General features: G+C 41.7%; 2 protein-coding genes and 1 long non-coding RNA gene across 3 annotated transcripts in view; all 3 read left to right on the top strand.

Annotated features, from left to right (window-relative positions):
- LOC132889380 (aquaporin-4-like) overlaps positions 1-2,427 on the top strand; it is an 8,412-nt gene extending 5,985 nt beyond the window's left edge. The window contains exon 4 of the mRNA XM_060925805.1: positions 2,155-2,427. Within this exon, the coding sequence (XP_060781788.1) occupies positions 2,155-2,427 (273 nt within the window). The remainder of the gene's footprint in view (positions 1-2,154) is intronic.
- A 48,357-nt stretch (positions 2,428-50,784) lies between these two features.
- On the top strand, positions 50,785-54,681 carry LOC132889376 (uncharacterized). Its single transcript, XR_009655061.1, has 3 exons — positions 50,785-50,809; positions 51,742-51,875; positions 54,488-54,681. It is a non-coding gene; the product is annotated as an uncharacterized LOC132889376 (long non-coding RNA).
- Positions 54,682-56,407: 1,726 nt separating this feature from the next.
- LOC132889372 (BTB/POZ domain-containing protein KCTD1) lies at positions 56,408-123,809 on the top strand. Its single transcript, XM_060925782.1, has 5 exons — positions 56,408-56,916; positions 98,438-98,616; positions 106,798-106,942; positions 111,900-112,205; positions 123,135-123,809. Exons 1-5 carry the CDS (start codon positions 56,908-56,910, stop codon positions 123,291-123,293), a joined length of 798 nt encoding a protein of 265 aa, XP_060781765.1. The 5' UTR covers positions 56,408-56,907; the 3' UTR covers positions 123,294-123,809.
- The last annotated feature ends 20,370 nt before the right edge of the window (positions 123,810-144,179 follow it).

Here is a 144,179-nt window from a genome sequence, read left to right as displayed (position 1 = left end):
AACCACGGCCGGCACACGTGGTAAAGACGTGCAACACACGTGAAAAACACGTGATAATCAGTGTCCCGGCCGTTATTAAAACTTGGGGAGACGTGGTAAGACGCGAAAGTTTGGCGGTCTATCACGGGCAGAGCACGGTCATCGGACGGGTGTTACGCGTTGGTATCACGGGATATAGCGTGTGTTTAGCGGCTTATCACTGAGAAATGGATTTTTCCGCGTACATACCACTGTCTAAGCCCGTTAAACGACGTCTCAAACAAGTTCTAAATTCGATTGATCACTGTCTAATCACTTCTGCATCACTTCTGATTTGCGGCATGTAAATACCGTAATTTTCTGAGACCTCGGCACTTGCAGTCTAGATGTCAAGGGGTGAACATGAACCCTCAACGCTGTGATGTCCTCATCTTAATGCTCCAGCACCAACAGAACCAACTGATACAGGCTCAACATATCCTACCGCTTTTATATGCGCAGCAAGCCGCTCTTCCAACGATGCTGAGCCGCGGTTACCCGTGATTTGACAGTGCTGCAGCAGTGAAACAGCCGCCGACGGCCATACCCCGTACAAAGCACGGCAAAGCCAAAAATTGACCAAAAATTACCACTTACGACCACGTCCACCAGATTTTTGTATCTTTTTGTACGTGATATAGACGCGGAGTGCTGTGTGACCGGGCCTTTAGCTGCTATGGTCAGATGCAACCTAGGTGCAAAAAACAGAGCAGATTATTATGTGTGCTGCTATAATTAAGAATTGTGTCAAATTACCCATATGTTCCCAGTGACAGATCGAACTTAGCAGCATTACTTGGACCTAGCCTGCTACACAAGACTGTGTCAAACACTGTGCAGAATGTGCTGAGGCTTGCAAAATCCATTCGTAGCCCTGTGTGGCATTCTGTGAGTAAGTAGAGTGTGGCAGGACACAAGTGCATAAACTCAGTACTATCATAATAAGAGTCTATAGCAAAGCAAAGGACAGGTTCGGCAGACTTTATACAGAGTAATCTTTAAAAAAGAATTGAGGAATGGGAGCTAGGGCCAAATCCAGGAAGTATTATGAAACACAGAACAAGCCTCAGGCAACAAACCAATGACAGGACTGGGGTGATGACAAGACTAGACCAGAAACCAAAGCAAACATGAGTACATGGTCTTTGTCACCACTTGGAGCAATGGAACGAATGGAAAATTTTATACTAGTACGTATAGAGGAAATATGAGCATGCTCTCTTAGAAACAAGAGATCCTGAAGTTTTTTGGAGAGTTAAGGTTCTTCCTCAAGGAGTTTAACTTGGAACTGTCTTTGAAACCACACTGTTGTAGGGTTCGTATATACCGTAGGTTTCAGGGGTTGCTCTAGAGACTCAAGACAAAGAATCCTTTTGTAGTAGTATATTTATGGCGTTTAGCAGATGCTCTTATCCAGAGTGATGTGCAACATGCCTAGCAGTTGGGGGTTAAGTGCCTTGCTCAAGGGTACTTCAACCATTCCTGCTGGTCCTTTTGGTCCCAAAGCTGCTTCTCTAACAATTAGGCCACGGTTCCCCTAGTAGTTACAGTTACTACTAACTACTAGTTTAGTGTTCTAGATTTAACCATTTGTTTGTATTATAAGTACTGATTCTTATAAGTATTGATTCTTACAGGATGAGGGGTGAAGGCATGTGACAACTGTACAGGGAATCTACCATAGAGTTTTAAAATATGGATCAACATTGAAACTCATAATAAAGAAAAATGGGTTCCTTAAGGATTATTTTGAATAATTAAAAAATTTCACTTCCAAAAGGGATTATGTTATAGAATTCCCCAAAGAACCTTTTAGTGTTCTCCTCTGGGAACAAGTTGAAGAACAATTTAATGTTCTAGATGTAACCTTTTTTTCTTCAAAAGAATGTTGTACAAGTGATTTCACTGCATCCCGCTATCCATGTTAACAGACCCAATGGTTCATGCATTGGTAACGTTCTTTGGATGGTCAATGGTTCTAATTCAGTATTGTACACTCATAGGTAAATTGGTTCTCATGGGTTCTTTGGATGGATACTGTTTCTAGTTGTGTAACCAAGTTCTACTTGGGATAAACTGAGGACCCCATTAAGGTGCTAGATTTAAACTTGTGTACTTGTTCTACTTTTCCTGTAGGTGTATTGGGTTGGCCCCATTCTAGGCGGCATTCTGGCAGCTGCAATGTACGAGTACCTGTACTGTCCAGACCTGGAACTGAAGAAATACTGCAAAGAGACGTTGATCAAAGATTCTTCAGGAAAATATAAAGAGGTGGAGTGTCCCATCAACCAGCAAGTTGGAGAGCAAGATGATATTACGATCAGCCCTGGTTCTTCTTCATATACGGAGAAAGGGGAGAAGAAGGAGGCTTTACAGGATATATCGGGTGATGGGTTGACCCCTGTATGACTATCAGTCATGCTGGTGAAGGAGACCAATGTGTAACATGTCTCCATCATCAGTATGCCAAGGGATCCTGCATTTTATCCAATGCTAACATGGCTAACAATGAATGAACTCATGCTGGCTAATGATAACTAAAAGCATGCGGGAACCACTTTTTCTAAATACTAAATTTATCTTCATTAATAACACAGTTAGGATTTTTTGCTTCAATTAAGTCCTAAGCCTTGTCCCCAGGAGAACTTGTCCTTCCAGCACATCCAACAAAGTGTATTTGCGATGATGAGTGTCCTATCTGTGTTCTGTTTAATGCAACAAGAACTCTACAAATGTCTTCTCGGGGCAATCCCACTATCTGTGTCTGTTTAATGCTTCAAATATTTGTATCTGTTTTCGATTTAAACCTAAAGTTTTTGTTTTGTTTTTAATTAAAGATGAACGCTATCACTCTATGTGGGGTGGCACGGTGGTGGAGTGGTTAGCGCTGTCACCTCACAGCAAGAAGGTCCTAGGTTCAAGCCCAGCGGCCGGTAAGGGCCTTTCTGTGCGGAGTTTGCATGTTCTCCCCGTGTCTGCATGGGTTTCCTCCGGGTGCTCCGGTTTCCCCCACAGTCCAAAGACATGCAGGTTAGGTTAACTGGTGACTCTAAATTGACCGTAGGTGTGAATGTGAGTGTGAATGGTTGTTTGTCTCTATGTGTCAGCCCTGTGATGACCTGGCAACTTGTCCAAGGTGTACCCCGCCTTTCACCCATGGTCAGCTGGGATAGGCTCCAGCTTGCCTGCAACCCTGCACCGGATAAGCGATTATGAATAATGGATGGATGGATGGATCGCTCTACCCCTTGAAAACCTTGAAATGCCAACAATGTCAGCATGTTCTTTGAATTCTAACAGTTGTTCAACCTCAGATACATCGCTCAAGTTCATAACTGGTCTCAAGTCAAGATGTGCATGAGACATTTTTTTTTAAATAATGCTCACACAGTTATGATTTTTATTTATCTGCCTGCAATATTTTCTCATAGTCAAGTCAAATCAAGTTTATTTGTATAGCGCTTTTAACAATAGATATTGTCGCAAAGCAGCTTTACAGAATTTCATCATCTCTAGTCGCTTTATCCTGTTCTACAGGGTCGCAGGCAAGCTGGAGCCTATCCCAGCTGACTACGGGCAAAAGGCGGGGTACACCCTGGACAAGTCACCAGGTCATCACAGGGCTGACACATAGACACAGACAACCATTCACACTCACGGTCAATTTAGAGTCACCAGTTAACCTAACCTGCATGTCTTTGGACTGTGGGGGAAACCAGAGCACCCGGAGGAAACCCACGCGGACACGGGGAGAACATGCAAACTCCGCACAGAAAGGCCCTCGCCGGCCACGGGGCTCGAACCCAGGACCTTCTTGCTGTGAGGCGACAGCGCTAACCACTACACCACCGTGCCGCCATACATTGGTTATGTTTCCCAAAATAAAAACAAAGCAGTAGCCTAATTTAAACCACATCAACTCTGACCAGGCAGTTACTAAGGATGAACAAATGAATGCTGCATGTTCATGTTAATGAATGTTATGTTTGTTTGTCGACCATCACACCCATGTAGGATTGATGTTATTCCAAGCAGTCATCTCAAAATTATTTTTCTTTTTGTTTTTGCTTCTCAAACAAGTAGTTTGACAACACAAATCTATACTCACTGGCCACTTTAATCAAAACTTGTTCTCGATTTTAAGATTCCTGTTCTTGGCTGCAGGGGTGGAACCCAATGTGGTCTTCTGCTGTTGTAGAAGATGCTTTTCTGCTCACCACAGTTGTAAAGAGTGATTATATAAGTTGCTATATCCTTCCTGGCAAAAAAGTTAAAACCAATCTGGCCATTTTCCTCTGACCTCTTTTATCAACAATGTGTTTGTTTCCACCCACAGAACTGTCATGCACTTGATGTTTTTTTTGTTTTTCGCACCATTCTGTGTAAACTCTAGACTGCTGTGTGTGAAAACCCCAGGAGATCAGCAGTTTCTGAAATATTTGAACCAGTCCATCTGGCTCAAACCAACACCCATGCCACAGTGAAAGTCACAATTTGAGATCACAAGTTTTCCCATTCTGATGTTTGATGTGAGTGAACATTAACTGAAGCTGTTGATTTGTATCTGCATGATTTGATGCATTGTGCTGCTGTCAAGAGATCGGCTGATTAGGTAACTGCATCAAACAGCAGGTGTATGGGTGTTCTTAATAAAGTGGCCAGTGAGTGTATATAGCCAGTGCACCATGCCTCACTTTCACTAACCCAAGCTCTCAACACTTAAAAATAAATCGAAACTGGCGGGAATCATTGGCCAAAATTATGAATCCTACCTCCATAATCTGTCATAAATAACTAATAGAACTCACAATATTGGAACTCATAAGATTTACTGATTTCTAATAAGTACTGAATGAATTATTAACCAGCGGCATGGTGGTGTAGTGGTTAGCGCTGTCACCTCACAGCAAGAAGGTCCGGGTTCGAGCCCCGTGGCCGGTGAGGGCCTTTCTGTGCGGAGTTTGCATGTTCTCCCCGTGTCCGCGTGGGTTTCCTCCAGGTGCTCCGGTTTCCCCCACAGTCCAAAGACATGCAGGTTAGGTTAACTGGTGACTCTAAATTGACCGTAGGTGTGAATGTGAGTGTGAATGGTTGTCTGTGTCTATGTGTCAGCCCTGTGATGACCTGGCGACTTGTCCAGGGTGTACCCCGCCTTTCGCCCGTAGTCAGCTGGGATAGGCTCCAGCTTGCCTGCGACCCTGTAGAACAGGATAAAGTGGCTAGAGGTAATGAGATGAAATGAGATGAATTATTAACCATCAATCAATTAGCACCTATATTCTATGCTGATTCGTATGCTGTATATTGTTCAGATTTGTATTAATGTTGTTCTAGAGTAGCATTAGCTTTCAATTTTGTTCTCAGTGTTTTAACTTAAATATTGTGAAAGTTATGTAAATACTCTATTAGTAAATATTACAGGAAATATGACTTCAATAGAGAAAATGTACACTACCGTTCAAAAGTTTGGGGTCACTTTGAAATGTCCTTATTTTTGAAAGAAAAGCACTGTTCTTTTCAATGAAGATCACTTTAAACTAATCAGAAATCCACTCTATACATTGCTAATGTGGTAAATGACTATTCTAGCTGCAAATGTCTGGTTTTTGGTGCAATATCTCCATAGGTGTATAGAGGCCCATTTCCAGCAACTATCACTCCAGTGTTCTAATGGTACAATGTGTTTGCTCATTGCCTCAGAAGGCTAATGGATGATTAGAAAACCCTTGTACAATCATGTTAGCACAGCTGAAAACAGTTGAGCTCTTTAGAGAAGCTATAAAACTGACCTTCCTTTGAGCAGATTGAGTTTCTGGAGCATCACATTTGTGGGGTCGATTAAATGCTCAAAATGGCCAGAAAAATGTCTCGACTATATTTTCTATTCATTTTACAACTTATGGTGGGAAATAAAAGTGTGACTTTTCATGGAAAACACAAAATTGTCTGGGTGACCCCAAACTTTTGAACAGCAGTGTATGTAACTCATAGATACATTTATTAATTTATTAATTCCATGATTTCTTTGTCATGTGCTTTGTTGTTACAAAATTAATTTAAGATCTCTTATCATAGGCATGGTAGATTTCTCTCTGTTTATGGACTGCAAGACCAAATACAGATAACTACATTAATGTATGTAGTGTTATATAGTGTTATAACATGCTCCTGTGGAATATAATGTTGTACAGATGATTATGCACACCTCTATAAACTACTGATGTACATTTTGATGATAGTCAGAGGTTTATCATCATCACTGTGTTGTTTTGGCTTAAATTTATGTCAAACTGAATTAAAATGGTTGATGTTTGTCAAGACAAGGTGTCAATTCTTTACAAAATTCTTGCAAGCCCACAATTTGGGGCAGCACAGTGGTGTCATGGTTAGCACTGTTGCTTGTAGCAAGAAGGTTCTGGGTTCAAGCCTAATGGTGGACAGGGGCCTTTCTGTGTGGAGTTTGCATGTTGTCTGTGTGGGTGCTCTGGTTTCCTGCACAGTCCAAAGACATGCAGGTTAGGTAAAAATACCCAACCACTATGGTTGTACAAGACAGTGCATGCTTAGTGCTGGTCCCAAACCCAGATAGATAGAAAGCTGAGTGTCAGATTAGCATGAGTTAAACTGGTTATTAACCTTCTGGAAAATAAATAAAGTCTCAAACCCAAAGAAAATGCAGCAGCTCCTTTTTTTTTTAATGGCAAAAAGAATGATCAATGTCTTAATTTACTGGTTCTCTGATCTTCACCCCATCTGAGCCAACCCTAAAGAAATGAGACGTCACATTGTGTACTGGTGAACATCTCAAAAATAGACATATTGTTCATTTCAGTTGCATTGCAACATTGGAATCTTGGCCATGAAATATGTTGTAAATCTCTTCATGGTCTGTCAATCTGGGTTGGATTTTGGTTTGTTACAGAAATCCAGTACAAGGCACATCAGTTTGAAAGGACACATATTATCAGATTGTTAATTTTAAAAATTAAAAACAAATAAACAGTGAGTAAAATGTGTGTCAGTGAAATAACACTGAATTTACTGAAATCTCTTCTTGGTAATACATACTACTGACAAACTTTCAGCCACGGTTTCACTGTCTGCTAGCCTCTCCAGATGCTTCCAGATGTATGCATCTCTTTCTCCTGTAGCCTACATATTTTTCCTTGTGGGTTCCAGCTAAGAGCTTGTCTGAGGATGATGATGCTTACTGGCTACTTTTGAGTACAACCAAACCATCTCCACTTTTTGTTCTTGATCTCCATGGGTTGCTGGTTTGTTTTTCTCCACTGGTCATCATTGGAGATTTTTCCTGGCCATGTTTCGTGTCTTATTGATGAAAACTTGGAGTTTGCTCAAGAGGCCATTTGCTACATCATAAATGGCATTTAGCAGATGCTCTTATCGAAAGCAACTTACAATATACCCAGTGCAGCAGTTGGGGGTTAGGTGCCTTGCTCAAGGGCACTTCAGCCATTTCTGCTGGTCCAGGGAATCAAATCAGCAACCTTTTGGTCCCAAAGCTGCTTCTCTCACCTTTAGGCCATGGCTTCCCCCATGGCCTAACAGTTAGAGAAGTTGTCTTCCAGCTGCATACAGTCTTGACATTGGTGTTAAAAAGGCATACTTTGGTTTTTAGGAATGTCCTTCCCTCCTCCAGGTTCTATGGGTTCTGTCATGTTGAATGCTGTTCTTGCTTTCCCTATTCTGACTACTACATCTGTTTCATTCTATACTCCACAGGTCAGTGAATGATTCCACTTCCTCAATGAGGTTATCCCTTATGAGATAACAGAGATGAGTCAAATAAGTTAATATATACAATACAATGGACCAGGGGTTCTCAAAGCATTTCCAGGGGTTATGTTATTCATCTCATCTCATCTCATTTATTTATTTATTTTGGAAATCGCAACCAACCATTATTACTATTTAATTCCAATAGTTTTAAGCATGACTTAATTGAACAGCCAAAACAGCAAGAAAATTCTGGGTTCAGACCTCACAGCCTACTGGAGCCTTTCTGTTTCGAGTTTGCATGTTTTCCTCATGCCTGCATGGGTTTCCTCTGGGTTCTCCAGTTTCCTCCAACAGTCCAAAGACATATGGATGAGGTTACTGGCTACTCTAAATTGAGGAGGCAATCCAGGATGAACCCCACATCTTCTCACCTGAAGTCAGTTGGGATTGGCTCAAGCTTCCCCAGTGACCCCGATGGATAAGTGGTGTAGATAATGTATGGATGGATATTAGAAGTAATAATGCAAAATATTATTGCTAGTAGTCAAGTCAAGTCAAGTTTATTTGTTATTTGCTTTTAACAACAGACATTGTCACAAAGCGGCTTTACAGAAAATTAAAGACTTTAAACATTAGCGAATTTTATCCCTAATTTATCCCTGATGAGCAAGCCTTTGGCGATGGTGGCAAGGAAAAACTCCCTCAGACGACATGAGGAAGAAACCTCGAGAGGAACCAGACTCAAAAGGGAACCCATCCTCATTTGTGTGATAACAGATAGCATGATTATAAATAACTCATTTCTATAACTGTGTCCTATAGAGTCACAAAGTATAACTGTGTAACCAGGAAATTCAATATAGTTTTAACATGAAGTCTGTTTTGTTGAAGTAATAAACTGTTCATTGATGGAAACTTGATGCAAAACTGTTCATGACAATTGCAGTCCTAAAGTTAGCAAGTCAACTGTAGTCCTCAGGCAAAAAAAGCACTACTGTAAGTATCCAGAGCCATCTTCCAAGTGCGACTTTCGACTGTCCATATGGGACCGTACTCCACAGGAGCAATGTCATGAGACTCCAGCCAGACGTAGGGCAACAGGATGGATCAGGTGAGTTTGAGGAGCAGAAGAGGTCAGCATCTTACTGGTGTCTCAGGATCGACATGTAACTCAGAGAGGGACAGACAGAGGGAAGAGATGGGAGGTAGAGAAATCCCTGGTTGTTAGGTATGCCCAGTGTCACCTAAAGCATAAGAATAGTAGATATTTTGTGCTGAGTGCAAGCAGGGACTCTGGCAAGACTAACTATGACAGCATAACTAAGAGGGGAGAGCCAGAAGGTAACACAGACATGAGGGCACCCTGGGACATAAAGCAGTAGCCACTACATCATCAACAAACCCGAGTGAACGAATGAGAGTGGGGGACTGACAGCATCCATACATCCCAGTTTACCAAAACACTCTATATCTGAGGACCCTCCAGATCTACTCCTTTACCTAATAAACTATTAACAAGAAGCTTGACTAAACAGATATGTTTTCAGCCTAGACATAAACACTGAGATTGTGTCTGAGTCCCGAACACTACTTGGAAGGCTGTTCCATAACTGTGGGGCTTTGTAAGAAAAGGCTCTGCCCCCTGATGTAGCCTTCACTATATGAGGTACCAGTAGATAGCCTGCACCTTTTGATCTACTAGTAATATTACTATTACTAAATAATGTATCTGAAAGAAATGTGAGATTTCAAGGAATTTATTTTACAGCTGAACAGATCCCTGGCGACAAGTGAGTTTGAGAAAAAACTGCACTACAGGACCATACTGTCCTAAAATTCTGTTTGACACAGGGTGGATGAGATGTGCGGGCTGATAACTGGAGCTCCTGGCGATGCCATGACTGGATTATTCTGGAGTTGAAAGTCTTGCACTACACAATTCATTGAGGGAATTGGAGACATTGTCTTTGATGAGCAATAGATTTTTAACCAGCCTGTCCTGCACAAGTGATTATGGGGAGTCCAGGTTGATCCAAACATACGTAGAACATACGTCGCATTTTTAATCTTATTTCAAATACGCTCTGTATTTCAATTGTTATTGATCACTGGGAGAAAGCGTTCCATGAAAAAAACCCCACAAAGATAGAATGAACCACCAGGTGGCAGTGTAGACCACATGCTGCTCTCATTGGGTCATCGTGTGTGTGCAAGTGTGTGAGTTTAGTGTTGTCCAGCAGAGGACACTGCAGGGTTTTAAACTAACATGCCACTATGATTATCCTTCATTGTTCTATTACATCAGTGTCACAGACCTCCTGGTAAGTCTATTTCTTTCACATCGTCCCTTTTCTACGTATAAATGACCCACGATGCATTGCAGCCCTCTACCCTCTCACCTCTCCGCAAGCCCCTGCAACCAGGTTTTCACTCCACTTCAAGTCCATCATCTTTATTAAGCTTGTAAATAAAGACATCAATCTGAGAAGGTGTCAATATTCCTCATTGTGTATACAACACCGGGGGTGGGGGGTTGGAGTCGGGGTGGAGAGGGGGTTTAACCTCACAGCACATTTATCAAACAAGGACGATGCAGACTTCTCACTGTGCCACACATTTCAGCATAAGCCACTAATCATACAATCCACCATTAGCACAACTAGGAAAATTAATGAACAGCCAAACTAAGTTTAAGGAAGTGTGTGCGAGTGCAGTGGTTAAGATTCTAATAACAATGAAGGGTGTGGTTTCAGATGAACTCTTGAACCAGGGTTTTAGCCAGCGGTGGTGAAAGTACTCAATAGGGTGCATTAGTTGCCCCCTAAAAATGAAAAGTTCCTCCGATCATGATGCATTTTTGTTTTTATGTTCCTTTTGGTAAGAAAACACACTGGGTGAAATATTTTGACAAAATTCAAAAGTTTAATGGTGGCACCAGGAGCTCAAAGTTATGGAAAAAGTTGCTGTTTTATGACTTTTATGACAAAATTTCGATCACTTTTCATGAAACATTATGGCACCTTATAGAGTATACCAAATATCTTAGATGCACATTTTTAGTGCATATTCTAAATATATTATCAAGCACAGTTTGAGTTTTAGCTGTTCATTGAATCATTGTTCAACTACTTTTAAACAATACAAATGTATTATGAATCACATTAATGCTTCTCAATCCCTTGCAAAGGTTCTTAACATGATCTCTGGCTCACAAGAAATCAATGAATGGAGTCCAACATTATGATTCAAACCTTACGCGAAAGCATAAAATAAGCGTTTTTTGGCAAAAAATGAACCTCATGGTGCCACCATTAGACTTTTGAATATGGTCAAAACATTTTACAGGATGTCTTTATTGGTGAAAAGGAACACCCAAACAAAAATGCATCAGATTTTATGAAAGTGAGGGCAACTGATGCACTCTAGTACTCAAGTAAGAGTGCAATTAATCATTTAAAATATATCCTCCGGTAAAAAAAAAAAAACATGGAAGTATTCAGCTTCAAATTCAAGTTAACTTAAAATAGAAATGTGTTAACTTTTAAAAGTGACGTATGAATGCAAAAGTACAATAAAAATTTACAAAAGAAAAGATTTATCAAGGAACTGAGGAATTGCTGAGTTTATTTCTCATCTCTCAAATGCTAATATGATAATAACGCAGATCACACGAACTAGCTGAATGCTAATTGCTAGCAGTTTGTTAGGAATTCAGATGTAAATGATGAAACATCACTGTAGGACTTTAAAGATATATGACTGTAAAGAAAATGTAGTGGGTGGCACAGTGGTGTAGTGGTTGTAACTGTCGCCTCACAGCCAGAAGGTTCTGAGTTTGAGCCCAGTGGCCAATGGGGTTCTTTCTGCATGGAGTTTGTATGTTCTCCCTGTGTCTGGGTGGGTTTGCTCCAGTTTCCCCCACAGCCCAAAGACATGCAGGTTAGGTTAATTGGCGGCTCTAAATTGACTGAGTGTGAATGGTTGTGTGTCTCTACCGTATGTGTCAGCCCTGCAATGACCTGGCACCTTGTCCAGGGTGTACCCTGCCTCTTGCCCATAGTCAGCTGGGATAGGCTCCAGCTTGCCCACGACCCTGGACAGGATAAGCGGTTACAGATAATGGATGGATGAGAATGTAGAGTTTTTTCATTAGGAACTAAATGAGAAACTAAACTACAGATATGCAAAAGTGAAGCACAATAACAAAGTAATAGTACTTTCAACCTCTGTCCTTAACCTTTAACTTTATACTCCTGAACTAGAAAGGTACTTGGTAGAGTGCATATCTCTGCCAAGCCACATATTATCAACATCAAAATGAAATCACTTGAACCTAGGATAATACTAAAGCTGTCCACCAAATTTCATCCAAATCCATTCACTACTTTTTGATTTATGTTGGGGAAAAAAGAAAAAAATCCTGGATCCATATACAGTGCCTTGCAAAAGTATTCATCCCCTTGGTGTTTGTCCTGTTTTGTTGCATTACAAGCTGGAATTAAAATGGATTTTTTGGGGGGTTAGCACCATTTGATTTACACAACATGCCTACCACTTTACATTTTTATTGTGACACAAACAATAATTAAGATGAAAAAACAGAAATTTGGAGTGTGCATAAGTATTCACCCCCTGTCATATGAAACCCCTAAATAAGAGCTGGTCCAACCAATTCACTTCATAAGTCAAATAATTAGTTGATTAAGATCCACCTGTGTGCAATCAAAGTATCACATGATCTGTCACATGATGTCTGGATAAATCAACCTGTTCTGGAAGGATCCTGACTTTGCTTCACTACTAAGCAAGCAACATGAAAACCAAGGAGCACTCCAAACAGGTCAGAGACAAAGTTGTGGAGAAGTATAGATCAGGGTTGGGTCATAAAAATATATCCCAAACTTTGAATATTCCAGGGAGCACCATTAAATCCATTATAGCAAAATGGAAAGAATATGGCACCACTACAAACCTGACAAGAGACGGCTGCCCACCAAAACTCACAGACCGTGCAAGGATGGCATTAATCAGAGGATGGTGCAACAAAGACACCAATGATAACACTGAAGGAGCTGCAAAGATCCACAGCGGAGATGGGAGTATCTGTCCATAGGACCACTTTAAGCCATACACTCCACAGAGTAGGAGGGGCTTTATAGAAGAGTGGCCAGAAAAAAAGTCATTGCTTAAAAAATTACATTTGGAGTTTGCCCAACAGCATGTGGCAGACTCCCCAATCACATGGAAAAAGATTCTCTGGTCAAATGAGAGAAAAATTGAACTTTATGGCCATCATGGGAAACACCATGTTTGGCGCAAACCCAACACCCTGAAAACACCATCCCTTCAATGAAGCATGGTGGTGGCAGCATTATGCCGTGGGGATGTTTTTCATCTGCAGGGACAGGAAAGCTGGTCAGGACTGAAGGAAAGATGGATGGCACTAAATACAGGACAATTCTGGAGGAAAACCTGTTTGAGTCAGCCAGAGGTTTGAGACCGGGATGAAGGTTCATGGTCTAGCAGGATAATGACCCTAAATAGCTAAAGCTACACTGGAGTGGTTTAAAGGGAAACATTTAAAATGTGTTGGAATGGCCTAGTCAAAGCCCAGACCTCAATCCAATTGAGAATCTGTGGGATAACTTGAAGATTGCTGTACACCAACACAACCCATCTAACTTGAAGGAGTTGGAGCAGTTTAGCCTTGAGGAATGGTAAAAAAAAAAGTTGAATCTAAAGCTCTTAATGTTTGTCTTTCAGAAAGGGTTGCAAATAAATCTGTTACAGGAAGCTAAGCACCTTCATTTACTGATTGTATGCTTGGATTAGATTGTGCCAAATCCAAATATGGAAATGTCATAAAGATGGCTGGAAAAGCTATCAATGTTGAAATGCATATTGAGGAACATACTTCTGCACTATTGCTCATTCTCTGTAGATCAGCATTATTTTGATGCAGAACCTTTTTTTTTTTACTGTCGTGTTTTCTTCACGTCACTGTGTGTATTTGAGTCTTCATGGCATGTAGGACGTCTGACAAGCACACGCTCAAAGAGAATTCACAACGATCGCAGACCCGACTTCAAACATGTCACTGCTGTTCCACTGACAATCAAAGAAAGGAGGAGAGCAAAAGCATGCCACCATTGTGCAAAATAGAACACACTGTTGGGAAAATGAAAAATGTCCCACATAAAATGTTATTCAGTTTGAAACCTATCAAGGTTTCCAAGTAGAACATCTTTAGCAACTGATAAACCAAAGAACAGAATAAAATTGAATAATTCTTCATTAGAACAGAATGGAAGAGAGTAGACTAGAATATAATAGCATAGGTTAGAGTAGAAATTAAAAGAATAATTCTTCATTAGAATTGAAGTAGAATAAAATACAACAGAATATCACTTCAGCAGAATAGAATAGAGTAGAATATAACAGAGTAGACTGGAATAGAAAAGAAGAAAATAATGTTTGATGATACAATACAATAAACGTTTATTCATTACAATGGACTTCAATAGAATGATACTTTGTTAGAATAGAATAGAGTATAATAGTGCTCTATGTGAACTGAATAGAATAGAGCAGAAAAGAATGAAAAGGAATAGAATAATACTTCTTTTGAATAGAATAGAAGAGAGTAAAACAATTTTTCATTGGAATAGAGTAGAAATTGAATCAAATATAATATAATACCCTAAAATGAATGTTCATTAAAATAGAGTAGAATAGAAAGAAATGTATTGTAAAAGAATAATTCATTAGAATAGAATATAGTATAATAGAATAATGCTTTATTTGAATGGAATGGAATAGAATAGAATAGAATAGAATAGAATGATGCTTATTTCGAATAGTAGAGAAGAGCATACAGTAATACAATTTTTCATTAGAATAGAGTAGAAATTGAATCAAGTATAATAGAATAATACTTCATTCCAATAGAATGGAATTGAATAGAATATAATCAAAATAGGCTTCATTAGTATAGAATAATACTTCATTGCAATAGACTAGAATAGAGTAGAATAGATTAGAATAAATAGTGCTTCATTGAAATAAAATGGAGCAAAATAATGCTTCATTAAAATAGACTAGAATAATGCTTCATTAGAATATAATATAATGCAATAGAATAAATTCTTCAATAGAATAGAATGATACTTCATTAGAATAGAATAGAATAGAATAGAATAGCACTTCATTGAAATAAAATGGAGCAAAATAATGCTTCATTAAAATAGAATAGAATAATGCTTCATTCAAATGTAATAGAATAGAATAGAACAAATTCTCCACTAGAATAGAATAGAATGATACTTCATTAGAATAGAATAGAATAGAATAGAATAGAATAGAATAGAATAGAATAGAATAGAATAGTTCTTCATTGAAATAAAATGGAGCAATAATAATGCTTCATTAGAATGGAATAGAATCAAACAGAATAGAATAATGTTTTATTGGAATAGAATAGAATAGAATAGAATAGAATAAAGTAATGCTTCAGTAGAACATAATACAGTAGAATAGAATAATGCTTCATGAGAATATAATAAATGTAATGAATAAATTCTCCACTATAATAGAATAGAATAATACTTCATTAGAATAGAATAGAATAGAATAGAATAGAATAGAATAGTGCTTCATTGAAATAAAAGGGAGCAAAAATAATGCTTCATAAGAACAGAATGGAATAGAATAGAGTAATTCTCCACTAGAATAGAAGGGAATAATAGTTCTTTGGAATAAATAGTTTTGGTTTCGGTCGGGCACCACCCAAACTGATGATCACATCATCAGCTTTTCTTTGGCTAATCAGACACAAAGTACACCACCACTCTTGCCGGAGCAGTTGGGGGTTAGGTGCCTTGCTCAAGGGCACTTTAGCTAGTCCTGCTAGTCCAGAGAATCAAACCAGTGACCTTTTAGCTCCAAAGCTGCTTTTCTAACCATTAAGCCATGGCTTCCCCAATAGAATAGAATAGAATAGAATAGCTTCATTGGAATGTATCTACATTTTCTACACTAAATATTCTTCATAAAAATACGCCCCACTAGTACACTTATAAAACATTGTTTATTCTGAGTGCATTTCTTCTCCCATCACAAGCCTCTTGATGTTTCATTTTTTCACCCTCACATTCCCAATTCCACTTCATTTGTATTGTTGCTGCTGCATGTCATTATTTTTACAGCACCTGAGAATTAATTGTTAGATCTCTTCTTTTTAGGCTATAGAGATATGGCTGTTTGAATTATATGGCCACTGAAGTCATGTGCATCTGCTCACTAGGTATGAAAACAAAAATAGACCAGAAAAAAATGGTAACAGCTTCCTCTTTAGCTTTATTTCCTGTGAGTTTAAGCCCAACAACAGCAAGAAAATCCCAAGGTTTTGTTGTCTTCAGGATTTTGAGGACTTTGTGATGGCTTGAAAAGGAAAACAGCAAAGACATACAACGCAGACCATAGAAATCATTAGCAATTAATATTTGAGGGAATGGTGGAGAAATAGTGTCGTTAAACACCGGTTTAATAATTCATTCTATAAACAAGAAAGTCTCCGACTTCCTTAATAATTTAGACGTAAGCTAATGTTGATTTATTCAGGAAGCTCAGTGCCACCAGGTCTGCCTCGAGTCCTCACATTTGAATTAAAGTAGGACAGTAGCAAGCGAGGCTGTAATAACATTTGTATAATTTTATTATTGCTCTGGGCTCAGTTCATTTCCTCCTCCAGTAGCAGCGTGAAATTGTTTGATTCTCCAAAGCGCCTTGAGTCGCCCACTCTGGGCTCGCCTCATGCTACAGGAACAGGAAGGAACGCGACATTCTCACACTCTCATATGCACACATGCACGCACACACACGCACACGTACAACATCATGCAGGCAGTGCCAGGAGACAATCCTGAAAGATTGATACACACAAACAAATATGAGCGCTAATGAAAGGTTTTACACACACACACACACACACACACACACACACACACACACACACACACACACACTATTGTGAGACCTGGTAATGTTTCTACATTCACTCACTCACTGAGTAACTTCGAGAAATGTCAAGACAAGACACTTGTGAAGAGAATGACACTGAGATCCTGTCGCCTGCTGTGCTGGTAAATATTTTAGTGTAGCCTATCAGAACACAGCAAGCAGGAAATAGTTATTCTAACCTGGAAGAGTCCCAGAAGTTGTGGTGAAATAAGTGCCAGATATGAATAAATACCACAAGTAAGGAATAAAAGGCTTCAGAGCATGCTATTATAGGAAAATAATCAACGACGTGATGGTGTTATATGGCTTGGTGCGAAGTCTTGAAGTGTTTAATCCAGCAATTTGCCAACACAACAGCCAATCAGAATTGAGCATTCATCAGGACTGTGGTGTAACCAAGAGTGAAACTCAAAGATTATTATCCACAGGGGCGCCGCCAGAAATTTTGGGCCCCATGAAAGATTAGAATTTTGGGCCCCCCAACTTTGCCCACCCTCGTCACAATTGCACTATTGTCATTATTTGACTTTTGATAGCCCATGGACCTTGAGTTTGTGACTTTGTTATTACATTTTATGTATTAACCTACCAGGGACTAGATGAAAACTGGCCAGTGACTAATTCTGGTGCATTTACAATCACAAATGAAAAAATGGAAAAAATGTCACTGTACAAACTGTAAAAGTGTTCTCTTGATAGGCTAATCCAACCACGTTCATACTGTTCATTTACCATTCGCTAATATTTTGAACACACATGTGAGCGATAGCTACCTTTCTTTGGGAAAAACTGAGTGACCAGTTGCCTGCCTCTCCGGTCCCTCTCAGCTTTCAGCTGCCTTTCTTTATGTTTTTGACAGCCGCTCTTCATATTTAGCGATCATAGACTGTACGCACTCCACTGCTGGCTGGCTGGCTGCTGCACCGCGACACAGCAGTAAGTAGCGTTGCACTGATCAGCACACAGATTTAACGCATCGCGTTTCTACCAGAACTGGACCGTACCATTTCGCAAAAGGGGGAGGGTTAAATGACAATATGTTGAAGAACTCAAGAAATAGACAACCTTGTTCAATTAGCTCATTTTACCAGATGGAATATTGCATTGTTGTTATTTCAAAAGTCTTATTAAAATCATTAAAAGCATATTATCAGCCCCTTAAAGGGCCCCATGGCAGTGCTGGGCCCCTAGAATTGTTCTAACCTTTACCCCCCTGGCAGTGCCCATGATTATCCATTTCAAATATCTGGATGTAGTATATATTACTTAAGTTTACTTTTACAATAAAATAGGTTTCACTTCACTGGTTCTCTATAATCATCATCTGACATCTGCCAGGGCTGTGACTTGCAAAGATATCTTTGCCCAGTCCTACCTGTTGGCCATAGCCACCTTAAGGTGGTTACCTGGTAGTCCTGTGTCCCTTTCAAGTCCCATCTTCAGAGTAGTACACAGTCGGCCAACCTTGCACTTTGCATCAGGCTCCCAGAGCAACTCTTGCGCTGCAAGTTGGTCATGCCACATAACGTGAATGCAAAGAGCATTTCCTGATGATAAAGGAGATGCAGGGTAAGTTGTCACAGAGCTGATCGTTAGACTAGTGCTGTTGGTAACACCCTATGCTGTTGGTGTGTAAACAACTTTTACATCTCTACACTTGGCACTACAACCAGGTATTGGCAGTGTTAGTGGACATAGTGAAAAGGCAATGCAAAAACATCAATGAGAATCCTATGCAGAAAACATCTCTTAAAATGACATTCTGCCAAGAAGCTCAACGTTCAGTAGGTTATGGGAAAACAACTAAACAAACAAGGTTACTTGTGGGTGCTCGGGACTGGCAAGTCATTGTCAATTTGGGTGAGAACCTAAACTTTCCAACACATATTGCCATAACTAATGCGTGACCAGCTGTGATCGTGTGGTCTGAATCAGTAAGACGTGTATATCTCATAGAACTGACTGTCCCCTGGGAGGACAATATGGAGGAGGCATTCAAATGTAAGAGAACGCAGTATCAGCAGTTGCGTATTAGTTGTGAGGGCAATGGGTGGGCGTGCTCAGCATAGCCAGTAGAGGTTGGCTGTCATGGATTCCTGGGGAGGTCCATGACAGCCTTCCTATCTAAACTTGGACTTGGCACACGTGCCAAAACATCTGCCTCCAAGCAGCTTCGTGCAGCAGCTGAAAAATTATCAAGGTGGATCTGGTTCAAAGCACGTAACCTGTCATCATGATGGTCGCTTTCTGCTGCTGGTGGCACCAGCAATGGCAGTACCGTCTTAGCCACCAAAACTGTGTATTCATCCCTGGTTGGCAGCTGATGAGGGGGGTGTCAAGCAGCTGTAGGCTGTATGGGGGTTTTTTTCTGTTTTTTTCTTTTAGGACTCTTTGCAGCATATGAGTATACAGTGGTGCTTGAAAGTTTGTGAACCTTTTAGAATTTTCTATATTTCTGCATAAATAGGACCTAAAACATAATCATATTTTCACACAAGTCCTAAAAGTAGATAAAGAGAACCCAGTTTAACAAATGAGACAAAAATATCATACTTGGTCATTTATTTCTTGAGGAAAATGATCCAGTATTACATATCTGTGAGTGGCAAAAGTATGTGAACCTTTGCTTTCAGTATCTGGTGTGACCCCCTTGTGCAGCAATAACTGCAACTAAACGTTTGCGGTAACTGTTGATCAGTCCTGCACACCGGCTTGGAGGAATTTTAGCCCATTCCTCTGTACAGAACAGCTTCAACCCTGGGATGTTGGTGGGTTTCTTCACATGAACTGTTTGCTTCAGGTCCTTCCACAACATTTCGATTGGATTAAGGTCAGGACGTTGACTTGGCCATTCCAAAACATTAACTTTATTCTTCTTTAACCATTCTTTGGTAGAACAACTTGTGTGCTTAGGGTTGTTGTCTTGCTGCATGACCCACCTTCTCTTGAGATTCAGTTCATGGACAGATGTCCTGACATTTTCCTTTAGAATTCGCTGGTATAATTCAGAATTCATTGTTCCATCAATGATGGCAAGCTGTCCTGGCCCAGAAGCAGCAAAACAGGCCCAAACCATGATACTACCACCACCATGTTTCACAGATGGGATAAGGTTCTTATGCTGGAATGCAGTGTTTTATTTTCTCCAAACATAATGCTTCTCATTTAAACCAAAAAGTTCTATTTTGGCCTCATCTGTCCACAAAACATTTTTCTAATAGCCGTCTGGCTTGTCCACGTGATCTTTAGTAAACTGCAGATGAGCAGCAATGTTCTTTTTGGAGCAGTGGTTTTCTTCTTGCAACCCTGCCATGCACACCATTGTTGTTCAGTGTTCTCCTAATGGTGGACTCATGAACATTAACATTAGCCAATGTGAGAGAAGCCTTCAGTTGCTTAGAAGTTACCCTAGGGTCCTTTGTGACATCACTGACTATTATACGCCTTGCTCTTGGAGTGATCTTTGTTGGTCGACCACTCCTGGGGAGGGTAACAATGGTCTTGAATTTCCTCCATTCGTACCCAGTCTGTCTGACTGTGGATTGGTGGAGTCCAAACTCTTTAGAGATGGTTTTGTAACCTTTTCCATCCTGATGAGCATCAACAACGCTTTTTCTGAGGTCCTCAGAAATCTCCTTTGTTCGTGCCATGACACACTTCCACAAACATGTGTTGTGAAGATCAGACTTTGATAGATCCCTGTTCTTTAAATAAAACAGGGTGCCCACTCACACCTGATTGTCATTCCACTGATTGAAAACACCTGACTCTAACTTCACCTTCAAATTAACTGCTAATCTTAAAGGTTCACATACTTTTGCCACTCACAGATATGTAATAGTGGATCATTTTCCTCAATAAATAAATGACCAAGTATAATATTCTCATCTCATTTGTTTAATTGGGTTCTTTTTATCTACTTTTAGGACTTGTGTGAAAATCTGATGATGTTTTAGGTAGTATTTATGCAGAAATATAGAAAATTCTAAAGGGTTCACAAACTTTCAAGCACCACTGTAGGTACCATCCAGGGACTTTTCCTGAGTTTTGGTCAAGGATCAAGATTCTGAGCCATGTAAAAGTATGGACTCGACTGACACTTCAAAAACCCTGATCTCACGCATAGTTTCCCTGGTCAGAGGTGTGACCCAGACTTTGTTTAGGGCATTGAGAGCACCCTATGCTTTGGCTTTTTGATATTTGATATCATGGGGCATACTTGCCCAGCTGCCCAGGTACTTAAGGTCATTGACTTTCTCGATACTCAAGTTGTCTCGAGCATGGAGAAAGTCATTAGTCAAGCATCGCTTTGGTTTTCTGTGCATTTAGCTAGAGGCCAGCAGCCTGAGAAGTCAACTCAACGTGATGAAGAAGAGCTTCGGCAGAACTAATGGGGTGTCTTCAAGGAGTGCAGTGTCATCGGCGAAGTCAAGGTTAACAAGCTGGACTGCAGGGCTCTCTATAACTGCCTTCTAATTCAAGTACTTAAAGTTACTCTCTGATGTTGGGCTCAGACTACATGATATTTTTTGTCTTTCATGATGGTCACCATATCAAATTAGGCAATCATCATGCCATAAATTCTTGCCATGTCTTAGTCAGGAAGTTTGACCCCAAGCAATCATTGTTCCCATCCTTGCATGTTGTTGGGGAGGAGGGTCAAGAAGTTGTCAATCATGGCTATCAAGGAAACATTGTACGGGTTGTCAAACTAGGCCAGAACATCCAAAAAATTCTTTCATATAAATTCATATAATTCTTCGATTATATCACACTACAAGGCCTTTTTCATCATTCCCGACATTCATATTCTGGCCTGATGTGGTCCGATCATGGCATTAGAAATAAATGGTTAGCAAAGGGTTCTGTGGTGAGTTAGGAGTTCGATAAAAACTCTCTGAAAGGAAAGCCCTGTGTTGCAGGGTTCTGGATGGAGGGAACCAAATAAAATAACAACATCTTGAGTCACCACCATCATCCCCAATCTGGGCTTGAGGTAAACAATGTTTGGTTGACTTGACCAGAATTGTGGCAGTAGGGTGGCCACTATACCTTTCTGCACACTCACACATATAGGCAATTTAGAGTACCCAGTTCACCTAAGTGCATGCTTTTGGACTGTGGGGGAAAACAGAACACCCGGAGGAAACCCGCACAGAACATGCAAATTCCACACAGAAAAGCCCCCATCAGCCACTGGGCTTGAACTCAGAACCTTCTTGCCATGAGGTGACAGTGCTAACTACTGCACCACTATGCCACCCAATTGCTTGAGTAAGATCTTGTATAACTTTCTCAGTAATATCCCTTTTAATTTGTGAAAGGAATGAACAACATAAAGTTTCATAAAACCGGTCATCTAGAATCTTATTTCTAAGCTTTATAAAGTAAATAAACATCTACACTACCAGTCAAAAGTTTGTACACCCCTACTCATTCATGCTTGAAACTTTGTGAACCCTTTAGAATTTTCTATATTTCCATAAATATGACCTAAAACATCATCAGATTTTCACACAAGTCCTAAAAGTAGATAAAGAGAACTCAGTTAAACAAATGAGACAAAAATATTATACTTGGTCATTTATTTATTGAGGACAATGATCCAATATTACATATCTGTGAGTGGCAAAAGTATGTGAACCTTTGCTTTCAGTATCTGGTGTGACCCCCTTGTGCAGCAATAACTGCAACTAAACGTTTCCGGTAATTGTTGATCAGTCCTGCACACTGGCTTGGAGGAGTTTAGCCTATTCCTCCACACAGAACAGCTTCAACTCTGGGATGTTGGTGGGTTTCCTCACATGAATTGCTCGCTTCAGGTCCTTCCACAACATTTCGATTAGATTAAGGTCAGGACTTTGACTTGGCCATTCCAAAACATTAACTTTATTTTTCTTTAACCATTCTTTGGTAGAACAACTTGTGTGCTTAGGGTCGTTGTCTTGCTGCATGACCCACCTTCTCTTGAGATTCAGTTCATGGACAGATATCCTGACATTTTCCTTTAGAATTCGCTGGTATAATTCAGAATTCATTGTTCCATCAATGATGGCAAGCCGTCCTGGCCCAGATGCAGCAAAACAGGCCCAAACCATAATACTCCCGTCACCATGTTTCACAGATGGGATAAGGTTCTAAAGCTGGAATGCAGTGTTTTCCTTTCTCCAAACATAACACTTCTCATTTAAACCAAAAAGTTCTACTTTGGTCTCATCCGTCCACAAAACATTTTTTCAATAGCCTTCTGGCTTGTCCACATGATCTTTAGCAAACTGCAGACGAACAGCAATGCTCTTTTTGGAGAGCAGTGTCTTTCTCCTTGCAACCCTGCCATGTACACCATTGTTGTTCAGTGTTCTCCTGATGGTGGGTTCATGAACATTAACATTAGCCAATGTGAGAGAGGCCTTCAGTTGCTTAGAAGTTACCCTGGGGTCCTTTGTGACCTCGCTGACTATTACACGCCTTGCTCTTGGAGTGATCTTTGTTGGTCGACCGCTCCTGGTGAGGGTAACAATGGTCTTGAATTTCCTCCATTTGTACACAATCTGTCTGACTGTGGATTGGTGGAGTCCAAACTCTTTAGAGATGGTTTTGTAACCTTTTCCAGCCTGATAAGCATCAACAGTGCTTTTTCTGAGGTCCTCAGAAATCTCCTTTGTTCGTGCCATGATACACTTCCACAAACATGCATTGTGAAGATCAGACTTTGATAGATCCCTGTTCTTTAAATAAAACAGGGTGCCCACTCACACCTGATTGTCATCCCATTGATTGAAAACACCTGACTCTAATTTCACCTTCAAATTAACTGCTAATCCTAGAGGTTTGCAGACTTTTGCCACTCACAGATATGTAATATTGGATCATTTTCCTCAATAAATAAATGACCAAGTATAATATTTTTGTCTCATTTAATTTAACTGGGTTCTCTTTATCTACTTTTAGGACTTGTGTGAAAATCTGATGATGTTTTAGGTCATATTTATGCAGAAATATAAAAAGTTCTCAAGGATTCACAAACTTTCAAGCACCACTTTCGTTTTTTCTGTATTTTGATGGTTTTCTACATTGTAGAACAATACTGAAGACATGAAAAGTATGAACTAACATATGGAACATATATGGAATTGTATGGAAAACAAAAAACATGTGAAAAAATATGTTTGATATTTTAGATTCTTCAAAGTAGCCACCGCTTTCCTTGATGACACTTTGCACACTCCTGGCGTTATCTTAACCAGCTTCTTGAGGTAGTCACCTGGAATGCTTTTTAATTAACAGGTGTGCCTCATCAAAAGATAGGCCAACTTGGGCCTTTCTGTGTAGAGTTTTCATGTTCTCCTCATGCCTGTGTGGGTTTCCTCTGTGCTCTCCAATTTCCTCCAGCAGTTCAAAGACAACTAGTCACCCGGCTACTCTAAATTGCCCATAGGTGTGAATGTGAATGTGAATGATTGTGTGTTTCTGTGTAACCCTGCGATAGATTGGTGACCTGCCCAGAGTGAACCCCGCCTCTCACCCAGTGTCAGCTGGGATTGGCTCCAGCTTCCCCTACGACCCTGAGGGATAAGCTGTATTGAGGTATTTCACCCACGTGACCAAGTCACGTGACGCAGCCATTTTGGACGGCACGCTTAAGTCCTTCAGTGCAAGGCGGTATGAGATGGTGGAGACCTTTGCATATTTTAACAAGAAAGTAAGCTGTGATTCGTGTTAAATTGGATCTGTCTTTTATCACAAACACTGTACCCAGCCTTGGTATGGAGCCCTGTTTATTTATTTCTGTGTCCCGTTTCTTTCTAGCCTCTGTTATTGCGTTTTATGTCTGATGTCTGCTACATGCAACCCTAGACAAATTAACACTGCCTTGTTTCACTGCTCAGATGGGTTAACAAACACTGACCCATTTACTTTTTGCTATATATTTTATCAAAATTGCGTTAACTGATAAACTAACCTGAAATGAAATGATCACTGCAAAGTCTGGAGTACTCTGTTGGCTCCCAATCCTGTCTCTTCACAGCTGCAATCCATTTGGCCCTCTTGTCTGGGTCAGTAGGAAACCGGTAGTGATGTGTCGGTCGCAAACGATCCGGTTCAAAGAGCCGGCTCTTTGAAGTGAATGACGGGAGCCGGCTCTTCGGTGGGAGCCGAGTTGGGGAGCCGAATTAGTTTTTTGTCCTTAGGTGCCTCAGAGAGAGAGAGAATTTCACAAAAAAAGTTGCTGTCCGATTGTGTCTTTGTGTTGTCTATTACCATTCAAAGGAAAAAAAGTAGCATGGTGTACGCCTACTTTTTTTGGTTGGGGGGGTTGATGTCATTCACAGCTGCGAAAATACGAAAATTGGTGTAATGCTTAAAGCTGTGGAGCGCAGAGGAGAGGAGTCTGTGAGGCACCTGAGGAGGGGAAAATCAGCTGTGTATTTTATATTGGTAATATAACACAGTTTTGCATTATGTTTGTGAGAAAATTATTTATTAATTGGTAAGTAAGTTTTATTTCTATAGCTAGAACATTGTTACACTGCTATACTTTACAAAGCTTTACAATGGCTACAAAAACTAAAAAATAAAATGGAAAACATCCTATTGATAAAATATAAATAATAATGTAATTAATTAACTAGTTAATTGCAGCAATTAAATCAAAAATAAAATCTCAGGAGCCGTTTGGGAGCCGAAAGAGCCGGCTCCTTATAGTAAGAAGAGCCAAAAGAGCCGGCTCCCGAAAAAGAGCCGAAATTCCCATCACTAGAAACTGGTAAAAGGAGCGCCCACAGCACAACAAGCAAACACCATGGTTATTTATAGAGTGCTTACTGACAAATTAATCTATTCTAGGTGTCTGTAACACGTTTTTTTTCAAGCTGGTTCTCCCTCTCTGTCTGCAGCGTTAGTATGTAGCTTGACGTTCAAAATGGTGGACACCGGGGCGTCACGTGACCCTGTGACGTCAGGTGAAATACCTCAATAGATAATGAATGGATGGACATTTGTGGCAAGTGGGTGGAGCTTCATGTTTCTGCAGTTGTCACAAGTGGACAAAAACATTGAAATATACATTTTTTGGACTTTTTTATAATTTAAGAGAAAATCTACAGTATATAGATGTATTATACATGCAATTTATTCATTTCTACCTTTGGTATCTTGCCTTGACTACAACTCATGTATATGCTTTTATTTTTAAGTTCTTTCTACAACTATTTTACATGTGTTTATGGTTGGTTGGTGGAAAATAAGTTGCGCAGTCAGAGGTGGGAATAAACTAAGTACAATGACTTTATTATTGTCTTGCTATTTGTAATGTCATAAGGTGACTTTTAAGCATCAGAAAGCTACAAATATGTCTTTCACCAGTAAACGTGGATATAGTGTCCCATTAGAAACAATTAATGTACATTAATGAACCATAATTAGCTTTGAAAGTGAAGCTTGAAAGATGCACTGCATGCAGGTGTCTAGGTAAAATCTACATAATGCAGGTACAAAAGATATCTTCTTGAGGTGATAATTTAATACCCTTTTATCTGAGCGTGAATGCGCAGTTGACTATAGAATTGATTTCATTTAGTCAGAAATCTTTCCAGAGTAATGAAATTAAATTAGCCGGCATTTCTTTACCATCTGGCTCATCCTTTTTTTTTTTCTCCACTTTTTTTAACCAACTTGGCAACATCCTATCTCCAGCAACTTCTATGGGTATAATAATTCCATCTAGACAAGATCTGATTTGATTCAATTTATGATACTGACTTCTCGATTCAATTCATTTCAGATCAAAATTTGGATGAAGAAAAATTTGGACTGAAAAGACTCCTTTTTTTTTCCTGAATCATAAGCAATGCAAAGCAATGTACAATTTTTGTCTGTATAAAACTAAATAAATCAAAAATGGTGAGAGGTTTAATCCTGTAAACAAAATGCACTACAGATTGCCCATATCTTAACAATAAATTTAAAAATGTATAAATTCTCCCAAAAATTAATTGAGTAAACAACATCCCTGACCCAGGGAAAATGATTGCTTGAGACATAATGAGCAGCACCTGAGGAATCATTTTATCGAGAAAAAGAGCTCCAAAGTCAGCTAAACTGACCAGTTTCCATCAAAGTCCCTTCCACACCAGGATCTGGTCTTCCCAGGCAGTCTCCTGTCCCAGTATTAACCAGCTCTTTAAGGTGTACAGATGCGGCACTGATCTCCATTTCCATAGCCCTAGGCCTCTCGCCTATACAGCTAGGGTTACAGTGGGGGGGCTAGTCCTTTGGTAACCAGGAGAATTTGACTTCCCTGCTCGTATCTGTATTGCAGCGTGCCTTGCCAGAAGACAATAGGTATCATTTTTATGATGGTCTTTGGTATGACCTGACCGCGAGTAGAACTCCCAGTCGAGAGTTGGACACGCTAACCACTAGGCCAGCTCACAGTGTGCCGGGTTCCATGAGCACCACAAAAGAATGCTCATGTGTTCAACATGCTCTCTATATATTTTAACTCGATGAGATATGCAGAGCCCTGTGATGACCTGGCGACTTGTCCAGGGTGTACCCCGCCTTTTGCCCGTAGTCAGCTGGGATAGGCTCCAGCTTGCCTGCGACCCTATAGAAGGATAAAGCGGCTAGAGATAATGAGATGAGATGAGATGAGATGAGATGAGATGAGATATGCAGATTAGGACCTCTGGTGTTCAAAAGGTGCAAGTGCACATCATCATCATCATCATCTCCCTTATCCAGCAGTGTTGCCAGGTCGGGGTCAATGTGGACCCTATTGATCCACGTGTCATATTAATTGGAGCATAGTTTTATGCTGGATGCCCTTCCTGCTGCAACCTTCCCATTTTTATCCATCCATTATCCATAACCACTTATCCTGTGCAGGGTCACAGGCAAGCTGGAGCCTATACCAGCTGACTATGGGTGAGAGGTGGGGTACACCCTGGATAAGTCACCAGATCATTGCAGGATTGATACATAAAGACAAACAACCATTTACACTCACATTCACACCTACGGTCAATTTAGAGCCACCAATAGATAGTTTTCACTGACGTCACGGCATTCCGGGGAATGCCCCCCAGCTGCCATCTTGGAGGGCAAACAAAACGGACCATCGCCACTACCGGCTACATTATCTCGGACGAATTTATGAAGTTATATAGTCAGTTTTCTAAAATAAAGATCAATGTTGGCAAAATCAAGCAAACAGAAGTATACAGATACATTAGACGACATCTCACAACAACGGTATGCAGCCAAACTGGCCTTGATTGGGGGAATTGACCCCTACGAAGTGGACAAAGATGCATTTTCAAGTGACTATCCAGGGCTGCCAAAGCCTGAAACTGCCAAAGCCTGCTCCAAAGCCTGAAACTGACTTCATCAAACTTTAAAGGCTGTCTGATATATACAACTTTATATATTCACAGCGCACCGTTTGGCGGATGCCGCCTGAATCGCGCAGATCCGATTTTTTTTTTTTTTTTTGGGGGGGGGGGGGGGCGTTGGAGTGTCTGATTATAATTTCAAAGTAAATTCTGTATTAAAATTACTAAATAAGCAAATCCATTACAGTCCATGAAACAGGAAGTACAAGGATGAGAAAAAAGTTTAAATCGGAAAGCTGCGCACATTTGCGCAGTCCTGCACACCACTCGGGCTGCGCAAATGTGCGCAGCTTTCCAATTTAAACTGTTTTTTTCTCATCCTTATACTTCCTGTTTCATGGACTGTAATGAATTTGCTTATTTAGTAATTTTAATACAGAATTTACTTTGAAATTATAATCAGACACTCCAACGCCCCCCCTAAAAAAAAAATCGGATCTGCGCGATTCAGGCGGCATCCGCCAAAAGGCGCGCTGTTTGCATCCCAAACACAAATCAAATCATACAGAATAGACCTAAAATGTTTTTCAAAAATGACCCTTGCGTGAGTGAAGTGACAAGTTTCAAATAGAAACGTGACAAACGAGCGATATTAAGTGTACATTACAATGTAAACGTACACTCAGTGGTTCCAGTTAAGCATTCTCCAGAGATTGTTCACATGATGTTTTGGTTTCCAAAAACAAACTTAAACACAATTGATTGTTTATTTAAACAACTTACCACTTATAAAATGATCGGAGCAGACTTTGCTGTGTTTGGAAGGCTGATAATCCTTGCGGTTGATTCTCGCAAGCCATAGATTTCTCCTTTGTATGCTGAGTTTCTTTGTTTGCTCACCTTCGTGCTCCCGTACAGTGGGAACTCCATAAAAGCTCCGCTTGACGTCATCATCTGACCTATTACGACAGCCGTGAATACAACAGGTGTGCACCATTGCTAGCTTTAAATAGCCTGCTTGGGTTCTTTTGAAGACTTTGTACTCGAGCGTTACAATGTGTGCTCAGTCACCCGTACGGTAAGCTGGACCCCCAAGATGGCCGCCACTAGGGAATCCCCGACTCTGTGACGTCATGTGAAAACTATCTATTAGCCTAACCTGCATGTCTTTGGACTGTGGGGGAAACCGGAGCACCCGGAGGAAATCCACACAGACATGGGGAGAACATGCAAACTCCACACAGAAGGGCCCCCATTGGCCACTGGGCTTGAATCCAGAACCTTCTTGTGACAGTGCTAACCACTACACCACCGTGCCGCCCAAAAGATACAAGTGCACATCATCACGTTTTTGCCTTGTGATGTATCATTACACTCCTAGCAACTAGTGAATGTATTACTTGAGTAGTCTAAGTGTAATGTAAATGTTTTGATTTGGTGTAATCTAATAACCCTTGTCAATATTGCAGAAAAGGCAGATAGCATCAAATAGGGCATGTCCAGACAAGAAAATGTGACTGATGGTCAAAACCAGGATGTACTGTAGACAGAATTCAAAAACATGGCCTGGATTTAAGAGACATGATAAAACTTCGCAACAGGGTTTAACATACCGATCACAGGCCAGACATGGAGACGAGACTCAAAATCAAAACACAACGCATAAAATAAACACAAAGCCATAGCAGTTTGAAGCATGCCATATCCAGAGAGGGGGAATTCATGACGCTAAGTCAAACCCTAATCTGGACAGTTTATTTTTTACAATTATTAACTTGTCAATTGTTTTAGGGAGCACATTGTGGTTCAATATTTCTGAATTAGCCATACAGTCTTTACCAGATGTACTATGTCAATGATTTCATGGCCTAGACACAGCTATATGTTGATGAGAGAAAAAAAACCTGATTCATTAGTCCCTAAGTTTATTGCTCACTGGAGAAGTATAAGGGTTTTTTTTCATACTCAGGAACTGAATCCATCCACAAACAAGTTTAGGCATTATTAGCATGTGCATGGTGCACCTGAGTCCACCTAGGGCTCTATGGCAGGATGAGGGTGGAGACTATGTGATTGGCCTCCTCCTGAGACATACCACCACCTACTGCTTTCTCCAAATCTGACTTCCACTCCCCCCGCCTTGGTCCTTCTACCCAGGAGCCCCAAGACACATGACAAGAGAAACAATGCAGATTAGCACAACTGAAGTGTGATGAAAGACATTTGTTTTGCTTAACCATTGCTCTGTTTCTAGCAAGGACCAAAATCTGAGGTCAGAGTCAATGACTAACATCCTATTGAATATTTAATCAAATTTTCTTTCGCGAAGTCTGTAACTTAGTAAGCGAACGATTGTAGTGACAGTCAATTTTGGTTAGTTTGGTCAATCTGGTCCAATTGTGGTTCTCTAAAACATGAAGCAGAGCTCGAGAAGCTCTTGGTTATGGTTGGTGTGATATTTGATTGCCCCCTGACTCCCAGAGAAGCTAATAAGTGGCCACAGGAGGCAACCAGAAGAGAAGCTCCCCATTTGGGAATGGCCTCGTTGTGTTATTAGGAAAACGTTTGTTATCACTGCCCTCTAGGGGAAACCACATAATAGGATTACATTTTATTAGAGCCTCTGAGCTTCTCATAGCTTCCCCCCCAAATTCTCCTTCTTCGTTTTTGATTGTAGTGTCACCACATCTTGTGCTGGCGGGGGTTGAGGGCATATTGGAAAGTAATGGCATTTAAATATCCCTACTTCAGTTTACTGTGCATATCAGGGACAGCATTCATGCTAAAAGCTGAGATTTAGTTGACAGTTTAACTAGGAATGCATACAGTACATACCTTTTTTTCAGACTGAGTGTGAGTATGTTTTCAGGATGCATCAACATTGATACTGATGCCGAATTTACTTTGTCTTCATTGACTCTGCCATGAAACGTATTATTTAGCTATCATTTATCTGCATTATTTATGTTTCCACTGTTTAAATAGTGGCAACAAAACATGCACACATGCATATTTATACACTAAAGCTACTCGACTGGTTTTTTTTATACCATTAGTGAGTTGATTTTAAATGAACTGCATTAGCTAGCTACATCAGTTACCTTTGATCAAGTAAGAGTGGCTTTTGTTTCTCTTTTGAAAAGCATTTCTGTACACACTGTAACCCTTTCAGACCCTGCGTCCACTGGAATTGATATGATATATTCTTTGGTTTAAAGCAATAAAAATGCATGGGTTTTTTTTTCAATTTGAATAATGCTTGGTCACTGATTGGTTCCTGATTATCCAATCACAATGAAGTTATGACCTAGAACTTGCTATCGCAAAGTTTCAGCCATCACACAAGACAAGCATGGCTGACTATAGATAATTTTCACTGACGTCACGGCATTCCGGGGAACGCCCCCCAGCCGCCATCTTGTGGGGCAAACAAAACGGACCATTGCCATTACCGGCTACGTTATCTCGGACGAATTTATGAAGTTATATAGTCAGTTTTCTAAAATAAAGATCAATGTCGGCAAAATCAAGCAAACGGAAGTATATAGATACATTAGACGACATCTCACGACAATGGTATGCAGCCAAACTGGCCTTGATTGGGGGAATTGACCCCTACGAAGTGGACAAAGATGCATTTTCAAGTGACTATGCAGGGCTGCCATCCATATCTTACCCTGATATTGTGAATTATTTCGTGAATAGTAAAAGTGCCTACACACTTGACGACCTCAAAGCATGCAAGTCGCTGAAGTCATACAATTATTTTGGCTGTGGCTGGGTCCGTGAAGTCCACCATATAAAAACAAGTGACAGTCGTGTCCTAATTACAGCCAAGGTATGTAAACATTGGAATTTTAGCGCTCTCAACACTGCATATAAATATGTGTGTGTGTATAATATCGAGTTGATTTAAGACAAATTTTACATCCATTAGTGGTATTACAGTACCATGTCAGTGTACAATGTAAACGTACACTCAGCGGTTCCAGTTAGGCATTCTCCAGAGATTGTTTACACGATGTTTTGGTTTCCAAAAACAAACTTAAACACAATTGATTGTTTATTTAAACAACTTACCACTTATAAAATGATCGGAGCAGACTTTGCTGTGTTTGGAAGGCTGATAATCCTTGCGGTTGATTCTCGCAAGCCATAGATTTCTCCTTTGTATGCTGAGTTTCTTTGTTTGCTCGCCTTCGTGCTCCCGTACAGTGGGAATTCCATAAAAGCTCTGCTTGACGTCATCATCTGACCTATTACGACAGCCGTAAATACAACAGGTGTGCACCATTGCTAGCTTTAAATAGTAATAATGTAACTATAAATGTAAATAATATATAAATAAATGTAACTCGCGCGTTACAATGTGTGCTCAGTGACCCATACGGTAAGCTTGCCCCACAAGATGGCCGCCACTAGGGAATCCCCGACTCTGTGACGTCATGTGAAGACTATCTATATGGACAGAAGGAGGAGCAAGCACCTTTCTCACCTTTCAAATATTCATTTATGTCTATGGTAGCCTGAAAAAAAAAAAAACAGCAGAGTTGTTTCTGGTAAAACAACTGGTGGTCAAGCAAACCAAAACGACTGCCATAGCACAAACAACTCGCGATAACTTATCAGAGTATGCTCATAATCTAGAAGCCACTATTCACTTTAGATATATTCAGAAGATTGCTATGTGCAATGGAATCGACCCCTACAGTCTGGGAAAGAAGGATTTGTCATACAATCTCAAAAACTACCCTTTAGTCGAGTTCCCCGACATCTCGAACTACAGTATCTAGTGTTGCAGATGTCCTTCTACACCACAAAACAGATGAAAGTGTGGAAGAGTATGGAGGCTTACAACTTTTTTGTATGTGGCTGGGTAAAGGACCTCGCTATCAAGTCGCTGCCGAATGACTCCTGTATTGTTTTTGCTCATGTAAGTATGTTTTTTTTTTTTAAACACAGATTTTAAAACAAAGATTTTGCTCTTACTTCACACTCCTTGTCTTCCTCTGACTGCTGTTTGACTTTATCATGACCTAATTTCAGTGTTGGAGCCCAATCTATGTTGTTGTCATTGAAAAGACTGCTAGGACACCCTGTTAAAGAAAGCGAGACACACGTTGTTTTCAGTATGGCGGCCATCGTGTGAGGAGTAAACAAAGAAACAGCTGGGGACTTTAGCACTTCGTGACAAAAAAGCACCGTAAAATAACAACACATAGCAAGAATAGTACTTGGAAAACACTAAGGACATAGCTGAGAGGGATATACAAACCTTTCACCAAATGATCACTGCAAACTTGAGCATGCTTCAACTCGGCTCACTTCAATTTCACTGAGAGGTTCAAAAGCCACCTTTCTCGACATCTTTTTGTGAAATCATGTGTTCATTCACCATTTTTTATTAGTTCATGGGGGACCCTGAAAAAACTTCAGTTTCACAGTTTGATCGATTTGAACAACCTAAAACAACGCAAGCGTAAGGCATTTTTCATGCGAGCAATGTACCTTCTTCATACAAACACTTTGTCAACTGAGCTTTGGTTGACCACCAGATAAAGTTTTGAATAACTAATGAGGCGGATGTGACGTCACGTGAAACCCAAGAATACCAGGCTATGAATTTCTGTAAGCATTTCAGAGCTAACATGTAGTTTGACAATATATTAATCATCATCAAAGCATTTTATAATGTACTTTTAGAGTATAAAGTCACAAACTTTCATGAACTTCTGATAAATGGAGAACTATCCAATATTGACTGCTTGGATTCTGGAAATGACACAGATGAGACCAAGAGTAAGGTAGCGAAGTGAGTAAAAGATGTTTTATTGGTTTCAGAAAGGGACAGTGACAGAGGAGAGGTTCTATACATGACAGAAGAATTTGAGGTAGCAGCTGAGGTTGAGGTAGAAGACAGTGTAGTGACAGAGGACCATGAGGATCTGACAGTTACCAGGAAGGGAGAGATTAAATCACGTTCCGTAGGTGCTAAAGAAAGCAACTGGACTTGCTTAAAATTCTTGAAGATGTTTCGCCTCTCATCTGAAAGGCTTCTTCAGTTCTGTCTGACTAGTGGGGAGTTCCAGGTATTTATTCTCTAGTGCAGCGTTTCTCAATCACTGAGCCACGGCCCATTAGTGGGCCACGAAGTGCCATCTAGTGGCCCGCAATTTTTTTTTTCAAGCTGAAGCAAATTTTTACTTGTCGTAGGGTACAATTGCTGGGTTGCATCTGACACCACATCCACCTCATTAAGCTACAGTCACACTACAGCTCGAAATGCTTTGCAATGGGTTATCAATGAAAATGAGGCATTTTGGTGGTGATGCATGGTGATATACACGTGAGCTAAAAGTTGTGATCACACGGTAGGTGAACACTTGACTGTCACGCCTTTGCGCACTTGAGTCTGCCGCAGCTCGTGTGGCCATGCGCACTCACACAGCATGTTGTGCGTGCTCTTGGGACCCAATCATTATGGGAAACAACTGATACTGATTTGAGTGCAACTAGCATACACAGATACAGGCACTGTTTTAACAGAGGCTTTGTGAAGTATCATCATCACTGCTATGTTTGTTTCTAGCCGTGTGTTTTGCTTTCATTTGTGTTTTGCTTTTTTAAATATCACCCCTGCTAATAAACACTCTTCCTGCACTTAGAACCGTCTACCGCTATCTATCTTGTACTTTCCTGATCCCCAGATCTTTAACCCAGCCACATATAAAAAGTTGTACACCTTCATGCTCTTCCAGGTTTTCATCTGTGTGTCCGTGTAGAACAATATCTGCAGCACCAGGTAGTTTGAAATGTCAGGGAACTCAACGGATGGATAATTTTCCAACTCATAGGAGAAACTCGTCTTTGTCAGCGTGTAAGGATCTAATCCCATTGAGTGGTTTCTATATCCACTTCTTGGTTTTAATAACTTGCTGGTTTGCTGAACACAAACATGGCAATAAGTTCTTGTGTTAATGGACCAGACTCCACTTTTGGATCATTAATCCCTTTTGACTGAGAATGCCCTGCATGCATGGTTTGGCTTCTGGCACATCCATACAGTTTTAAAAACAAGACCTAGAATGAAAAATGGTTTGTTTTTATTGCACTTATTTAATTCCTGGGCCCCTGTCTGTAACAGGGAGTGATGTTGCATCCCATTAATACACTTTACAGTAGATTATTAGATTCTAATACAACCCTGATTCCAAAAAAGTTGGGACAAAGTACAAATTGTAAATAAAAACGGAATGCAATGATGTGGAAGTTTCAAAATTTCATATTTTATTCAGAATAGAACATAGATGACATATCAAATGTTTAAACTGAGAAAATATATCATTTAAAGAGAAAAATTAGGTGATTTTAAATTTCATGACAACAACACATCTCAAAAAAGTTGGGACAAGGCCATGTTTACCACTGTGAGACATCCCCTTTTCTCTTTACAACGGTCTGTAAACGTCTGAAGACTGAGGAGACAAGTTGCTCAAGTTTAGGGATAGGAATGTTAACCCATTCTTGTCTAATGTAGGATTCTAGTTGCTCAATTGGCTTAGGTCTTTTTTGTTGTATCTTCTGTTTTATGATGCACCAAATGTTTTCTATGGGTGAAAGATCTGGACTGCAGGCTGGCCAGTTCAGTACCCGGACCCTTCTTCTACGCAGCCATGATGCTGTAATTGATGCAGTATGTGGTTTGGCATTGTCACGTTGGAAAATGCAAGGTCTTCCCTGAAAGAGACGTCGTCTGGATGGGAGCATATGTTGCTCTAGAACCTGGATATACCTTTCAGCATTGATGGTGTCTTTCCAGATGTGTAAGCTGCCATGCCACATGCACTAATGCAACCCCATACCATCAGAGATGCAGGCTTCTGAACTGAGCGCTGATAACAACTTGGGTCATCCTTCTCCTCTTTAGTCCGAATGACACGGCGTCCCTGATTTCCATAAAGAACTTCAAATTTTGATTAATCTGACCACAGAACAGTTTTCCACTTTGCCACAGTCCATTTTAAATGAGCCTTGGCCCAGAGAAGATGTCTGCGCTTCTCGATCATGTTTAGATACGGCTTCTTCTTTGAACCATAGAGTTTTAGCTGGCAACGGCGGATGGCACGGTGAATTGTGTTCACAGATAATGTTCTCTGGAAATATTCCTGAGCCCATTTTGTGATTTCCAATACAGAAGCATGCCTGTATGTGATGCAGTGCCGTCTAAGGGCCTGAAGATCACGGGCACCCAGTATGGTTTTCCGGCCTTGACCCTTACGCACAGAGATTCTTCCAGATTCTCTGAATCTTTTGATGATGTTATGCACTGTAGATGATGATATGTTCAAACTCTTTGCAATTTTACAATGTTGAACTCCTTTCTGATATTGCTCCACTATTTGTCAGCGCAGAATTAGGGGGATTGGTGATTCTCTTCCCATCTTTACTTCTGAGAGCCTCTGCCACTCCAAGATGCTCTTTTTATACCCAGTCATGTTAATGACCTATTGCCAATTGACCTAATGAGTTGCAATTTGGTCCTCCAGCTGTTCCTTTTTTGTACCTTTAACTTTTCCAGCCTCTTATTGCCCCTGTCCCAACTTTTTTGAGATGTGTTGCTGTCATGAAATTTCAAATGAGCCACTATTTGGCATGAAACTTCAAAATGTCTCACTTTCGACATTTGGTATGTTGTCTATGTTCTATTGTGAATACAATATCAGTTTTTGAGATTTGTAAATTATTGCATTCCATTTCTATTTACAATTTGTACTTTGTCCCAACTTTTTTGGAATCGGGGTTGTAGAATAGATGAGCCAAAATAATTGGGGATCTTTTTTTAATGGGCCCCAACTCGTTACAATTATGAATATGTGGGCCTTACAGTAGAAAAGGTTGAGAACCCCTGCTCTCAACCTTAGGTGGACCAAAAGCAAACCTATGGAGAGTTGTTGAGGTCACATGGGTCGTTGACACTGTCAGTCATCCTGTAGGTGTTAGGGTCCCTGGAGAACCTTCACAGACATATTAAATCACGTTGTAGGCCATTCACTATCATCCTTGATCTCCTTCATTTCAAAATGAATGTGGTGGTCAAATGGCTTGTGAGAGTGGAAAAAACAGTGGGGGTGAAACTTGGAAGGTCCAGCATGTTTCCTGAGCCAGTTCATGCCCATCAGCCCAAACAAGATCAGGATACAAGACCCTGACCTGAAGTACAGTTTGACATGGTGGACCACATGCTGAATTATGATGACAAGAAAGAAGCTACCAGATGCAAGACACTCTACTGTATAGAAAAAACACGTCTTTTGTGACAAATGCAACATTCACCTGTGCTTTGTACGAAACTGAAATTTTCAAAGCAGCTCATTGGAAATGAGTTAATGAATGATAAAACACACACACACCTTTTCAAAATCTTTAGTTCATACCTGATCACTTATTGACATGACTACTAAAATAATATGGCAGTTTGTTCTGAAGGTTTCTTGATATTTTATGTCCATTTAGTCATGGCATCCATTGTAATGGACATGGAAAAAAGAATAAAAACATGAGCTGGCAAAAAAATAAATATTCAGACTTTATTGCTACATTGAAGAAGAGTAAAAATCAGCTGCATCATTTTTTTCTCAGTAGAAATAAATCAGGTCTGAAGGGGGTAAGGAAGTACGTTTCACTGTTTGCATTACATCGAAATTCCCCCTTGTTCTCAATGATCAATAGTGGCTGATCATCAAGAACAACATACTGGGTAAGACCTTTTATTTTCATTCGCCGAATGTTGTCTGTAGACACTCAGTGCGTTTATATGCACATCCAAATCGAGCTACTGTCGGTAATCGAGCTAAGCATACATGTCAACCTATACGGAATGTCCGTATTTTATATGGATTTGATTCAATAAACAAGGCGGCACGGTGGTGTAGTGGTTAGCGCTGTCGCCTCACAGCAAGAAGGTCCTGGGTTCGAGCCCCGGGGCCGGCGAGGGCCTTTCTGTGTGGAGTTTGCATGTTCTCCCCGTGTCCGCGTGGGTTTCCTCCGGGTGCTCCGGTTTCCCCCACAGTCCAAAGACATGCAGGTTAGGTTAACTGGTGACTCTAAAATTGACCGTAGGTGTGAATGTGAGTGTGAATGGTTGTGTGTCTATGTGTCAGCCCTGTGATGACCTGGCGACTTGTCCAGGGTGTACCCCGCCTTTCGCCCGTAGTCAGCTGGGATAGGCTCCAGCTTGCCTGCAACCCTGTAGAACAGGATAAAGCGGCTAGAGATAATGAGATGAGATGAGATGATTCAATAAACATAGTATACGGGCGTACAAATAAAGTTATATGGATTCTTTAAAAAAACTTCAAAATTTATTTAGAGCTATAATCAATTCCCACGATGATAAAAGAGCGCATAACATTTACAAACGTACTGTACACCACAGACAGCCAGTAAAGAGTCTTATGAAATCGCGCGTTGTCTTGTGGTAGCGAGACTTCGTTCCACTTTTGATCATGCGCACACTGCATTGCGAGAATCCTGCCAACCGGGAAGTCATAGACATATAAACATAGACGCCGCCTTCTGCGTAGAATCATACGTCATCCTTGCCGCCATATTGGATGTGGCAAAGTGGAGATTCTTCAACCGTCTCTGGTATAGCGTCTAGACAGTAGCCGAGAATAAAGAAGCCTCATTCATGTGCTGCGTTTAACTGTACCAACAGGTTTACCGTCCAAACGAGATCACATGGGATTACCTTTCACAGGTGAGACTGGAAAAATACTTTTCATTGTATTTGGTCATTATAACGTAATTTTACGAACAGATTTTCCTGACTTTGTGGCTAATATGAAGTCTCACGCATAATAGCCGCTCGGTGAAACCTGTCTCCAAACAACGAAGTATTTCCTTCGTAACTACGCTGATAACACTTTGTGTTTTTGTCAAACATTGGAGCTTTGTATTCATTCTGAAGGTTTATTGTTATTAATATTGAATAAAAAGTAACTGGGATATATCACTGTTAATTATCATTCAAATTTTAGGTAAATTATTTTAATTTGCATCTTATACGGATTTTATAAGGGAAATCCGGATTTTGGAGGTTGGTTATACAGGTTTGATTGACCAAAGGTTGACATGTATGGCTAAGGGTCCCAGCAGGGGTGCCAGAGAAATCCAATCCTACATGCACACAAGGAAATCGAGCTATTGTGTGAGGTACATTGTGCACCCGAGCCACAGGTGGCGCTACACGCCCCATCGAGTTGGTACACTTCCGGTTGTCGTCATGAAGAAGAGCTATTCAAGAGTATAAACAAAGTTATCAGTTCCGTGTTCACAAGAAGAACGACGACGAGGACAGCAACATCGAGAGAGAGAAGATGGACAACAATGAAGCAGCTCAGCACTTGCTGAACATTCTGTACACCATCGCGTTGTACTTGAACTATACGTGAAAGGGGCAGTGCTGAAGTAAGTAGCTCGACTACGTAGCTCGATAGGGTTTACATGCACTAAGTAGCTCGGCTACAATCGCATAATCTAGGTCGCAGAGCTCGATTACGAGAAATCCAGTTCGGTTCGATTTCAGCCGAGCTAAGGTGTTTACATGGCATTTAGAACTTCGATTTCAGTCGAGCTACGGCAGAAATTCGATTTTCTCTATGTGCATGTAAACGCACTGATTGTTTTCACACCAAACCAAAGTGTGCTTCAGCATTGGTTCCTGCTGCATCCTGCTAGTAATGAAGTCCTAGTGCTGAGTTTTATGTTTCAGAAGTTTTATCCGTGTGTCAGCCCTGTGATGACCTGGCAACTTGTCCAGGGTGTACCCCGCTTCTCACCCATAGTCAGCTGGGATAGGCCCGCGACCTTGCACAGGATAAGCGGTTACAGATAATGGATGGAAGTTTTGTTGTATGAAGTTATATTGTATGAAGATGCTATAGTTCTTCTTCTTGATATTTTCACAGAGAAGAGTTTTCAGTCTGCTTTGCTTTGATTCCCATCATGAATGCTGAAATATATCCAGATTGCTGTCATTTCATGTTTTCTGTTCTTTAGAATGACAACATGCACTAGGGTTATGTCATATAATATCGGAGATATTGTATCGGAGCATTTCTTATGAGTAGTAGAGTATGAGTAAATAAACAGTATCATTATCAATTATTTCTGCATTTCTAGCATATGCATGATTACGACAGACATAAATCAGCATGTTATAACAAAAGTCAAAGGACAGTTGTCGAATTCCATCAATAAACCTTTATGTTTATATACTTGACTATATTTTTCCACCAAATCTCCATTATATATACAGTACTGTGCAAAAGTCTGAGGCACCCTGTTTTTTTTCATACAAACTTTGTTATAGATTTCTATTTTATGACTCCTACATTATCGAGTCAAAACATTACAAAAACATTTTAGAGCGTTTGTTTTCCAGCACAAAATTAAATGTTACAGGAAAATAAAGTTTGTATCTGAGCAGCATATTACATAACAGATTAAAAAAGAAAATATAATGAAGGCTACTGGGTTTGGGGGCAAAATTAAGATGCTAAGTGTGATAGTCAAAGTGTCCAGAAGAACTGTGGCTGGTTCTGTAAGATGCTCAGTAAAACCTACAGCTCATTTCCACATAAAACTGCACTCATTGGACCTCAGACTACTCATCTCATCTCATTATCTCTAGCCGCTTTATCCTTCTACAGGGTCGCAGGCAAGCTGGAGCCTATCCCAGCTGACTACGGGCGAAAGGCGGGGTACACCCTGGACAAGTCGCCAGGTCATCACAGGGCTGACACATAGACACAGACAACCATTCACACTCACATTCACACCTACAGTCAATTTAGAGTCACCAGTTAACCTAACCTGCATGTCTTTGGACTGTGGGGGAAACCGGAGCACCTGGAGGAAACCCACGCGGACACGGGGAGAACATGCAAACTCCACACAGAAAGGCCCTCGCCGACCCCGGGGCTTGAACCCAGGACCTTCTTGCTGTGAGGCGACAGCGCTAACCACTACACCACCGTGCCGCCCCCTCAGACTACTATTTTTTTTTAAAAGGAAAGGGCCATCTTACACCAAATATTGACTTTGTTTCTTTTATTATGGCTTACTGATTACTGTTCATAGTATTTTTTTAATGTTGAAACATTTAATTTCATTATTTTTTAAGGCATTTTGGTCTACAGCATTTCTTTACACATGCCTAAAACTTTTGCACAGGACCGTATATATTTAACAGTTATTCCATGAAATCGAGTCATCCAGTACATGAGCTGATAGCTGATGAATCACGTAGCACCGAGTTGGCTATAAACCATGAACGATGAGATTGAGTGGAATAACTGGTTTTTTTCTATCCACATTCACTGGATTTTGAGAAACAGAGCATTTTTATTTTAATTTTTTGCAAATTCGATAAACAAAAACTTCATATAAAATATCCGACAAAATCATTTCCGCTTAGAATCTGGAAAAACTGATACATGCCTTGATCTGGAAAAACTAATACATGCCTTCATCTCTAGTAGGGTTGATTACTGCAATGGCCTTTTCACAGGCCTGCCAAAAAAGACCATCAAACGACTTCAGCTGGTTCAAAATGCAGCGGCTAGGGTTCTCACACGAACAAAAAGAACAGAGCACATTACTCCAATTCTAAGGTCCCTTCACTGGCTTCCAGTAAGCTACAGAATTGACTTTAAAGCATTGCTGCTGGTGTACAAATCTCTAAATAGTACAGGGCCCAATTACCTCTCTGATATGTTGCAGCGGCCTAACCCAATCAGATCTACCAGATCGCAGCAGCAAAATTTACTGGTTAAACCTGTTGTTAAAACAAAGTGTGGTGAAGCAGCTTTTAGCTACTATGCAGTACAGCTATGGAACCAACTCCCAGAGGACATCAAAAATGCTCCTGCTGTTGGCAGCTTCAAATCTAGGTTAAAGACCAAGCTGTTTTCAGATGCTTTCTGTTAAATAATTAATATTGTCTTCTTTACATGTTTTAAACTCTTTACTTTTACAGTCTCTGCATGTTTCAAATTTTACTTAACTTTTATTCTATTTTATTCTGCTGGTTTTTTCTCCCCCTATTTGAACTTCTACTTCATTTTATTATTTTATTTCTACTATTGTTTAATTCTTATTATATTTCTTCCCATTTATTTTATGTAATTTTATTCTCTATTGTTTACTGTTTTGCTTTTACTTCTGTAAAGCACATTGAACTGCCACTGTGTATGAAATGCGCTATATAAATAAACTTGCCTTGCCTTGCCTAGAATGTAAATAAACCGGTGAAATGACAGGAGCAATTTGTGAAAAATGCAACGATAATTCTTGAAAAATACAAAAAGATACGTTCTTACCATCAAATAATTTCATTCCATATTTTGTTGCTTTTTTTTGTATATTTTGGGATTTTGTTTTCGAGTAGTTTTTATTTCGTCCTCGCTTGGTTCACCAACACACTCCACCATTTTGTTTTTCTCTACTCATGGTATATGAGCTGATATCCTAGTAGTAGAGTAGCAAATCAGAGCACACGATTGCTCATATCCAGTGAATGTGGATAGAATAAAAGTATATAAACCAAATTCAGAATGACCACAGCTCAGGAATAATGAAGGTCTTAATCTCAATTCAGAATCAAATCCCAGAGATACTCTATAAATAATAAAATTACCCCAGCTCTCTTTCTAAAACAATTCCAATCTGAATAGGGTTTTATTTTGCAATCAACATGACAGAAAAGTTGAACAAAGTGATTCGAACAAGTTCCAACTTAGAATCCTTTCAAGTTTATTTGTTCATTTTCTGAATGAAACCCTTAAAGGTTCTGTGTAGAATCCTACAACATGAGAAATCTAGAACCTTTTGATTTTTCTAAGAGTGAATAGCAAATAACCACAGATTCTTTGTGACTGAAAATCAATCCACACCTTCTGACCAATCAAATTCAAGAATTCATCAATACCATGGTATTTAAAAAATGCTACATTTATTCACTGATTTTCTATTGTTGATCAAGCTACAATAATTCTTGTCCACAGCAAGCACACACATGCTACAGATTTGGTAAACAGCAATTAGGTTGGAAAGCATTCAAGTATTCTTTTAAGACAATGTTATGGTACAAAGCGCTAATCTGGTTCTAATTTTTCATTGCATCAGAAACAGGATTACAAGAATGGCAGTGTTTCAAGGCAGAACCATATGAACAAAAAAAATTAATCAAATATGTTAGCAGATCTCATCTCATTATCTCTAGCTGCTTTATCCTGTTCTACAGGGTCGCAGGCAAGCTGGAGCCTATCCCAGCTGACTACGGGCGAAAGGCAGGGTACACCCTGGACAAGTCGCCAGGTCATCACAGGGCTGACACATAGACACAGACAACCATTCACACTCACATTCACACCTACGCTCAATTTAGAGTCACCAGTTAACCTAACCTGCATGTCTTTGGACTGTGGGGGAAACCGGAGCACCTGGAGGAAACCCACGCAGACACGGGGAGAACATGCAAACTCCGCACAGAAAGGCCCTCGCCGGCCACGGGGCTCGAACCCGGACCCTCTTGCTGTGAGGCGACAGCGCTAACCACTACACCACCGTGCCGCCCATGTTAGCAGATGTTGAAACATATTATATAATGTTACACTACCTACCATATAACTACGATATCAGCTTCTGCTTCCTTCTTTTTAGATTTCAGCTTTTGGTTTCACTCTTTCTATGAAAAAAACAGCTGAATTTATATTCGAATGTATTCTTTAAAAAGTTCTCCTGTCTCATGTTCTGCTGTAAACCTGTTTTCATTTTTCTCCTACAGTCTGAGAATTTATAATAACATGATGGAGCATCCTCCATAATTCACCCTAATAACACCAGCAGGATTTGTCTCCATTGAGTAAGCTGAGGTCAATTATGGAGAGCTTACAGTGAGCCGATAATTTTGCCAAAAGGGCTTTAAAAGGGCTTGGTAGTTAGGAGATGCTGACTTGTCCTATTTTCAAAGATTATATCATGCTAGCAGTGGTTTAACCCCTTAAACCTCCAGGATTTTAGTGGATCCAGGCTTACATTCCAAACTCAAACTCTGAATATACATTTCCTGTTAAAGAAGTCAAAATCCCTCCCGTGCCAGGACCCGGTCTTCCCAGGCAGTCTCCCGTACGAGTACTAACCAGACACTTGAGGCGCATTGGGTGGGTTAAGAATCTCCATTTCTCTAGTCCTTGGCCTCTTACCTATTACATAGCTTGGATTACAGCGGGGGCCTGGTCATCTGAGAACCACAAGAGTTTGACTCCCTGCTCACATCTGTATTGCGGTGTGCTTCTCCAGATGGCAGTAGGTACCATTTTATGATGGTTGTGAGTGAAACTCGTGATCTCCACGGATACGCTCGTCATCAGCTGTCCATCACTAGCAATGATGACTGCTTCATTAGGATGTGCAGAAATGAGGATGGGCCATGAGGGCCACACCAGAGCGACAGAGCCGTCCACAGGGGCAGCACAAACAGCCTGGCCAAGCCGCCATGGAGTGACTGTGCCTTGTGAGCTCTTGTATACTATTCTCCTCTCCTACTGAAGCACCTTGCACAGTAAGGTAAGACAAATGATGTCATCCCACCATCTTTTATTGAGATTTGCCACAATAAATACATAAATAGCAAAAGTGGCAGGAGAAGAACACAGGGCAAAGCCCCAATTAACATTCAACCCCTTAACAAAATACAAAACATTACAAAACATATTTAAATGATTAAAAACAAGAAAAACAATAAATATAAAAAATAATTATCAATTGACTAAGTAACAAAAAATATCCAAGTTAAATAAATATAGGGCGGCACGGTGGTGTAGTGGTTAGCGCTGTCGCCTCACAGCAAGAAGGTCCTGGGTTCGAGCCCCGGGGCCGGCGAGGGCCTTTCTGTGTGGAGTTTGCATGTTCTCCCCGTGTCCGCGTGGGTTTCCTCCGGGTGCTCCGGTTTCCCCCACAGTCCAAAGACATGCAGGTTAGGTTAACTGGTGACTCTAAATTGACCGTAGGTGTGAATGTGAGTGTGAATGGTTGTCTGTGTCTATGTGTCAGCCCTGTGATGACCTGGCGACTTGTCCAGGGTGTACCCCGCCTTTCGCCCGTAGTCAGCTGGGATAGGCTCCAGCTTGCCTGCGACCCTGTAGAAGGATAAAGCGGCTAGAGATAATGAGATGAGATGAGAAATAAATATAGGTCATGGTGCCCGGTATGAGTACAATCTTGAATTATAATGGCTACGAAGTAGTTTTTTGAACTCAGGAACTGACACAGACTTCTTTAAATAACTAGGGAGACTGTTCCATAATTTTATAGTTTGAGGAAAATATTAGTTAGTGAAATAATCTTGCTTATGCGACATAAGAGGACAAAAGTTGTTAGAATCATAGTTACGAGTTCTACAACCCCGATTCCAAAAAAGTTGGGACAAAGTACAAATTGTAAATAAAAACGGAATGCAATAATTTACAAATCTGAAAAACTGATATTGTATTCACAATAGAACATAGACAACATATCAAATGTCGAAAGTGAGACATTTTGAAATTTCATGCCAAATATTGGCTCATTTGAAATTTCATGACAGTAACACGTCTCAAAAAAGTTGGGACAGGGGCAATAAGAGGCTGCAAAAGTTAAAGGTACAAAAAAGGAACAGCTGGAGGACCAAATTGCAACTCATTAGGTCAACTGGCAATAGGTCATTAACATGACTGGGTATAAAAAGAGCATCTTGGAGTGGCAGCGGCTCTCAGAAGTAAAGATGGGAAGAGGATCACCAATCCCCCTAATTCTGTGCCGACAAATAGTGGAGCAATATCAGAAAGGAGTTCGACAGTGTAAAATTGCAAAGAGTTTGAACACATCATCATCTACAGTGCATAATATCATCAAAAGATTCAGAGAATCTGGAAGAATCTCTGTGCGTAAGGGTCAAGGCCGGAAAACCATACTGGGTGCCTGTGATCTTCGGGCCCTCAGACGGCACTGCGTCACATACAGGCATGCTTCTGTATTGGAAATCACAAAATGGGCTCAGGAATATTTCCAGAGAACATTATCTGTGAACACAATTCACCGTGCCATCCGCCGTTGCCAGCTAAAACTCTATAGTTCAAAGAAGAAGCCGTATCTAAACACGATCCAGAAGCGCAGACGTCTTCTCTGGGCCAAGGCTCATTTAAAATGGACTGTGGCAAAGTGGAAAACTGTTCTGTGGTCAGATGAATCAAAATTTGAAGTTCTTTTTGGAAATCGGGGACGCTGTGTCATTCGGACTAAAGAGGAGAAGGACGACACAAGTTGTTATCAGCGCTCAGTTCAGAAGCCTGCATCTCTGATGGTATGGGGTTGCATTAGTGTGTGTGGCATGGGCAGCTGAAACATCTGGAAAGACACCATCAATGCTGAAAGGTATATCCAGGTTCTAGAGCAACATATGCTCCCATCCAGACGACGTCTCTTTCAGGGAAGACCTTGCATTTTCCAACATGACAATGCCAAATCACATACTGCATCAATTACAGCATCATGGCTGCGTAGAAGAAGGGTCCGGGTACTGAACTGGCCAGCCTGCAGTCCAGATCTTTCACCCATGGAAAACATTTGGCGCATCATAAAACGGAAGATACGACAAAAAAGACCTAAGACAGTTGAGCAACTAGAACCCTACATTAGACAAGAATGGGTTAACATTCCTATCCCTAAACTTGAGCAACTTGTCTCCTCAGTCCCCAGACGTTTACAGACTGTTGTAAAGAGAAAAGGGGATGTCTCACAGTGGTAAACATGGCCTTGTCCCAACTTTTTTGAGATGTGTTGTTGTCATGAAATTTAAAATCACCTAATTTTTCTCTTTAAATGATACATTTTCTCAGTTTAAACATTTGATATGTCATCTATGTTCTATTCTGAATAAAATATGGAATTTTGAAACTTCCACATCATTGCATTCCATTTTTATTTACAATTTGTACTTTGTCCCAACTTTTTTGGAATCGGGGTTGTATAATGGCTGGTTGCAGGTGACAAAAAATTGACAAAATTTGCTGTTATTATCCCAACCTTGAATTTGAATAGGAGGACTAAGTCATGTATCTCCCTACGAAATTCTAGAGGGAGTAAATTTAGCTTACACAGCCTGTCATTGTATGTTAACTCTACGGCCGGATAGTTTAGAATAAACTATGTGGCGCGACGCTGGATGTTTTCCAACAGCTTTCGATGTTTAACAAAGGCGATGCATATTCTAATATTGGCCTAACTAAAGTCATATACAGTAACTGCCTAGTTGATACATCGTAAATATCACACCCACAAATGCGCTTCACAAGACCTAACACTTTGTTTCCCTTAGCACAAAGTTCCTCAATATGGGTAGCCCACGTGAGCTTATTAGAAACAACCACCCCGAAATCGAAAGTTTCAGAGGCTGTTTCCAATACCTTCCCAGCTAGTTGATAATTATTTGGAGTCCCTTTACGTGATCTCAACTTTGACATGTGCAAAACCTTGCATTTAGAGATGTTAAACTGCATGCCATAATCCACACTCCAGTCATGGAGACCATCGTGTTGTCTCTCTGGATCTCCAGACCTGATGCCAAGTGGTGCACAAAAGTGCCACAGGCCTGATGGGTATAGAAGACATCTTGCTGAGTGATGCCATCTGTTGGCCATTTGAGCGACTCTTCCGTATGCCATCTGGTGATGTGCCATTGACCCTGCCACAATGCACCGAAAAGCACCCTGCTGCCAGCGCCTTATTGGTGATGTACTATTTAACCCATAGCTGGAACCCAGGCAGGTGCTACCACTCTGTCAGAATGGACCTGGAAGCAATGGTGATTAAGGGGTAACTCCACTTTCCCCAATACTCAAGTCTTCCTGGACCAGAGACTCGCCACCGGTTGCAGTTTAAAGTCATACCCAGGACACGCTAACCACTAGGCCAACTCGCCATCACATTTCTGATTATTTTCACTGTAATTACTGAATGATTCATATCAAGTACTGACTAGCAGGCTTTAAAATGATATTAAACTAAAGGAATAAATAAAATGCCCAGTTATTTATTTAATTTTGCTGGTATATTTTGGGTCCACTTGTCCCAGTAGGAAGTACCACTGCAAAACAATACAACATTCTCCTGACTGTGTCCTGTGATGCAAGACTTTTTATTATGATGGGTGTGGTCTTTTCCAATGGGCAGCATGGTGGTGCAGTGGTTAGCACTGTTGCCTCACAGCAAGAAGGTTCTGGGTTTGAGCCCAGTGGCCAACAGGGGCCTTTCTCTGTGGAGTTTGCATGTTCTCCCCATGTCTGTGTGGGTTTCCTCTGGGTGCTCTGGTTTCCCCCACTGGCCAAAGACATGCAATTAGGTTAACTGGTTACACTGGGGGGCTGGTCATCTGGTAACCACAATAGTTCAACTCCCTACTCGCATCTGTATTGTGGCACCTCGGCAGATGGCAGTAGGTACCATTTTATGATTGTTGCAAGTAAAACTCACAAGCTCCCATAGGCATGAATAAGTGTGCAGAAAGGAACCAGCCACCCTAGTACTGCAATTCTGGCCAAGTCAACTAAACATGTTTCACTTCAAACCTGGATTGGGTTCGGCAGTGATGATGAGAACAGTCTTTTCCAGGATGCTACTACCCCCATCCACAGGGCATGAGGACTTGTTCAATGGTTTGACAAAGATGAAAATGTGCTATGGTCTTCACCCACTAGGTTTCAACCCATTGGCTGAACATCAATGAAGGATTTTGGAGTGATATGTTAGACACTGCAATCATCAAAACACCAACTGAGGGAAAATCTTCAGGAAGAATAGTGTTCATCATCCCAGTACAGTTCCAATACAGAGACTTGTAGAATCTGTGCCAAGGGGCATTCTGCCAAGTTCTCCAGTTTTGTCCCATTTTGCAAAACCATCCCAGTGCATGAATCAACTATGATATATTGTTCCTTGGTGTATAAATATGTGTGAGTGTGTGTCCATGGTGCCCTGTGATGGACTGGTGCCCCTTGCCTCACACCCAGTTCCCAGATTAGACTCTGGATTCACAATTGATCAAGTGGTTACTGAAGGTATATGTACGAAATAAAAGGAATATTTACTTTCTAAAGACAAAACACAAATAGCACGTGAACTGGTAAAGAATTTTTGAAATGCAATCAGTACGGCATGCATTAGAAGCCTGGAATAACACCACAGACTCTGGTTGAAAAAGAAACAAAAAAACCCCATTTATTTCTTCCCAAAGTTCCACCAGCATCTGCATGATTTCATGTACCTTTGAAAGCACAGCATAACTGCTCAGGGCAAGCCACATCTGCAAGCCATTGGACTCATTCATCCACCAAAACATAAATCAGACGGAGACTTCTCCCACAGCTGTGCAGCACCAGTCCAAGGAAAACAGGCTCTTGTTGTCTTAGGCTTAAAAATACACAAAGTCATACCATGTCTCTCGTAAGGCATACCAGTGCTGCTCAAGCTCTGAACACACACACCCTGTCTTTTTTGGTAGCTTAATCAGAGTGGAAGGGGGGAATATCATGTTGGTTTGGAGACTTTAGAGCTGCGAAGAATTTGGTTTAGTCTTTAGTGCCAAAACTGCTAGTTTTCAAATAAATGATGGTGATTAATTAATCAAGATCTCATGCTTGAAGATTTCAAACTGTGTCTGGGTTTTCTACTTACAATAGACTGCATTACTTGGACTATTTGTCGCCAAGTTTGAATTCTATGTGTCCAAAGAAGTGCAAGGTCTTTGGGACCTTTCGGAAAACTTCCAGCTGTTACAAAGCACCGATCTTGGAGATCTATTGTAAAAATGCAAAACAAATTCTGTAGCTGCTCACAGAAAACTTCATCTTATCACTGATTTGACTTGGTTTGAATCCGATTATGTGAAGTGTCCATCATACAGGTCCACATGTATGTCAGAGCTGCTGTAATGGAAAATCAATCAGCACCTTCAAAAATTAACCAATCAGAATTGAGAATACAACAACGTTATGGAACAATCTATGTTTTGTCAAGTGCATACTATAAAATGTATAAAAGTGGACAATGAGTATGGGGGTTCCGATAAAATGGTCATTCTAGAATTCGGGGTGCATTTTGTATCTCTGAGATAAACCTTTTGTTATTTTCTATGAAATAAATTTTTATTGAATCAGTTTTGAACAATAATGCACATTATGACAAACTTTCACCAATAGCAATGCTTGATATCCATTTCAGACCCAATTTATCCATAAAACATTAACTAAATGACTCCCATCCCTGCCCTAACATTATTGGCTGTCTTCGACTCCTGATTCATCCATTCAACTCGAATAAACATGAAGTGATTCAATCTAAGAATCTGTTTTTGGGGGGCTTATTCTATTAACTGTTACGTATAAAAATCAAGTGCATAGAAAGTCTATTTTCTGTATTAGCTGAAATTTCAGTAATAAAAAAATATATATATTTTTGATCTGTCCCAATGTTCTTGTCAACTCCGTTATCTCTGTTATAAAACAGCATGAAATCCACAAAGACTTTTAATAATTCGCACAACATCTGCATTGGGTGATGTCACTTCCTCTGGCAGGAAACTTCAGAATGGCAGTGAGGTATGTTCTGTTTCTTCTCTCATGAATTCGAACAAAATGTTGAGGATTTTACTCCCAACAGTAGATGAATTATTCATCAAATCTGTTATTGTGATATTGGAGCAAATCTCTCACTCATTTTTTTAAAACCAATAATATGATTAAAATCCATCAAATTCTATCCATGCAATGTGGTAGCTAGTTTGAGGTTAGCATGTGGAGTTAAGACACAAAATGGTGGGGGAATGTCAACTCTGTTATCGTTAATTCTGTTAACATATTGCTCAGTTTTACAATAAGAGAGTTCACGATGACTAACAGAGTCAACACTTGAAATGTACCTGCAATTATAGAATGGGCCATATATATATATATATATATATATATATATATATATATATATATACACACACACTACCATTCAAAAGTTTGGGGTCACTTTGAAATGTCCTTATTTTTGAAAGAAAAGCACTGTTCTTTTCAATGAAGATCACTTTAAACTAATCAGAAATCCACTCTATACATTGCTAATGTGGTAAATGACTATTCTAGCTGCAAATGTCTGGTTTTTGGTGCAATATCTCCATAGGTGTATAGAGGCCCATTTCCAGCAACTATCACTCCAGTGTTCTAATGGTACAATGTGTTTGCTCATTGCCTCAGAAGGCTAATGGATGATTAGAAAACCCTTGTACAATCATGTTAGCACAGCTGAAAACAGTTGAGCTCTTTAGAGAAGCTATAAAACTGACCTTCCTTTGAGCAGATTGAGTTTCTGGAGCATCACATTTGTGGGGTCGATTAAATGCTCAAAATGGCCAGAAAAATGTCTTGACTATATTTTCTATGCATTTCAGTGACTTTTCATGGAAAACACAAAATTGTCTGGGTGACCCCAAACTTTTGAACGGTAGTGTATCTCTCATCTCAAGCTGCTTTATCCTGTTCTACAGGGTTGCAGGCAAGCTGGAGCCAACAGAAAGGCCCTCACCAGCCACAGGGCTTGAACCTGGACCTTCTTGCTGTGAGGCGACAGCGCTAACCACTACACCACCGTGCCACCCCATAGAGAGAGAGAGAGAGAGCAGTAAGACATAATAAATGAAACGAAGTCAGTATTTGGTGTGAGATAACCCTTTGCTTTTAAAAAAAAAAATAGTCTCAGGTACAATGAGATCATCTTACACAGGGGTGTCAAACCTGATCCATAAAGGGCCATGTGGCTGCAGGTTTTCATTCCAGCCATGCAGCAGCACCCTGATTTGGCTTATTCAATCAATTGACACACCCACCCTTTAATTAAGGGTGGGTGTGGCTGCAAGTATTTGACTGTGTGAAGACAGTTCAGTTGATTGAATGAGCCAAGTCAGGTGTGCTGCTGCATGGCTGGAATGAAAACCTGCAGCCACAAGGCCCTTTATGGATCAGGTTTGACACCCCTGATCTTACAGAACCAGCCACAGTTCTTCTGGACACTTTGACTGTCACACTTGCTTCTTAATTTTGCACCGAAACCCAGTAGCCTTCATTATGTTTTCTTTTTTAATCTGAAAAGTGCTCTCCTATGTAATATGCTGCTCAGATAGAAACTTTTCTTTTTTTCCCCATAACATTTAATTTTGTGCTGGAAAATGAACATTTAGAACTCTAAAATGTTTTTGTAATGTTTTGACTTGATAATGTAGAAGTCATAAAATAGAAATCTATAACAAAGTTTGTATTAGAAAAAAATAGGGTGCCTAGACTTTTGCACATTAATATATATATATATATATATATATATATATATATATATATATATATATATATATATATACACACACACACACACACATTTAGAAAGCATTGAGAAATTGCCCCAAAATGACTTGGTGATATTTGTGACTCGTCTGGTCATTTATAAAGCAGTTTTCAAAAGTTCCTCCGAATGACCGAGTGCATGTCATATTCATAAAAACATGATGAAAATAAATAGGCTAATTGTGGACTGTAATAAAGCCTATGCACCTGTTTGCCGGCCGGTGAGAAATGGAAAAATCACAGCATTACACCGTGTGTCCCTGCAGGACATTCATGATACACACACTGCAGTGATTCTGAACCTACACACAGCCGGTAGCACATTATTAAACTTGCTCGCACTCTGTTCCCAAGATTATGAGTGTCTTGATCCAGAGCATTCCCTGTCTGGAAGTTCTGAAGCCTTCTCCCTCTCTCTCTCTTATATATTAGTCATGTATGTATAATATATGACAAATGATATTGACCAGCAGGGGGCAAAACAGAAAGAGACAACTTAACACACTGAAAAAGAAGGGAGGGGTGAACACAAGGGTTCCCAAAGCTTTTGGAGAGACCCCAAGCCTTGACCACATGCCACTGTTTCAAATTCCAGGTGTATATGAAAGGATGACTCTCACATTCAAACATTTTATTATGAACATCAGTGAATAAACTGAAAGGAATATTCCTTTCACTGGCTCATCAGTCTCATGGGAAGCATTTTGTTGTTGTCGGAAAATTATCCACAGCAGGGTGGTGTGATTTGTTCCAACGCCAAGCAGAGGAGTCTGTTTCATTTGAATTTGAATTTATACTTGGTTTATATTTATACAATGCAAGCAGCCTCGTCACACACTTTCACACACTGTCATGCACTCACTGTGTATTTTATGTACCATCCATTATCCATAACCATTTATACTGTGCAGGGTCGCAGGCAAGCTGGAGCCTATCCCAGCTGACTACGGGCGAAAGGCGGGGTACACCCTGGACAAGTCGCCAGGTCATCACAGGGCTGACACGTAGACACAGACAACCATTCACACCCACATTCACACCTACGCTCAATTTAGAGTCACCAGTTAACCTAACCTGCATGTCTTTGGACTGTGGGGGAAACCAGAGCACCCGGAGGAAACCCACGCGGACACGGGGAGAACATGCAAGCTCCGCACAGAAAGGCTCCTGTCGGCTGCTGGACTTGAACCCAGAACCTTCTTGCTGTGAGGCAACAGTGCTAACCACTACACCACCGTACTGCCCTATTTTATGTACATTCAGAATACCATGTACCATGGACTTTGGTATCCCCTGAGCTCAGTCTGTCTTCAATCTTTGTGCTGTTATTGTGATTGTATTCACTCATCGAGAAAATCCAGGAGGCTGGCATGCAAATCAGAGCTTTCAGGTTGAAGGTTTGAAGGTGATATGAGGTTTGAAAAAGGAAAACCAGTTCGTGGTTATGAATAGTACATGAATATGCAATTAAAATGTAACACTAGTTTGTTTTGGGGCAGGAAATGGACAAGGTAATGTGTTTGTTTTTATTACTGAACTACACAAATGTAGTAGTGATTATACTAAAAAAGACACAAAAAAAGAAAAAAGTTATAATTTAAATAAGATAAAAAAAACTTTATTCATCCCTTAGTGGGGAAATGTACATGTTACAGCAGCTCACAAATAGAAAAAGAGTCAGGAATAAACCGGAACAAAAATAGAGTGCAATAAAAATATTGAAAAACGGATAAGAAATGTATATATTCTGGCTCTCTCCTTTTAGTTATGCTGTCATAGTTAGTTTTGCCGGAGTCCCTGCTTGTACTCAGTGCAAAATGTATACTGTACCTACTTATTCAGGCGACACTGGGCATACCTAATAACCTGTTTTCTCTCTCTTCTCCCCCCCCCCCCCAGTCTATCCCTCTGAGTTACATGTCGGTCCTGGGATCGAGATGCTGACCTCTTCTGCTGCTCGGACCTGCCTGATCCATCCTGGTGCCCTGTGTCTGGTTGGAGTCTCATCGCATCGCTCCTGTGGAGGACGGCCCCATATGGACACTTGAAAGTCGCACTTGGAAGACGCTCTGGACACTTACAGTAATGCTTTTATGGCTGAGGACTACAGTTGACTTGCTAACTTTAGGACTGCAGTTGTCATGAACAGTTTTGCACTCAAGTTTCCATCAATGAAGAGTTTATAACATCAACGAAACTGACTTCATGTTCAAACTGTTAATGTTATAGTCATGTTGTCTGTTGTTGTCCAGGTGAGGATGGGTTCCCTTTTGGGTCTGGTTCCTCTGGGAGTTTCTTCCTCATGTTGTCTGGGGGAGTTTTTCCTTGCCACCGGATAGATTAGGGATAAAATTGGCTCATGTCTTGGGTCATTCAGATTCTGTAAAGCTGCTTTGGGACAATGTCTATTGTTAAAAGCACTATACAAATATATATAAAATCTCATCTCATTATCTCTAGCCGCTTTATCCTGTTCTACAGGGTCGCAGGCAAGCTGGAGCCTATCCCAGCTGACTATGGGTGAAAGGCGGGGTACACCCTGGACAAGTCGCCAGGTCATCACAGGGCTGACACATAGACACAGACAACCATTCACACTCACATTCACACCTATGGTCAATTTAGAGCCACCAGTTAACCTAACCTGCATGTCTTTGGACCGTGGGGGAAACCGGAGCACCCGGAGGAAACCCACGCAGACACGGGGAGAACATGCAAACTCCGCACAGAAAGGCCCTCGCCAGCCACGAAGCTCGAACCCGGACCTTCATATTATATATATATATATATATATATATATATATATATATATATATATATATATATTTTTTTTTTTTTTTTAAGTTAAAACACGGGCTATGTACGGTACGTAACAAACACAGTGGTTTGTTTCTCTGAATGTGACTCCCAGGAGCATTTCAAAAATACACGCACAAACACCATCGTCAATATTTCTAGAATTATTTTAAAAACTACTCATTATTTGAATACTTCATATCATTTTATATTTGTATTCTAATAATATAAATATTATATCACATACAAAAATAATGAATGAAAAGAGCAGATTGTAAGGAGACCTCTAGCTTGGTAACCGCTGAGTTAAAGACTGATGGAGTGAAGTAGAGCTTATAGTATGGACTGTTCTATCAGAGGATAAGAGGAGGAACACACTCCGGGATATACTGTTCGAGGAAAATAATCAAGCGCAAGTTTCTCTGAAGCTCTTCACCGGTTCTCCTCCAGATTTTTTTTTTGGACCATTGACATTGACCAGCAGGGGGCAAAAGAGAAAGGGAGAAATCACAGAGAGAGAGGAAGGAAGGATTGAGGGTGGACGTATGTCGTGAAACAGATCTGATGGACTGAGAGTGAGATAATGAACTTCACCCCATCCTGTATTTATTTATGTCCAAAAATAAATGTAGCATTACATTTGTAAATTATTTTTAAATACCAGTCTCTCTCTCTCTCTCTTGTTAAAACTCTCACTGAACCAGCTAGATCTCTCTCTCTCTCTCTCTTTCTCTATCAATCTGTGTTGTGACTGATGTGGGCTTTTAACCGAAGTACAGATTTTTTTCTTTTTTTTTCCCCTTTAATCAAAAAGACTTACTCCAGCTATAATTATAATCATATGCTGCAGTTTCTCCTTTCTGGCCCTGAGACTCTCCATCCATTTTGCGGTTAATCGCCTGTGGCAACGCGGCATCCAAACTAATCATGGCGATTAAAATCGGCTTTGCTGCGGGAGAGGAGAAGGAGGAGGAGGAGGAGGAGGAAGAAGAAGAAGAAGTAGGAGGAGGAGGAGGGCAAACACGGGCAAGTCGTAGGCAGACAGGCACGCAGGGGAAAAACCAGCAGTGTATTTGATCCATTTAGCGGCACATATACAAAAGGAGGGGGAAAGGGTCTGAAGGTCTGCTGTGCGTCCTGAGTGCACTGATCAGTTTTCAGGAGGCTTTTTGATTATTATTATTATTATTATTATTATATCCTTGGGTATTTTTCAGGCCGGGTTGAGAGACATGAGCTAATTGTATCCTGCACTTTTTTTTTTTTTTGCCTGGAGGGCATTTTGGAGCCCCGGAGCGCCTCTCTCTCTCTCTCTCTCTGGGTCTCTCTCTCTCTCTCTCTCTCTCTCTCTCTCCCTCCTCCGTATTAGTGCTCGGTGTTGTGTTTCTCCGCCACGCTGCTGCATTTCTCACCGGCGCGGCGGCGGCGCGGGCAGCGGAGGCACCAGCGCGCACGGCCGACATCCAGAAAATACGGGGGAAAGAAAGAAGGAACGGGTGCAGAAGGAAAAAACTTTTCTCCCCATGTTTCAGGTAAGGAGGGTCGTGGATTTGTTTGCTTTCGCTCGGACGCGATTGGAGCCTTGAAGGCGCGGTCGCTTTTACGCATGTGCCGCGCACGGTACTTCTAACGCGACAAAAAATAAATAAATAAATAAATAAATAAATAACCACTTCCTGCTTCTCTGAACCGGATCTTTACATCCTATTATTATTATTATTATTATTATTATTATTATTATTATTATTGACGACAGGGAAATGAACACGCGTTTAAAAAAATAAATAAATCACACTCGGACCCTGGCAGGCACTCAGGGTTGTCGGGTTGCGTCCCAAACCACTTAAGTCCATACCCTGATCAGCCTAGGTTCCTGTAATCACCATAGGTGGCGTAGGGACTTTACCGTGCACAGCTTCTCGAAGTTGGAGTCACTTTGGACCCTGTGCCAGTCCGTGACCCGGCTCTGGGTCTCTCCGGACGCGCTGCGTAAAAGGCGGCATTGTGGAGCTCCTGCGCCCGGGGGCGCGATCCTAACCCCCCACCCCCCGCCGCTCAATCACCCACTCAATCGCTGCTTTTGTGCTCGTAGAAACGGCGCTTTCTCTCTTCCTGATCTTAAATTGATCCGTGTGTACACTCAGTAAATGATCAGTCCTGAGAGAGAGAGGAAGGAGTTTCCTAGATGAGCATCAGTAATGGAGAATGGAAACAAACAGAAATGAGTAGTTCTGGAAACTTTGACAGAACTCCTTTATTTCTTCCTCATTCCTGGCTTTCTTGTCCACTCGAAAATCAGATTCTTCTATAATCTTTCTCAGCTTGTCTCACTTTCCAATGTGGCCCCAGGGAAACCATTCTGACATGCATATGGTTCGAATAATGTCTGAAATTTTCCTGACAGCAACTTCTAGTAAATTAGCGTCCTTTTCAAACCCATTTATTCTTCATCGATCCTGGAAGATCTTCTGTAGATCTTCTACAGATTTCTGGTTTTGCTATATGCACTCAAATCATCATCTTTAATGGCTTTTCCAGAATCCGTAAAAGTGCCTCTAGGAATCTTAATGAAACAGTCTGTAGTTCTCATTTTCAACAGATCCAGTAGAATCAGGATTTCCTCATTTCCAGCCCACATGCTGAACATCACTACTGGATTCTGATTGGAAAGTAACCAATTCGTTTAACCAGTTATGTTTCAGCAAGGTTCCTGGAAGATCGTTTCTTTTCTTTTTTTTTTTGTCTCACTGGTGTCACCCATAAAACATCCTCCAAGAACCACTGGTTTTCAGCACAAGCCCCAAGAGAACCAGGATTTCGTTCTTTTAAAAATGTTTCATTGCAGTGTTCCTGGAAGATCTTTTAAGGGTTCTCCGGATTTTTTTTTTTATTATCCCCCGCTGGCCAAAAGGCCCAAAGGGGGATTATGTCGTGGCGATGTCCATCCATCCATCCATCCATCCATCCATCCATCCCAGGCCAGTTTTTGGAGGAATTTCACGAAACTTGACAGGATTCTTTGTTATATGTCGGTAATACGCATATTGCAATTTCGTTCAATTCAGTCGCATTTTACCAGAGTTACAAGTTACAGCCCTTGATTAACAAAATTATACCTTGACAATTTCATGAGAGTGCATTTTCCTTCTGAAATCAACTCCTCTCACAATCTTTGGAGGAATTTCATGAAATTTGGCAAAAGGCATTGTTGTATGTTGGTAGTACGCATATTGTTATTTCGTTCAATTCAGTTGCATTTTACCAGCGTTACAGCCCTTGATTATTAACAAACTTGTACTTTGGCAGTTTCATCAAGGTGTGCTCGCCTTCTGACATCAACTCCTCTCACAATTTTTGGACGAATTTCTCGAAGTTTGGCAAAAGGCCTTGGTATATGATGGTAATACGCATACTGCGATTTAATTTCGTTTGTGAAAAATTTCCCAGAGTTTTGACCCTTGATTAAATAACTTGTACTTTGACAATTTCATGAGGGTGTATGTTCTTCTGAAATCAACTCCTCTCACAATTTGTGGAGGAATTTCACCAAACTTGGCAAAAGGCTTTGTTATGTGACAGTTATACTTATATTACAATTTTGTTTAATTTGGGCAAATTTTACCAGAGTCATGCCCTTGATTATTAACAAACTTGTACTTTGGCAATTTCATCAAGGTGTACTTGCTTTCTGAAATCAACTTCCCTCACAATTTTTATCCCCCACTGGCCAAAAGGCCTGAAGGGGGATTATGTCATGGCGATGTCCATCCGTCTGTCCATCCCAGGAAGGGTGCTCACCTTCTGAAATCAACTCCTCTCACAATTTTTGGAGGAATTTCACAAAACTTGGCAGGATTCTTTGTTATATTTCGTTAATACGCATATTGTAATTTTGTTTAATTCAGTCACATTTTACCAGAGTTATGGCATAGTTGCCAGTGGCGGATATTGTGCTCTCAGAGCACTCTTGTTTATATTTGAGTGACGTTCCAGGAAGATCTTTTCAGGTTTGTCTTCCTGGAAGAACCCTAAAAAAGTGCCTCCAGGAACCTTACTGAAACATAAATGTTGTTGAAAAGGATGTTAATTTTTATTAAAAACCAATAGAATCAGAATATTTCTAATTTCCAGCACATGTAGTGCCTTGTTCTACTAGGGTTTTTATTTTAAAAAATTGTTTATATTTAAGACACACTTGTGCTTCAGAGGAGATCCTGGAAGCTCTTTCTAGAGAAGACGTTCTCTAGATTGTTTTGCTATCCACTCTAAAATCACAGATTCATGGAAGATGTTTGATGGGTTTTTCAGATCATCTCAATTCAACTTTTCCCAGTAGAACCAGTATTCCCTTCATTTCCAGCGCATGGTGAATGTCAGCGTTGGTTCTCCTGGGGTTCGATTAAAAATTAGTGCCTCCTGGAACCTTTTTTAGACATCATTTTCAAGAAGATCCTCAAACTTTTTTAGTGGAACCTGTATTCACTGTATGTGCATTAAACGAGGTTCTCTTTTCCCTTCCTACAAGTCATTATTCTTTAAGGTCAAAGTCTATACATTAGCATTTTGTAAAGTGAACCCTATTTACTGTTTCTGATCACTGCCTCACGGGCTTTAATGTTATTAAATTCTGTAATATGACTCACAGCCCATAATGTTATTTAATTCCACTTTCCCCAAGGCGGCTGAGTCAGTCATAACCTACAGACATGCATTATATAGTCTTATTTATGGGTGGTGCAGACATGGAGCAGATTCACTACAGATGTGCTGAGAGGAGATTTGGTGTCCTGTAAGTGCATGATGCACTACACATCATGTGATGCCTGAGTATATAGGGTTCAAGTGTCTCTGTGGTAGACACTAGATGCACTAGAGGGTGTTTTTCTCACTGTACTATGACACACTGAACCCAATTCTGCACCAATCCTGGAGCAGCACATTTTTGTGATTGCATCCTGTTCCATGCTAAAATATTAAGTGAGGAGAACATTGGGGTAGATCTAGAACCCTATATATGGTTCTTTGGATTGTCCCTGAGGTGGAAAACTGATTGTTTTTTCCATCTTTCCAGAGATTTGGGGAATTTTAAGCCTTGGGAGTTAGGTTCCTTGCTCAAGGGCATTTCAGCCATTCCTGTTGGTCTAGGGAATCAAACCAGTGACCTTTTAGTCCCAAAGGTGCGTCTTTAACCTTTAGGCCATGGCTTTCAAGGAATTGAAGGTTCCACTGAGATGGAACCTCAGAGATGATTGAGATGAGGTGATTCCAAGTAGAACTCCTCCTGAGGAACCTTATTTAGCAGAGAGAGGGAACAAGCCATATTATTATTATTATTATTATTATTATTATCTCATCATACTGTCCGTCTGTTGTCCATCGTCTGTCTGGCATTGTCCATATTTCACGAAAGTCGCTTCTTCTCTTTCAATTCTTCACCAATTTTTATTCTTTTTGTCAGGAAGGTAGGTCTGCCTGGGGTGCATATAACTTCTACCCAAATTTGCATAATTGCAATTAATAATGAAGATATGGAATAATTAAGCCCTAATGAGCAGTTTCCACACAAATCGCTTCTTCTCCTTCAATTTTTCACCAATTTTGATTCTTTCTGGCATGAAGGTAGGGGTACCTAGGTTGCATATAACTTCTACCAAGATTTGCTTCATTACAATTATTAATGAAGTTATGGACTAATTAAACCTTAATGAGCGGTTCAACAACAATCGCTTTTTCTCGGTCAATTCCTCGCTGTTTTGGATGCTTTCTAGCAAATAGGTCGGTATTCCTAGGGTCGATATAGCTTCTATATATAGCTTGTATATAGTATATCTAATAGCTTGCAACATTTATTGCTCAAGGTGACCCACTTTAGATCGTTCCTTCTGGACTAGACGGGGCCAGAGTGAGCTACGCCGTCAGTGACGGTCTCGTTAGTAGTAGTAGTATGTAAGAACTAAAAGACTTGGCACCATGGTGTTATAGGAAAATAATCCATGACACAGTGGTATGATGGAGTTACTCTTACCAAACCAAACTCGATTATATCCAATAATTCCACATCCCAAAGCATTTTATTCGTCTTGTACTTTGTACAGCAATTTTCCATATTAAAGAATGGCACATTGTACTTTTATCCATTTAGAGTCGCTTTTAATGTTTGGGAACGTCCATGAAAATGCATTATCTCTTAATTGTGTTATAGCCATCCCATTACCAGGCTTTCTTTCTTTCTACACCCACAAACTCCTCCACCATGGCTGAAAACATGCACTGACACTGGAGACTCCTTCCATAAAGTTTGACAGAAAACTTCATGATATCAACAATGACATGTTTGTCTTTGTTCAAAAAAACTCCCATGTTTTTAATATGTTTTTAAGATTAGACTTGGATTACATGGAGCGTCTACTGTACAAGTTCCTGTGAATGAGTTGTTAAAGGCGCTGACTGCAAAGTCATCTGAAATTTTCACATTTTTTTTATCGTGCATGGCATTTTCCTGTGTCTCAGACAGGGCCGCGTTAACCCTTGCCAAGGCCCTGGGCAGACACACCCCGAGGCCCCACCCCCGCCTGTTGTCAACTGCGCTCAGCAAATTCACCCCCTTAGACGTGCCTGTCTAACTAGACACAGAAACTTAAATAATGACAGTGGCACAATTAGAAATACTATTGAACGATAAAACTTTAAATCCATCAACACCTATTTAATCGAGAAAAAGCAATGGTGAAATAGGCAATTGCGTGGTGAAAAAATCCATCAGACATCATGGTTAACAAGTCTGGTTAACTAAAGTTTAGCCTCAAGAAGCCTTTGAATGAGTGAGTCAATGAACAACATGTCAAGAACATAACCTAGGCCTACAACAGTTTCTTTAGTATTCAGAACAAGAGCATTCATTTGGGATATAACCGTTCGTTTTCATTTTGGAATCCAGGCGACTTTTAACTTGTGAAAACAAAGAGCGATAAGAAAGAAAGAAAAATATCTTGCTTCTCAGAAATAAATCTCAAAATGTTCGGCTATGTGAAACATTTCATCCTTTCACACACGTAAAGTCCCAAACAGCAGTGGCACACAGCTTTGCGCATTCAGTTTGACAGCCATGGGTCAACTTACAAGGGCACTTTCCTACTTTTCTGCAAAGCGAAGTCATTAATTAAATCATTGAACTCAAGCTGGCGTAGCGAGTGAAGACATGGTGGACAGTGATCATATTGACAATGACGGGTGATTTATGCGACGGGACAAGGTGGGCTTCCTTACGGGTGGCGAAATGCATCGAAAATGTTATCAATATGATCAAAACTTCTGAAAATATCGTTTCATATTTTCCGATCTCGCTACCTCCGAGGCCCCCTAGTGGCCGAGGCCCTGGGCAGCTGCCCATGAAGCCCATTAGGATAATGCGTCCTTGGTCTCAGAAGAACAATATCATGCGGATGAGATGTGATCATTTTGATGTGCTGAAGATTGCTTTTCTCCGTTTTGGGACCGAATAGCACAGTATGGCCATACGGAAACAGTGAGGAGCTTTCACTAATTAGCATAACTATGCAACTGCATCACATCAAGATGGCGATGTGCAGAAAACATTGTGACTCTGCATCGACCTCGGAGAATTTTGAGTCGCAGGGATGTAATTGGTGGTTGACATTCGTGAATAGATCCGTGAAACAAAAGACGAATATATATTTTCTCTGTTACTGCTTTTGTGTTATTTACAAAACATTAGGTGTATAACTCCATACTCGCTACTGTGGAGTCAATCCCATGCATTCTAAGGCTAAGATAGCTAAGCACTAGCAAGAATGATTTAGTTATCTGTCTGGAAAAATGGCATGTCATCTAACCTTGCTCGAGCTTGCAGTTGCACTCACTAGGCAGGCTTTCCTTTTCTTTTCCATTGGTGGGAGAGCCGAGTCCGCCATGTTTGCCCATGCTGACTTGTTTTAGTTAAAAGTAGGTCAAACACGCCCCACGGTGGTCATGTGATATTGTTACTCACTTGCTTCGGCAATCTCCGGAATCGTAAAATGCGGGCCACTTTTTATCTTGGCAAAATATTTACACACACGATACACGGGGTGTGTGTGGAGCAGCGAAACATCTCAAAACTCCAACAGCAATAGAAATAGAACATTTTGCCCAGAATTCAACTTTACAGTCAGAACCTTTAAGTATTCAGTTTAATTCAATTTTATTTATAAAGCACTTTTAACAATGGATAATTGTCATAAAGCAGCTTTACAGAAATCCAAGTCATATTAGATTTATTCGAAAAAACCTGTGATGTTGCTGGAATAGAGAATGACCAATCAGGATCGAGAATCCAACAGTGTAGTGGCACAATAGAAGTAAATCGAGCTGATGTTCATATTTCTGAGTCCTGTTGTAGAACTCGAGACCGTGTCAAGGTTTTAGAAGGTCTTGGAATCGACCACATTTTTTTACTTGGTCTTGTCTCAGACACAGAGACTAGGGATTTTATTTCAAGACCAGTCAAGACCACAACTGTGTGGATTTCTGTGTATTTTCTGATTTATTTATTAACATCATGACTGTGATTGGATGTAAAACTTCCTGCTTCAAATGCAACCAATTGCTGGGTTTCACATGACGTCACATCCGCCTCATTAGTTATTCAAAACTTTAGCTGGTGGTCTACCAAAGCTCAGTTGACAAAGCGTTTGTACGAAGGTGCATCGCTCGCATGAAAAATGCCTTACGCTGGCGTTGTTTTAGGTTGTTCGAATCGATCAAACCGTGAAACTGATAAAAGTTTCTTCAGGGTTCCCCATGAACTAATAAAAAAGGGTGAATGAACACAGGATTTCACAAAAAGACGTTGAGAAAGGTGGCTTTTGAACCTCTCACTGAAATCGAAGGGAGCCGAGTCGAAGCATGCTCGAGTTTGCAGTGATCACTTAGTCAGTACGTTTACATGCACATCCAAATCGAGCTACTGTCGGTAATCGAGCTAAGGGTCCCAGCAGGGGTGCCAGAGAAATCCAATCCTACATGCACACAAGGAAATCGAGCTGTGTGAGGTACACTGTGCACCCGAGCCACAGGTGGCGCTACATGCCCCATCGTGTTGGTACACTTCCGGTTGTCGTCATGAAGAAGAGCTATTCAAGAGTATAAACAAAGTTATCAGCAGTGTTGCCAGATACTGCTGACGTTTTCCAGCCCAAAACATGTTCAAATCCGCCAAAATGCACTTAAAACCTCCCAATCTGGCAACACTGGCAGTTCCGTGTTCAAAAGTTCCGTGCTCAAGCTATTAGGCTTGCTCTAACAGACTGTATGGCTGCAAACTGTCCTGCACAGACCACTGTTTTGTAAGACAACTTATTTTGCACAATTGTATATTTTTCTAAAGTCCATTTTTTGCTTACAATTTAACTTATGTCTTAATAAACACACAAAAAAGTTCAATTGTTTTGTTTTTATTGACATTCTTCAGATGTTGGACACATATATATATATATATATACACACACACACACACACACACACACACACACACACACACACACACACAATGACTTGTTTATGTACACAATTCACAGCTATGCAACAGATGTACAGATGTATTTGGTGATACAGTAAGTGAGCTAAATTTTAACAGTGCAAACAATGCCACAAAAAGAAAAGATTCATGCCGTTGTCATGCCGACCGAGGCTGTTGTGTTTCCCGCTTGTGGTCTCGTCACTCGTCACTTCCGGAAGGGGCAGTGCTGAAGTAAGTAGCTCGAATACGTAGCTCAATAGGGTATACATGCACTAAGTAGCTCGGCAGAAATCGCATAATCTAGGTCGTGTAGCTCGATTCTGAGAAATCAAGTTCGGTTCAATTTCAGCCGAATTAAGGTGTATACATGGCATTTTGAACTTCGATTTCAGTCGAGCAACGGCAGAAATTCGATTCTCTCTATGTGCATGTAAACGCACTGAGTGAAAGATTTGTATTTTCCTCTCAGCTCTGTCCTTAGTGTTTTCCAAGTACTTTTCTTGCTGTGTGTCATTATTTTACGTACTTTTTTTTTAGTCATGAAGCGCTAAAGTCCCCAGCTGTTTCTTTGTTTCCTCCTCACAAAGTCCATATGCATGAAGGTCGTGACAAAATTCTTACCCAGCCATACAGTTACAATGCGCCATGATCACTTCTCCATCTTGTTTAACTAAGATCCAGGTCTTTAAAGGGGTTTCTGATGATCTTTGTGAATGATTTATCTGAGAGATAAGAGTCAGCACAAGTGAGAATCAAGTGAACTGTTGTTTACACTTCAACTTGCAGTGCTTCGTTGTAAGGACATGAACAAAAAGCTAAAAAAAACATACTTACACGGGCAAAAACAATCCAGGATTCATTGGGGAGCGACTTGATACTGAGGTCCTTTACCCAGACACATACAAAAAAGTTGTAAGCCTCCATACTCTTCCATGCTTTCATCTGTTTTGCGGTGTAGAAGGACGTCTGCAACACCAGATAGTTCGAGATGTCGGGGAACTCGACTGAAGGGTGGTTTTCCAGATCGTATGACAAATCCTTCTTTCCAGACTGTAGGGGTCGATTCCATTGCACGTAGCAATCTTCTGAATATATCTAAAGTGAGAAATGGCTTCTAGATTACAAGTATCCTCTGATAAGTTATCGCTAGGTGTTTGCACTACGGCAACAGTTTAGACCACCAGCTATTTCACTTCTGGTAAAACCACGAGGAAAAGTCACGTGACTGAAACCCAGCAATAATGTGACTCATTACTAATTTGAAATATCTTCCTGTTATTGGATATCACCCCTCCTCCCACACCTTTCACACACACTGGTCTGGCCCTTGTCTCAATACACTTTGGTCTTGGTCATGACTTGCTCTTGGTTGATTTCTGAGTGTCCTGAGTGTTATAAACTAAACGTAATAAATTATTAAAAGTTTTCCTTGCCTTGATTTAGAGGAGAAGAAATCACCTGTGTGTATAGAGTGAGAACTAAACAATCAGGTGCTCAGTTAAATTTCTGTTTATAACCCTTACATCGACTTACTGTTGTTATTTCCCCTTGGGTGGATCTCTGTTGGAGCTCTTTTTAATGCTTTATCAGCCTGAGCGAAGTTTGTTCGATGAGATTTCTAGACCAGCATCACTAAAACCCAGAAGGAACCAAAATCTGATACATTTCATTTACTGTTTTTGTTTGTTTTTGTGGCAACTTTATTACTTTTTTGTGCGGTGATTTAGTAGTTAAGTCTCGTCAAGTAGATTTTTATTGCCATCCCTTTTTATATACAGAAACATAGTGGGGGTAAATATCCACTCCTGTGTATTGTATGTTCTTCCCTTTGTGTTTCAAGTGGTTACTCATGTGATGTACACTTTAAAGTGAAGTCAGCAAGGGCATAATGAAGACGAAAGTAAAACAGGGACAGGGTTTACTGACATGTAGCTGAAATGCACTCAGTACATCAGTGCAGGGCGATATGACCGAATTTAATAACGATTTTATGATGAATGATGTCAGAGTTCACTTTTGTGATGTACAGTGGGGCAAAAAAGTATTTTGTCAGTCACCAATTGTGCAAGTTCTCCCACTTAAAAAGATGAGAGAGGCCTGTAATTTTCATCATAGGTACATTTCAACTATGAGAGACAAAATGAGAAAAAAAATCCAGAAAATCACATTGTCTGATTTTTAAAGAATTTATTTGCAAATTATGGTGGAAAATAAATATTTGGTCAATAACAAAAGTTCATCTCGATACTTTGTTATATACCCTTTGTTGGCAATGACAGAGGTCAAACGTTTTCTGTAAGTCTTCACAAGATTTTCACACACTGTTGCTGGTATTTTGGCCCATTCCTCCATGCAGATCTCCTCTAGAGCAGTGATGTTTTGGGGCTGTCGCTGGGCAACATGGACTTTCAACTCCCTCCAAAGATTTTCTATGGGGTTGAGATCTGGAGACTGGCTAGGCCACTCCAGGACCTTGAAATGCTTCTTAAGAAGCCACTCCTTCATTGCCCGGGCGGTGTGTTTGGGATCACTGAAAGACCCAGCCACATTTCATCTTCAATGCCCTTGCTGATGGAAGGAGGTTTTCACTCAAAATCTCACAATACATGGCCCCATTCATTCTTTCCTTTACACGGATCAGTCGTCCTGGTCCCTTTGCAGAAAAACAGCCCCAAAGCATGATGTTTCCACCCCCATGCTTCACAGTAGGTATGGTGTTCTTTGGATGCAACTCAGCATTCTTTCTCCTCCAAACACAAGTTAAGTTTTTACCAAAAGTTCTATTTTGGTTTCATCTGACCATATGACATTCTCCCAATCCTCTTCTGGATCATCCAAATGCTCTCTAGCAAACTTCAGACGGGCCTGGACATGTATTGGCTTAAGAAGGGGGACACGTCTGGCACTGCAGGATTTGAGTCCCTGGCAGCGTAGTGTGTTACTGATGATAGCTTTTGTTACTTTGGTCCCAGCTCTCTGCAGGTAATTTACTAGGTCCCCCCGTGTGCTTCTGGGATTTTTGCTCACCGTTCTTGTGATCATTTTGACCTCACGGGGTGAGATCTTGCGTAGAGCCCCAGATCGAGGGAGATTATCAGTGGTCTTGTATGTCTTCCATTTTCTAATAATTGCTCCCACAGTTGATTTCTTCACACCAAGCTGCTTACCTAATGCAGATTCAGTCTTCCCAGCCTGGTGCAGGTCTACAATTTTGTTTCTGGTGTCCTTTGACAGCTCTTTGGTCTTGGCCATAGTGGAGTTTGGAGTGTGACTGTTTGAGGTTGTGGACAGGTGTCTTTTATACTGATAACGAGTTCAAACAGGTGCCATTAATACGGGTAACGAGTGGAGGACAGAGGAGCCTCTTAAAGAAGTTGTTACAGGTCTGTGAGAGCCAGAAATCTTGCTTGTTTGTACGTGACCAAATACTTATTTTACCGAGGAATTTACCAATTAATTCATTAAAAATCCTACAATGTGATTTCCTGGATTCTTTCCCCCCATTCTGTCTCTCATAGTTGAAGTGTACTTATGATGAAAATTGCAGGCCTCTCTCATCTTTTTAAGTGGGAGAACTTGCACAATTGGTGGCTGACTAAATACTTTTTTGCCCCACTGTATCTGTAGGGCTGGGCGATATGATATCGATATTGATACAATATTGATATTGTAATAAATTAAGGTGTACTTTGCTTTTCTGAGATATTGTAGATTTTGTTGCATCTTGAATGTTTTTAAATAATAATTAGTATTTAAAATAGTAAAAATAAATTTATTTTGTCAATGTTAAATATCTATTTTTATATTACAAAATGATGATAAATTTGTTTAGATAGATTTTTTTTTACAATATAATACATCAGGGCAAGAAAGGGTGCCTAAAAAAGGGTCAACAGGGAAGTCGCATCGACAACTACTTTCTGAGAAGTAGGCAGAGTCAGTCGACTGAAGTTCAGCAGGACACACACCACAGTCTGCAGGACATCAACACCCCTTTACCAGAGGAGGGAGGTCTAGGCACGGGAGAGCAACCTGAATCCAACCCATTATCTTCTTCTCCAGCAGCAGAGAAGAAGATCCAGGGGCGAAGGCCATTAGTCAGGTGGCCAAAATCCTGTGACAAGATGCTGTGGAAGGAGGTTAACATCAATCTCTGTAACATCCTAGAAGGGATCAGAGGCACCACCATTAAGAAGTTGGAGAGAATGGGTGATGTAATCTATGCCTATGGAGTGGAACAGTTCGGAGTGGTCGAAGGCAAATGATCTACTCCATCAATCCCCACTAAGTCCAGAAGGCAGACCGAAATATATCGCCTAGTCAAGGAGAGGAGGCAGCTGAAGAAGCAATGGAGGAAGGCCACAGAGGAGGAGAAGGAGGGCATAAACCTGCTGCAGGAAGAGATCCAGAGTAGGCTTGCAGCACTAAGGAGAGCTGAAAACCTCCTGAGGAAGCGCAGAAGGAAGGAGCAAACAAGATCACACTTCTACAAGGATCCCTTCAAATTTGTGAAGAGTCTCTTCACAAAGGAGAAGAGCAGAAGTCTCTCAGTGTCAAAGGCTGACCTGGAAGAACATCTGAAAAAGTTCTGCACAGATGACTGACATCATGAAAAAGTTACGTTCCCACCTGACATGCCACCAGTCAATCCACCAGAGTATAAACTAGACAGCAGCCCACCCAGATGGAGCGAAGTAGACAAAACTGTGCATAGAGCAAGGGCCACATCAGCCCCAGGTCCTAACAGAGTTCCATACAAGCTCTACAAAAATGCACCAGCTGTCCTGTGATTCCTCTGAAAGCTGATGAGAGTCGTGTGGCAAAAGTAGGAGATACCAGCATCCTGGCGTAGAGCTGGAGGGATCCTTATCCCCAAGGGAAAGGACTCATCAGAGATCATCCAGTTCCACCAGATCAGCCTTCTAAATATTGAGGGAAAAATCTTCTTCAGCATGGTCGCTCACAGACTGGCAGGATACCTGCAAAGGAACAACCTGATTGACACATCGATTCAGAAAGCAGGCATCTCTGGCTTCTCCAGTTGTGTGGAACATGCTAGTGTCATCTGGCATCAGATCCAGGTCACCAAGAAGGAGGGAACAGACCTTCACATGGTTTTTCTGGATCTCCCCAACGCCTTTGGCTCAATCCCTCACAATGGACAGCATTTAACTACTTCAGGGTCCCAGCAGCTCTCAAGGCCTACTTCCAGGACATCTAGCTCTGCTTGACAACAGCCGAGTACACCACAACATGGCAACATCTAGAAGTGGGAATCATGGCCGGCTGCACCATCTCCCTGCTGGCCTTCACCTTGGCCATGGAGGTGATCATCCAAGCCTCTCAATGGGTGGTTGGCGGACAGTGAATAAGACCTGGCCTGAGGCTGCCACCTGTCAGAGCCTACATGGATGACCTCACAACACTCTCCATGACCAAGGCTTGTACTGTACAGCTGCTAAGAAAGCTCCAGGAAAACATCAAGCTGGCTCACATGAAGATCAAGCCGAGCAAGTCCAGAAGCATCTCCATTGTCAAGGGGAAACTGTCAGTCCACTGCTCCCACATTGGCGAGGAACCTATTCCAACTGTCTCCAAGAAGCCTGTGAAGAGCCTAGGTCATTGGTATGATGCCTCCCTCGAAGACAAAGAGCAGGTAGATCAGCTCAGGAAGGAGGTAGCCAGCAGACTGGAGAACATTGACAGAACCCTACTTCCTGGCAAGCTGAAGCTCTGGTGCATGCAGTATGGACTACTTCCATGTCTTATGTGGCCATTAACCCTCTATGAAGTCCCGCTCTCGAAGGTGGAAAAGCTGGAGAGGCTGGTCAGCTCATATGCAAGGAAGTGGCTTGGCCTTTCCAGGTGCCTCAGCAGTATTGGGCTCTACGGCAAAGGGATGTTAGATCTGCCCATCGCCAGTCTATCAGAGGAGTTCAAGTGTGCCATAGTCAGACTGGAGATGATGCTGCTGGATTCGAGTGATCCATTTGTTGCCCAGGCTGCCCCCATTCTGGCCACCAGGAGGAAGTGGACTCTATTGGCTGCAACTGAGCAGGCAAAGGCAGCACTCAGACACATGGACCTTGTTGTCCGAGTGCAGGAGGGGAGGAGTGGTCTTGGCCTTGGGGCCAGCACATCAGCCTGGAGCAAGGCCACTCCATCACAGAGACGCAAGCTGGTGGTCCAGGAGGTACATTGGTAAGAGGAAGCAGGAAGGCGTGCACAAGCTGTGGCGCAGGCAAAGCAAGGGCAGTGGACGGCATGGAAAGGAGTGGAGAAGAGGAAGATCTCCTGGAAAGAGCTGTGGGAGATGGAGGTATTCAGGGTGAGCTTTACCATCAGGACTGCCTACGATGTCCTGCCTTTTCCCACAAACCTAAGCCAGTGGTATGGCAAAGACCCCACGTGCCCTCTATGTCCAAGTCCAGCAAAACTGAAGCACAGCTTAGTAGGCTGCAAGACCAGCCTCACCCAAGGCCGTTACACCTGGTGGCACAATCAGGTGTTAAAATGTCTTGCAGCAGTGCTGGAAAGTCGACGGACAAGTGTCAACGCCCTTCCACCCCCGTAATCCTGCTGGCAGGCAACAGCATTTGTCCGGGAGAGCGAGGGTCAAGCAAGCCTCACCACCATAAGACCAGACACTGGGCAGCTAGGCGGTGCATGGGACTGGAAGATGCTGGCAGATGTGGGCCAGAAGCTCTGCTTCCCAGCTGAGATCGCATCCACCAACCTGCAACCAGACCTTGTGCTGTGGTCAGCCTCGCTCAAGCTGGTCTTCATCATTGAGCTCATTGTGCCCTGAGAAAGTGCAGTGGAGGAGGCCTACAAGTGGAAAAAGCTGAGGTATGCTGAACTTGCAGCCAATGTGCAACAACAAGGCTGGAAAGCGAAGGTACGCCTGGTGGATGTAGGCTGCAGAGGGTTCGTAGAGTCACCTCTACATCCAGGCTACTCAGGGAGATGGGAGTGCGAGGGAAGGCCCACCAGCAGGCAGTCAAAGACCTCTCCAAGGCTGCTGAAAAAGGGAGTCAGTGGCTGTGGATGAAGAGGAAGGACTCCACTTGGCCCCTCAAATGAGTTGATGGCATATAGGGGGTGAATCTGGGATGCTGGGATTCACTGCTGAACCCTCTGGAGGTGTCATGGGTCTATCAGCGAAACACCCATGAAGGAGGGCGCCCACTTGATAACCCAAAGGATGCCATCACTCAATTGACCACCCCACAGAGTCTCATCGGTGCCTCAAGTAAGTATGTATGTAACGAGGGATATCAACATCTAATCCTACACAACAGAACTATTAAAACAACTGACAGGTGAAGTGAATAACATTGATTACTATATCCACATTCACTGTATATGAGCAATCGTACGCTCTGATTGGCTGCTCGACTACTAGGATATGTCAGCTCATATACCATGAGTAGAGAAAAACAAGATGGCGGAGCATGTTGTTGAACCAACCGAGGATGAAATAAAAACTCAACTTGAAAACAAAACCCAAAAAAATACAAAAAAAGCAAAAAAAATGGAATGAAAGTATTTGATGGTAAGAACGTATCTTTTTTATTTTTTCAAGAATTATTATTATCACATTTTTCACAAGTTGCTCCTGCCATTTCACTGGTTTGTTTACATCCTTCGTCTTTAAAATCTGTTGATTTTTCTTTAGACTGGTTCAAAAGCTCAAAGTTTGAAAATTACAGAACTGAAATGTCCAAGGCAGAATTAAATAAATGTCTAAAGCTGTTCTATACCTCGGCACGACAGTAAGATGGCAATTTCAGGGCTCGACATTAACTTTTAAACCCGTTTGCCCTGGGGGGCAAGTGGGTGTTAATTTCCACTTGCCCCGCAATATTATCACTTGCCCCCTATTTTGCAAGTACTACTTTTTTTTTGGAAAACCATAGAACAGTTGTGAATTGCAACATAAAATGAAGATCACACATTGAGTTGAAGTTTGGTTATTGATTAAGTTTATTATTAAGTTTGGCTATTGGTTACTTTTACTTGTAACGGACAATAACAATTTTATCCCAAAGAGTTTTTCCTGCCTTCGTTGATTTATTTCCATTTCACATGCATGTAGCTGTTGTAAAGTTGAGTGTGTTTGTGTAGAACTCTCTCAGACTGTAGATTCATTCCTCGATAATGTAGAAATCATAAAATAGAAATCTGTAACAAAGTTTGTGTCAAGAAAACAATAGGGTGCCAAGACTTTTGAACAGTACTGTGTTTGAGAATATTTATATATCTTTTTTTTGTTATATCATCCACCTCTAGGTTTAAAGAAAAAAATCTGTGCTGCATCATGACAGACAGGATAATGTTTAAGTTTAAAATTATTTAGTGTGTAGGTTGTGGGTGTTTTATACAGACCTGGCAACCTGTACCTGAATTAGTGCAGCCGGTCTGTTATGAAGCACCGTGGGGTTTTTTTTGTTTGTTTTTGTTTTTTTTTAAACCTAGAGATGGATGATATAAAAAAAATGATATATAAATATTTTGCACAGGGCTGTGTTCCTCTGATAACAGAAACAAAGCTCTAGCTCTCTCTGCTCTTAATCTGTTCTGTTCTTTCAGGATTTATCGCATGTCACTTCTTGTTGAGTTTTTTTATGCCCGAGTTGTTTGAAACCAATCTGGGTTTTCTTCGTCAAATAAGAAAGCGGCTTCACCTGTAAGAAAAACAAACACTTTCATGAAGGAGCTAACTCGAATGCAAGCAGAAAAAAAATAAAAATAAAACAAGATTCTTAAGCAAACTCTTCCATCCTCACTTCCGACTTTCTGTTTTTGTAAAATACATTTTAAATACAGTCGTGAATTTCTCTGGAGTTTTCAGGCTGAGCTCCTCTCCTCGTATTCTTTAACCACTCATTTCTTCGTTGTTCTTGAAGCATTTGCTTCTATTTGTGAACATTTTTCTTGATAGCGGAGAGACGATGATGTCTTTTATCTATTTCTCTGTTTGAACAAGCAAAAAGAGCGCAAAAATTAACCATAATGAAGACGGATTAAGCCTTGCTTGCATGAAAGACGGTGTCTGTCTGACCCCAGCTGTAATTATCACGTGATGCATGATGTCACGCGGAAGAGGTCAATAAACAGTACGTGTACCATACTACAACAGTGGGGGGATATAAAATAACTTGCAAAACAGTAAATGAAACTGAGACTAAGAAAACAGCCAAGACATAATGGCGGATACGTAGTGAGGGACACTTTTAGGAACTGAAATAAAAGATCAAAAAGCCAAATTTTTGTGCTAGTTTGTAATACAGGTATATGCTCATTCCAACTTGCCCAGTCGGGCATGTCGGGGACATATCCCACTTGCTCGACTGCATATTTAACTTGCCTTGGGCAATCGGGCAGTCCTTAATGTCGAGCCCTGACTTTCTACAAAAAAACAACACTAAAGTCAATTTATGCAGCCAACGATAGGGTTTTAAGAAGTCCATCTAAGCAGAAATTATTTTGTTGGATGTTTTGTATCATGTTTTTACAATATTTATCGAATTTGCAAAAAAATAAAAATGCTCTGTTTCTCAAAATCTAGTGAACGTGGTAGAACTGACTGTTCTCTTTTTGCTGCCTAATATATCCCTTTCGCAGGTACCACTGTAATTTTAAGATAGTGTTATTCACTTCTTCACCTGTCAGTGGTCAGAATGTTATGGCTGATCAGTGTGTAATGTTATTTATAATAAACAGCTGTAGTGCTGGCAATTTGTGAGCAAGCCAATACTGTATACTGTAATGTATACTGTGTATCGTAGAAATGCTTGCAAAAAATATTATTATTGTTGTTGTTTTTTTATCAGATCGCCCACCTCTAGATTGATTATAGTTCCTCGCAGTGCCAAGTAAATCATTAGACACGGAAAAGAAAGAGAAAAACTCCAAAACTGAATATTTTCAAGAATTCTTTCCAAAATTTTAACGATTTCATTGTGTTGCTATTTGTTTGTCTGACTGTTCTCCATGTAATATTTTGGTCAACGCGGTTTGTCTTAAATGCACGTTATGAAAATATCTTACTTTCTTACATCTACAGTGAGATTTTGTACCTGATGGTAACTTTGTAAAAGTGTATCGTGTCAGATTATCACAATATCGTTGTTACATGGTCATATTGTTCAGCTCGAGCAGTAAGATTAAGGTCAGCCAGATGATCTTTAGCTCTTTAGCCAGGTTCTGGAGGTGAAGAGAGGAAGCTAAAAGCACCAGGATGCACTTCTTGTTTCATTTTTATTTTCATCTCTTTGCGTTTTTCCACCAGATGATACTTTTGTTCCAACACTATGTTTTACATAGCGTTGGTTGTTAGACATCATATCGTAAATGAGTACAGCCCCTTTGAAAAGTAACATTTTAAACAATATTTCAATGAACACAAACAATTTCCAAAATGCTGACGAGACAAAGTTTAATATAACATCTGTTTAACTTCTAACGTGAAAGTAAGGTTAATAATATAAACTTAGATTACACATTTTTTCAGTTTTACTCAAATTAGGGTGGTGCAAAAATGAGTACACCCCACAACAAAAACTACTACATCTAGTACTTTGTCTGGCCTCCATGATTTTTAATGACAGCACCAAGTCTTCTAGGCATGGAATGAACAAGTTGGCGACATTTTGCAACATCAATCTTTTTCCATTCTTCAACAACGACCTCTTTTAGTGACTGGATGCTGGATGGAGAGTGATGCTCAACTTGTCTCTTCAGAATTCCCCATAGGTGTTCGATTGGGTTCAGATCAGGAGACATACTTGGCCACTGAATCACTTTCACCCTGTTCTTCTTCAGAAATCCAACAGTGGCCTTAGATGTGTGTTTAGTCATGTTGGAAAAGTGCATGACAACCAAGGGCACAGAGTGATGGTAGCATCTTCTCTTTCAGTATAGAGCAATACATCTGTGAATTCATGATGCCATCAATGAAATGCAGCTCCCCGACACCAGCAGCACTCATGCAGCCCCACATAAGGACACTGCCACCACCATGTTTCACTGTAGGCACCAGGCATTTTTCTTTGTATTCCTCACCTTTGTGACGCCATCAGTTTCAAAAACATTTAACTTGGTCTCGTCACTCCAGAGTATCGAGTCCCAGTAGTCTTCATCTTTGTCAGCATGGGCCCTCGCAAACTCTAGGCGGGCTTTTTTGTGCCTGGGCTTTAGGAGAGGCTTCTTTCGTGGACGGCATCCATGCATGCCATTCCTCTGCAGTGTACGCCGTATTGTGTCACGGGAAATAGTCACCCCAGTTTGGCTTTCTACTTCTTTAGATAACTGCAGTGAACTTGCATGCAGATTTTCTTCAACCCTTCTCATCAGAAGACGCTCCTGTCGAGGTGTTAACTTCCGTGAACGACCTGGACGTCTCTGTGAGATGGTTGCAGTTCCATCTTTCTTAAATTTTTGTACCACTTTTGCTACAGTATTCTGACTGATAAGTAAAGCTTTGCTGATCTTCTTGTAGCCTTCACCTTTGTGGTGTAAAGAAATGATTTTCTTTGGGGAATTCTGAAGAGACAAGTTGAGCATCACTCTCCATCCAGCATCCAGTCACTAAAAGTCAAGTCAACTTTATTGTCAAATATGCTATACATGCTCAACGTACAGCACAGATGAAATTTCAGTCCTCTCTGACCCACGGTGCAAACAGGCAATGCAGTAAATAAAAATAAAAATAGAATAATTGAAAAAAACAAACAGTATAAACAGTATAAACACTCTAGATAGGAACTAGACATAGACTAAACACTCTGACAAACAATATAAACAGTATAAATAAACAGTATAAACTAAACACTCAGACAATATAAAGTGTAAACACTAGATAAGAATTAGACAAAGACTAAACACTCAAACAGACAATATAAACAATATAAACACTCTAGATATGAACTAGACATAGACTAAACACTCATATACACACACACACACACACACACACACACACACACTGGTTCAAATAAACAAACAGTCAAGGGCACTTGAGGTGTAGCAGGTAAACATGAAATAAGCAGTATAAACAAACTAGCAGCTGTTAAGATGAGGTAGTGCGGAATAGTGCAAATGAGCGAGGTAAAGTGAGATGTGCGGTCCCTGAGTTCAGTGTGTTAATGAACGATGAGATGTATGTATGTATGTATGTATGTATGTATGTATGTATGTATGTATGTGTGTGTGTGTGTTGGGGGAGGAACTGTGAGGATGACATGTCAGATGCTGAAGGGGGGTAGGGGGGTGTGCGAGCAGAATCTGTGGCAGGGGGCAGAGGGGGGAGGAGGGACAGAACAGGGAGGGAGTTGAGCCTCCTGACCGCCTGGTGAAAGAAACTGTTCTTGAGCCTGCTGGTTTTGGCCAGGAGACTCCGCAGTCTCCTCCCCGATGGCAGCAGGCTGAAGAGGCTGTGAGATGGGTGGGTGGGGTCACTTGCAATCCTGATGGCTTTGCAGGTGAGGTGGGAGTTAGAAATATCCATTAGAGAAGGGAGAGAGACACCAATGATCCTCTCAGTTGCTCTCACGATGCGCTGCAGAGACTTGCAGCAGGACACGGTGCAGGCGCCGTACCACACGGTGATGCAGCTGGTCAGAATGTTCTCGATGGTGCTTCTGTAGAATGTGTGCATGATGGGGGCCGGGGCTCTTGTTCTCCTCAGTTTGCGGAGGAAGTACCGACGCTGTTGGGCTTTTTTGGCCAGTGATGCAGTGTTGTTGCTCCAGGACAGGTCTTCAGAGATGTGCACACCCAGAAACTTGGTGCTGCTCACCCTCTCCACTGCAGCACCGTCGATAGATAGTGGAGCATGCTGGGTGTGCTCTCTCCTGAAGTCCACAACAATCTCCTTCGTCTTCTCCACGTTCAGACGGAGATTGTTGTCCTTGCACCACATGGCCAAGCGGCTCATCTCACTCCTGTAGATTGTCTCATCGCCATTGTTTATGAGACCCACCACAGTCGTGTCATCTGCAAACTTAATGAAGAGATTAGAGCTGGATGTTGGTGTGCAGTCATGGGTCAGCAGAGTGAAGAGGAGGGGGCTTAGCACACATCCTTGGGGGGCCCCCGCGTTCACTGTGATGGTGCTGGAGGAGTTGCTGCCGACCTGTACAGCCTGTGGTCTCCCCGTCAGGAAGTCCAGCAGCCAGTTGCACAGGGAGGTGTTGAGTCCCAGCTGGTCCAGTTTATGAATGAGCTGCTGAGGAATGATTGTGTTGAATGCTGAGCTAAAGTCTATGAACAGCATTCTGACATATGAGTCTTTTGTCTCCAGGTGGGTGAGGGCTGAGTGGAGATGGCGTCATAGGTCGAACGGTTGGACTGATATGCAAACTGGAAAGGGTCCAGGGTGGGGGGGAGGGCAGACTTGATATGCCTCATGACTAGCCGCTCAAAGCACTTCATGAGGATGGGAGCGAGTGCGACAGGGCGGTAGTCATTGAAGCAGGAGGGTGATGGGTTCTTTGGGACCGGGATGATGGTGGTGGTTTTGAGGCACGTGGGGACAACAGCCTGGCTCAACGAGATGTTGAAGATGTCTGTAAAGACATCTGTGAGCTCCTTGGCACAGTCTCTCAGGACACGACCAGGAATGTTGTCAGGACCCAGGGCTTTTCGTGCATTTGTCGTCCTGAGAGCTCTCCTCGCACTGTTTGGGGACAGCATCAACACCTGGTCGCCGGGAGGTGGTGGGGTCTTCTGTGCCGTGGTGCTGTTGTCTGCCTCAAAGCGAGCAAAGAAGTCATTCAACTGATTCAGCAGAGACGTGGAGTTGTCACAGGTCTGCGGCGAGGGCTTGTAGTCTGTGATGGACTGAATCCCCTGCCACAGGTTCCTGGTGTCTCTGCTGTCATTGAAATGGTCAGCAATGTGCCTGGAATACTGTCTCTTGGCCACCCTGATGCCTCGTGACAGATTGGCCCTAGCTGTCCTCAGGCCCACCTCGTCCCCAGCTCTGAAGGTGGCGTTCCGAGCCCACAGGAGCCTATGGACTTCCCCTGTCAGCCATGGCTTCTGACTGGCCCAAATGGAGATGGTTCTGGTAACCGTAACATCATCCATGCACTTCCTCATGTAGGCAGTGACGGTCTCCGTGTACTCCTGGAGATCTGTGATGTTGCTGTAGGTGGCCGCCTGTCTGAACATGCTCCAGTCAGTGGTGGAAAAACAGTCCTGGAGTGCCTCTGAGGACCCCTCTGGCCACACACGTATCTGTTTTGTAGCTGGTTTGGTGACTTTAACCAGCGGCCTGTATGCTGGCATTAGCATAACAGTGGAGTGATCTGAGGCCCCAAGGTGGGGGAGGAGTAGGGCTTTGTAGGCGTCTTTATGCATGGTGTAAACATTGTCCAGAGTATTGTTTCCATGTGTAGGAAAGTTGATATGTCCATAGAGTTTTGGAAACATGCTTTTGGGGTTTGCATGATTGAAATCCCCAGCCAGGATGAGGAAAGCATCTGGGTGGGCTGTCTGCTGCTCACTGATGTGCTGATAGAGTTCATTCAGTGCTTCACTCCTGTTGTTATTGGAGCCGGGAGAGATGTATATTGCTACCAGCAATATGGCTGGAAATTCCCTCGGCAGATAGAATGGCCGGCACTTAATAATCATAAACTCCACCAGTGGTGAGCAGTGTTTGCAGACCACAACAGCATCATGGCACCAGGCATCACTGATGTAAACACAGAGTCCTCCGCCGCGAGTCTTCCCCCCCTCGACTAGCGCTCTGTCTGACCGGTAGCATGTTAGCCGGGCTAGCTGAATGGCACAGTCCGGGACGCTATTGTTAAGCCATGTATCCACAAACACAAGGACACAGCACTCACTCACAGACTTAAAAGATGAGCGGAGCAGGCGGACATAATCCAGCTTGTTGTCCAGCGAGCATACGTTGGCCAGAGTGATGGTAGGGATAGCCGGCCGGTGAGGGCTAGCCGCTAGCCTAGCTTGGATACCTCCGCGCTTGCCTCTCTTCTGCTTCCGCATGTTCTGCCTGTGGCGCTTCCACTGCCGGCTGGATGCAGGAGTGGGGGTCGGTGCTTGAGCAGGCCTCCGGAGCAAACCGTAGCCGCATAGCACTTCCGCGTCCACTGGATTTATATCCGTGAATATAGTTCTGCGGATGTCGAGCAGAAACTCACAGGAGTATGTGCGCCTTGAGACTAATGGACGCGACAAAGACGAACAGATACACACTGTTTTAAAACACAAAAAACACTAAAACACCGTTCTGTGGGGACAGAGAGGAGCCGCTGCGTGTGCGCGCCGCCATCTTGGAACATGATGGTCATTGTTGAAGAATGGAAAAAGATTGATGTTGCAAAATGTCGCCAACTTGTTCATTCCGTGCCTAGAAGACTTGGTGCTGTCATTAAAAATCATGGAGGCCATACAAAGTACTAGATGTAGTAGTTTTTGTTGTGGGGTGTACTCATTTTTGCACCACCCTAATTTGAGTAAAACTGAAAAAATGTGTAATCTAAGTTATATTATTAACCTTACTTTCACGTTAGAAGTTAAACAGATGTTATATTAAACTTTGTCTTTTCAACATTTTGGAAATTGTTTGTGTTCATTGAGATATTGTTTAAAATGTTACTTTTCAAAAGGGGTGTACTCATTTATGCTGAACATTATATATATATATATATATATATATATATATATATATGTATATATATGGGCGGCACGGTGGTGTAGTGGTTAGCGCTGTCGCCTCACAGCAAGAAGGTCCTGGGTTCGAGCCCCGGGGCCGGCGAGGGCCTTTCTGTGTGGAGTTTGCATGTTCTCCCCGTGCCCGCGTGGGTTTCCTCCGGGTGCTCCGGTTTCCCCCACAGTCCAAAGACATGCAGGTTAGGTTAACTGGTGACTCTAAATTGACTGTGAATGGTTGTCTGTGTCTATGTGTCAGCCCTGTGATGACCTGGCGACTTGTCCAGGGTGTTCCCCGCCTTTCGCCCGTAGTCAGCTGGGATAGGCTCCAGCTTGCCTGCGACCCTGTAGAAGGATAAAGCGGCTAGAGATAATGAGATGAGATGAGATGTATATATATGGGCGGCACGGTGGTGTAGTGGTTAGCGCTGTCGCCTCACAGCAAGAAGGTCCTGGGTTCGAGCCCCGGGGCCGGCGAGGGCCTTTCTGTGTGGAGTTTGCATGTTCTCCCCATGCCCGCGTGGGTTTCCTCCGGGTGCTCCGGTTTCCCCCACAGTCCAAAGACATGCAGGTTAGGTTAACTGGTGACTCTAAATTGACCGTAGGTGTGAATGTGAGTGTGAATGGTTGTCTGTGTCTATGTGTCAGCCCTGTGATGACCTGGCGACTTGTCCAGGGTGTACCCCGCCTTTCGCCCGTAGTCAGCTGGGATAGGCTCCAGCTTGCCTGCGACCCTGTAGAAGGATAAAGCGGCTAGAGATAATGAGATGAGATGAGATGTGTATATATATATATAGATGACCTGTCCAGGATGTACCCCGCCTTTCGCCCGTAGTCAGCTGGGATAGGCTCCAGCTTGCCTGCGACCCTGTAGAACAGGATAAAGTGGCTAGAGATAATGAGATGAGAGAGATGAGGTATATGTTTATTTCTGTAATATCTCAAAATATCAGGCCATTCTATAACTGGGAAGTTATTTCATTTGAGCGGATTCCCGAGCAAATAATGTGCATGAAATCGCTTGCTTCGTGCAGTCAAGCAGACAGAGGAAGTCCGTGTGTGTGCGTGCATGCGCAGGTTTGCCTTTGACCGTGCATTGACAGTTCCATCATTCTGTCACTAAACGAACAGCTGATCACACCGAGATGCTCGCTGACCGCCGATATTCATTAGTTTGGTCCTGCGTTTCCTTTCCTTTGCATATAGCATAGCATCTTTTCTTCCCGCTTTCCGTTACTGTAGTCGGCCTTTCACGTTTCATTCGCACACTCAGATCCTCCATTTTTCTCTCCTGTTTCAAATTTGTATCCCACAATGCCTTGCGAAAACGAGGAAAGCCCACCACGTCATGCATGACGTAGTATCTTGTATTGGGTCATGGTGAAGCAGGAAAAAATAGCAGAGAATTTAGGACCATGTGACGTTAAATTCATTAATTGTTCTATTTAAAAAATAATAATAAAATTAGAAGTCTGTGATTCGAATTCAGTAGCTTTTGGTCCACGAAACAAAAATAATTGGGTGTCGGGGAAAATTCTTTTTCTGACCTACACTTTAGTTTACTTGGCAGAGTCGGAGTAGAACATGGCAGAATTCACATATAGATAACAAATAATTGAAAAGTTTTATTACGTAGACCTAAAACTGAGCTTTCGCTATTTCAAAGACCACCAACCACCACTGGTGGTCACGATGCCTTGTTATGGACTGGTGTCCCATCCAAGGTGTATACAAAGTGTTCCCAGGAAAGGCTCCGGATATCCTAAACCAAGACGAGACCAAGACCACAGTGTATCAAGACCAAGACAAGACCAAGACTTTAAGGGGTCGAGACCAAGACAAGACCAAGACCGAGGCAGGGCGAGACCGAGTCAAGACCAAGACCAGACCAGTGTCCCACACTGCATGACACACTTATGATAAAATGTGGAACATGCAAACCATAGGCACCCCTCAAATAGACCTGTAAGTAATCTACATTCCCATAAAAACACCCACAGAAAACAAATGAAGATTCCTGTTCATTCATCTCTTTTGTTGACCTATATTATATGTCTGTATAATGAAATCTAATTCTCATCTCATTATCTCTAGCCACTTTATCCTTCTACAGGGTCGCAGGCAAGCTGGAGCCTATCCCAGCTGACTACGGGCGAAAGGCGGGGTACACCCTGGACAAGTCGCCAGGTCATCACAGGGCTGACACATAGACACAGACAACCATTCACACTCACACCTATGGTCAATTTAGAGTCACCAGTTAACCTAACCTGCATGTCTTTGGACTGTGGGGGAAACCAGGGCACCTCGAGGAAACCCACGCGGACACGGGGAGAACATGCAAACTCCACACAGAAAGGCCCTCGCCGGCCCCGGGGCTCGAACCCAGGACCTTCTTGCTGTGAGGCGACAGCGCTAACCACTACACCACCGTGCCGCCTGTATAATGAAATGTCTTGATAAAATAATCAAAAGGCACTGCAGAGATGAATTTCATGTGTGGGAATTTTCCTTTGTTTTCTATAAGCAAACAAATACAAAACATTAAGGAGCTGAAATCAACTTAACCATCTTTATTTAACACTGTACTGAATGATTTACCATCCATCTAATATAGTACAATTTTTTTGTGCAAGCAGTTTCAAAAATGATGACATCATATGCCAAACCAGAACAAACTCTATTGCTGAAACATTTAAGTCCATGCGCACCACGAATGATAAACACATGACATGGACATTGTGAAAGACCACAAAAATGTGGACTTTAAAGTAGAGTTTGGTTGCATTTTAGAAATATCAGAGACTGCAACATTCTGTGACCTAAACGTGCACGATGGGGTCTCATTATGATGCCCCCTCTACTAAAAACCCCCTCCACTGGTGCTGAGGAGGCAGGGACTGACAGCACCTTCAGTGCCAACTTGTGGAGTTGTGGGACTCGGTCATGGTTTTTGGTCCAGAAGATGAGTGCATTGTCAATGTCAGAGTCATTGATGGCATCGAAGTATTTGCTTATCTGTGTTATAACACTTGAATCCTGGGCTGAGTTGCGCTTCTTGTGAGCCTTGTAGCGGGACAGAAGGTGTGGGCATTTGACTGATGGCGAATCACTGGATGAATCCACATTCATGGCCCCAGAGTCAGTTGCATCTCCTTCACTGTCGATCATATTCTCCACCTCTGACAACAAACAAATACACAATGACAGGATTAAAACCATAATTCAACTTTGACTATGTAAGGACTTTTTTTTTTTACCATTTCTTTCCCTGGATAATACTAACCTGTCAGTGTCCTCTTCAGCTCATCTCTGATCTTCTTCACTGATGTTGCATTTCCTCCATTTGTGACGTCCAGATCCACCCAGCTTAGGCCAAACTGTGGATGCAGCATGGTAGCCAAAAAGTACACATTGTGGTTAAAAGGTTCATCTGTTCAAATAGTCTCATCTCATCTCATTATCTCTAGCCGCTTTATCCTTCTACAGGGTCGCAGGCAAGCTGGAGCCTATCCCAGCTGACTATGGGCGAAAGGCGGGGTACACCCTGGACAAGTCGCCAGGTCATCACAGGGCTGACACATAGACACAGACAACCATTCACACTCACATTCACACCTACGGTCAATTTAGAGTCACCAGTTAACCTAACCTGCATGTCTTTGGACTGTGGGGGAAACCGGAGCACCCGGAGGAAACCCACACGGACACGGGGAGAACATGCAAACTCCACACAGAAAGGCCCTCACCGGCCCTGGGGCTCGAACCCAGGACCTTCTTGCTGTGAGGCGACAGCGCTAACCACTACACCACCGTGCCGCCTGTTCAAATAGTTAGCTTTCAAATAGTTACACAACGATATGATTGACATGGTACAATATGGCCAAACCAGTCAATTTTCTTACCATAACACTGAAATAACAATCACTTTTAATGTGAATAAACTTCCATGGAAAAGGGATAAAAGGGACAGATGTGTATTTTTCTAAACACCCATCTAACACACAGTGTGAGAAAATCTGAGTGATTGAGCGAGCCAGACTTACTCACTTACACACACAAGCTCTAGTGTTTGACTAAATAAAGTTATATGCTTGTTTGTGTATTTAACCCCCAAATTAGCAATCTTTAAGTATGTGATGTATGCTTATAGCCAGGCAAAGCATATTTAATGTGTAACTTCATAGAAGTGGAGCATTAATGTTACTGTCTCCACTCTGGAGACTGCTGACTCTAGCTCTCTCACCCAGGAGAGGGAGTGCGGCGTGTATCTTTAACGTCAGAGTTGATGTTGATGTAACATAACTATATACACATTAGCTACATAGCTTTACGTCACCTGTCTCGTCATTTTTATCACATGAAAAAACGTAACGTAGGAATAAGACACATGTCCTGACTCCTCACTCTGACACAAAGTTAACACTACATTAGCTAACTTAATGTTACATCCATTGTAACATCTGATGCAGTGAGATAATGTGCTAATATGCTTGCGCGCCTAGCTGGGGGTAAATAACCGGCAAGCCAATGAAATCGGTGTCCGAAACATACTGTATACACATGGTTAGCAAACGTGTTTAGCTAGCATTCACTAAATCTCACTTACACTTACAGTGGGGCAAAAAAGTATTTAGTCAGTCACCAATTGTGCAGGCGGCACGGTGGTGTAGTGGTTAGCGCTGTCGCCTCACAGCAAGAAGGTCCGGGTTCGAGCCCCGTGCCCGGCGAGGGCCTTTCTGTGCGGAGTTTGCATGTTCTCCCCGCGTCCGCATGGGTTTCCTCCGGGTGCTCCGGTTTCCCCCACAGTCCAAAGACATGCAGGTTAGGTTAACTGGTGACTCTAAATTGACCGTAGATGTGAGTGTGAATGGTTGTCTGTGTCTATGTGTCAGCCCTGTGATGACCTGGTGACTTGTCCAGGGTGTACCCCGCCTTTTGCCCGTAGTCAGCTGGGATAGGCTCCAGCTTGCCTGCAACCCTGTAGAACAGGATAAAGCGGCTAGAGATAATGAGATGAGACCAATTGTGCAAGTTCTCCCACTTAAAAAGATGAGAGAGGCCTGTAATTTTCATCATAGGTGCACTTCAACTATGAGAGACAAAATGAGAAAAAAAAATCCAGAAAATCACATTGTCTGATTTTTAAAGAATTTATTTGCAAATTATAGTGGAAAATAAGTATTTGGTCAATAACAAAAGTTCATCTCAATACTTTCTTATATACCCTTTGTTGGCAATGACAGAGGTAAAACGTTTTCTGTAAGTCTTCACAAGGTTTTCACACACTGTTGCTGGTATTTTGGCCCATTCCTCCATGCAGATCTCCTCTAGAGCAGTGATGTTTTGGGGCTGTCGCTGGGCAACACGGACTTTCAACTCCCTCCAAAGATTTTCTATGGGGTTGAGATCTGGAGACTGGCTAGGCCACTCCAGGACCTTGAAATGCTTCTTACGAAGCCACTCCTTCATTGCCCGGGTGGTGTGTTTGGGATCATTGTCATGCTGAAAGACCCAGCCACATTTCATCTTCAATGCCCTTGCTGATGGAAGGAGGTTTTCACTCAAAATCTCACGATATATGGCCCCATTCATTCTTTCCTTTACACAGATCAGTCATCCTGGTCCCTTTGCAGAAAAACAGCCCCAAAGCATGATGTTTCCACCCCCATGCTTCACAGTAGGTATGGTGTTCTTTGGATGCAACTCCGCATTCTTTCTCCTCCAAACACGAGAAGTTGAGTTTTTACCAAAAGTTCTATTTTGGTTTCATCTGACCATATGACATTCTCCCAATCCTCTTCTGGATCATCCAAATGCTCTCTAGCAAACTTCAGACGGGCCTGGACATGTACTGGCTTAAGCAGGGGGACACGTCTGACACTGCAGGATTTGAGTCCCTGGCGGCGTAGTGTGTTACTGATGGTAGCCTTTGTTACTTTGGTCCCTGCTCTCTGCAGGTCATTCACTAGGTCCCCCCGTGTGGTTCTGGGATTTTTGCTCACCGTTCTTGGGATCATTTTGACCCCACGGGGTGAGATCTTGCGTGGAGCCCCAGATCGAGGGAGATTATCAGTGGTCTTGTATGTCTTCCATTTTCTAATAATTGCTCCCACAGTTGATTTCTTCACACCAAGCTGCTTACCTATTGCAGATTCAGTCTTCCCAGCCTGGTGCAGGTCTACAATTTTGTTTCTGGTGTCCTTTGACAGCTCTTTGGTCTTGGCCATAGTGGAGTTTGGAGTGTGACTGTTTGAGGTTGTGGACAGGTGTCTTTTATACTGATAACGAGTTCAAACAGGTGCCATTAATACAGGTAACGAGTGGAGAACAGAGGAGCCTCTTAAAGAAGTTGTTACAGGTCTGTGAGAGCCAGAAATCTTGCTTGTTTGTAGGTGACCAAATACTTATTTTACTGAGGAATTTACCAATTAATTCATTAAAAATCCTACAATGTGATTTCCTGGATTCTTTCCCCCATTCTGTCTCTCATAGTTGAAGTGTACCTTTGATGAAAATTACAGGCCTCTCTCATCTTTTTAAGTGGGAGAACTTGCACAATTGGTGGCTGACTAAATACTTTTTTGCCCCACTGTAGCTTACCTTTCTTTATGCTTCCTCTCCAAGTGCCGGTAAAAGTTGGACGTGGTCCCAGCCGTCTCCGTTAGTGTTGCTTTACAAAATTTACATGTTGCGCTGTGTTTTCTTTTGGTTGTAGTTGTACACAAAAACTCTGTGGTTCAGGTAACCAAATTTTATTACAGACGAGTTGGCTGACATCTTCACACGGCCTCTTCTCCTGTCACTCACATGCACGTTTGTGGGGGGCGGGAGGGGTGACAGACGTTAACGGTGACAACAATTTCAAATGCTAAATGAGTGAAGTTATTGGTTGTACTCGAAGCAATCCGAGTTACGCAAAATCACAGCAATGATATTAACAAGTAAATCCAAAAATGCACAGGCAATTTTTTGATATCCCCACAGTTGTGGTCTTGAAATGAAATCCCGAGTCCGCTTTGTCCGAGACCGAGACCAGGCCGAGTAAAAATGCAGTCGATTCCGAGACGAGACCTTCAAAAAGTGGTCTCGAGACCAAGCCCGATCCCGAGTACTACAACACTGTATTTGACCTTAATCAGGATAAAACGATTGATAGTGTAGGAAGTAAGACACTGTCGTCCTGATGTGTGAAAACTTTTCCTGTCTTGTTTTTACACTCACAAATACAGCAAAGCTCGCTCTGTTCCACACTCACGAACTTGAAGTGTCAGGGTTCCCTACCTCACTCTCTACCCATCTCTCGCTTTCTGTCACACACACATGCAGTAGGAGTGAAGGATGTAAGTGAAACAGTGAAGAAACACATTACCTGCATTGTGAGTATGATCCCATTCCTCGTTCCTGCAGCTTAATTCAGGTCTATGTTTTGAAGAGCAGCAGTGTGTCCCTCTGAGGCATCCCTGGCAATCTCTCTCTCTCTCTCTCTCTCTCTCTCTCTCTCTCTCTCACACACACACTGTATTTCTTAAGCGATGCATGGCTTCTGATGGAGCTCTCTCTTATCAGCAGCAGCACAAATGTAATGCAAATGGCTCCATGCTCGCTGAAGGCCCTCACTCTGAGGCAGGCTTAATTGGTAAAGAGGGAGGAATGAAGGTGTGAAAGCGACACTACCAACCACACGATCGAAATACGGATGGCTTTAAAAAGCTCTGATTTTTTTTTCTCCCCCTCTTTCTTTTTGTAGTAATTATAATGACAGCAGCTGCACTATAATTTTCCATTTTATCGGTGAAGAGAGGGCGTTTGTGACCTGCAAAGTGTTTTTATTCATCGTCTCGGTATGAATTTCCAAGTGGGTCAGGGACACCTCAGACACGGAGCTCTTTCTGAGCATCTGCTCTAATTAACATTACACATCTCATCACTGAGACGCGCCTTCATTTTTGCCTGCATGGCAAATTATGGTTATTCTGATACGTTATCGTTTCTTAGTAACAACACAACCATGGACTGATATGATGGAGCGCTACAGTCCATAATTTACGACATATCGTCAACCCGTTTTAAAAATTGCGAATGTTGTTGATATGGTGATGGTTTCTTCAAAGAGATGTTTATCTGTTTATCATTTATGGAAGGAGTCTCCAGTCTCAGAACTTTGTGTCCAGTACGTTCTTCACGACAAGGTCTTGAGGTTTCTCAGCACCCTGACAAGCTCCTGTTTTTGTGTTGTAGTCGAGTCACTAAACCTCAAGTCCGAATCCAGTCTCAAGTCTCCAGTGTTCAAGTCCAAGTCATTAAAAAAATTTCGAGTCAAGTAGTGCTGCCACGATTAGTCGACTTAATCGACCATAAAAATGGTCGACTGGAATTTTTTTAGTCGATGACTTTTTTTTTTTTTTGTCGGCCTGTCAATCGCCTATTTATTTTTGGTCTTCGGTCTCAAACGGCTCATCCGAGTTCAAGTAATTCCGCTCCGCACTAGTTTTGATGTGCGCACCCCACCGGTCAAATTGGCTCTCTTTCCCTCTCCCATTATGATCTTCCTTTACTGTCGGTTCTGGTTTTGAGCATGCCTTGACATGAAAATGGCAGCGGCAAGTGACTCTGATGAATCAAGGACGGCGACTTCTAACGTTACGAAAAGACCAAAAGCATCGAAAGTATGGGAATACTTTAGGGCAGCTGGTGATAGAGTGGTTTGTACACTCTGTAAGACTTCGTTGGCTTATCACGGGAGCACATCCACGATGCACGAGCACCTTAAAAGGAAACACACAGGAGCTGTTGAGGATGCTTCAGAAAAGGAAAAGACAACGTGAGTAGCCTAACATTATGATTACTGTTTACACGCCTGGCTAGCGTGTGCTTTTTATAAATCTTATGAAGTACGATGACCGACTGTCTTTGGATGTTAAGCAGGCCCCCTCGACTCTTTGGTAATGTTTTAGTTGAACAACGCTAGTATGCACGCGCGTTTATAGTAATTTAAATGGTGTAACGCTTTCGAGACGGCACCAGACTCGAGACAGAGGGTTTATCGAGTTACATTCAAAATAAAAAGAACTCAAATGAAATAGCAATCGCTTGATTTTTTTGGAAATTAGTCGTTATGATTAGTCGACTAATCGAAAAATTAGTCGAAAGATTAGTCTGGAGAAATTTAGTCGTTAGTGGCAGCACTAGAGTCAAGTCCGAGTCGAGTCCACTATTGATCCGAGTCGAGTCCAAGACTCCAACTGCACCATGTGATAGTGGCTGTTTCAGCGCCATTAACATTAGCTTGTTCCTGAACATGACGTATGAACAGGTGAATGTGCTTCTCTTTATCAGGGAGTGCGAAGTATTCTGTCAGAGATGGTTGGGAGATGGATGTAAGTGCAGAAGGTGTGTTTATTAATACAAGTGAAGACGGTAAACAATCCAGAACGGCAGGCAAAATTGTAAAACAGTGAAACAGGCAATAGGTCGAGCGAGGAACAAACAGGCTATCGTAGACTCGGCAGAATCAAAGACGAGAAACAGGAAATCAGGGATCAGGAAACCAAACAAGGAAATAAGGCTCGGTAACATGTCAGGAACACAACTCAATACTTCGCAAAGTAAGTGTGTTTTCACAGTTTTTATATCGGCGTGCTGATTGTGCCTTAATCCTGTGCAGGTGTGAGTCATTTATGGCATGTGTGAGAGTCCGCTTGGTGCATGTGCTGTCCGGATGCGCCCGAGAGTCTACAGTATCTGATGCATGCGCCAGGGCACACAGGTGTGACACTCTTGCATGAAATTAGTACAAAAATTAATGTAGATATAAATATCTTATGCCAAATTATTATGACATGTTACAGAAAATAAAGAAAAAATGTCAGTCCTCGTCTCCAATTTACGAGTTCGAATGCAGTTAATGCACGAGTCCGAGTCATCAGTGCTCAAGTCCAAGTCAAGTCACGAGTCCTTAAAATTAGGGCACGAATCGGATTTGAGTCCGAGTCATAGACTTGAGTACTACAAGCCTGTCTACTACTCGGATATCAGCTCATATACCGTGAGTAGAAAAAAAAAATGGCAGAGTGTGTTGCGTTGCTGAACCAACTGAGGACAAAATAAAAACTCTACTCATAAACAAAACCCCAAAAAATACAAAAAAAGCAACAAAATATGGAATGAAAGTATTTGATGGTAAGAATGTATCTTTTTTATTTTTCAAGAATTATTATTATTATTGTCACATTTTTCACAAATTGCTCCTGTCGTTTCACCAGCTTGTTTACATTCTTAAGCAGAAATTTTGTCGGATGGTTTGTGTAAAGTCTCATCTCATCTCATTATCTCTAGCCGCTTTATCCTGTTCTACAGGGTCGCAGGCAAGCTGGAGCCTATCCCAGCTGACTACGGGCGAGAGGCGGGGTACACCCTGGACAAGTCGCCAGGTCATCACAGGGCCGACACATAGACACAGACAACCATTCACACTCACATTCACACCTACGCTCAATTTAGAGTCACCAGTTAACCTAACCTGCATGTCTTTGGACTGTGGGGGAAACCGGAGCACCCGGAGGAAACCCACGCGGACACGGGGAGAACATGCAAACGCCACACAGAAAGGCCCTCGCCGGCCACGGGGCTCGAACCCAGAACCTTCTTGCTGTGAGGCGACAGTGCTAACCACTACACCACCGTGCCGCCTGGTTTGTGTAAAGTTTCTTGCAAAAAATTGAAATAAAAATGCTCTTGTTTCTCGAAATCCAGTGAATGTGGAGAGAATAAAACAGTTATTCCACTCAATCTCATCGTACATGGCTTACAGCTAACTTGGTGCTACGCTAGCGTGACCAGACGTCCCGGACAGTCCCGATTTTGAGTTGCGTGTCCCCAGTCCCGACAAAGGTCTGTCGGGACGCTGAAATGTCCCGGTTTACACCAAACACTAGCAAACTGTCCTGGTTACAGCGATCATATATAGCCAACGAGATGTCAGTAAAGCTTCTAGCAATTCAGCATCAATGAGCGTGTGTGCGCAGTCAACCTTACAATGTATCTATTTGTACAATGTTGCAATATAGAGGCCATGTTATAACGTTTTTTTTTGTTAGTGGCAATGCCGAACGGATGTTCACGCACTTCAAGAGTAGGGAGATTCCTTACAGCAATATCAGCCAGCTTTGCCAGTTTGCCATGTGCCTACCTGGCACCAATGCTCCAGTTGAGCGAATAATGTCACTCATGAGCAACACCTGGACTGACGAGAGGAATCGCATGACCGTGCCTCCTCTCAAAGCCTTGCTCATTACCCGGGCCAATTTCGACGATACTTGCTCGCAGTTTCCCAGCAGGCTCTCGGGCAATAAAGCGCTACTGGAGCAAATTCACTCATCATGTAAATATATGCAATAAAATGTCATCTTCTTTAGGGTGGGTGGGTTGGGTGGCTGTGTTTCTGAAACATTTTTTGTTGCCTTTCATCTGTTTCATCTGTATCACAGATTGTCTTGACTTGTTTGATGCTGTTGTCAACTCAGGGTTCACATTTTCAAAATAGTTAATAGCCGACACTGGTTAAGATTAAACAGAGGCATTTTGGGTAAAGGTTCGGAGGTGACAACGATTAGGCTCATGCACTCATTCCTGTTACAGTGCATAGCCTATTGTTTAAAAAAAAGTTCATCGCATAAAATGTTGATGTTTATATGCAAGCAATGCATTTTCTTGGCGTTTTCACAAAGGTGAAATAAATCAGTTGAAATTTAGGCTATTGGCCTATTCCCTATCATCACATCTGTTGTCTGATTTTCTTACTTTAACTGAATTGTGATAGAAGTACAAGTAGATAACAAGAAAATACTTGATTATTCTCTGAAATGTTGATAAAAGTGAGCTTCTACAAAATGATAAAAGCACCTGTCTGAGCCATGGTTTGAGCCGGCGCATGTTTACATCAAAACGCGTGTGCGTGCACGAGTATCACGGCATACATGTCAACCTTTGGTCAATCAAACCTGTATAACCAACCTCCAAAATCTGTATTTCCCTTATAAAATCCTTATAAGATGCAAATTAAAATAATGTACCTAAAATTTGAATGATAATTAGCAATGATATATCCCAGTTACTTTTTATTCAATATTAATAACAATAAACCTTCAGAATGAATACAAAGTATTTTTCCAGTCTCACCTGTGAAAGGTAATCCCATGTGATCTCGTTTGGACGGTAAACCTGTTGGTACAGTTAAACGCAGCACATGAATGAGGCATCTTTATTCTCAGCTACTGTCTAGACGCTATACCAGAGACGGCTGAAGAATCTCCACTTTGCCACATCCAGTATGGCGGCGAGGATGACGTATGATTCTACGCAGAAGGCGGCGTCTATGTTTATATGTCTATGACTTCACGGTTGGCGGGATTCTCGCAATGCGGTGTGCGCATGATCAAAAGTGGAACGAAGTCTCGCTACCACAAGATAACGCGCGATTTCATAAGACTCTTTACTGGCTGTCTGTGGTGTACAGTACGTTTATCATCGTGGGAATTAATTATAGCTCTAAATAAATATTGAAGTTTTTTTTAAAGAATCTGTATAACTTTATTTATACGCCCGTATACTACGTTTATTGAATCAAATCCGTATAAAATACGGACATTCCATATAGGTTGACATGTATGTCATGGTCAGGCGCAAAGTGTCCCGGTTTTAGACCCGGGAAATCTGGTCACCCTATGCTACGCGCCTCTTCGGCTATCAGCTCATGTACGACTCGATTTCATGGAATAACTGTTAAATAGCTGCTATAGCATCAGTGAGAACAGGAAGTAACAGATGGAATGTTCCAGAACATTAAAGGTAACTGTAAAGGATAAAAATACAACATGTCATTTTTTATTCAATATAATTTGCCAGCATTGGCAAAATTGTTATGGTGTGTTACATATTTTGGCTCGCATACATGCAACAGAAAAGACTGGAATACAGCCTGTGGATTTATTAAATAAAAGTAAAGTTGCCATTAAAAAATAAAATAATAATAATAATAATAAAGGAAAATATCACACCAAAGACAACAGTGTTACAAACAATACACTGGCCTGTGTTCAGAGTCCATGAAATATCCTGACATGAAGAATCTTAAAAATTATCCATGATATGTTGCCAAACTCCGAGTCCGAGCGGTTCGTCTGTCGGAAAGCCTTGCCACAATAATCCCTTAAAGGAGATACGCAGAACCATGGCCTCACTTTTTGTTTATAAATGCCTTGAGACCTCAAGAATGGCACAAGAATAGTTTTAAGCGTTAACAATAAATCTAATATAGTAATTTTTACGATTAAAGTGATTCGTATAGGTAGCGGTCTGAGTGAACGACCTTGACGTCCGTAACGTCACAGCAGGAAGTCTATCGGTCTCATCGCCATTTCCGCTATACTAAAACACAGAGCTGACTGCAACTCCGATCCTCCATTTTGAGCTAATTTATCGCCATGCCACGTAGATGTGTTGCTGGCGGGTGCAGCAACACGACAGAAGGTGGATTTACGTTGCATTCATGGCCCAAGAATGTTCAAACTGCAAAGATTTGGACGCGTTTTGCGAGAAGTTCACGGGCACACTGGGCACCTATGAAGTGGTCTCTCCTCTGCTCTGCACATTTTACTGAAGACTCGTACAAAACCTCTGATCTGTTGAGGAGCGTTGGCTATAAGCCCGTATTGAAAGAGGGTGCAGTACCAACAATTAAAGAAAACTACAAGAAAAGGAAAGTAAGTTTAGTTGCACCAGTTCTCCTGGAATGTGAGCCGAGGGTTGTTACTAAAACCTGGGACAGGACGGGACATATTATCGCTCGGGCAGTGACCTCCCCGCGGTTGTTGCTAAAACCAGTGACGTCCTGGGTATTAGTAATTGCCTGAGCCGAGCAGTAATGGTGGAGTACACAGTATGGAGAAAATGGAGAATGAGTGAAGCAGCCGTCTGATTTCTCCGCTGAATATGCTCGCCTCAGCAGCAATATCTCATCCTTTCATGGAAGAAGCGAATGAACGAAGAACTGAAAGTCAAATTGTTTCAAAACAATCGGCCACAAGATCGGCTTTCAAGAAGTGAGAACACAGACGGGTAAGATGCAACTCTCACATGGATACAAAACAAAACTCATTGTTTACCTGCATTTAGATTAATACATGTAACTTGTATTGTGTGTTTAAGTTAGCGGTATAGGATTATTTAATTTGCTTCTGAATGTGATTGTCTCAGTTCATCTGATTATTTAATTAGCCTTTTACATTTTATCAGTGAAAATGCATGCATGTACATGTATGTTGCATAAATTATAACACCCATCCTGTTTTAATGAGTGTCAATGAAGTTAAATCAGTCTTAGTTGAGCAAGTCGGTAACGGGATTTCTTACTTTCACCGTACACTCTTATTTATATGACTTTGGTCTATAGCTGTCAAAGGCCTCGGCCTTAAAACCGGTTAACGCTGTGACATCACGCGCTCAGGGCTGGCTGGCTCAGCAGGGCAGCTCGAACGCCAACTTTGCGGTCGATTTTAACTCTCGAAAATATATTGTTTTTATTCCCATTTATGCAGCATACAAGAGTCAAGGGTGGCGATACTATCCACTCAGAAATGTATTTAAAAATAATGGTTCTGCGTATCTCCTTGAAGCAGTTTGTTGACAACAGGTTTCGAGTCCGCAGATGTAACAAAGCTGTGGGATGACTTTTGAATTTTCAAACCCACCAACGCGGAACTATAAGCAAGATGACATCCAGCTCCTCCCCTCGACCTTGAAACGCAAAAGCTCGAACCTCCCCAGACATCAACTCGGTTGTCTTCTTTTCTGCATTTCGCTGTGTTTATATAGTCCGCCGTACTTTCCAGACGGAACTCGAAAGACCGGCATTACATCATACACAATTCAGCGTAGCCAGCAATCCGCTGTAATATCCCGAACAATCCAAATTATTCTGGTATGTTCTACATATGCGCTCATGAACAACAGGCTGATCCTTGCCATAACAAACTGATTCGCACGTAAACAATCAAAACAAAAACAGCCGAATGGCGTCCCAATACATCACAGGGAAAATTATCCACTTTGCAGTGGGAATAGTAACTTTGCGTCATGTTGGGCCGTTGATTCATTTCCTATAACATCAGCCCCAATTTCCTTTACTCCATCTATTTATCTAAACATTAATCCTGCATTAAGTTCCATAATCCTGTTTATAAAGAAAACATGACTTTCTGAATCAAATTGATTTAAACTGTATTGTTCTCCACACTCACTGGCCACTTTAATAGGAACTTGTTCTTGATTCTAAGATCCCTGTTCTTGGCTGCAGGACTGGAACCCAATGTGTTCTTCTGTTTTCTGTTGCATGCTGAGATGCTTTTCTGCTCACCACGGTTGTAAAGAGTTGCTATGAGTTACTATATCCTTCCTGGCCAAAAAGCTCGAACCAGTCTGTCCATTTTCCTCTGACCTCTCTTATCAACAAGGCGTTTGTTTCCACCCACAGAACTGTCATTGCTCACACGATGTTTTTTGTTTTTTGCACCATTCTGTGTTAGAGAGACTGTTGTGTGTGAAAACCCCAGGAGAAACCGCAGCAGTTTCTGAAATACTCAGACCAGTCCATCTGGCTCAAACCAACACCCATGCCACAGTGAAAGAAAATCACACTTTGAGATCACAATTTTTCCCGTTCTGATGTTTGATATGAGTGAAAAATTAACTCAAGCTCTTGATTTGTATCTGTATGATTTTATGAGTCATTCTATAATTAGGGGTACATTTCATGTAAAGCAAAATCTCAAAATATCAGTATTCTTTTTCAATAAATAACCTATATGTTTCCATGGTATATACCCTCAAGTTCCTAAACAAATTAATTGCCAAGCTTAATCTTAAATTACTTTTAAAATATTTTAATGAAAATGAACATTTGATTGTTTATTTTGTCAACCGTGTTACGGACAAATGTTATGTCATCTTAAACATATATAAAAATACTACACATTTGAAAACACATTTGTTTGAAAGTGCTTAAGTCCATTAACAAGATGTTTTTAATTAATCTGTACAACTGTTCTGGAAAATATGAATTTTGAGCTTCATAAATAGGATTTTATGGTTCACTGTGATGCAGAATGACCCTTTTTTCAACATAAATCCTTGTTACGTCGAATTTAGAGTTGTTCTCCCTCCTTATACAAGACTTCCCTATCCAGAGATAATCCCCAATCTTTTATTTTACAGTTCATCAAACACATAAGAGATTTATAGCACAAAAAACACTTGCAACACAGTTGACAGGCAATGTAACACAATTGACGGGAGTAACACAGTTGACAGGGCAGAAGAACAAGAGGACACTTTTTAGGATAAAAAGAGCTTTTTATTGTTTTAAATTTAACTACAAATAAGCTGATGAATTCAGGTGAACTGTTAAAACAACATTTAGACACAATTTCAGAGAAACGTAGCTTATTTAACAAATTGAACATATTAAATCATTCTGTTTGTTTGTCTGTCAATATGAAGATTAAGTGACAAAAACATACTCCTCCTCAACTGTGTCATAGCTGATGGGTAACACAGTTGACGGTAACGCAGTTGACATTTCGGCCATTTTTAGAGTGTTGTGCTAACTGCAGACCTCAGAGCTTTCACTACAAGACCTTAATCAATTCATATTTTTATTATCTTTAGCTGTATACTTTGTAAATACAATTTCTAAATCAGGTTTATATGAATATGTTGACAACACAGTTGACAGACAATTAACCCTCTCTAGGACTATACAACAGTATTGATGAAAATATTGAAGAGGTGAACTCAAAACTTACCACACGGTCTTCAAATTTCCCACCAAAGAGGATATGACATCACATGATGTTGGTCACATGACTTAGGACCAAACCATTTGCTGATTTATGGGGGGGTTTCAGTGGGTAACACAGTTGACGTAAGTTTCTCGGACGCACACAAAATTCTTCATTTAATTTATAATATAAAGCAGTTTAGGCTTTTAAACACTTTTGCCATATTATAATAATTACCATGAATAAATATTTGTAAAAATTTTAAACAAAAACCTTTTTTTCAAAATGTAAATATGAAGACCAAACCTGACATTTGGAAAATCGGACAGCATAAAAACACCAAATTCCAGTATTATATATGCATTTTTGCAGAGTAAAATGATGTAATTTGTTGACTTTTTGTATTATATAAAAGAGAAATGTGTGCTAATGTACAAAAGATCATTGGCTGAAGTTAATAGTTAGTGAAATTGACAAATACAGCACATGGACTTGAGATGTACCCCTAATTATAGAATGACTCTTATGCATCAAGCGATCGGCTGATTAAAAAACTACATCAAACAGCAGGTGGATGTATGGGTGTTCCTAATAGCGTGGCTGGTGAGTGTATAATATACAGCAATGATTCTGGTTGTCCAAGATGGCCACCTCCGTATTGTTCCAGCGTTTAACTGCAAGAATGCGGCTTGAGGCAGAAATGTACAGTCCAGATGTTGCTTGATGTTCCTACTTGTTTTCATTGCGTGCTTACTTGTTTCAATGTCAGAAAAAAAAAAATACTACAAACGACACCAAACACGAATGAGATAATTGGAACGGAAAGTTGCGTCCATTCCTTAAATATCATGCCGGTTATCATGAAAGAAAATCTGTACTCACTTTCAGTTCACGACTGAAACAAATCCATCAGTGTCCCGGCAAAGTTATCACCGTTGCTGAGGAAAGTTTGGCTTGTTAACACAGCACCAACTGGACTTTCTTTCACTAATTTGTTTTCCTTTTGTTCAAAAGGATAATCGCTCCAGCATGTCCAGGCCGATGATCACCAGATCTCCAGCGTCTCCTCTCAGTAATCAGGGCATCCCGACGCCAGCGCAGCTCACCAAGTCCAACGCACCTGTGCACATCGACGTGGGCGGCCACATGTACACCAGCAGCCTCGCCACACTCACCAAGTACCCCGAGTCCAGGTGAGGCTCGAGAGGATTTTTTTTTTAAGATGTATGAAAAGGATCACATTTTTGACATCAAGATCTTTCTACAGTAGTGTTTACAGTAGGTCTTGCATCTCCTTGGGCTTGGGTTACTGCTGTTTGGAGTTTTGCTAGTTCTTCACATATCTCTGGGTTTCCTCAGGGTTCTCTGGTTTCCTCCCACTTCTGAAAACATTCTTGGAACAGGATCCGCTATGCTAAATTGTCCCTAGGTGTGAATAAGTGCCTACATGGTGCCTTGAGATAAACTGGTATTCATGCTTCAGTGTTTATTGTACTGTACATTAACGGCGATTTCGATTTACTTTACTATAACTAAATATTGGCTTTTATTCTATCCACATTCACTGGATATGAGCAATCGCGCACTCTGATTAGCTACTCTACTACTAGGATATCAGCTCATATACCGTGAGTAGAGAAAAACAAAATGGCGGCACGCGTTGCTGAACCAACCGAGGACGAAATAAAAACTCTCCTCGAAAGCAAGTTTAGATTCTAAGCGGAAATGATTTTGTCAGACGTTTTGTATAAAGGTTTTATTTCTCGAATTTGCAAAAAATAACAATAAAAATGCTCCGTTTCTCAAAATCCAGTGAATGTGGATAGAATAAAACAGTTATTCCACTCAATCTCATCGTACAAGGGTTATGCCAACCATCAGCTCATGTACGACCCGATTTCGTGGAATAACTGTTAAAGGGGAACTGAAGTCATTTTTAAACTTGCTTTATTTCTTAATTAACGTGCTATTCAGTTACGTTTTCGGTTTTAGTAACCTTATATTGTGACTCATATTGGCAACTAATTGCAATTAAATATTATATTTTTCGGCCTATTTGGTTTTTAGCCGTGTTGAATTTAGTTCCTTTGGTCCACGGCAGGCGTCGCTTATCCGCGCGATCTTCACGAGACTTCGAAACGTGAAGTGTCAGTGCCGCCATTTTGAAAACTGTTTTCCAAACGAAATATTGCACAAAAACAAGTTTAAATGACGATTACTGCCTACTTTTTAAAAATTTTCCTGATTGCTACCAAAACAAACAAAACTTCTGGCTTGATTACATCAGCATTTGAAAGAGGGCGCGCGTCTTTTGACAACCCCTGTGTCCAAAATCGCTCCCTACTCACTATATAGGGCACTATATAGTAGGGACGCCATTTTGTAGTGCTGTCCGAAACCTTAGTGAGGATTATTTACACCCTATATAGTGCACTCAAAGTATCCCACAATGCATCACGAAAAGTAGTGTACAACGATGCTCACTAACCAAAGCAATATATCCCATCATGCATTGCGGTCGCGCTGAAAGAAATCAAATTAAAAGTCTGAAATGTGATTTAATAAAAGGCAGCGGCGAAGAAGAAAGAAAGGATTCAGCCTTGATTTAAAAGAACTGAAAGCTGCAGGTACTTTGTATTGATTAATGTAGGAAATGCGCTCAGTATAATATGGATTTATCACAAAAACACACGCATGTGTTTATTATTTTGAAACCCACCAGCCGACTGATCTGGCACGTTTTAATTGTGCGACAGTATTGACGTAAATACCAGCGCGACGGACTAGTGTCCGAAAGCTTTTATTCATTTTACCAATGAGCTCGCTATATAGTCCTCTATCTAGTAATTCCCTATATAAGGAGTAGGGAGTAATGAACGAGTGAGCGATTTCAGACACAGGGTTGGTCACTTTGATTTCCGCTGTACGTTTTACTTCCATCCTACGATGTCTCGCACAGGTCTCAGCGAATCTCGTTTACGGCCATCACTTTGACATATGGACTGATATATTACATCGCGTATTTCAAACACTCATAACTTGCTATAGCAGCGACAAAACAGCGATCAAAAATGCAGTCCTGTATTTAATAAAATGAGATAAATAGAATTTTGATCAAAAAAATTTGCCTTCGGTTCTCCTTTAATTATTTAATTCATTTATTTAAAAAACTAGCTTCGTATCCACGTTTTAATCTCTTCTTCAGTAATTCTGTTATGTCATAAACGTAAGATGACTCATACGAAATGGATACGTTTAGTGTTCGCATGTCACTCTCGTTATTAACTCTGTGTCAGCATGATGTCATCTCGCTGTAGCGCCATGTCAAAGCACATTTATCAGAGATGATGCCGTTCACTCACATATATAGCCTCGGATCTCGTTGCCCAACATCATTTCATTTGAAGGCAACTTTCGAAAAAACCCCAGCTCATCAATCATATTTTAAAGCATGCTGCATTTCAATCAAAAGTTAAACATTATTCCTGCTGGTTAAAAAAAAAAAAAGATGTACAGTAACTGGCTAACATGCCTAAATGCCATGAAGGCCATAAGGCAGGATAGTACTTTTTTGTAAATTGCTTCCATGCCATCCAAAATCATCAACTGAAGGGTTTTTTTTTTTTGGTATGCCTGTTAGCTTTTGCTGGAAATGTTTAAGTCCGCAGAAAAAAAAAATTCTACACAAACAAAAAGGAGGTTGTTTGCAGCCGTAGCAGGCCACAGGATACGAGATCCATCTGGAGGCTGGGAGCCGGGGCGCTCAGGCCAGACCACAAGCTTAGCGCTAAGGCCAGGGGCCACTTTCTCAACCAGATGGCCCTTGTACCACCTTCATGCAGAGGGTCTAACTATTTTAATCAGATTTTTTTTTTGTAACTACAGCTATTTTAATCAAATGGGGTTTTATTGTTATTCCTCTATTTCGCTTGTATACATTAGAACCAAATGTCGTTCTTCCAGGACTATGGTGCAATACACACACCGTGTACACAAGACATGAAAATCTGTGAATCCAGACAAATATTGTGAATACCAGAGGGTTATGGAATCAATTTTGTGCCAAAATGTTCATACAATACTTTTGAAATATCAAACAAAAACGACAAATCAAAAAAGTAAAATTTTTTAGACTGGCAAACAAATTATTCGTGTAATCGTGCAAAATATCAGTCTATTACTCTTCAGAAACCTTTTATTTTTGTTCCGCGTCTTTCTCAGTTTTGTTTGACGTAATTTATTTTGGTTGCGATTCCAGCTTTCTCGTTTGCGCTCCCTGACTTTTTGCTTGCAGTTTTGGCACAAACTTCACGTGTGGGCGGGCTGTCCAGGAACGCATTCCCATTGGCTAACTTGTGTTTGACTGACAGCTACGCTCAGCCATTCCCTACTCGGATTCTGGCGGACTGTTTGACTTCAAGTCCACTCGATCCTTGTTTACCGTCAATGGATCGGTCACTCGTCAAACAGTCCGCCAGAATCCGAGTAGGGAATGGCTGAGCGTAGCTGTCAGTCAAACACAAGTTAGCCAATGGGAATGCATTCCTGGACAGCCCACCCACACGTGAAGTTTGTGCCAAAACTGCAAGCAAAAAGTCAAGGAGCACAAACGAGAAAGCTGGAATCGCAACCAAAATAAATTACGTCAAACAAAACTGAGAAAGACGCGGAACAAAAATAAAAGGTTTCTGAAGAGTAATAGACTGATATTTTGCACGATTACATGAATAATTTGTTTGCCAGTCTAAAAAAAATTGACTTTTTTTGTTTTTTTGTATTTTGATTTGTCATTTTTGTTTGATATTTCAAAAGTATTGTATGAACATTTTGGCACAAAATTGGTTCCATAGAGGGTGTGCTTTAACTGGAAAATAATCAACGACAGGGTGTAGGAATCACAAAGCGTGTTGCTGTTACCACTCCAATGTCACAAAGTGTTTTATTCCTCTTACACCACAGCAATTTGCCAACAACTGCATTTTTTTATTCAATAAAAAACCAACATATCTTATTTTTATCTGTTTATAGTTACATTCAATGTTGTGAAATGTTTAAAACAAGCTAACGCACCTTGTTAAAAAACGCCTGTGGTGGAAAAGGAACAGCTGGGTGAATCCTGCAAACAAATATGCTAACAATCAAGCCTGTGATTGGTTCACTTGTTCAGTCCAAGTGTCAAAAAAAACTCACCATCTTTGATCCTTGATTTATTTAATAGTCCCATCTGCCGCTTTCATCTCATTTCCTTTTCCTTTTCTTGTTGTAAATATGGAATAATAAGCAGTTTTTTCTCTTCCTTGTGTTCCAGCGTTAGTTTATGGCTGTGTCCGAAATCACTCACTCGTTCACTACTCCCTACTCACTAGCTAGGGAATTCTATATAGAGTACTCAAGTTGTGGTCAGAAGTTTACATACGGTGATATGTCATCTTGGATATGAATGTCATGGCAATATTTGGGCTTTCAGTAATTTCTCTGAACTGTTCTTTTTCTGTGGCAGAATGATTGTACAGCATACAGCTTTAAAAAAAAAAACAACCTAGAAGTCGGTGCACAATTTTCTTTGGGTTTTCTGAAATCAACACAAGGTCAAAAGTATATATACAGGGTCAAAACTCACTTAGATTATTAATTCAGAGGTGCTGAAACTTCCAAAATGTCTCTTATCTTGCCAAGGTCGAGGTCTCTTAACTTCCTGTTAGTGATCATGATTGACTACAGCTGGTAGCTTCTCTGTGCCTTTATAAAAATGGTTTGTTTACAGCGCTCATTGGATTGACCAACACACAGTAAAATGGGAAAGTCCAAGGAGCTCAGTGCAGATCTGAGAAACAGGATTGCAGATGTACACTGCAAAAAATTGAAAACTGAATTTGAGGAGAATATTACTTAATACTAGTGAAATTATCTTGCTGCATGGACAGATATTTTTACTTGATAAGACATCTTAGAATAAGTTGGTTGCAATCTCGAACTAAGTTTAATAATCTCAGAATTGGTGTCTTGTATTCTTCTAATTGGAAATGTTAGATTGTTTCAACTATTTTCAAGATATGTTCACTTGCTAAAATATCATTTTTTGCAGTGTACACAACTCAGGAATGTCTCTTGGAGCCATTTCTAAACAACTGCAGATCCCAAGATCAGTTCAAACAATTATATGTTTGAATGTTATTATATTGTGAGGTGTAGTCACTTTGCCAAGCCACTTTGCTTCAAGAAAACCCAAACTGTCACCCTCAGCTGAAAGGAAATTGGTTCAGATGGTCAGGAACAACCTGGGAACCACCATGGCACAGCCCTGCCATGAACTGGAAGCTGATGGATCACTGTCTAGAGTTCAGTGAGTTTTATATCACCATGGACTAAGAGGCTGCTATCCAAGAAATAATCCCCTGCTCCAAAATTGACACCTTCAAGCTTAACTAAAGTTTGCAACTGACCACATGGACAAAGAAAAAGCCTTCTGGAGGAAAGCTGTATGGTCAGATGAGACAAAGATTGAGTTGTTTGGCCACAATGACCACCATGTACACAGGGACACTGTACCAGCTGGTGGTGGTGGTAGGATCATCATGCCCTGGGGCTGTTTTGCTGCCAGTGGAACTGGTTCATTGCACAAAGTGGATGGAATAATGAAGAAGGACTACCTCAGAATTCTTCAGCATCACCTCAAACCATTGGAAACTTGAACATGATTGGAAGTTACAACAGGACAATGAACCCAAACACATATCAGAGCTGGTTGTGGAGGATAAAGTAGGCTAACATTAAGCTGAAAACAAGCCCTGACTTCAATCCTATCGAAAATATATGGACCGTGCTTATAAGTCGAGTCCATGCCAAGAAAAAAACTTTAATTGAAATCTACCAATTCTACCATGAAGAGTCGTGAAATATCCAACCAGAATTCTGCCAGAAGCTTGTTCATGGGAAACAAAAATGTTTGGTCAACACTGCAAAAACCCGGCTTACAAAAACAAGAAAAAAAAGTAATAAAATTAGGAATATTTTACTTAAAATAAGCAAAATTATCTGCCAACAGAACAAGAAAATTTGACTTGGCAAGATTTTTAAAAAACAAGTAAATATATCTAGCTTTAGAAACCCCACAGATGTCTTAAAACTAGTGTATTTATACTAAAAACAAGTAAAGTTGTACTACTCATTTTTAACATGCTAGATACTTTGTCCCCCAACCAACAGTTTGACTATTTCATCTGGGCATACTGGTGTGCTCTGTTTAAGTAAGTGTTTATACCAACTGAGACCGCCAAATAAATCAAAATCAAAACAACAAACCAATCCATTTTGTCGCCTATATTTGTTGCCAGATTGACAATACAACAATTCATTTAATTTAATTATCTGTTTTGTGTTAGGAGATTAAAAGAAAGGATAAGATGCTTGAAATAAGAAATTCTGACTTTGACAAACTTGTCATGGTTAATATAACACCGATGAAATTATGGTAATTCTCATTTTAAGACAGAACTTACTCATAACCAGTAATAAAATCTCAGTAACAAGTTATAATACCTTATTAAGATAATTGAGGGAAAAAATGCTTAAAGTAAGTGAAATACTCTTACACAAAACCTGCCTGGAAAGGAGAATTATCTTGGCAGACAAATAACAAGCATATTTTGTCTTGATTTAAGATATTTAATCTTGGTTAGATTTTACTTTTTGCAGTGAAGGTGAATCTTGCCAAGAGACATTTTACCCAAATATTAGGTGTGCTGTATGTAAATTTCTGACCCTGTGTTGATTTCAGAAAACCTAAAGAAAATTGTGCACTGAATTCAATTTAAAAAAATAAAGCTGTATGCTGTACAGTCATTCTGCTGCAGAAAAAGAACAGTTCAGATAAATCACTGAAAGCCCAAATATTGCCATGACATTCATGTCCAAGATGACATTCATGTCACTGTATGTAAACTTCTGACCACAACTGTATACAGTGAGCTCATTGGTAAAATGAAAAAAACGCTTTCGGACACTAGTCCGTCATGCCATTATTTACATCATTACTGTTGCACAATCAAAACGTGCCAGTGGCTGGTGGATTTTCAAAATAATAAATAAATGCATGTATTTTTGTCATAAATCCATATTATTTCCCACATTAATAAATACAAAGTACTTTGTGTCTGCTGCATCTATCAGTTCTTTTAAATCAAGGCTGAATACTTTCTTTCTTCTTCGCCGCTGCCTTTTATTAAATCAAATTTGAGGCTTTTGATTAATTCCTCGCTCTGCCCTGTAACTTTCATTCTTTTATTTTATGTCTTATTATATTTTAGCTTATTTCCCCCCTATTCTCTTACTATTTTTAATTGTACTTGAATACCCGTTTATAATGTGTTTCTTCCTCCGTCCATTCACCCCAACACATTTTTTTTCTTTCAGCGTGATCGCAATGCATGATGGTATACATTGCTTGGTTAGTGACCATCGGTTGTCCACTACTTTTCACGGTGCATTTTGGGATACTATGAGTCCACTATCTAGGGTGTAATATTTCTCACTATACATTCGGACAGCACTACAAAATGGCAAACTCACTATATAGTCCACTATATAGTGAGTAGTGAGTGATTTCGGACACAGGGTATGTACTTGAAGCAACTCCTGACTTGATCCTGTGGACACTTTGAACCGAGCAAGCTATGACAACCAGTACCAAATGGGCAGAAAGAAATGCACACTTGTAAGCTCACAAAGGTGGTGGCATCTTCGTGGATCCCTTGTTGATGTTGTCTCCATGCTCGGGATCTATTCATATCAGTCACAGGTCAATCCTGGACGGGGTTTCTGTTAATCTGGATCCTATCCCAGGAACGTTGGTGGTGAAGATGGATGGATGGATGGATCCATTGATCGATCCTGAGGGAAATTGCAGAAGCATTTATACACTGAATCAGACCTAGGGGCAATTTAAAATCACCCTACTATACCCTACTTTTGGAGGAAATCCGTGATCCTGGAGGAAACCCATGCTGACAAAGCAGAGGACATGCAAAACTGTATGCAGACACAGGAATCCAAGCTCAGTGTTGAACCAGGGACCCTGGAGTTTTGAGGTGGCCATGCTACCTGCTACACCAACCAAAAAAATACCACATATCTACTCGAATGAGGGCATTCTTTTTATTGACCGTCAAATCTAGCAACTAAAAATATGCATTTGATGTTTAAGGCCTGCATCAGCCATGAGTCTGATGCTCATTATCGCAATGGTGTATCTCTCTTAAAAATAAAATCAAGATGAACATGGCATTTCAGTGTGTGCTGATCATTACTGGAGCAATTTCTTTTTAACCATCTCTCTCTCCCTCTCTCTCTCCCTCTCTCTCTGTGTCTCGGAGCAGAATTGGCCGTCTTTTCGATGGCACGGAGCCCATTGTTCTGGACAGCCTGAAGCAACACTACTTCATCGACAGGGACGGTCACATGTTCCGCTACATCCTCAACTTCCTCAGGACGTCCAAACTCCTCATCCCTGACGACTTCAAAGTGAGCAAGAGAGAGAGAGAGAATGAGATCTGGGGTCAATGATGTGTCCCAATCATATATATTATCTAAAGCTTTGCTTCCACTGATGGATGCAGCCATTACAAGAGTAGCTGATGTCAAATGTTATGATCTATTGAGCACAATGCACAGATGGTGAGAACAAGCTTTCATGACACAGAATTTGCTGAACAGAACGTAGTCAGTGAAACAATACATATGCACAACGCCGTGTACAGCAAACACTCAGTGTTCTGTAATCAGACGTGCTTTTGTTCTCGCCATAAAACACATTTGCATTCCAGTGGCCTGCTCTTGTGTGTCATTTGGCCCTTAATTACAAATATGCCTTGGGAGAAAACAAATAATCCCATTATCTGATGGTCTGTCCATGGGGAAACTATGTCAGCTAAAATAAGCAAAGACTCCAGAGTGGCTCTGGTTCACAGAAAGGCTACATTTATTCAGAGATTCTTGGAGAGTTCGTGGCTATTATGTTGTTGTTTAATCGCCGCACAGTTACAGTGGTTTTTGTGTCTTGTTTTCATAGGTATTAAGCATGTTGCATTTCTTGTAAGTAAGTGATTCACTTTTGCTGATTGTACCCCAACACTGTTAAATTCTCCAATCTGATTGGTTAGTAGTTCCAGCTCCAGGCTTGTTTGAATGTTATTGTTTCTATCGTAACAGCTAAACCACAGGGACTTCCTACAGCAGATGCTTCACATAATCTTAGAAGAATTACAATAAATATATTGCGGCATGAGGGTGGTGTAGTGGTTAGCACTGTTGCCTCACAGCAAGAAGGTTCTGGGTTCGAGCCCAGTGGCTGACGAGGGCCTTTCTGTGTGGAGTTTGCATGTTCTCCCCGTGTCTACGTGAGTTTCCTCTGGGTGTTCTGGTTTCCCTCACAGTCCAAATACATACAGGTTGGGCTAATTGGTGGCTCTAAATTGACCATAGGTATGAGTGTGACTGTGTTTTAGCCCTGTGATGACTTGGTGACTTGTCTAGGGTGTACCCATAGTTAGCTGGGATAGGCTCCAGCTTGCCTGCATCCCTGTACAGGATAAACAGTTAAGGCCAATTTATGCTGACAATGCAGTTCTCGCAGATGGTGTCGCAGATGGCGTCTGCGTAGCCCCCCCCCTTCGCAGACGCTCTGCACGCACCTCCCAAAAATTGTGACCACCGCAGAAGCCTCGCAGACAGCGTCGCAGAGAAGAGGGCTCTGATTGGTCCACTCTACATCCACTGTACACGCACTTCCGCTTCCCTACTTTCCCGGTTTGGTTTGTTTTCACTACCGCCATTTTTAAAAACACGAGCGAAGATGGAGCAGCACGAAGAGCGGTTGATCGAGGAAGTGAGGAAGTACGTACATCTATATGACTCCAGTTCTAGTCATTATAAGTAACCAGAGGATAAACACTCCACTAACCACACCCACCAACTACTCCTAGCGATTTCGCGACTTCGCGCCCCCTTGCGTTGTGGCAGTGAATAACATCACGCACGCCTATTACTCCCCGCTCAACGATAAATTACAACTGTCTGCGAAAAGCTATCTGCGAAAGCCTTGTCGCAAGAGCATGCAGAGGCCCTTACAGGTAATGGATGGATGGATATTGTGGCAATCGCTGCCTGTCACCATCCTCATAGTTGAGGGTCAGCAATCCAGGAAGCCATTCTACAAATTTCACAACTAGCTTCCATGGATTCTCTTGGGTGATTATAGCACACCAAAGGAACCCAAACCCTTATCTGCTGGCAGGGTACACATTCACACCAATGGGCAATTTAGAGTAGCCAATTGAACTAACCCACATGTCTTTGGACTCTGGGAGGAAACCTACACAGACACGAGGAGAACATGCAAACTCCACAAAGAAAGGTGTCTGTGAATATTCTCATTCATCCAGGTCATAGTTACCTCAAGGAAACTGAATTGAACACAACTGGACTTGGTTCAGGCTTTAAAGATGCTTGACCTCTCATCTAAGAGGCTTCATCAGTTCACTTCATCAGCTTGTCTGACTAGACTGGGTTAGTCTGACCAACTGGTGTGAGTACACAGTTAATTAACCTCTGTGGAGTCATTCTCAAGGCCACTGATGTCAACCCAGATGAAGGTTTGGGTCTTTCTGGTGTGAAACAATGATATCAGAGGCCTTGAGAACAACTCCACAGAGGGTAATTACCTGGGTACTCACCAGGCTTGTAGTACTCGAGTCCAGGACTTGGACTCGAGTCCAAATCATGCCCTAATTTTAAAGGAACAGTCCACTGTACTTCCATAATGAAATATGCTCTTATCTGAATTGAGACGAGCTGCTCCATACCTGTCCGAGCTTTGCGCGACCTCCCAGTCAGTCAGACGCAGTCAGACGCGCTGTCACTCCTGTTAGCAATGTAGCTAGGCCCAGTATGGCCAATGGTATTTTTTGGGGCTATAGTTAGATGCGACCAAACTCTTCCGCGTTTTTCCTGTTTACATAGGTTTATATGACCAATGATATGAAACAAGTTCAGTTACACAAATTGAAACGTAGCGATTTTCTATGCTATGGAAAGTCTGCACTATAATGACAGGCGTACTAACACCTTCTGTGCGCTTCGGCAGCGCATTGATATCTGAGCTCCGTATCAATGCGCTGCCGAAGCGCGCAGAAGGTGTTAGTACACCTGTCATTATAGTGCGGACTTTCCATAGCATAGAAAATCGCTACGTTTCAATTTGTGTAACTGAACTTGTTTCATATCACTGGTCATATAAACCTATGTAAACAGGAAAAACGCGGAAGAGTTTGGTCGCATCTAACTACAGCCCCAAAAAATACCATTGGCCATACTGAGCCTAGCTACATTGCTAACAGGAGTGACAGCGCGTCTGACTGCGTCTGACTGACTGGGAGGTTGCGCAAAGCTCGGACAGGTACGGAGCAGCTCGTCTCAATTCAGATAAGAGCATATTTCATTATGGAAGTACGGTGGACTGTTCCTTTAAGGACTCATGACTTGACTTGGACTTGACCACTAATGACTCAGACTTGGACTCGGACTCAGACTCATGCATTAACTGCATTCGGACTCGTAAATCGGAGACGAGGACTCTGATTTTTTCTTTATTTTTTATAACATGCCATAATAATTTGGCATAAGATATTTATATCTACATTAATTTTTATACTAATTTTATGCAAGAGAATGCACATTCACCTAGTAATACATTATGTTCAGGAACAAACTAACGTTAACGGTGCTAAAATGCCTGGAGAGAAGCCCCTAGGATTGTCATCTTTGCTTATACAGACTTCTCGTGCAGTGGGAAAAAAATGCCCTGCTATGTGTTCCACATGTAGAAGAACTATCGAGGAGACAATGGGGACAACCTCGAAATTCAATTGTCATTTGGCAAGACTCCACCCATAGAAGAAAGTGATACAATATGTTCATTGCTCTGTTTATAGCGGGGCTTGCTTGCTGACCAATGAACTAGCTAGTGTTAACCCTCTCTCATGTTATTTGCCCTGTTGATAGTGATAGAGACTTGCTGAGTGATGAACAAGCTTTTTATCTGTAGCCTATTAACTAAAATGGGGCAGTCAAGCAGTAACGTTAGTCCAACACAGTAGCAGGGACGGTTTCACATAAAGGCAGCAACAGCCACCATCAAATGGTGCGGTTGGAGTCTTGTTCTACAATTCGACTCAAAATTTTCTTTAATGACTTGGACTTGACCACTGGGGACTCAAGACTGGACTCAGACTCAAGGTTTAGTGACTCGACTACAACACTGGTACTCACACCAGCTGGTCAGACTAGCCCAATCTAGTCAGACAAGCTGATGAAGCCTCTTGGATGAGAGATGAAATGTCTTCAAAGACTTAAAACCAAGTCCAGTTGCATTTGATTCAACTTCCTTGAGGTACACAAAGAAGGCTCCCATCAGCCATGAGGTTCGATCCTGGAACCATCTTGCTATGAGGTGCCAGTGATAACCACTGCACCACCATACCACCCTGCTGTGATATATATAACAGTTATATAAGTATGGTGGCATTTTCTATGAGGAGATTTTTGGAAGGAGTCTCCAGTGTAAGAGATTTGTACAAATCAGGGGTAACACTAAGTCTTCAGGACAGAAGTTTGCCTTCTTGGTCAGAAACTGCATTATGCTTTATCTTTTTTTTTGTTAAGAGAGGAATAAAGAGGGTAAGGAAATTTTTATCAAGCTGCTACAGTACGTAACGCAAGTGATACCAGGAACTAATTTGTTTCACAGATGTTTACATTTACTGTAACTCAAAATAGAAGTTAGAAGGACAAAGTAGAGGAAAACAAAATTGCATCCATCCAGCAGGGGTCCCCCTCCTAAACCATCTATTTGTTGTAGTATCATCGTTGACGTGTTCGGTTACCATAGAAACTGTCAATAAACTGAGGCTGTGGCTTAGCTTGAATTTACATCCATCATACAGTAGTTCAGGACTAACTCTCGCGGTTACCAGTGGACTAGCCCTCCACTGTAACCCTAGCTGTATAGTAGGCGAGAGGCTGAGGGCTAAAGAAGCGTAGATTGGTGTTGCCCAATGAGCCTTAAGGGCCTGGTTAGTACTGGGACGGGATGACCAGGTCCTGGCATGGGAAGAACTTTGACTTTTTTTTTTTTGATAGTTCATGACTGAACATAAACCTCGATGTCATGGTTTCAACCTCACATTTCCTTCACGCAGCTCCCCTCTTGTGATAAGTTGACATCTGTGATCCAAATTGCCCTTGTGACGGATTCTGAATTAGCAAACTAGTTGCATGGAATATCCTTGAGATGTACGTTGGGCTAACTTAACTTGGAAGTGTGTGCTATGCAAGACGTCTTGTTGCTGCAACCAGGATAAGAGCCATGTACAGCCCTCTTTTGTTTACTGATCTAAGATGTTCTTTCTGATTGTCCATGCAGGACTTCAGTCTGCTATATGAGGAGGCACGGTATTTCCAGCTGCAACCAATGCTGGTAGAACTGGAGCGTTGGCGTCACGAGCGGGAGCTCAACCGAATCTCATGTCCATGTGAGTGTGTGGTGGTGCGGGTGGCGCCTGACCTTGGGGAGCGCATCACACTGAGCGGAGACAAAGCCCTCATTGAGGACATCTTCCCAGAGATTGGAGACGTCATGTGCAACTCGGTGAATGCTGGCTGGAACCACGATTCCACACACGTCATCCGCTTCCCATTAAACGGCTACTGCCATCTCAACTCTGTTCAGGTAAAAGTGTGGCCTAGACCACTAACTAAACATTTGATCATGGTCCAGCTGTATTATCCAATCAGGAAACTTTTTTGCAATGACCTTAATGAAGTAAGAGTAGAATTATTATGGAAGCTTTGGCAAGATCGTTGACCTTTGACCAAAACTTCCATTTCCATTGTTGCTGAAAATGCCTCAAACAGCACTGAGTCTTCTCCGATAACATTTTATAAGGTTGGAGATACAGAGCAGGGCATCTAAGACCATTCCTCTTTACACAATCTCTCCACATCATCCAGGGTCCTTGGCCCTCTCTTGTACTCTCTCCTCTTCAGCTTCCACAGGTTTTCACTGGGGATCAGGTCAGGGGACTGAGATGGCCAGGGCAGAAGCTTGATTCTGTGCTCAGTGAGCCATTTTTGTGTTGATTTGGACATATGCTTCGGATCATTGTCTTGCTGGAAGATCTAATGATGACCTGGTTTTATTTTCCTAGCAGAGGCAGCCAGATTCTCATTTAAAATGTCCTGGGATTTCATGGAGTCCATGATGCCATGGACCCTAAAAAGGTTTCTAGGGTCTTTGGAGGAAAAACAGTTCCAAAAGATCACAGAACCTCCATTATATTTTACAGTTGGGATTGGGTTCTTTTCATTATAGTCATCCTTCTTGTTACACCAAACCGACCTCAAGTGTTTATAGAGATCTTGCAGTCACGTGACCGGAAAGTACACAACCGCCATCTTGTCGGTCAAAAACACCGCTGAATACTGCTGCACTCATGTACAGAATGGATCAATTTCAACCGACGGACTACACAGCTCATTTTTCTAATGAACAGATAACTAAATATATGTCTAAAATAAACGATCTACAGATTAGTGACCCTTATGGCTTACCGGACGGAGTTTTCACGACCGGATTTTGAACTGCCAGCGGAATACCCAGACGTGTATAATTACCTCATTAACTTTCCCTCTCTGTTCAGTGGTGAAGCACTGCATGCTTATAAATCTCTGGACAGTTATCTTTACAGAAATTCAGGATTTGTCAGCGACTCAGATGTGGCATCTTGTAAACAAGAATCCTCATTGGATGGGTAAGTCACTTAAGTATTACTAGTACTGCACTGACCAGCCGATTATAGAATAGAATAAGGTAATTCCAGCTGTAATTCCAAATCGTCCATCTTGTTTACATGGATCTGGCGTTGGAGAGATAGAGGCTTAGCAGTGGAGATTTGAGTGGCTGTTTTCTGAGCTTAGTCAACAGGCCGGCTCTGCCTGCAGCCTCGCTTTTGCTTCCGCTCCCGGCGCCGCCTCCTTCGCTTTGCCTCCGATAACAATCCACGGAGACCCCACTGGTCTCGCTATCTCGTCCGGAATGTTGTGCATGCGATGGAAATCGCTACAAACCGTCATTTTCTGCTGGAAACCAATGTCCAGTAAGTCCATACGGTTGTAGTGGATATTGAAGTCCGGTACAGATGAACAACACGCAAAAATACACACAAAAAACATAAACGTGCACAGGTAGGGAGAGCTTGTAGCCGCAGCCGTTGTAGTAGAATTGTATATAGTAGGGTTTTCCAGAAGAAAAGGTAGAAGCAGAAGTAGAACCAGAAGTAGAAGGCGGAATATGGCGTTTGACCGACAAGATGGCGTCTGTCACAATCTGGATCGGCTGTGACATCACATGCAAGTGCTCCATTGAAAAAAAAAGCCGTAGAACACAGTCCAGTCAAAGTTGTAGTAGCGTTTCACAAACTTCAGGCGCTTATGTTTGTGGTTAACTGACAGAAAAGGCTTTTTTTTCTGGCAAACGTAAATAATCTGTTGGTATGGAGGTGGAGTCTGATGGTGGGTTTGGAGATATGGAAACCCCAAGATTTTACTTTTTCTTGTAGTTCACCAACAGTGATCCTTGGGAATGTTTTTTGTCTCTCTTACCCTCCTCCTCACTGTATGTGGGGGCAAAATAAACTTGGATCCTCTTCCAGGGGAGTTTATAACAGTTCCAGTTGGTTTCCACTTTATTATTGCCCTAACAGTAGAAATGGCCATTTTCAGGCGAGTAGCTATTTTTAATAACCATTCCCTGACTTATGAAGGTCAACAGACTTCTCCCTCATTTAGTTTGTATGTTCTCTTATCTTTCCCATGTTGACGTTGAGGGAATTTGGCCTCTGTGTCACCTCATATTTGTTCCCCAGTTAATCAGGAAGTCATGGATTACAGCGTAAAAGTTCTCACACACTCCACTCAACTCAATTTCAATTATTATTTCAATTAAAGGTGGCTTTTTCTCTTTTTCACTGTGAGATGAAGCTGCTTCACCAAAAGGTGGATTTGTTTCTCACCCTTTTTCTTTACAAGGGGGGACAATAATCATGGAAGTCTCTGTAGCTAGCATTACCGTAGCTGTTAGCTTGAGCTGGTTTGCTGTACTCTTGCTAAGCTCTTGCTAAATGACATCACTACCTGTATTAGCACCATGATTTTAAGGCTAGTTAGTTAAAACACGTGTATATCCTTCTTTATTTAGCCGTGATTGTTGTCTGCTGAGATGTAGCTTACAAAACTGTTGTTGTGAACAGTGGTTACGTTAGACTTTTTCATTGTCCGTCATTTTGACGGACAGGGTCGTAAAAATTCCGTCATTGTCCATTATTATCTGTCATTTTATTTTAACTTTTAAATGACAATGTATATAGGCTGTAAATGCTATATATTTAATAACTTGTGTTTTCATGGACTCATTTTCATTTAAAAATTAATTCACAGAACAAGCTTGTATTATTTAATCATTTATTTATGTATTTATGATGCAAAAAGATGAACAGAGATTCTGACGTTCGGTCACTTGTGAACCCATTTTCCCTCCGCTAAAAACATTGCGGCTGTTGTGCCTTAACGGGCATATGAACAATGTTATTTTACAACGTAGCAAGACAATTGCAGTTAAAATATGAACAGTCCACTACAACGATTTAAGTGACAATCTAATTTGACCTGTTTGCGTGAGCTCAAACCTTCCTTCTGGCCCGCATGGATTTAAATTGGGAGCTCGCTTGTGCATAATCAAAGTCGTCAATGGAGACCGCTGCCGAGGCAATTGTCATTAAATTTTGCGTTTTTGCCTCGGACAGACGACTTCTCATTGACGTTTTAATTTTATTCTGAAGGCTGAACCCGTGCTCTGCTGCGACACTGGAGACTGGAATAACCAGCGCCACTTCAGCCAAAGTTCTGAAGTCGGGAAAATTTCTCCCAGGGAAGTGATCAGAAGCCGGCAAGAGCCTCTGAAAGTTGGATTTCCCGACCCTGCTAGTACTCTCTTCATAGGGAGGAAATCCTGCAGCATGCGGTCTTTCTGCACCAGTGGTGCAGCTGCACCCCGCGGTGACCTGTAGTGGGCTGACACGGAAGGTCTTAAATAAAACGAAGTTATGTTTAAATGTTAGTTTGTCTACCCGTGCTCTCATTAAAATGATAGTTTAGCAGATATTCGAGCAGTGATGTTCCTAAGCTTGCTGGGGAAGAATACAATAAATCGACATTTGTTTCATTTTAAAAACAAGAAAACAACTAGCAAAAATGGCGTGTCTTCTGCAGAGGAGGGAAACATTAATACATCTCACTGTGCTAGTGGTTAGAGAAGTCAGAGCGCAGTCAGGAGCGCGATGGGGGGAACAGCCTTGCGCAGTGGCTACACATCAAGACTGCCGCAACGTCGGCTCAGATTGAAAGTGTGACGGCAGTGAAGACTATGTATACTGTATGTGAGAAAACTCTGCCACAACTTGCCAATCATTTCAATTGTGTGTTTCATTATGTTTTATTATTGTTATTATTAGGCTATTATCGTTATTGGTAATGGTAACGGTAAACATCCGTCAAAATGACCGACGGCCTTCAGATTTTTCCGTCATAGCTAAAAAAAATCCGTCAATGACGAACAATTGTCGGTTAACGCGACCTATGGTTGTGAATGCAGGCTTTCAAACCATTTTTTCAAGTTTGTTACGTAAAAGTTTGTTAGGTGTGTGACTGCATTTATCTCATCTCATCATCTCTAGCCGCTTTATCCTTCTAAAGGGTCGCAGGCAAGCTGGAGCCTATCCCAGCTGACTACGGGCGAAAGGCGGGGTACACCCTGGACAAGTCGCCAGGTCATCACAGGGCTGACACATAGACACAGACAACCATTCACACTCACATTCAATTTAGAGTCACCAGTTAACCTAACCTGCATGTCTTTGGACTGTGGGGGAAACTGGAGCACCCGGAGGAAACCCACGCGGACACGGGGAGAACATGCAAACTCCACACAGAAAGGCCCTCGCCGGCCCCGGGGCTCGAACCCAGGACCTTCTTGCTGTGAGGCGACAGCGCTAACCACTACACCACCGTGCCGCCCTGCATTTATTATTATACTTATTTATTTATTTACTTGTTTTGGTATGAAGAAGCTTTGGAGAGAGGTTTTGTTTGGATTGAGGACATTTTTACACTGGCTTTAAATTTGTGTTAGTTTAAAAAAAAGTTGTTGTGGGTTTTTTTTTTTTTTGGGGGGGGGGGGGGGGGGGCATTACTTTTGTTTTCCCATAGTATTCAATTTGCAAGGTTTTGCATATTGTACACATCTCAAAATATACTACAGTGTTTCAGTTACTGTTACCACCACAATGTTGATTATTTTTAGGGTTGTTGTTTTTTTTTAATATTGCATTCATGTGTAACCAAGGGAGTGAGATGTGAAATTAACAGTAGTAGTATGCATGTACACACACACACACACACACGCGCTACCAGGTAGTCCTCAGGCACAGCCCCTAATCCTGTTTGGTTATTAAAGTGAGCCCGTAGTGGATGCTGTATCTGAGCCTAATGGTGTGTGTGTGTGTGTGTGTGTGTGTGTGTGTGTGTGTGTCTGGAGGGTGATGCAGAGGAGTGAGACCTTTGTAGTTTTGGCAGGGGGTTGCAGGCAGCCTGGAGTGACTGGAGCTTTGGGGGGTTGGAGGTTCAGGCTCTGAGAGTTTGTGTTTCCATGCTGCACAGTCTCGACTCCCTGAGGCCTTTTGATGGAATGTGATGATTGTGGACCCACAAGGACATGAACAAGACATAAAGACACAAGCACCCATACAAAAGCATAAACTCAGCCTGTTTTAATACATTTTTAATGTTCTTTTTTTAATAATGTGGAGGGAAATTATAGATTTGCTATGATTTTCTTGTAATTACTCTTAGGAAATATCTTTAACCAATCAACATAGTCTACCCTAGCGCTGTATCTCATGTCTACACTTGCTGTGTTCCTCTGGCTCTGCGCAGTTGGGCGGCATGGTGGTGTAGTGGTTAGCATGGTCGCCTTACACCAAGAAAGTTTGGGGTTCGAACCCAGTGGCCGGCAACGGCCTTTCTGTGTGGAGTCTGCATGGGTTTCTCCGGATGCTCCGGTTTCCCTTACAGTCCAAAGGCCTGCAGTTAGGTTAATATGGGACGGTCTTGGGCTGAGGTGCCCTTGAGCGAGGCACCTAACTCCCAACTGCTCCCCGGGTGCTGTTAGCATGGCTGCCCACTGCTCTGGGTATGTGTGTGTGCTCCATACCTGTCAACTTTGAGGTTTGAAAAAAAGGGATATTTCCCAGATTTTTAACTCAAAATAAGGGAAAATTTCAGAAAGTCATACCCTTCACCAAAAGTGGGTGTGTAGTTGAATGGGGGGCAATTTTCTATCTAGTATTTGTGATTTCCTGTACTCTGGTGCATGTTGGTGATAGCCAAGACCCAAACTCAATATGCTTATGGTTTATAGAGTGCATTTGCGAATAAACTATACATTTATTTTTATTTGCTTTCAGTGGTACCAGTTATTTCCCAAATTAAGGGCTAAAATACGTATCTTATGTTAAAATAAGAAAGGTCATTATATAACCAGTCAATAAATTCAATTCCATTGCAATTTATTATGGTTTTACCATAGTCATGGCCTCGGAACACTAACTAGATAGATAGATAGATAGATAGATAGATAGATAGATAGATAGATAGATAGATAGATAGAGTAATAAAGAGTAATAAAGAGTAATAAAGAGTAATATAAAATATTAAACCAAGAGTGATTTAAAATGGGTAATTTTCAGATAGAAAATAAAATAGACAATGAGTGGATAAAACAGTTAATACACCAATTAGTTTACACTAGGCTATTTATGAGGTCTTAGCCAGGGCATACTTAATGTAAACATGTGTAGCTTACCTTTGATTATTTGGGAGGCTTTCGTTTTCTCCATGGAAAATTTCTTTGCGATGGAAGAGTCTGGGAACATTCCAGCCACGCACTTGTTGAACTCATCAAAGAAAGAGAGGCTAATGTTTTTCTTAGCTATTAGCATCGCCATCTTCACCTCAGACCTAATCAGTGTTGCCAGATACTGCTGACGTTTTCCAGCCCAAAATATGTTCAAAACCCGCCAAAATGCACTTGAAACCGCCCAACTTGGGCGGGAAACCGCCCAATCTGGCAACACTGGACCTAATCACTTGTTCAGCCTCGCCTCTGGACGTAGTTCTGTAATTACTGATGCCTGAGAGGGCGGGGACGTGAATTCATGGCCCGACTTCCTGCTGTAAACTCCTGTCAGACGCGCGTCATGAATTCTGGACCTACCGACTTTTTTATATTGTGAAAATACGGGACTTTTATATAATGTCAAAATACGGGATATTTTCGGGAAAATAAAAAAATGGGAAGACAGCGGGAAATAAGTCAAAATAAGGGATTTCCCGGGAAAAACGGGAGGGTTGACAGGTATGGTGTGCTCATTGCTCACGTGTGTGTTCACTGCTTCAGATGGGTTAAATGCAGAGAGGAAATTTCACAAGTGTGTGATGAATAAAGTTGTGCTTTCTTTCTTCTTTTGCTTTCTTTACACACACCGGCCACTTTAATAAGAAATTCTTGTTGATTCTAAGTTTCCTGTTCTTGGCTGCAGGAGTGGAACCCAGTGTGGTCTTCTGTTCTGCTGTTGCACGCTAAGATACTTTTCTGCTCACCACGGTTGTACAGAGTGATTATATGAGTTCCTTCCTGACAGCTCGATCTATTCTATCTGTCCATTTTCCTCTGCCCTCTCTTATCAACAATGCGTTTGTTTCCACCCACAGAACTGTCGCTCACTCACTCGATGTTTTTTTGTTTTTTGCACCATTCTGTGTAAACTCTAGAGACTGCTGTGTGTGAAAACCCCAGGAGAAATCTCAGCAGTTTCTGAAATACTCAGACCAGTCCATCTGGCTCAAACCAACACACTTTCATGTGACAGTGAAAGAAAGTCTCACTTTGAGATCACAGTTTTTCCCGTCCTGATGTTTGAAGTGAACATTAAAGTGAACGTAACGCCTCTAAACCCCACTCTTTTCCTTGTGCAAAGCAACAGTCATTATGTTGATTGACCATGTGTTTTCGAACCATAGCTGATCCAAAAGGCCATAAATTAATGGAAAATCAATAAGATCAGCCGATTTTCACAGAATCTGCCGAGACTGAACCGGAAGATCCCGAAGGGCTGCATGACGGCACACGTGTAACAATCCACGTACCAATTTCATTCCCGTGCGCAGCAGTGGTTAGACCAGTCTCGATACGGAATCACGTTTTGGAGAGAATTCAGAAAGTGATTGGGATTCTTATACGTCGGATGAAGGGGCAGAAGATTATTAAGGATATTCTGGAGTAAACGGTTATCTTTTCGAGCCCCCAAGACAAGAAACTGCCCGTTCACGACAGTCTTCCTCTGTAGCGCGTGCAAGATGGAGAGATGGATAGATAGAGAGGGAGAGGTGCAGAACGCAGTGGTTACCTTTCATCATGTCTTCCTGAACAAAACTAAAAACAAATCGAGTCTTACAATATTGCAGTCTGAGAGCATTTAACATGTTTCAGTTAATAATTAATGATGATGATTGCGTGCACATTTTTCTTCCTGATAAAGTGCGTCAAATATGATAAGATCGGATGTCGCAAGTGTGTAAATGTTGCTCATCATCCTGCATCTGGTGCACTGTGTGTGTGTGTGTGTGTGTGTGTGTGAGATAATCGGGGAATCGACGAACTGTCCAAATGTCAGATCAAATGTTATTTATTAAATAAATGGGTTTCTTTTTGCACCAATAATTCCCATGTGAACATCCAAATGCAACTCGGCACTTTCACATCGTTATTTTTGTAAGATTCCTACAACAATATTCAATCTCAGCGAGTAAACAAGCACGGAGTCAGATGAACGGAAATGACCCATATCACCGGAGTTCCATGTGTGACGTCATGCAAGATTAGCCCTGGGGCAAGGCTGCCTTTTTCCGGGATCCGGAAGCCGCGATTTATTGATAGTTTTGTGGTTGATGATAAAATAACAAATAATTAATATTATGGGGAGGCACGGTGGTGTAGTGGTTAGCGCTGTCACCTCACAGCAAGAAGGTCCGGGTTCGAGCCCTATGGCCGGCGAGGGCCTTTCTGTGTGGAGTTTGCATGTTCTCCCCGTGTCCGCGTGGGTTTCCTCCGGGTGCTCCGGTTTCCCCCACAGTCCAAAGACATGCAGGTTAGGTTACCTGGTGACTCTAAATTGAGCGTAGGTGTGAATGTGAGTGTGAATGGTTGTCTGTGTCTATGTGTCAGCCCTGTGATGACCTGGCGACTTGTCCAGGGTGTACCCCGCCTTTCGCCCGTAGTCAGCTGGGATAGGCTCCAGCTTGCCTGCGACCCTGTAGAACAGGACAAAGCGGCTAGAGATAATGAGAGAATTAATATTATTTTCCCCCTGCTTTATTAATTCATTTTGGTTGTTACTAATGATGTACTGTATATTCATTTTAAAGCCTTACAATAAGGCATTACATACACTTTAAATGAAGCTCTTGATTTGTATCTGCATGATTTTATGCATCAAGGGATCGGCTGATTAGATAACCACATAAAACAGCAGGTGGATATGTGGGTGTCCCTAATAAAGTGGCCAGTGTGTGTATATATATATATCATTTGAATGCTTACACTTTACATTAAAGGGGTTGTTTGCAAGTTTAAAGCCCTCTGCTGCATACAAGGAAAAGTGCAATGATGATGAAAACATTGACAAGCCTTTAACACACCCTACCTCTATTCAACCTGCAGATGCTTTATGAGTTTCCTTTAAAGGAAAAGCAGTGGAGCTGTGTATCTCTGTTCCCAGGTGGAGGCGGAGCTAATTTCCGAGCAGGAAAAATGTGACAGATGCTTGAAATTTAAAAAAAAAAAAAAACAGGAAATAGATTCACTGCTTTGCAATACTTTTCTCACTAGACATGTTTCGTTTGCGAATGATTCGTGAGTCAAATTAACAGATCCGTATCAATCATTAGTTTATTTACAGTGGTGCTTGAAAGTTTGTGAACCCTAGAAACTTTGAGAGGAATCAGACTCAAAAGGGAACCCCCATCCTCATTTGGATGATAACAGATAGTGTGATTATAACAGTTTTAACATGTAGTCCTCAGCCATAGATGCATTACTGTAAGTGTCCAGAGTCATCTTCCAAGTGCGACTTTCAACTGTCCATATGGGGCCGTCCTCCACAGGAGTGATGTGATGAGACTCCAGACAGACGTAGGGCATCAGGATGGATCAGGCAGGTCCGAAGAGCAGAAGAGGTCAGCATTTTGATGTCAGGATTGACATGTAACTCAGAGGGATAGACAGAGTGTGTGTGTGTGGGGGGGGGAGAGAGAGAGAGACAGAGAAAACACAGGTTGTTAGGTATGCCCAGTGTCACCTGATGAGTAAGAAGAGTATACATTTTGCACTGAGTGCAAGCAGGGACTCCGGCAAAACTAACTATAACAGCATAACTAAAAGGGAAGAGCCAGAAGGTAACACAGGCATGAGGGAGGGGGACATAAAGCAGCAGCTACTACACCATCAACAAACGTGAGTGAGTGAGTGAGTGAGTGAGTGAGTGAGTGAGCTGACAGCATCCATACATCCCAGTTTACAAAAACACTATGCCTGAAGACCCTCCAGATCTACTCCTTTACCTAATAAAACTACTAACAACTATTCATGGTTGTCCTTTGGGTCCGTGGACCACTTTTGGTAGGTACTAACCACTGCATACTGGGAACACCCCACAAGATGTACCATTTTGGAGATGCTCAGACCTAGTCATCTCACCATCACAATTTGGCCTTTGTCAAAGTCACTCAGATCCTTACACTTGCCCATTTTTCCTGCTTCCAACACATCAACTTCAAGAACTGACTGTTCTCCATCCATCCATCCATCCATCCATCCATTATCTGTAGCCGCTTATCCTGTTCTACAGGGTCGCAGGCAAGCTGGAGCCTATCCCAGCTGACTATGGGTGAGAGGCGAGGTACACCCTGGACAAGTTGCCAGGTTATCACAAGGCTGACACAGAAACAAACAACCATTCACACTCACACCTACGGTCAATTTAGAGCCACCAATTAGCCTAACCTGCATATCTTTGGACTGTGGGGAAAACCAGAGCACCCAGAGGAAACCCACGCAGACATGGGGAGAACATGCAAACTCCACACAGAAAGGCCCTTGCTGGGCTCGAACCCAGACCTTCTTGCTGTGAGGCGACAGTGCTAACCACTACACCACCATGCCGCCCTGACTGTTCTCTTGCTGCCTTATATATCCCACCCCTTGACAGGTGCCACTGTAATGAGATAATCAATGTTATTCACTTCATCTGAGAGTGGTCATCATGTCCTGGTTGAGCGGTGTATGTTCTAGATACTTCGCTCTTTTGAAAAGTCTCACATATTTGATCATCAAGTTTTAGAAATATAACCATATGATAGTGTGTCAGTGTCCACATACAGGTGTGTATGTGTCTTTCTCCCTGTCTCACTATGTTGTGTTCGGTTGCAGGTCCTGGAGCGATTACAGCAACGCGGCTTCGAGATCGTGGGCTCGTGTGGTGGCGGCGTCGACTCGTCTCAGTTCAGTGAGTACGTCCTGCGGCGAGAGCTCCGGAGATCTCAGCGAGGACACCAGACTAACAGGATAAAACAGGAGCAGCTGGACTAGAACCCAACCCTAGAAACTGCCTCACAGACTTCCAAAAAATAAAAATAAAAAATGGGCCATGAAGAGAGCAGACATTTCAGCAGTTGCTGAGCTCTTTCGGACACTTGAAATATTTTGTTTTTTGTTTTTTAAGTGAACTTGAAGAGGAAAGCTTTTTTGGTGAAGATTTGATGTATATGACCTGTGATTACCTTTGGGAAGATCAGGACTGTCCAAGTGAGGACCTTGTTGCCATTTCCATACATTCAAAGCAAACGTTAAGACATCCTGTTCTGTTTGCAGTGCTATATACAATATATATATAAAAATATGCATATATTTTGCTATTTCATATAATTGACCCATGGATGTTTTTTTTTGTTTGTTTGGTTGGTTTTTTTGTCCACCCCGGAGTAATGTCATGAAAAGGTTTATTACACATCTCAACACATTGGGATGTTTTTTGTTTTTTTTAATTGTCATTGTTTCATAATATATCGTCCAAGCAAAGATTGTGTACTTTCGTTCAAATAAACTTCCTGATCATTTTCTGAAGTTAGTCATTAAAGATTGTCATGTGATACATTTTCCATACATGTTTACATTTACTCTATGATTATCAGATGAAATGTATCAAAAATTCAAATTTTAATCGCGATAAAACACCACTTATTTACTCTTAATTTATGATCGGATATGATGTTCATCTGCTATTTTCATTTGTAAGTATTTTTTTCTCTTTGGCCTCAAACCTCTTTTTGACTGAATTTGTAATTACATTAAATACAGGTTCCTTCTGAAAGCTGTCAAAACTGAGCAAGTCATTTTGGCAGAACGCCACGTCCGACTTCCTGAGTCACGAAGAATGTAGCAAGCAATTTTAAAATAAATCATCCAAAATCGTACTCATGCATCAGTCTTGCACTTATTGTACTATATCCAGGTAAAGAAATCTTAAAGGTAGACTGCCTTTCAGATTTTTCAAGTTTAGGTCATAAAAAGAATTTTCCTTGACACCCAATTATTTTTGTTTAGTGGACCGAAAGCTACTGAATTCGAATCACAGACGTCCAATTTTATTAGTTTTTTTTTTTAATAGAACAATTCATGAATTTAGGGCCATGTGGTCCTAAATTCTCCACTATTTTTTCCTGCTTCACCATGACCCAATTCAAGATACTACATCATGCATCACGTGGTGGGCTTTCCCCATTCACGCAAGACATTGTGGGATACAAATTTGAAACAGGAGAGAAAAATGGAGGATGTGAGTGTGCGAATGAAATGTGAAAGACCGACTACAGTAACAGAAAGCGAGAAGAAAAGACATTATGTTATATACGAATTAAAGGAAACGCAGGACCAAACTAATAAATATCGGCGGTCAGCGAGCACCTCGGTGTGATCAGCTGTTAGTTTAGCGACAGAATGATGGAACTGTCAATGCAGTCAAGGTAAACCTGTAGATGGCAGTAATGCCACACTGGATGCCAGCGGCCGTAAAACCCCAAAGAAGAAGAAGGTAAACCTGTGCATGCGCACATGGACTTCCTCTGTCTGCTTGACTGCGCAAAGCGAGTGATTTCATGCACAGTATTTGCTCTGGAATCTCCTCAAATTAAATAACTTCCCAGCCACAGAATGGCCTGATATTTTGTGAGATATTATAGAAATAAACCTATATCACAATGACCAAATTTCAGAAGGAACTAAATTTCACCGATTTGATGAAATCGAAAGGCCATCTAGCTTAAATATTTGTTAAATATTGAAGCTTGAAAAATGGACGAACGGTTGTTATTGTTGGTGGTAAACTCTTCAGTGTCTTTCAATGTTTTTTTGAATGGTTTCTGATTCTTAAATGGGCTGTGTATAGAATTAAGTTTAAAACATGAAGTTACCTTTTTGACATTATGTCAAGGACGTCTGTATATGGTGTTGCAGATATATCTCCTGAAGTTAGCATGCTAACCAGCTAGCTCTGAGAGGAGACATGCCATCGTTCTTGTAATACTACTTTGTATCTCGAGATAGTGAGTCACTCTAGTGTTCAGACCAACATGAGGGGATGAACAAGTAGAAGTCACTGTGCTGTTAGATCCACTGATTGGCAGAGTTAGCTTTCAGCTAGAATACAAAAAAATCAAAGACGTCTTTAAAGAAAGTTAAAGTTGCTGACTGCAAAGTCATTTGAAATTTTTTTTTTATTTTTTATTGTGCATGGCATTTTCCTATGTCCCACAAGAACAATATCATGCAGACAAGATGTGATCATTTTGATGTATTGAGGGTCACTTTTCTCTGTTTTGGGACCGTTTACCTCGCTCTTGAGGTAAACAGTACGGCCCTATGGAAACAGCCAAATGCAAGGAGTTTTAATTAATTAGCACAACTATGGAACTGCGTCACACCAAGATAGGGACACGCGGAAAACATCATGACTCTGCATCGACCTCAGAGAGTTTTGAGTCACAGGGATGTACAGTGGTGCTTGAAAGTTTGTGAACCCTTTAGAATTTTCTATATTTCTGCAAAAATATGACCTAAAACATCATCTGATTTTCACACAAGTCCTAAAAGTAGATAAAGAGAACCCAGTTAAACAAATGAGACAAAAATATTATACTTGGTCATTTATTTGTTGAGGAAAATGATCCAATATTACATATCTGTGAGTGAGTGGCAAAAGTATGTGAACCTCTAGGATTAGCAGTTAATTTGAAGGTGAAATTAGAGTCAGGTGGTTTCAGTCAATGAAATGACAATCAGGTGTGAGTGAGCACCCTGTTTTATTTAAAGAACAGGGATCTATCAAAGTCTGATCTTCACAACACATGTTTGAGTAAGTGTATCATGGCACGAACAAAGGAGATTTCTGAGGACCTCAGAAAAAGTGTTGTTGATGCTTATCAGGCTGGAAAAGGTTACAAAACCATCTCTAAAGAGTTTGGACTCCACCAATCCACAGTCAGACAGATTGTGTACAAATGGAGGAAATTCAAGACCATTGTTACCCTCACCAGGAGCGGTCGACCAACAAAGATCACTCCAAGAGCAAGGCGTGTAATAGTCAGCGAGGTCACAAAGGACCCTAGGGTAACTTCTAAGCAACTGAAGGCCTCTCTCACATTGGCTAATGTTAATGTTCATGAGTCCACCATCAGGACAACACTGAACAACAATGGTGTGCATGGCAGGGTTGCAAGGAGAAAGCCACTGCTCTCCAAAAAGAGCATTGCTGCTCGTCTGCATTTTGCTAAAGATCATGTGGACAAGCCAGAAAGCTATTGGAAAAATGTTTTGTGGGTGGATGAGACCAAAATAGAACTTTTTGGTTTCAATGAGAAGCGTTATGTTATGTTTGGAGAAAGGAAAACACCGCATTCCAGCATAAGAACTTTAACCCATCTGTGAAACATGATGGTGGTAGTACCATGGTTTGAGACTGTTTTGCTGCATCTGGTCCAGGACGGCTTGCCATCATTGATGGAACAATGAATTCTGAATTATACCAGCGAATTCTAAATGAAAATGTCAGGACATCTGTCCATGAACTGAATCTCAAGAGAAGGTGAGTCATGCAGCAAGACAATGACCCTAAGCACACGTCATTCTACCAAAGAATGGTTAAAGAAGAATAAAGTGAATGTTTTGGAGTGGCCAAGTCAAAGTCCTGACCTTAATCCAATCGAAATGTTGTGGAAGGACCTGAAGCGAGCAGTTCATGTGAGGAAACCCACCAACATCCCAGATCTGAAGCTGTTCTGTACAGAAGAATGGGTTAAAATTCCTCCAAGCCGGTGTGCAGGACCGATCAGCAGTTACCGGAAATGTTTAGTTGCAGTTATTGCTGCACAAGGGGGTCACACCAGATACTGAAAGCAAAGGTTCACATACTTTTGCCACTCACAGATATGTAATATTGGATCATTTTCCTCAATAAATAAATGACCAAGTATAATATTTTTTTTCTCATTTGTTTAACTGGGTTCTCTTTATCTACTTTTAGGACTTGAGTGAGGGGCAGCACGGTGGTGTAGTGGTTAGCGCTGTCGCCTCACAGCAAGAAGGTCCGGGTTCAAGCCCTGTGACCGGCGAGGGCCTTTCTGTGCAGAGTTTGCATGTTCTCCCTGTGTCCACGTGGGTTTCCTCTGGGTGCTCTGGTTTCCCCACAGTCCAAAGACATGCAGGTTAGGTTAACTGGTGACTCTAAATTGACCGTGAGTGTGAATGGGTTTCTATGTGTCAGCCCTGTGATGACCTGGCAACTTGTCCAGGGTGTACCCCGCCTTTTGCCCATAGTTAGCTGGGATAGGCTCCAGCTTGCATGCAACAGGATAAATCAGCTAGAGATAATGAGATGAGATGAGGACTTGAGTGAAAATCTGATGTTGTTTTAGGTCATATTTATGCAGAAATATAGAAAATTCTAAAGGGTTCACAAACTTTCAAGCACGACTGTAATTTGTGGTTGACATTCGTGAATAGATCTGTGAAACAAAACATGAATGTATCTTTTCTCTGTTACTGCTTTTGTGTGATCGTTTCTTTCTCAAAATTTTAGATGTGTAACTCTATGCTCAGACTTACCAATCCAAGACAAGCACTGCAAATTATTAATCAGATTTCGTGCCCGTTTCACCCTTCAGTCAATTCCAGCGGTCAGTCTTTCCCTTCACAAATATTCTTACAGACAACCTTTGATTTCCATTACTTTTCTGGTGTGCTTTCTAGCTGATTCACTTTCATAGTTTCTTTTCTGCTGGATTTTAGCTGGCAGGAGAGGGGAGTCCACCATGTTTGCCCATAGCAAATTGTCTCATCTCATCTCATTATCTCTAGCCGCTTTATCCTTCTACAGGGTCGCAGGCAAGCTGGAGCCTATCCCAGCTGACTACGGGCGAAAGGCGGGGTACACCCTGGACAAGTCACCAGGTCATCACAGGGCTGACACATAGACACAGACAACCATTCACACCCACATTCACACCTACGGTCAATTTAGAGTCACCAGTTAACCTATCCTGCATGTCTTTGGACTGTGGGGGAAACCGGAGCACCCGGAGGAAACCCACGCGGACACGGGGAGAACATGCAAACTCCGCACAGAAAGGCCCTCGCCGGCCACGGGGCTCGAACCCGGACCTTCTTGCTGTGAGGCGACAGCGCTAACCACTACACCACCATGCCGCCCATAGCAAATTGTTTTGTTTAAAAATACGTCAAACACGCCCCACGGTGGTCATGTGATATTGTTGCTCACTTGCTTCGGCAATCTCCAGAATTATAAAATGTGGGACGCTTTTCATCTCAGCAAAACATTTACACATAGGATACACAGTGTGTGTGTGCAGCAGCAAAACATCTCAAAAATCCAACAGCAATAGAAATAGAACATTTTCCACAGAATTCAACTTTGCAGTCAGAGCCTTGAAAGAAAAGATAAGCGGTATTGCTGCAGTTCACAGAAACACCTGGAATCCAGACACCGAAACATGGATTTGCAATTATCATTTTGTGTCAGATATGTTCAAGTTTTGGAAAAGGGAAAAGACAAAGAAAAGGGATCTTAACAAGAATCTCAATGCCAAGCAACAGTATTTGGACAAACTAAACAGACCCTATGGGAAATAAATGTCATTGTTTGTTTGTTTTTTATTTGCTATGAATTCAAAACCAGATTATTCAAGAATGCTTTGTTGCAGGGGTGGCATGGTGGTGTAGTGGTTAGCACTGTCACCTCACAGAACGAAGGTCCTGGGTTCGAGCCCAGGGGCTGACGAGGGCCTTTCTGTGTGGAGTCTGCAGCTCTCCCTGTGATTGCATGGGTTTCCTCTGGGTGCTGTGGTTTCCCCCAAAGACAAGCAGTTAGGTTAACTGGCTACTCTAAATTGTCCATTGGTGTGAGTGCACAGAAAGGAACCGGCCACCCTACTGCTGCAATTCTGGCCAAGTCAACCAACCATGGTTCGCCTCAAGCCCAGATTGGGTTTGGCAGTGATTATTACGATGAATAACTGATCATTGTAAAGTTAGATTGTATGAATTCAATAGTGGATCAATTTCCTTATTTCCTACCAAAGGGGCGGACACCCCAACTTTCTGGTGATATCAAAGCCCCTCCCATACCAGGACCTGGTCTTCCCAGGTAGTCTTCTGTCCTCGTACTAACCAGGCCCTTAAGACGCAATGGGTGATGCCAATCTCCATTTCTATAACCCTTGGTCTCTCATACAGCAAGGGTTACAGTGGGGGGGCTGGTCCTCTGGTAACCATGAGAGTTTGACTCCCTACTCACATCTGTATTGCAGCACGCCTCACCAGATGACAGTAGGTACCATTTTTATGATGGTCCTTGGTATGACCTGACCACAAATAGAACTTGCAATCTCCCAGTCAAGAGGCAGACATGCTAACCACTCGGCCAACTCACAGTCTAGTGATATACTGCCCCCTATTTTTGAAGAGTGTTGAGTATAAATTTGCCAGGTGACCAATTCTTACACATAGCCCCTTTAACTTCCTCAAGATGTTCTCCATGAAACCTTGTACAGTGTAATAGAGAAACACTTTGCTATAGTTTTCTCCAGAGGGACACATCCAACAACTGAAGTGTTCTGGATTTAGCCCTTTTTTAAGGCAACGTTTTCATTTGATTGACACATTTGTCCAAATGTCCTAGCTTGTCCAGAAACTCTGTCTATTTATCATCATTTATTTTCGGTAAATGTTTTATAGCTTGAGGGTCTCTGGTTTGATCTTGATCTCAGGTTGCTATGTGGAGTTTCATAAGTTCTCCTCACATCCCTGTTGGGCAGTGGTAGCTCAGTGGTTAAGACATTGGACTACTGTTTGGAAGGTCATGAGTTTAAATCCCAGTGCTGCCACTGCTGAACCTTTGAGCAAGACTGTCAACAAACAGTTTGTAGGTGTTTGTTGACAGACTACTCTGTTGTCTCAATGAGATAAATGTAAGTTGGTCTGTCTGCCAAATGTAATGTTTCCTTGAGTTCTCCAGTTGCCTTGTACAACCCAAAAACAATCTAGTAGGTTGACGTTAAATTGTCCCTTGATGTGAATGTATGTGCATGACATACTGGTGTCCCATCCAGGGTGTCCATTTCTGCCCCACAGCCAGCGTTCAACCAAAGAAAGTCTCTGGATCTGAATAAGAATTTTTAGTTTGCAAAATATAATTTGACAAAATTGCATTATTTCTTGATAAAACACAAAATACAAACACCTACAAACTGTTTGTTGACCTTCGAACATTTTTTGTTCCATTCCTTCTACCAGCATGTCCTGGTGTGCCAGTGAGGTATTAAGCTCTATTTCAAAGTGCCCTTGCCCCAAGCCCTGATTCCTCACAGCAGCCACCATTTCTGCACAAGCTTCAGGCTCAGCTGATGGAGTCTCACAGGTCCATTAACAGAACTTTTATTTCTGGAGCTGCTGTGTAGAGAGAGGTGGGACAACCATGTCCCACCAGGATATAAGACACGTGGACATGAGGTAAGAGATTATTCTGCTTCATTTCACATAAACAACAAAGCATGGATAGATATTGTTTACTAGGTGGTGGTAAAAATAAAGGTATAGTGTTCCAAAGAAGGCTTTTAAAACCCTTATATTACTGCAGAACAGTAATGTGGTCTAATCGACTTCCCCTTCCGACATTTTCCCTCAGGGGAATACCTGTCTTCATCTCAGGAGCCATTTCAATAGTTTATTAGCTCAAGTGAAATTTCTTATCCTTGAAAAGTCTGGGGGATCAAGTCGATATGGCTGGAGACTGGAACAGAATTTATCCAGAAGGCACTGAGATTTGATCCTGATCCTTTTCAAAAAACAAGGCCAGATATAACAGGAAATGTCAGTAGGAGCAGTACAATATGAAATCTACATTTTTGTAACATCCAAATTGGGCTTGATGTAGCTAAATCTGACTATTTATGGAGCTTCATTATGTTACTGTGGTAGCTAGTTAAAAAACAAGGTATTAGTAACATGACTGTATACTTTGGAAGAACTTACCCAGAAGGCATTGTGGTTTAAACCATGGGCTTCATTGATAAAACATTTCTACACATGAATGTGATCTTAGAATGGTTGTATGTTGTTGCTTTTTTTTTTTAAAGTTTCATATTTATACAATGGGCAGCACGGTGGTGTAGTGGTTAGCGCTGTCGCCTCACAGCAAGAAGGTCCGGGTTCGAGCCCCGTGGCCAGCGAGGGCCTTTCTGTGCAGAGTTTGTATGTTCTCCCTGTGTCCGCGTGGGTTTCCTCCGGGTGCTCCGGTTTCCCCCACAGTCCAAAGACATGCAGGTTAGGTTAACTGGTGACTCTAAATTGACCGTAGGTGTGAATGTGAGTGTGAATGGTTGTCTGTGTCTATGTGTCAGCCCTGCGATGACCTGGCAACTTGTCCAGGGTGTACCCCGCCTTTCGCCCGTAGTCAGCTGGGATAGGCTCCAGCTTGCCTGTGACCCTGTAGAACAGGATAAAGCGGCTAGAGATAATGAGATGAGATTAGATGAGATATTTATACAATTTTATACAATTTGACATGAAAATGTCATTAAAATACAAAAGTACCAATTTCCTGTCTTTTTTTTTTTTTTTTGCTACTGAAAGCTCTGTTAAAACAACAGCAATTTCAGACTCACTGAATTTTTTTCCTTTGTTGCATTTTGAGCCATTTTTATGTGTGTGAGTCACTGGAAACAGTAGCGCCTTTAACACAGACAGGTCAAATTGGTCATCTTACTGTACATCTTTATTCCGTCTTGCATCTTCTATAAAACATCCAAATGCAGAACAGGGGGGTCTGTGTTGTCCCACCTGTGAGCTGGAATGATTGGTAGTAACAGAGCTGGAGTTGATGTCTGTGTAAAAGGGACAGCCGGCATGGCAGGACAGGGGTGTGATGTTATCAACAATGACATTCTTCTTTCTGAGACCAGCGAAAATTAAAATATCTCTGGCACTGAAGGCATCAAAGGCACTGAAGGTCTGCATTCCTTTTTGCATCAAATTGTTTCCAACTTCTCTTCACTTTCTCCTCCAACATATTTCTGATCCACCAACATGTTGCTTACACAAGCCTCTCTGTCCACTCCTCTCTTCCTCATTACCCCTCTCTCTCTCTCTCCATGTGCGAGTGCAGTTTTCCATGTCAGACTTTTTTCCACCCAAAAAGCCGGCTCAGTGAAAGGATACAAACACGGTATACCCTATAAACAGAGGCTGCTACTTCCCTTAAACATGAATTATTTGATGGAAGTGATTACATGCTCATACCCTATGATGCTCAACAACTTTGCTTGTGTTTAAGGAGTGGTAGAAATGTGCACAGGTAACAAAAGCACCTCAACACTCAGTTCACCCGACGTTGTTTTTAAAGCAACACCATACCGTATGCTCGGGGTGTTCATATGTCCGATGTGTAGATACGTCACCCTAGACGCCGATACTCTGTGCATGCAGTATATTCAATGATAGTCATTGTATATGTAATTTGTAAGCAAATGCTGAGAAATTTTCTTAAGAACAAACTTAGAAGAGGGCGGCACGGTGGTGTAGTGGTTAGCGCTATCGCCTCACAGCAAGAAGGTCCTGGGTTCGAGCCCCGTGGCCGGCGAGGGCCTTTCTGTGTGGAGTTTGCATGTTCTCCCCGTGTCCGCGTGGGTTTCCTCCGGGTGCTCCGGTTTCCCCCCACAGTCCAAAGACATGCAGGTTAGGTTAACTGGTGACTCTAAATTGACCGTAGGTGTGATTGTGAGTGTGAATGGTTGTCTGTGTCTATGTGTCAGCCCTGTGATGACCTGGCGACTTGTCCAGGGTGTACCCCGCCTTTCGCCCGTAGTCAGCTGGGATAGGCTCCAGCTTGCCTGCGACCCTGTAGAAGGATAAAGCGGCTAGAGATAACGAGATGAGATGAGATGAGACAAACTTAGAAGGAATCTTTTATAAAAAGCAAACATACTGTAAGTCTATAAAGATTTTAAATCCCAAAGGAAGTAGCTTGAACTGAATTGTTGGAACAGCTTAGTTGCCATAAAACTTGACCTTACAAGCCTATTGAATCTACTCATCCACTGAGCAATTAATAAAAAACCAATCACATGGCCACAAAGTCTTCTCTCCCAAGCCATTGGTACCATTATTAAAAGATAATATAGTCATGTTGAAGAAATATGATTATTATTAATAACATCTAAAATAAATGCATTATTTGGTCGTAGATTTTTACTGAACAGACTCTCTTCAGGTATTCATCTACACTTGCTCTTCTGTAATTGTTGATGTTGGCTAGTAAAGGTTTTTCACTCCGTTCTCCTCGTATTTAAGAGCAGACTGGTCAGAGAACACAATGTTCCTATACGCAGTGATGAATGAGGACTGATACATGCAAGCCCTGTCAGATGCTCTCAGATGTCTAACTCCAGCTTGGTCGATCCAAAGCAAAACAGCGCCTGGAGGCGTCACGTCTGGCAGAATCGCCTCTGTCTCACACCTACTTGATGTTAGTTTCAATTTGTCTCCATTTCAGCTCAACACTTGACTTTGCTGAGAAGAAAACACGAGCTGCTGCTGCAGATGGATGGAGTTGGGACACAATTCACATATCTATAGTGTTTTTTTCAGCTGATTTGGACATTTAAACTGATGTTTAGCTTCAGCGTTGTGTGTATTGAGTTTTATTTCAGGACTCGACATTGGATAAAAATAAAATACAGTACAAAGGCTTTAAACTTGAGACACTTCCGGAAGAATATGTACCTTTTTGGGGGGATTTGAAGGCTGTAGTGTATTGACACTAGACTTCAACTCATATTTAGCAAGTATTTGCTTTTTTCCAGAGACAAATATCTAAGCTTTTTGTCTGAGACGCATCACAGTTCATAAGTGCACATCAGCAAATATAAAACATGGCCTAGATTTAATAACCACAACACACACACACACAAAATCTGCCTGAGAGCCACAGTTGGGCCCTTAAACAAGACCCTTAACTCTTTTCCTCTGGATGGTGTGGCGTGGTTTATCTCATATTACCCATAATCCACATCCACACTGTCACCAGTTGTTTATTTATATATTTTAACAAACTTTAAAATTAAAACTGCTAAATGACATTCAGAACCATTTCATGAGCCAACCAACTGATGAAAACTTTAATCTTGGCTGATGTTCTGTCCTCCTTGTGATTTTCTGGCTCTAAAGCCTGACTCCAGTCTCTGAGAAAGTGTCCATCCATCTGTAGCCGCTTATGCTGTGCAGGGTCGCGGGCAAGCTGGAGCCTATCCCAGCTGACTACGGGCGAAAGGCGGGGTACACCCTGGACAAGTCGCCAGATCATCACAGGGCTGACACAGAGACTAACACCCATTCACAGTCGACTTAGAGCCATCAATTAACCTAACCTGCATGTCTTTGGACTGTAGGGGAAACCGAAGCACCTGGAGGAAACCCACGCAGACACAGGGAGAACATGCAAACTCCACACAGAGAGGCCCCCATCGGCCACTGGGCTCGAACCCAGAACCTTCTTGCTGTGAGGTGACAGTGTTAACTACTACACCACCGTACCTCCTGAGAAAATATTGTACATCTAATTTTTATTAGTAATAATAATAAATCTTAACTAGGCAGTTAACTAAGCCTGCCAGTTCGCTGGTACAGTAGAAAATACAGTTGATGGTTTTGGTTTCATGTTAGCTTTTGTGAACACAACCTTGGATTTTTTGTTTGTTTTTCGTACCAGTCTGTTGTATGTGAAAATCCCAGGAGATTCTGAAATGCTCACACCACTCAAATCAGACACCAACGGTGGTACAACAGTCAAAGTCACTGAGACCACTGAGAATTTTTCCCTCATTCTCATGCTTGATTTGATATGAACATAACTGAAGCTCTTGACCTGTAGCTACATGATGTTATGCATTGTGCTTGTGTTGTAGTACTTGACACCGGTCTTTATTTCAAGACCACCTTTTGAAGGTTTCAGTCCCATCTTGGAATCGACCGCATTTTTACTTGATCTTGTCTCAGGCCCTGTCCACACGGCAACGGATTCAGGTGAATCTGATAAAATTGTTTATTGTTTCGGCCTGGCATCCACACGGCACCGGCGTTTTGGGTGCCCCAAAACGAAATCTTTTGAGAACGGGTTCCAGAGTGGAAAGATCTGGCAACGGTGCCGTTGTGAAGTCGTCTGGATGAGTAGAACGGATTTGTTTATGATGATGTCACAACCACATGTGCTTCACGCCGGGTAGAAGTGTAACGAACTCGATGCGAGTTGTCAACAAATCCTATAACTTGGTTCATGAAACGCGCTTACAAAATATTTTTACTGTGAATATTTATTGTGTAATGGTGCAAAGAGAGAGAGAGAGAATAGCTCTTAGGGCAGAGTCAATCCCGCCAGCAAAAATAGGGGAAAAAAGGAGCGATCTCACCTCTTCAGATGTTAAGTCCTACAATACATTCCTCAAAAAGGGCGTAGAAGAGCAAATTAATCCATCAACGTGTAGCATTCAATTTATTCCGGACCATTAAAAGACGCCGCCTTCCGCGTAGAATCATACATCATCCTTGCCGCCATATTGGATGGGTCAAAGCGGAGAATAAAGATGCCTCATTCATGTGCTGCGTTTAACTGTACCAACAGGTTTGCCGTCCAAACGAGATTACATGGGATTACCTTTCACAGGTGAGACTGGAAAAATACTTTTCATTGTATTTGGTCATTATAATGTAATTTTACAAACAGATTTTTCTGACTTTGTGGCTAATATGAAGTCTCGCGCATAATAGTTTATGTGCATACGTCCTTACTACTTCTATTGTTCTGGTGTCTCCGAAGGGACCGTCTTACAGCGCACCTAGAGGTGTGGCATGTGTATTGCATCGTTTTCAGCAAGCGTTGCGTTGCCATATGTACCTGATATTTTACTGATCCGTTGCCCATGTGGACGCGATATTTTTTTAATAACATCTCGTTGCCGTTGTCGTGTGGATGTAGCCTCAGTCTCAGATATAGAGTCTCAGGATTTTTTTTCAAGACCAGTCAAGACCACAACTGCAGGGATTTCACTAAATTGCCTGTGCATTGTCTGATTTATTTGTTAACATCATTAATGTGATTGGATGTAAAACTTCTTGCTTCAAATGCAACCAATAATGTGAATCATTGAGAATTTGAAATCTTTCTTCCTGTTAACAGCTGTCAACCCTCTCCCACCCCCTTCACACATACTGGTCTTGACTCGGTCTCGTCCTGCTTTGGTCTTGTCTTGATCTCAGCCCCTGAAAGGCATGGTCTTGTTTTGGTCTCGATACACTCTGGTCTTGGTCTCGGTTTAGGTGGTCTTGACTACAACACTACATTGTGCTGCTGCCATGTGATTGATGGGGTACAGGTGTTCCTATTACAATGACCAGTGAGTGTATTGATTTTTATCTCCAAGTTGATAGAATTTAGGATTCTAATGCATTTGTGTTGTAGTCAATTTACCAGAAATATGTCCTAAAACAAATATAATTGTTATTTTGACAGTCAAATGCTTTCTCTAGGAATTACCCTGTCATTAAAATTTACCATTTGATGTAGGTGGTGCAGTTCACTCACTGGTCACTTATTAAAGCCAAGTTCTTGCATAGCCAGTGAAATTTCTTTAAATAAGTGTGTTTGTGTGTGTGTTAACTGGTAGAACGTGGCTAATTGGACATTTTTGCTAAGCACTGCCATTTGGTAAAATGTGAAACCCCCCAGGAGGTGGACTATGTGCCAAGAGATAATTAGCAAACAACTTTTCCCTAATTCTCCTCTAATATCTGTTCTATTATCATTTGATCATCACACCATGATTTCGGGATAATTTTCCTCACACATCTTCAAACTGTATCTATCCAGGGTTGTTGTTGTTGTTGTAGTACTTGGAAAATCCAATTCTTTACCTCATTTCTCTTCTCTTTCCTGTTTCCTTCACAAAAAGTGATTGTGCCTCAGCAGCTTGATTTCAGTCACAGTCTCACTTAGAGGAAGTAGGAAGTGAAGTTTCTTCTTCTTTTTTTACCACACTGCTGTTGAATTCTCAATTCTGATTGGTCATAAGGTGTTGATTCATTTTCTACAATAGCTGCTCTGATGGTAGTGACAGCAAGGTAATACACAACCAATAAAAATACAGACTTGGTAACATTTACAGAAGGACTCTCCAGTCTCAGCTCTTGGTAGCAGTCAGAGGTCAAAGCTGTAACTTTACCTTCACGATTTCCACCACAGGAACCTAATAATTGGGAAATTGCTTGGGAAAGTGGTCCAATGGTCCTCCACGGACTACCACCTTGTTGTGCTGGAGGGCCTTGGGTGTCTTGATGATGCTGAGAGCTATGCTGGTGGGATCTGTCACTCCTGGCAGGGCCACTCAAGCCAGGCCAGACAAAGAGTAGTCCAATTTTACCCTACTTACCCTGTGGTCTAGGCGGCACGGTGGTGTAGTGGTTAAAACTGTCGCCTCACAGCAAGAAGGTCCGGGTTCGAGCCCCGTGGCCGGCGAGGGCCTTTCTGTGTGGAGTTTGCATGTTCTCCCCGTGTCAGCGTGGGTTTCCTCTGGGTGCTCCGGTTTCCCCCACAGTCCAAAGACATGCAGGTTAGGTTAACTGGTGACTCTAAATTGACCGTAGGTGTGAATGTGAATGGTTGTCTGTGTCTATGTGTCAGCCCTGTGATGACCTGGCGACTTGTCCAGGGTGAACCCCGCCTTTCGCCCGTAGTCAGCTGGGATAGACTCCAGCTTGCCTGCGACCCTGTAGAACAGGATAAAGCGGCTAGAGATAATGAGATGAGAGATGAGATGAGACCCTGTGGTCTAGAAATACCGGGTTGGTGTCCGGTGGGGATAACCATGTCTCATGGAGGAGAAGGGCTCTTTAGTCTTTGTTGACAATCTTCCTTGAGATGGTGTCTCGGGGGGGGGGGGGGGGGGGGAACCTTTGGTTCCCCCAGTGTTCCAGTGGCATGGCACTGGGAGTGGTCCAACTGCCACTGTGGAGGGGACTCCACAAGGACCACTTAGCCTTATGAAAAGATGAAATGGACACAGCCAACAGCTCTAGGGTTCAAGCGCCTAACTTATCCATAAGAGGAATCAAACACTCATAAATGTGCTGCTCTGAGTACTTATGATCGTTGTTTTATTCCTCACAGATGAAAGGCCATATAGCCACTCATTAGTGGTGCATGTCAGGGGCAAGGGCATCCCATTCATTTGTTTGATGAATACATCACTGGATCATCAAATGCCCTGGAGCACTACAAGTCAGACAATGATTTGTTGAACTATTTAACTAAATCCGGCTGATATCAGGACAATAACTCATTTTTAACCCTGCAAATTAGATTAACGGATCATGTCTCAAACATTAATTGCCCTGATGATGAATATAGTGCTGGACAGCATTGGAAAGTCCCAGCTGATGCATTAAGATCCTGCTGATTTTCCTTGAGATGAGTGCAAAGTCAGAATCAATCCTACTGGAGTGGCAGTCATGTGTCTATTTCTTGAGCTTCTCGAGGGGACACTAAAAGACAAGGTGTCCTTTGAAATTCTAGATTAATTTATTAATACTGTTCTAAGGACGCGAGTCCTTACATGATATGAGATCTGCAAATGCTATGGTTATGCTATTGGTGAAATGTTAAACATTACAAAGGGATTGTTATCCTAACAGATAATCAGCAAATGGCTTTACTGAATGTCCCATGCACCGGGATTGCATCAGGATTCCAGGATAATCTTGATGAATGATTAGTGTCTCTGATTAATCTCTGGACCACCAATGATGTGAAATCTACAAATAAATTAAGTCAGTCCTGTACTATGGGCAATCAACAGTACACTGCCATATAACTCAGTAGTTCCAAAGGGTCATGTAAAGTGTCTTGCAAAACTATTGATCCCTCTTGGTGTTTGTCCTGTTTTGTCCACAGATCCACAGCAGAGATGGGAGTATCTGTCCACAGGACCATTTTAAGCCGTACACTCCACAGAGTGGGGCTTTATGGAAGAGTAGCCAGAAAAAAGCCATTGCTAAAAGAAAGAAAACATGTTTGGAGTTTGCCCAACAGCATGTGGCAGACTCCTCAAACACATGGAAGATTCTCTGGTCAGATGAGACTAAAACTGAACTTTTTGGCCATCATGGGAAATTCCATGTATGGCACAAACCCAACACTTCCCATCACCCTGAGAACACCATTCCTACAGTGAAGCATGGTGGTGGCAGCATCATGCTGTGGGGATGTTTTTCATCTGCAGGGACAAGAAAGCTGGTCAAGATTGAAGGAAGGATGGATGGCACTAAATACAGGGCAATTCTGGAGGAAAACCTGTTTGAGTCAGCCAGAGGTTTGAGACTGGGGCAAAGGTTCACATTCCAACAGGATAATGACCCTAAACATACTGCTAAAGCTACACTCGAGTGGTTTAAAGGGAAACATTTAAATGTCTTGGAATGGCCTAATCAAAGCCCAGACCTCAATCCAATTGAAAATCTGTAGCATAACTTGAAGATTGCTGTATACCAATGCAGCCCATCTAACTTGAAGGAGACGGAGCAGTTTTGTCTTGAGGAATGGGCAAAATTCCCAGTGGTTAGATGTGCTAAACTAATAGAGACATACCCCAAGAAACTTACAGCTGTAATTACAGCAAAAGGTGGCTCTACAAAGTATTGACTTTGGGGGGGTGACTACCTATGCACACTCCAGAGTTCTGTTTTTTCATCTTAATTATTGTTTGTGTCACAATAGAAAAACAAACAATTTGTACCTTTAAAGTTGTAGGCATGTTGTGTAAATCAAAATGGTGCTAATCCCCCAAAAATCCATTTTAATTCCAGCTTGTCATGCGACAAAACAGGACAAACACCAAGGGGGATGAATACTTTTGTAAGACACTGTAGATAAATCAAGATATTAGAATTATTATCTCATCTCATTATCTGTAGCCGCTTTATCCTGTTCTACAGGGTCGCAGGCAAGCTGGAGCCTATCCCAGCTGACTACGGGCGAAAGGCGGGGTACACCCTGGACAAGTCACCAGGTCATCATAGGGCTGACACATAGACACAGACAACCATTCACACTCACATTCACACCTACGGTCAATTTAGAGTCACCAGTTAACCTAACCTGCATGTCTTTGGACTGTGGGGGAAACCGGAGCACCCGGAGGAAACCCACGCGGACACGGGGAGAACATGCAAACTCCGCACAGAAAGGCCCTCGCCAGCCACGGGGCTCGAACCCGGACCTTCTTGCTGTGAGGCAACAGCGCTAACCACTACACCACCGTGCCGCCCAGAATTATTATTATTATTTATTATTATGGATAATAGAGGGGATTTTAGAATCCAGGAAGCCTGTGGTGTTCTTTCAGGTTCTCAGGTTTCCTTACATGTCCCAAAAAAACATGCTGATAGGTAGATTTGCCATGCTAAATTGCCTGTAAATGTGGGTGGGTTTTTCCCCCCTGCTTTGCAGTGTTCCTGAGACCGGCTATGAACCCACCACAACCTTGACCAGGATAAAAGTGTCATTGAAGATAAATGGATGAATTCATTATAAATAGAAAAATGTACACAGATACATTCACCGTCCATTTTAATCAGAACTTGTTCTTGATTCTAAGATTCCATGGAACCCAATGTGGTCTTCTACTGTTGCATGCTGAGATGCTTTTTTGCTCACCACGGTTGTAAAGAGTGATTATATGAGTTACTATACAAGTTCCTTATTGGCAGCTCGAACCAATCTGTCCATTTTCCTCTGACCCCCCTTATCAACAAGGCGTTTGTTTCCATCCACAGAACTGTTGCTCACTCGGGTTTTTGTTTTTTGCACCATTCTTTGTAGCCTCTAGAGACTACTGTATATGAAAACCCCAGGAGATCAGCAGTTTCTGAAATACTCACACCAGTCCATCTGGCTCAAACCAACACTCATGCCACAGTAAAAATCACACAGATCAGTTTTTCCCGTTCTGATGTTTGAACATTAACTGAAGCCCTTGATTTGTATCTGCATGATTTTATGCATCAAGGGATCGGTTGATTAGAGAACTGCATCAAACAGCAGGTGGATGGGTGATCCTAATAAAGTGGCCAGTGAGTATATATAGAGGGTACTAGTTTCAAGTCCAAAAAGACTTGAAACTTGTCCCAAAACTTTTGGTGTTGGAAAAGACCCATTGCTTACTGAGTCACATTTAATAGAAGATAGAAAGCTTGCTAGAAATTTCCACAGAGTGTCTGGCTCAGGAGTAAAATAAAGTTATGTTCTGCAAATGACGTGAAAAATTATTTTTTTTGAGCATTTTTTCAGTGTTGTCCAATGTTTCCAATGGGCCACTCCACCTCAGGTATAGTCCATAGCTACTTTTGTTTTATATCTGAATATGAATACTGAAATGAACATGGGCGGCATGGTGGTGTAGTGGTTAGCGCTGTCGCCTCACAGCAAGAAGGTCCGGGTTCAAGCCCAGCGGCCAGCGAGGGCCTTTCTGTGCGGAGTTTGCATGTTCTCCCCGTGTCCGCGTGGGTTTCCTCCGGGTGCTCCGGTTTCCCCCCCAGTCCAAAGACATGCAGGTTAGGTTAACTGGTGACTCTAAATTGACCGTAGGTGTGAATGTGGGTGTGAATGGTTGTCTGTGTCTATGGTGGGGTTTACATTAGTTCGTATCAGCGGATCATCAGATTAACGTTTTTAAAACGATTAGTGTGCACACAGCAACACCAATACACGATTCGCGTGCACATAGCAACACCAATACATGGATACGCTCGGCTCCGCAGGCATCCTGCGCTCCAAATCACTCCGCCCTGAACAGCGAGTGGCCACTGGAGGGTGCGCACTCTGGCCCTGCGCAGCTCACAGAGCGCGCGAGTGAAGTGCACGAGCAGTGATTCGGGACTGAGCCGCTGTGTGTGTGATCCCAGTGCAGATCACTTACCACTTGCAAGTGGAAGGATGGCAAGCCTAAAGACGATCATAACTACACAATGGGCAGTATTTGCATCAGTATTTGCAGTATTTTCATACTTTTATACTCTTTAATGAAAGGTGATACAAGGCGGAAGTCCGCGCCGTTTTTCAGCAGTCGCGTCACATGACCAACGCCAGCGAATCAGGAAGGTGGATGTCACAGTGGCATTGTCCAATGACGACGCCAGCTAGAGCTCAGCACAGTGTATCCACGTATTCTCAATGTTTACACAGCACCGGACCAGACACGATCTAGATTGAATACGTGGACCCTGGCGGATTCCCGTTTCCCGGCGTTTTAATGTAAACGGACAGTGCATCCGCGAAGAAAACGAGACAGATATGGTCTAATGTAAACTTGGCCCAAGTGTCAGCCCTGTGATGACCTGGCAACTTGTCCAGGGTGTACCCTGCCTTTCGCCCGTAGTCAGCTGGGATAGGCTCCAGCTTGCCTGCGACCCTGTAGAACAGGATAAAGCGGCGAGAGATAATGAGATGAGATGAGAAATGAACATTTGTAGCACTAAACAAATACAGAGATGTATTGCCATACGTAACAAGCCCGTTTCTTCTTTGACTATGCGAAGGGTCAAAACATTGAAGCTTAATGTCTTAAAATTACAGAAATATCATGTTAATATTTGAAATAATGAGACATTTTGGTCACACAGAAAGCTAGACTAGGATCTACACAAGCAGTTTCTCCACAAGCGATTTTCTCTAATCTTGGGGCCAATAGTTACCCCGGAGCACAAACAATGCATGAAGGTTTGCACCAATCAGCTTGTGAGCCTCAAAATCTAAGGACTTGCTCAACACCATTTGGTTGTAGCATGACAGGACCCGGGGCAAAGCCACCCCCGGGGTGACCCGTAACTCTAACTTGCATGGCTATGTTCCAAATTCAAGGTGGGGGTAAAGTTGGAGAAATGGCTGACTTTGCAGGGGTTTTGCATTGTTTATGTATCAGCATTACCTCGGGTTACAGTGCCATCTCACTGAGCTGTTTTTTTGCGGCTGGAGTGCGTTGGCTGCGGGCTCTTTGGCATGCACATTTTTTTTTTCACAGCATCATTTATATTCCACTCTTGAGGTTAGAGAGGAACATGAGATTGTGGAGACAGTCGGAGCTGCACTTCGAGGTGGCCGCGGGCATTTCAGAGTCGGTACGTTATGGAGAATTTTAAAATAGTTATTTATTACAGATTCCAAAGCCTGGCACATCTTCACATATCCATCGCAGAAAGAGCAAGTCTCATCGCAACGAGAAAATCAGAGTGGTGCTCGTGCTCCAAAACAGTTACTCATTCACTTGGATGCGCATTTTGACAGGATCTTACCTTGTTTGCATTGTAGACCTGCAGCAAAGTCTTGCAAGAACACACCTATTTGCACATATACACACATTTAAATGCACATATGCACACACTTTATGCTGTAAACACACCTCCATCTTCATTCATTCCTGGTTGAAATGTGGAAGTGGGCCAGATCACCTGGTCAGATCCCACCCAAACCTGCGTATGTTTTTTTCAGATGTGCTTGGATGATTCTTTCGCTTGGACATGGGAGGGACGAGCCATCCATCACGTTACAGCTCTAGCCCTGAGGCTTTCCTCCAACACAGAGGACAGACATGGTCCGCGGCTATGTGGGACACAATGGAGGTCTTTCAACACACCTATAAATACATGATCTGTCAGCGCGGAGCAGCCACAGGCCGCGCTCAGTTCGCGTTCACACCTCAGGCCACCCATCACTTATGTTAAGATATTCACATGCTCGGGGCCACAGCTAAGGCTGAGTTCATTTCAAACTCTCATCGAACCACAGCTAGGTCTCTCTCTCTTTCT

This window comes from Neoarius graeffei, chromosome 1, assembly GCF_027579695.1.
Source record: "Neoarius graeffei isolate fNeoGra1 chromosome 1, fNeoGra1.pri, whole genome shotgun sequence".
In the NCBI taxonomy this organism is placed as follows: Eukaryota; Metazoa; Chordata; class Actinopteri; order Siluriformes; family Ariidae; genus Neoarius; species Neoarius graeffei.
This window is presented reverse-complemented; position numbering and strand designations above follow the sequence as displayed.

Excerpts from the sequence above, each read along its gene's own strand:
- LOC132889372 (XM_060925782.1), top strand. Across the intron at positions 98,617-106,797 it reads ACCAAGTACCCCGAGTCCAG|AATTGGCCGTCTTTTCGATG; the intron begins GTGAGGCTCGAG and ends GTCTCGGAGCAG. Across the intron at positions 112,206-123,134 it reads GCCATCTCAACTCTGTTCAG|GTCCTGGAGCGATTACAGCA; the intron begins GTAAAAGTGTGG and ends GTTCGGTTGCAG.